This window comes from Uloborus diversus, chromosome 7 (assembly GCF_026930045.1).
Source record: "Uloborus diversus isolate 005 chromosome 7, Udiv.v.3.1, whole genome shotgun sequence".
NCBI lineage: Eukaryota > Metazoa > Arthropoda > Arachnida > Araneae > Uloboridae > Uloborus > Uloborus diversus.
Genome location: NC_072737.1, coordinates 109472449 through 109616627, shown reverse-complemented (window position 1 = coordinate 109616627; position 144179 = coordinate 109472449). Strand labels below are relative to the sequence as shown.

General features: G+C 32.7%; 1 protein-coding gene across 1 annotated transcript; it reads right to left on the bottom strand.

Annotated features, from left to right (window-relative positions):
- Positions 1-25116: 25116 nt before the first annotated feature.
- On the bottom strand, positions 25117-125601 carry LOC129226426 (uncharacterized). Its single transcript, XM_054861029.1, has 5 exons — positions 125481-125601; positions 66940-67069; positions 47501-47643; positions 35644-35785; positions 25117-26009 (listed from the first exon to the last, which is right to left on the bottom strand). The coding sequence occupies exons 1-5, from the start codon at positions 125518-125520 to the stop codon at positions 25739-25741; spliced, it is 726 nt and encodes a 241-aa protein (XP_054717004.1). The 5' UTR covers positions 125521-125601; the 3' UTR covers positions 25117-25738.
- Between the last annotated feature and the right edge of the window lie 18578 nt (positions 125602-144179).

Below are 144179 nucleotides of genomic sequence, written 5' to 3'. Positions count from 1 at the left end.
AACTGGTCACACACAGACGTGACACACACACGGACACACATACACACACACACACACAGACAGACAGACATTTTCCAAAAATAGTCGAAATGGACTCAGCACACCTCCAAACGTTCGAATCCGTCAAAATTCGAAATTCGAAAATTTTCACGAATCCAATACTTTCTTCTATATCTTGATAAATAAAAATGCAGTTTGGTAAATTTGTTCCCTAAGATCTCAGAAACTACCCAGCAGATTTGGCTGAAACTTTCACCGTTTGTTCAGTTTGGTACTGGGAAGGTTTATAGACTAGTTCGAAAAAAAATCCGATTGATAGTTCCCTTTTTATTCCAATTTTAGTCCCAATTTTCGCATAAATGCCCTAATAGGGGGGTGGAAAAAAACTTGCACATATTAACATAATGTGTCCATAGAAAGCGCCAATTTTTCTGCTGAAGATAGCATCTGTTCGAAGTTTCTAAGTTGTATAAAAAACGATTTATGAGCTTTTTTGTTCCCTGTTCGAAGGCTTTCATCAACCCAAGTCATTATTTAGTGTGTCATCTCAACTCCCAAGAATTGTTGTACTGTTGAATATTTTTGCGTTTCGTCTGACTTTTTGAGGCTTTTCTCAAGTCAAATCTTAAAGTACACTGTAAAAAAATTCCGAAACGTTGCTGGTTATTTCCGTGGAACCTTTCGGGATTCCAGAGGTTTTCACCTATTTCCCCGTAAAATCAAGTATTTTCGCAAAAAAAGTTTCCTGAATTGCTAAAAGATGCACGGACGCAGACTTCTCACTGGAGTGAAAGATATTTTTTGCTACCAGTTAAAAGACTGACTGAGTGTGCTTATTAAGTGTATAGGCTTTAACTTAATTACTGCCCGTCCAGATTGACAAAGTTCCCAATGGGGGCAAATATGTCACTGGATAGCTGCAGTCTTGCGAGGCAAGGAATCTTCGTGTAGCTTTGACCATGGTTGCTCCAATGCTTCCTTAGTAAATCAAGGAAGTTCTAATCAAATAATTTAACTTTTTAGAAGGTTCACGATTGGCTTTAACAGGAGAGATTTTCCAATATTTCAGAAAGGTTACTGACTTTTATCGGAAAACGTTCCTGGTTTTTGCAAGATATGTTACTGGTTGAAATTGGGCACATCAGCTGCCTATTATTTTCCAGGAACGTTTCTGAATCGTTTTTACAGTGTACCGTTTTTCCACAAGATTGGCTAAAAATAAATGGATTTGGCTGATCATTTTACTTTTAAACGGAACTTATGTAATTAATGGTTTATTATTATTATTTATGCTGATTGGACACTTGCTCACTATATCCAACCAACCAGCAGAAATATCGCCAGAATTCTTTCAGAAAGATTTCAGTAGCTGATGCATTTGGCAGTTTTTTCCACTGTCGCTGTTTTTGAGCCCAAAGACAACGTAATAATGTTTCTCAGCTTTCACCATATAAACAAAATATCGCCAATCAAAGATACTTAAAAAAAAAAAAAAAAATTGTGTAAAATAATTCAACAACTAAATTAGGCAAATCCATAAACCGCACAAAACTTCCATTAATTTTTCTTTTTGCACGATTTCAAACAATCGCCAAATTTTACTACTTATTTTGGAAACATTTCTGATGAAACTGTTTAGCGCCTTTTTTTTTTTTTTTTTTGACCAAAAGTATCTCAGCATCTGGCAACAATATTTCTATAATAAAAATTAGTAAGGCAGGGGAGTATTATCGAAAGTGTCCCGACATGATTCTCGCAAATTTGGTAAGATTTTAAACCGCACCCAAGTGCCCACAAAAATTGAAATTTCCCAAAATAACTAAAGCAAGTGTAAGGGGAACACGGGCGGCTACATTTTTTAAAACAGTTTGTACATCAATAGCCATACAGAGAAAGTTTTAGATTTAAAAAAAGAATACTAACAGATAAATCTTTTTAAACATTTAAAGTTTAATTTCATATTTTGGAAATTCTTCAAATTTGTATATGCTTAAATGTCGTGCTTTCTTTTCTAATTGAATACTATTTTGTTCTTTTTACTTATTGCTATTTTAGTTCAACGAGTAAGGAGGAAGCTCAATTTTTAATCACGTCAAAAAGGTTTGTTTTAAATTCTTTCGCTTAAAACAAACTAGTATGTTGTGGCCATCACGAAACTTTCTTCTATATTTTTCTTTTTTTTTCTGATCCCTCCCCATGCTTGACGAGGAAGCAATATTCCCAACAAAAACAAAATTACACATGCAAAAACTTGACTACCATCCCAATGTCTGAATTATTGCAAAAGCAAAGCAAAGAGCGAAAATTGAAAGTTATTTTAAAAGCCTTGCTTGAATTAATTACAAATATTTTATTTGTTAACAAACATAAGATGGCAACAGTTAAAATTTTTAAATCATTGAGATAATATTTCCGATCATTTCCATTCAATTAAAATCACGAGAAATACGCAGACGACAATCTATTACGATTTATCTTTCTTATTGTTGCATTAATAAAGCTATTTTTAATCAAAAAAAAAAAAAAAAAAATCAACACCTCTTGGAGCGATTGGCGTCAAAATTCAACCAAAGCCTGTTTACATATGGATTCACATATATTCCAAATTACAACCAGAACGTAGCATTACTTCTTGAGATAGGGCACTCACAATGGAAAAAAAGAACGGGCGATTGCGCTACCCCCTTTTTAGCTGTTGACACCAAAATAAAATCAGCTCTTATACCCACTAAGGACTACTTGCCGATAAATTTTTCTTTCATTCTGTTCATTATTTCTTGAGATACAGCAGTCACAATTGACGACAAAAAACGTTCTATAGCTCAACCCCCGTTTGAGTTATTGACACCAAAATTGAATCAGCACCTGTTCCTGTTAATGGCAACATATGGATCAAATTTTGTCTGATTCCGCCAGTTACTTCCTGAGGAATAGCAAGCACGCGTAACTCAAAAAACGTCCCATTGCTCCACCCCCCTTGGAGGAATTCGCGCCAAAAACCAATGGGCACAAGTTCACATAGGGGCACATATGTGTACCAAATTTCGTTCGATTTCATGCGGTAGTTTTTGCTGTAGAGCGGCCACAAAAAACTGGTCACACACAGACGTGACACACACACATACACACATACATACACACACACAGACAGACAGACATTTTCCAAAAATAGTCGAAATGGACTCAGCACACCTCAAAACGTTCGAATCAGTCAAAATTCGAAATTCGAAAATTTGCACGAATCCAATACTTTCTTCTATGTATTAGATATAGAAGAAAGTAAAAACAAGGGCAAGTAACGGTTGTTTCTCATAATTATTACTGACCCAGGCAACGTCGGGTATTTTTGCTAGTATTAGATATAGAAGAAAGTAAAAATCAGTTACAACGTTTAACTTTATGTATTTTTACTTTCTTCTATATCTAATATATAGAAGAAAGTATTGGATTCGTGCAAATTTTCGAATTTCGACGGATTCGAACGTTTTGAGGTGTGCTGAGTCCATTTCGACCATTTTTGGAAAATGTCTGTCTGTCTGTGTGTGTGTGTGTGTGTATGTGTGTATGTGTGTGTGTGTGTGTGTATGTGTGTATGTGTGTGTGTGTGTGTGTGTATGTGTGTCACGTCTGTGTGTGACCAGTTTTTTGTGGCCGCTCTACAACAAAAACTACCGCATGAAATCGAACGAAATTTAGTACACTTATGTGCCCCTATGTGAACTTGTGCCCATTAGTTTTTGGCGCGAATTCCTCCAAGGGGGGTGGAGCAATGGGACGTTTTTCGAGTTACGCGTGCTTGCTATTCCTCAGGAAGTAACTGGCGGAATCAAACAAAATTTGGTCTATATGTTGCCCCTAACAGGAGCAGGTGCTGATTCAATTTTGGTGTCAATAACTCAAACGGGGGTTGAGCTATAGAACGTTTTTTGTCGTCAATTGTGACTGCTGTATCTCAAGAAATAATGAACGGAATGAAAGAAAAATTTATCGGCAAGTAGCCCTTAGTGGGTATAAGAACTGATTTTATTTTTGTGTCAACAGCTAAAAAGGGGGTAGCGCAATCACCCGTTCTTTTTTTCCATTTTGAGTGCCCTATCTCAAGAAGTAATGCTACGTTCTGGTTGAAATTTGGAATATATGTGAATCCATATGTAAACAGGCTTTGGTTCAATTTTGACGCCGATCGCTCCAAGAGGTGTTGATTTTTTTTTTTTTTTGCGAATAAAAATATTTTTATTAATGCAACAATAAGAAAGATAAATCGTAATAGATTGTCGTCTGCGTATTTCTCGTGATTTTAATTGTATGGAAATGATAGGAAATATTATCCCAATGATTTAAAATTTTTAACTGTTGCCATCTTATGTTTGTTAACAAATGAAATATTTGTAATTAATTCAAGCAAGGCTTTTAAAATAACTTTCAATTTTCGCTCTTTGCTTTGCTTTTGCAATAATTCAGACATTGAGATAGTCGTCAAGTTTTTGCATGTGTAATTTTGTTTTTGTTGGGAATATTGCTTCCTCGTCAAGCATGGGGAGGGATCAGAAAAAAAAAGAAAAATATAGAAGAAAGTTTCGTGATGGCCACAACCATACTAGTTATTTCTTATCAATCTTAAATAATGGGTACTAGTAGTATGGAAATTTTGATTTTTACTTTCTTCTATATCTAATGTATAGAAAAAGGTATTGGATTCGTTCAAATTTTCGAATTTCGACGGTTTCGAAAGTTTTGAGGTGTGCTGAGTTCATTTCGACCATTTTTACTTTCTTCTATATCTAATATATAGAAGAAAGTATTGGATTCGTGCAAATTTTCGAATTTCGAAGGATTCGAACGTTTTGAGGTGTGCTGAGTCCATTTCGACTATTTTTGGAAAATGTCTGTCTGTCTGTGTGTGTGTATGTATGTGTGTGTGTATGTGTGTGTGTCACGTCTGTGTGTGACCAGTTTTTTGTGGCCGCTCTACAGCAAAAACCACCGCATGAAATTGACCGAAATTTGGTACACATATGTGCCCCTATGTGAACTTGTGCCCATTGGTTTTTGGCGCGAATTCCTCCAAGGGGGGTGGAGCAGTGGGACGTTTTTTGAGTTACGCGTGCTTGCTATTCCTCAGGAAGTAACTGGCAGAATCAAACAAAATTTGGTCTATATGTTGCCCCTAACAGGAGCAGGTGCTGATTCAATTTTGGTGTCAATAGCTCAAACGGGGGTTGAATTATAGAACGTTTTTTGTCGTCAATTGTGATTGCTGTATCTCAAGAAATAACTAACGGAATCAAACAAAAATTTTTTGACAAGTAGCCCTTAGTGGGTATAAGAGCTGGTTTTATTTTGGTGTCAACAGCTAAAAAGGGGGTAGCGCAATCGCCCGTTCTTTTTTTCCATTGTGAGTGCCCTATCTCAAGAAGTAATGCTACGTTCTGGTTGAAATTTGGAATATATGTGAATCCATACGTAAACAGGCTTTGGTTCAATTTTGACTCCAATCGCTCCAAGAGGTGTTGATTTTTTTTTTTTTTTTTTTTTGCGAATAAAAATAGTTTTATTAATGCAACAATAAGAAAGATAAATCGTAATAGATTGTCGTCTGCGTATTTCTCGTGATTTTAATTGTATGGAAATGATCGGAAATATTATCTCAATGATTTAAAATTTTTAACTGTTGCCATCTTATGTTTGTTAATAAATAAAATATTTGTAATTAATTCAAGCAAGGCTTTTAAAGTAACTTTCAATTTTCGCTCTTTGTTTTGTTTTTACAATAATTCAGACATTGGGATGGTCGTCAAGTTTTTGCATGTGTAATTTTGTTTTTGTTAGGAATATTGCTTCCTCGTCAAGCATGGGGAGGGATCAGAAAAAGGAAAAATATAGAAGAAAGTTTCGTGATGGCCACAACATACTAGTTGAAAAATGTGTGTGTGTGTGTGTGTGTGTGTGTGTGTGTCTGTTCGTGTCATGTATGTGTGTGACCAGTTTTTTGTGGCCACTCTACAGAAAAAACTACCGCATGAAATCGAACGAAATTTGGTACACGTATGTGCCCCTATGTAAACTTGTGCCCATTGGTTTTTCGCGAGAATTCCTTCAAGGGGGGTGGAGCAATGGGACGTTTTTTGAGTTTTGCATGACTGCTATTCCCCAAGAAGTAACTGGCAGAATCAAACAAAGTTTGGTCCTTATGTTGCCCCTAACAGGTACAGGTCCTGATTCAATTTTTCAATTTTGGTGTCAATAACTCAAACGGGGGTTGAGCTATAGAACGTTTTTTGTCATCAATTGTGACTGCTGTATCTCAAGAAATAATGAACGTAATCAAACAAAAATTTATCGACAAGTAGCCCTTAGAGGGTATAAGAAATTATTCTATTTTGGCGTCAACAGCTGAAAAGGGGGTGGCGCAATCGAACGTTCTTTTTTTTTCCATTGTGAGTGCCATATCTCAAGAAATAATGCTACGTTCTGGATGAAATTTGGAATAAATATGAATCCATATGTAAACAGGCGTTGGTTCAATTTTGAAGCCAATTGCTCCATGGGGGGCTGATTTTTTTTTTATTTGTGTGAATAAAAATAGCTTTATACTTGCAACAATAAGAAAGATAAATCGTAATAGACTGTCGTCTGCGTTTATATCGTACTTTTAATTGCACGGAAATGATCGGAAATATATCTCAATGATTTAAAATTTTTAACTGTTGCCATCTTGTGTTTGTTAACAAATAAATGTTTGTAATTATTTTAAGCAAGGCATAGACTAATAATAAGAGTAGACCGAGCTATGGCAACCCTTTTGCTGCTCATAAACCAAACCATGTGACTGGTGGATATCCTAGCAACAGCGGGCGTTAATCGTAGCAGACGATCAACGCCAGCGCGAAATAAAATAAATAGAATTGATGGAACACGGAAGAATGATCTTTTATGGAGTCCGATTTGTAAATTTGTTATTCTAAGTTGTAAATATTTTGTTAATATAGTGAGTTTTTCGTTTAGATAGTATTGTGCACTTTCTTTAGTCAATTTCATTAACTCTCTAAGCAATAAAAGACACAAGCGACCAAGAAGAATCAGCAAACGGTAAGATTTTTACCTACAGTTTCAATTTAAGATACCGATTAGTACATTTTTGCGTTAACGCAAAACGTTTACGCCATTTCGTTCACGCCAACGCTGACAGCTCCAAATGAAATAAAAGTTACCGAAAACTGATCAAAAACTATTACTAATGTCAAAATAATGCATAACTAAAAGAAAAACAGTTCAATCTCTGCACCTGGAAGTTTTTTTTAATGAAAACACATTGTCTTAAAATACATGTCGAGTGCCAAACTATAGATAATGCTGCCATCTAGCAACCATGCTGCCAAAGTCTTCGCCAAGCCCTTCCACTAGTCACATGATACATCTATGAACCAATTTTCTTCATCAGCAAGAATGAGAAAGCTCGGTCTACTCTTATTATTAGTCTATGAAGCAAGGCTTTTAAAATAATTTTCAATTTTCATTCTTTGCTTTGCTTTTGAGATAAATCCGGAATTGGGATGGTCGTCAAGTTTTGGCATGTGTAATTTTGTTTTTGTTTGGAATATTGCTTCCTCGTCAAGCATGTGGAGGGATCAGAATTATGAGAAATATATATAAGAAAGTTTCGTGATGACCACAACATACTAGTTTTTTTTGAAGTTTTAATGTTTAGGCTCGTCAATGTAGGTGGTGTTTCCTGAAGCATCGTAATTTTACACAAAAAATCATTTTTTTTTAATTCAAAGTCAACTTGAGTTAATGTCGGCGATGAAATATGAATAAAATAACCTGGCAGACGATTTGTAATTACGTCGCCGAAAGTTTCGCTAAATAAATGTTTAAAACAACAGTTGTCATAGTAATCTGAAAAATCAGAGCAACATCACTTTTGGTTAAATGAGGAATATAAACCATTCGTGATTGCTCAAAAAAAAAAAAAAAAGAAAACTCATTGATTTTTTTCTCATGAAATTTTTTTTAATAACCAGAAAGTCACTCTCCTGGCCGTCTCGAATCTTTTCTAAAGTATACCTTAATTTTTTAAGAATGTCTATGTAAAACATTCCACAAATTAAGTTTGCAGTATTAAAATATGCTTACTTAAATGTAAAAAAGAATATTTTTTTTTAAACAATCAAATTACCTTACTTTAAAATGTGTCCCGATGTTTTCATATCACTCTTTTGGAACCAGAATGAGTTTAATGATTACAGGTAAAATGAAGGAATTTTGAATGCATAGCATAGTAACACGGTTCATTCGCTCTATTCTGTTGAATTCCTAAACAATTTTAGTTTTTTTGCCTTGTGGTCTTTATTTATTTTGAAGTCTGACTAACATTTCTGCTTTATGTAAAACATTTTTCCAAAAGTATTCATGTTATAAATAATTTCATTAAGAGATGTGAATTGAAAAAAAAATAATAATACTAAATAAAATAAAATAAAAAATAAAATAAACCTCAGGTTTTATTCTGAGTCTTGTTAACAGGCTCTATCAAAGGAAAAGTGTCTCTGCTGGCACTTTCTATTCCAGGGTAGCATAGCTAAAATGTAATGTGATCAAAGTAAACCAATTATTGTTCTCTTACTAAGCTCTTCATAAAGACTCGGTATAATTTTTTAAAAATATTTTAAAGCATCTTTATCTTTAATGAATTTATGATTTGAAAATGACTGTTTTTTTGGAACCCACCCATATTCGAACATTAAAAAAAAAACTAAAAGTAGAAAAAAAAAAATTAATCGCTGCATACAGTAATAATTTATAAGCATTAACTTAGATCAATTTAGATCAATTAGAAATGGACTAAAACTAAATGGAAACATCAGTTTAATGAATGTAACTCAAGTTAGCAGCCTTGCTAATTAGAGTGAAACTACTAATTTACGATAATGACAATCCAATTATTTGCTTTGGATGAAAAATAACTGTTAAATAAATAGAAGTAAAGAACTCGTGAAATGGGAAAATTAATACAATTGACAATTACGGTACTTTGTCATAAATTATTTGTGATATAAATGAAAAACATTTTCGTCTTGGCATTGCAGCAAAGAAACATTGTGTTTTCCCTTGCTTTAGTAAGAGATACGCAAACATTTGAAAATAGAAATTTAGGAAATAAAAAATAGATACGTATAATAAAAGAAAAGCACGGCGCTTTTACTAAATTTATACAAAAATATAACAATAAAACAGAGCTGTTCAAACGAGATGGAAATTCAAAATTTTCTATCTAGCCTGCTTTCCCATAAAAATTAAAATATAAACAGGATTTAACAGGATATAACAGGATTCTTCACAGGAATCGTGTTATAACTAGAAGCTTCAAAGAGACTTGAATGGAAAAGGACCTTGATGTAGATGTAGAACAGCTGTTCCCAACCGATGGGCAGCGGTCCACAAGTGGGCCGCGAAAAGCGAGTTACCGGGCCGTAGACACTGGTCCAATCTGGACCATCAAAATAAATCTTGGGGTCCAAATTTCCGTTTTTGCGAAAATTCACTTATTAGATGTACTGTCCCTCTCACTCAAGAGCTCTCCCTGCCAATAAGGAACTTTAAGATTAAGATTTTTCATATTTCTTAGGAAGTCTCCCCTATAATTGAAGATAAAATTTGTAATGAATCAGAAACTGTCTGAAAGAAAATTGCCAAAGAAACTAGTATTAGCTTCAAGCTCCAAGTTAAAAATGATCCTCCTTTGATGAACTAACCAGTGAATTGAGACCATTGAGTTGAGACTCAATATCTTAGCTCTACTCTTGAGACATTTGAGGGGCTTTTTTGACAACCTGCCTATTTGAATGAGACTTTTCATTGCAGTTTAAAAAAAAATAATGTAGAAATGCATTAAATGTTGCGAGTTGTTTGAAACTAAAATTATTCAATTTCAATCCAGATAACAACGCTCTCGAAAAGAAAAAACAGCTCCAAAAATCCCATATAACTTTAACTTTGACTTTATGACAGTTATTAACAGATACATCTCTCCCCCTCGCAAGTAAATTTTGGCTTTGCAAGCAATGTATAGTAGTTAGTGGGCCTTAATGGTGTTTTCGACGAAACTGGTGGGTCGCCCAACTAAAAAGGTTGGAAACCACTGATGTAGAACATGAAAAAAAAGGTAGTTTTGATTTGATCATTTCATGCTATGTTATCAAACGTTTGTGAGAAATTCGAAGCTTTTTCTTTTATCAAAAAGAAGCAGAAAGACAAAAAATCTGCTTTTGAGCAAGAAAAGAAAATAAAGAAAGAAAAGAAAGTAAATCATGATAATTCCAGTGATTCTTAGTTTAATTGTGGAAATAGTAACAATCCGTGAAATGGTTCACAATTACCCCACTAGAAACCGTGAAAATATTTTACCTATTAGTGCAAAAACAAATCTATTGTTTAATGGCATTAACGCTTATGGACCAAGATTATGAAAGTACTTACCCATCTGTTTAAAAACCATAAATAGTAGAAATTTGTGTAAGAAAAGGCTAAAATATCTTATACTCAACTCTACTGCAGCTAATTTAGGATAAAGTAGCATATTTGTAATAGTATACCTTGATTTTGTTATAAATTTCGACATCCTTTTTTTGCATTTCTTGTGTTGTGTTTATGTGTTCTTTGTATGATTGTGCAATTATTTTTGCTATTATTATTTTATGTTATAAACTGGCCCTAAATTAAGTTCTTTTCTGAGTGGTGGGAGCTAGTCAAGCTATTGTTATAGCCTTTACTGCCACCTTCTCAATCAGGAATTTTCAAATAGATAGGGTGAAATAGATTTCTGTTTGTGATTTATTTTCTTTTATTTTATCTGTGAAATGAATTTTTGTAAAAAATATTACCCGGATTGAAATAAAATGAATTGAATTTTCACGAAGTGGGACACTTTGTGACACAAGTGAAAGGGGGGGGGGGGCAATTTTCTTTTTTTTTTAAAAAATGTGTAACATCATTAGATGAGACACTAAATCCCAGTCATAGTTGCGCTTTTAAAGTATGGATAGAATGTTTCTTCTTCAGGCGTACAATTTTAATTTATGCTTAATTTGATGCCATTCTTCTCTGGCCAGAGCGTTGTTTCTTTTTATTTTGACAAGACGCAGAGAGTCTTCATAATCATCTAATAAAAGGTAAATTATTTCCGGCATAAAACGTTCCAAATGATGTTCAGAACAAGTGGAAATATTATATTTTGATAGCAACGTCAAAACTTTCAGAATTGCTTTTCCAAGTTCCCGAAAGAAAAGGCTGCATGAAATATTTATCTAATGAATACCCCAATTAATTACATTTGTATCCCTCATGAAACTAAATGTCATGAATATATATCTTCATTTAAGAAAGTCGGTGTTAGCTGCTTCTGAGACATTTTTTAGGTACGTTCTTTAACAAATTTAATTAACGAAGAACCGATACAACCTTTCATCGTGAAAATGGCTCCTGGTTGTAAAGGGGATGTAATGGAAAGGGAGGAATCATTCACGCTTTTGTTATTCTTACACGCTTTGAAAAGTGGCAGATAAAAGAACGAACAGCAGTGGAAAAGAATTATGCTTTAATTAAGTAATTTTTTTCTGCCCTTGTGAACAGCGAGTCTGAAAGGAAACTCTATCTGTGTTAAGGCAAAATAACGATGCATTTATCCAGTGTCTAATTTTTATTTCTATTTATTTTTCGGGCTCATTATTAACAAAGGCTGAATGTTTCGGTAAATAATTGAGTTAATGAAGTTTCGTGATAAATACCGGATTTAATTATATTTGAAGCTTCGTTACATTTTTAAAACAAATCGAATGTATTGAGATAAAAAAAAAAGAATTTATCTTCTGGAATCAGAATGTCACATTAAATCAGCATGTTTTTCTAATGCGTTTTGTTCCTCATCATTAAATTTAAAAAAAATGCTACTTTTCGAAAAGTTAGATTTTTTTCAATGCCTAGTACAAATAGTTTTCAAGAGTGATATTTTTATTTAGCGATGCTTACATTTAATGACAAAAAAAAGGACTGTATAGGAAAACTTCATTGCCGCTATAAAAAATAAAATGCATACGGTTTTTCTAGATTCTATCTTTTGAAATTGTGTTACATAGTTTACCAGAACACTCGGTTGAAGTTACAATGTTCAGAGAAAAATACCTAATACTCTAACCAATTTGACAATGTTGCTGTTAAAAATGTTTAATAGTTTGCTGCCTTAGCAATAAAAGCATATTTTTAGTTACGAACAACTGAAACAAATTTTCGTTTTAATAACTGAAACTTAAAAACCTTGCTTTTTATGTCTATTTAATGCTGACAAATGTAACTGTAGATATAAGTTACATTGAATACGGGCAACCTTTTTCACATTTTGGAACTTTTTTCATAGTCTCCCTTTAGCTCTATAAGTTGTGGCAAACTTTCGCATCTAGAGTACTCTTATTTTAATTTTTGAATAGTTATAATAGTTTTTTCAAAGTATTACCACCCTTTCTAATTGTTTTTTCATTTGGGTCAATGTTACCCTTGTGTTTGAGTTACTTTGGCCCAAGGTGGCTTTCTCTATTTAAAAAAATTGTACTAAGTACAGCCAAAGAAGGTATTGTGTCCATGCAAAAATCTATTTATTTGAAAGAAAAAAAAAAGTATGAAATATGCGTTATGCATATTTGTTTTAAGGATAGTTAATGTTAAAAAAAATTTGTAGGTGTAATTATTGTTTCACAAATTGCTGACGGAAAACAGTCACTTTTCCATTAGTTTTTAAGGTTGAATAATTTTATTAATATAGAACCATTTTTAAAAATTAGGATCAACTGTTGGCCACTTCCAAAACATTGCTAGTGCGTCCATGCTCGCAGTTTCTTCTTCTTTCACATCAACAGCTATTCCTGGAAGTCTGAGCCTATTTTCTTACACAACAACAGAACTCCCTAAATTTTCCAATATTTTGTTTTCATCTGATAATTTTAAATCACTTTAAGCTTTCATTCTATTTTCGAAAGCTCTGATGTAAGTTTTACATTGCCTAAATCATTTTAGAACCAAGTAGGCAAAAGTAAGTAATCGACGCCAGGTAGATAACTGAAATTTTCAGTTCAAAAAAATCTGAAAATGCTGTACCGGGTCCACATAACAGAAATTTTGAGTAGTCTCTACTTTCAAAGTGAAATTAGTATGAGGCGTTTTTAAGGAGGAAGAGCGACCAAATTACCCCAAATAGAAATCTATCCAAACTAAAGGTATATTTTACAATTTTGCATGATAGTACAGAGTGTTGACTGAAAAGGTAGATCCGTAAAACAGCGAATTGTACTTAATCATGAAACTTGAAACGTTGCGGTTGTATAAAAGAATTGTAATACTAAAGAAATGAAGGCTATCAGTTAAGAAATAAAGATTTAGGTTTGGTTCGATCTGCACAGTAGGTTTAAAACTCCTACGACGCTTTCTGAATCTGTGACCTTTTTTCAGAAGCAGTGGCTAGAACCTTTGTCGAAACTGTATATGATTTAGATTTGCTTTGCTTATGGTGGATACACAAGGAAAAAAAAAAAGAAAGAAAACGGGTCATTACCATGTCCCCTCACATAGGAGAGACAAGGGGGTAGAACAACAACTAAGCTCGGGTGATGAAGAGGCATGGGAAGAAAAAAGGAAGAAAATAAAATGCATTTTCATGAATGTAGTAGTTTTAAAGTTGAAAAAAAAAATGGAAAAGGGTCTGCGAAAAGCTCTATAAAATTTGGGCATGTAAAAAAAAAAGGTGGGGGCCATCGGTATTTTTGTTAATATTTCGCCTTATTTCCTTAGTGTTTCTAGAATTAATGCGTAGAAAGTTTCAATATTAAACAACTATTTTTGAATAAGCGACCTTTTTGCAGGAGGAATAACTGAGTACACCTACACATATTGTGCATGACTTCTGCTGTTCCTCCCACGGTAGATACAATAAAGTTTCCTCGATTTTCTCGAAGAACAATCCTGCTGAATCACTGTACGCAAAAACCGTGTACATTTTTAAACGCAACTGGAAAACAGGACCACGTGGTTGTTTTAAAATCTTAAATGAAGTGAAATTCCGAACACAACACAAAGCTCAAAAAGCTAAGACCACCGCATAAAAAGCACACAAATATTAAAACACACATGAATACTGAAACACAACTCCTTCCACCACAACACAAACTGCACCGGCTCTTGCTTAGTCACGCCACTGCTTCCTTTCTGCCGGCCACACCCAAGCTATTCAGTTTGATGCCGTGACTTAACGTCCCTCCAAAAGTTCTCCTTTCTAGCAGAGAAGGTTTGAGGCTTGGCCTTCAACACTGGAGGATTCTTGTCGATACAAACTGTAATTAATAAAGTGGAGGGTCATCTGTCTATAAATAAATATTTAGTGTCATTTTACTAGCTTTTCTATGCGAACTGTGCAGTAGGTTTCCACTTTCAACTTTCTTTAAATTAGTGAACTATTTGCAAAAGAACTAGCTGAGTGCCACAAAGACTCTTGTGCATGACCTCTGTTTTATCCCCCTGAAAGTGAATTTCAAACTAATTAACACGAAAGAAGGATCACCAGTCTACCAATAAAGATTTAGTATCTTTTTAAAGGTATAGATAGAATTTAGTCCAGCCCTAGTACTCATTCTTGCAAACACCACTGCCCAATGATTTCTTTCTATTAGTTTCCTTCCTCCCCCCCTTTTTTTTGCATATTTGTTCAAGTCAGTCAAAGCACTCTTGACCAACATCTCCCTCCTCCTCCTCGCCCAAACATGCTAGTATGATTTAAATCACATTGTTTACCGATATTATCCGAATATCTTTTTACTATTTCACATCATTAGTCCTCTCAGCAGCTCGCTCGAATACACTCGGGATGGTCTCTGGAGTTAAATATTGATAGAGAGTAATCCACCACCAAGGGAGTTAAACAATACGACACTCACATCTTTAAGCTTCTTCCAACACAAAATTTTATTTTGTATTTTCATTACTAGTAAATCTATAAAGCATCAGTTTGTTTTAAAGTATGAGTTCTCGATGCGCATGATTAATTTTCATCCTATATCCGCAGCACTTTAATTCAGAACCTCAATGGATTCGGTCGAAGAGTTCCGAACGAATAGTTCTTAATTACTTCTGACTCTTGAGAAATATAGATTAATGAGTTTCGATGCACGTGTTGTAGACAATTTTCATTCATCACGCGTGATTGTCGCAAGAAGTTTCGAAACTGGGCGAATATTACGATAGTAATATTTATAGCAAATATTACTAAATGTTGCTAAATGATATAATACAAAACAGGCGTTTGAAAATGTTTATGTAAGGAGATTTATTATGTAATGTGCTTAATGTAGGTATCATACACTTGGACTTGACATAATTCAGCATTTGAAGTACATTATTGTCTATTGTGCTTTTTCCAAGAAAAAGGAAAAATTATATTGAGACGGTAACTTAGTTGTTAAATTATGTATGTAACGGCGAAATATATTATGCATTAGAAGGCAGGGCTGCTCCGATGGGAGGTCACAGGAGGCCAATGTGACCTCCTAAAGTTTTCCTTATTTGGCCAATTTCGTCTGACAATTCGGCACATTTAGAGATATAATTGCAATATTGCAATTTTTAAGTGTCCCTTTGCAATCGATCTACTTGTGTGTGCATACCCGTATTTTTTCATTCGGATAAATTTTAATTTCCATTCGGTAAACTGAGAATTTCTGATTTCCCAAAAATTAAAGTTCGGTGTTCCCCTTTTAGAAGGGGAAGAAAGTAATGCTTTTTTCAAGAAAATAAATTTAGTCAAGTTTTATTCTTAATTAATTATGATATTACCTTCATTATCAACATCATTTTGTTTCGGTGCAAAATATCTAGAGATGGTCTTTTGGGTTAGCGAACTTTCCAGCCTTTTGTCACTTAGAAAGTACTGAAGACAATAGAGCAAAAGTGAATTAGATGATGAAATATCGGGAGGGCGTATTCCAGTGACTGTCAACAAAAAAAGCGTCATCTTGAAGCATCAGTGAACCACACTTCTCATGACGAAACGTGGAAAATATTAATGAATTTGGTTGGGTTGCTTCACTCACCATACTCGCGTGATATTTCACCATTGAATTCCCTTTTCCCCGATCGTTATGTGAGAAAAAAATGCAAATTTAGTGAATTTTAAAATGTTATTTCCAAATAAGCCAAAACCCAACTGTTTTTTTAGATCTGGGTTTGAAAATTTGTACAGCAATGTGAAAAAAGTTCTTTAAATTCCATCGGTAAAATTGATTAAGTGCAGTTTCGCATCGAAGAGAGTCCTGGTGCCTCTATCTTCTGAGAAACTGGGCATCAAAATTTTCGGTGACACTGACATCCGAACCTTAATGGTGGCACATGAAAGACTGGATGCCGTATCGGGGAATCGCACTAGGTCTTTAAAAGGCTGAATAGCTGAACGCAGTCTCAGAAAAAAAAAGAATATGACAAAAAGCAATTGATAAGGAAGAAATCGACATCACTGATAAAAAATGCAGCTTAGTAAAAATTAATTCGTCTAAAAAAAAGAAAAGAAAAGAATCCAACAGAAGTAATAAAAATAAACCCAGATATTATTTTCGTGTTTTTCTGATGTATAACTGCATACATTACATGGCACTACATGCAGTTAAAAATAACAATAAAGACTAGTTCTGGGCCTTCTAGAAAAATACGTTTTTGAAATTTATACTTTCTAGGGATATCACTTTTTAAAAAATCATGGAAATTCTTAAAAGGGTTTTCAAAGTGCAGAGGATGGTAAGGTTTTCAAAATGGATTATATTCTTATTTTCCTTGAATTTCCGGCCTTTCAGAGAAAAGTTATTTTTTCTTTAGAAGATTTCAAAATGCATAATATGACAAGACGTTGTTTAATCTTACTTTGATACAGGCATAGATCTTTTTTGACACGGAAAGAAATGAAAGAATGTTTATAGTGAGAGTTTGGCTTCAGGGTCTGAGATAAAGAGGCGACAAGATATTTTTTTGAAGAAAATAACGTTGCAGCTAAATAAAGTTTGTGCAGACTTAATCCAATTTATTTTTTTTATCAGGCATTAGCATCATGTATTTGTAAAACACGATCCATAACTTCGTAATTTCCCTCTGTTATGTAATTATTTAGTTTATAACTGACTGACATTTTAAAAACAAAACAGTATATATTTTGTAATATTCAACCGAAATATTCATGGTCAAAAAGTCTTGGATTATTGTATTAAGTGGAATTTAAAGGCATAATTGAATCCTCAAAATACTTTTTCCACGTTTTTTAAAACCAACAACTGTGCAAATCCACGGACATTTTTAATGGAAACCAGTAAATATTTTGCAAAATTTAACGCAGAATATACGTTGTGCAAGTGATCTTTTCTACTGGTTTATTGTTCATTTTAAGCTGAATTTAATTGCATAATTGAATTCCCGAAATAAATATTGAACGACTTTTAGAAAACACTGTTAAAAGCACTGTAATTAATTGGCATGCTACTTTTTAAAATGTCAGTCAGTTATCATGTTTTTAATATATATATATATATATATATATATATATATATATATATATATATATATATATATATATATATATATATATAAGAAAAATTATGCCATTAAGTTCAGCTTAAAATCTAAAATAAACCAAGGGAAAAAATCGATTGCATAACATATATTCTGCATTGAATAATACAAAATAACTGTTTTGCTTTAAAAATGTCAGTTAGTTACTCGTGGAATTGCCCAAGTTTCTTTAATCAACTTTATAAAAAGGATATCAATTATTCAATATTCGTCTTACCTGTTTTCAAAGTTCCCCTTTTTACTTCTTTCTTTTCGAATGCTCTTTGGTGCTCTGTGCTATGTAGTTACATAGCAGTACAGCACATATGCTTCTGGGCTGTACAAATGATCAACGATCTTATGCATTTGGTTAAACGGGTGAAGTGTCCAATGAAGAATAACATAGCTGCAAGCTCAAGTTCAAAATGCGATCCAAGCTAATTACTCTCAATTTTTTCATCACGGTGTACTTTTAATGATTTGAGAATTAAGCAGCACACTAACAATAGAATATTTTAAAGGTAATTCTACCTGGGTTGATGGTTGCTGTGCCTGTAATTTATTTTGTAAAAGCAGCCGGGGCGCCAAGACGGAAAGTCTCGGGAGGTCACTGCGACTTCCCAAAAATTTCCTTATCCCTCAGATTTTTCCGATGATTCTCAAATTTTGGGACGAAGTTGCAACATTCATATTCTTTTTCCTTTTTTAAAATTCTTTTGCAACGATACCCAATGCTCCTTTTCATTACATGCACACATAATAAACATACTAGGTGACCAGTAATTAACGCGCTGATGTTGAAAATTAATTTTCCGAAAACTACTTATTCAAAAGCTTCTATTTAAATTCTAAAACAAAGCACAATACATGGGAAATAATTTAATACGTGTGTGATGTGCCTTTCATCTCTAGCTATAATAAGGCGCCATCGAATAGCGATATTTCGCATCACTTGCTAAAGGGTCGAAGTTTCAATGCTTTCAATATCAGTCTGAATCACAGTTTTACGTCTTCGAAGCTCTTGGGGTTTCCAGTGTAAACTTTGCCTTTGATATAAGCTCACAAAAATCAATCGCAGGGATTCAGGTCAGAAGAATAGGGTGGCCAATCAATTCCCATATTTTTCGATTCTGGGTACCCTAAAGCCACAATCTGCTCATTGAAGGGCTCTTCAAGCAGATCAAACACTTCATTGGCACGATTTGGCGGTGCGCCATCTTGCATTAACGACGTGTTCTCGAATTCCCGCTCACTTTGAATTACTGGAATGAACTGATTTCTCGATATTTCCACGTATCGCTCAAAAGTGAGTCTGTTATCTGTCTTAAGCTCAAACCCAGTCGCAAACTGTCTTTGAATCGCAATTGTGCTGTTGTTGTTCGAATAATACGTCCAAACCATGAAGCTCAAAAACTCTATATTTCGACAGTTTCACTGAAAAATAAACAACAAAAGCCAACTTAATGCGACTGCGCAAAAAAATCCTCCAACCCACTGAATCTAATTGCCAAGTTTGGACTTGATACGACAAACTGTTTTCCAGGGATGAACATCTCTTTTCAACGCGTTAATTACTGGCCACCCTGTTTTTTTTTTTTTTTTTTGCATGTTTGTATTTTATCATTCGGTGAAATTGGAATGTCATTCGGTAATTTGAGAATTTTCCCCCTCCTAAAAGTTTTAGTTCTGGGCGCCTCTGAACAGCAGTTATTACACATCATTCCTATTTCCTACTAGAGGGGCAGTAGGGAGGTTTGTAATGAAGATATGAAGTGAAATGAGGAAAAGAGATTGACGAGATAGATTGGTTAGATGTTTGTTTTGTAACGTAAATATTATTCTTCTCCATGGTGTAAAATTGATGTGTTTGCTCTCTTAATTAAACTGCGTCTTCAGTTCAGGCTTGTGTAGTCCTTCACTTACAGGCGATATAATATCTTTCAATAAAAGATACTTTCAAAATTTTATATAACAACATTAGGGTTATTGCGTATTCAAAAGTAAATGCGCAAGTTCCAATGCTATGAACAAATTCAGCTGACCACTATACAATTACTTGGGTGGTCCAAAATCATTTGAAGGAAATAAAAGTTTAAAGTTCGTATCTCCACATTTTTGCCCTTATTTCACTAAGCAAACAAACTTAGCAAACCAAAATTTGGATGATTTGAAGCGTGTTTATTGATCTGACAAATCAATAGTTTAAAACCTTTATTGCTAATTTGCTAAAATTTGCCATTTATAGGTAACTTTGAAACAAATCAATTAACCATTACAATTTACTAAAATTATTTAGAGATGCCTTAAACATCGTCTTTCATTTCTTCTACTGCACTGAGAAAGATTTTATACACCCAAGAAGGTGACGATGTTGGTCAGTGATGTTGTTAAATCTTAGTAAGCAAGAAGAAATGATTGTACGAACCATCAGCATTTCAAAATATGTATTATGCAGTTTATATGTATAAAATACTTTTTCCGCAATATATCTGTACTTAACTATATCATTAGTGAAATTCTTTTACCAAAATGTAGGTGCTTTTGTAAAACTCCACTTGCTACATGCTAAATCAGCAACTTAACTGTTATATATTCGCAACCTTAAAATATTGACCAGTTTACCTGAGTTTTTCACTTAATTCCATAATACCATATGGAAGAAGAGTAGAGTAATGAAAAATACGCCGAAATTTCAATTTTTGGATCCTATAGTAATAACAATAATCATTTAAAAACTAGAAAATTGCCCGTCAAGGTACGATGAGTGAAAATTGTTTCTGCATTTGATCGAAGCCGTTGCCTGTTTGGGAATATTTTGATGGTTGAAATTGTAACCCTTACTCCAGTGGATTAACCCTCAACTCCAGTAGGTTGCGTTCATTGTTGACCACTTTTTCGTTTCTTCATTCCCCGGAAATGACACAGTCTCACCAGTAGAACAGTTAAGTTACCGGATCGAGTTCGCCTTGTCACGCGATAAAGCCTTTCCCTGCACGTAAAACATTACCAAAACATATTATCAAATTATCATGCCATGGCGCGAGATTCATTGTTGAAACTTACGGGTTACTCGATCATTAGCTATTATATATATGAAGATTAACAATAAAATCCACTCAGAAATATCTTTGGGTTATATCCAGAAGCATTCTAGAGCTGCATTGGGCATATGCATTTGTCTGCTGGGAAAGTTGAACTGGAAAAGACTGAACTACTAGATTGCCTCTCATCAGGTATGTATGGATATTCGCACTGTAGCGACTCACTTCAAGGATCTCGAGTCACATTAAAGCAGTGGTGCCTAACCTACGTCCCGCGGGTCACATTTGGGCTGTAGAGTTGTTTTGTTCAATATTGCAAATCGAAAAGCACGTTTAGCAACAGTGTTACAAATATGGACCCAAATATACAGCAATTGGTTTCTGAAAAACATCCATTTAATGAAATAAGTATCAAGTAATGGATAACAGAAATTATTGGTTTGTAGTCTTCTTTCCTTTTCCATATTCTCCCACGTTGTTTAGAAAAAGGTTATTTTAGCACCGTTCTACTGTAAGATGTTCTAGCGGTGAGTTGAAATCATACTAAAATCTGTGTTTGGTGCTCTTGACCTTGGTTGTGTGATGATCATCCTCATATAAATAATAGCCGATGATCGAGTAACGCGCGTGCGTCAACAATGAAACTCGTACCACGGCATGATAATTTGATAATATGTTTTGGTAATGTTCAACATTCAGGGAAAGGCTTTATTGTGACAAGGCTGAACTCGATCCGGTAACTTAACTGTTTTACTGGTAAGACTGTCATTTGAGGGGAATGAAGAAAGGAAAAAATGGTCAACAATGAGCGCTACCTACTGGAGTTTAGGATTAATCCACTGGAGTTAAGGTTACAATTTTAACTATCAAAATATCATCAAACAGGCAATGACTTCGTTCAAATGTAGAAGCAATTTTCACCCGTCATACCTTGACGGGCGACTTTCTAGTCTTCTTTATCTTTATTACTAATAATAAAGCTGAAAGTCTTTCTGTCTGGATGTCTGGATATCCGGAGGATGCCTGGATGGCTGGATCTCTGTGACGCGAATAGCGTCTAGACCGTTCTGCCGATTTTCATGAAATTTGCCGCAAAGTTAGTTTGTAGCATGGGGGTGTGCACCTCGAAGCGATTTTTTGAAAATTCGATGTGGTTCTTTTTCTATTTCAATTTTAAGAACAAAACTATCATAAGATGGACGAGTAAATTACGAAATCATCATAACGTGGAACCGTAACACGGGCACAAGCCAATGGGCTAGATACGAAATTATCATAACGTGGAACCGTAACATGGGTACAATCCAATTGGTGAGAAAATTCACCATACATTATTTGTAAATATACAGGCGAACCAAAAGACCTTTTAATTTTTCTATTACGGGCAAAGCCGTGCGGGTACCCCTAGTTAGGTAATAAAATCTCAATGTGAAAACATTGCAGACTTTTGGATCGGATTGCTTGATGAAAGTCTAATACTCAGTGAACAGACACTAAAACTCTTTCTACTTTCTCATTCCATTTATATTTGTGAGAGAGCATTCTAAACATTGTCATCAAACATGATCGAAACTGTTTATTAAACTTGAATGCTCCACGGAGAGTGACATTGACGTCTTTGGAGTCAAATATTGAACCAAATGTTGAAAAACTTTCAAATGAAATGCAAGATCAAGAAAGGCATTGAAGTAAAAATTTGGCCGCTGTATGAACATTTTAGACCTACAGATGAAATTATGTTTCAATTTGAACTAATTCTCATTTTTTTATTTTGTAATATCAATCAAAGTCATAAATTATTATTGACTTTTTATAGTGATATTTGCTTGTAAAGCAAGGCAGTATGTTTGGAGATTTAAACTTTGTAGATTTAAATATTTTACCTAATATAATTGTTGTGAGTGATAAAAATTCTTTTGTGCTCTTTCCACGTAACTTAGCTCCGAAAGACGAAAATATTTTAAAAATATGACGATTTACTTGCTCCCGAATGATCTTTTATAGTTTTAAATTTATCCGGATTTTTCATGACTCAGTCCAAAGTTTCTCTTGATCGTCCTTAAACATCCCCATTGATCACTGATTTGGACGGGACCCACGAAAAAAATTACTACATTTTTTTTCTTTTTCAATAATTTCAGTCATTAAAGATATTATTTGATATGTGTTTCATTGTTTATAGCCATGATTAGTTTCGTCGACCGGCTTTACACGGTCTACATCGAAACTAAAAGTTATGTCAAGCGACATGTGTTCAACGTTTAGGCTTGAAAAAAAAAGAAAAGAAAACCGTAAAATTATGCAGCAGATTGCTGAAAAATATCCAAAACCGAAACATTTTAAGCCTCCCGATTACAGGAAAAGCCTCAAAACCAAAACCAGAATTTTACTTGTTCATATTCGAGAAAAAAAAAGGCAACAGATCTTTCTTTTCAATGATTTTCTTCACTTAACAAATTTTTAATAAAAGCATTGCTACGGAAAGTTGAGATGATGCACTGAATAATAATTTGAATAGATGAAAGCCTTTAAAAAATTGGGATTTTACATCGAAATCTAAGTATCATAATTAATAGTTTTTAATTGATATCTCCGCTAATTATTATCGTAGGATTACGTTAAATAGCCAAACATAAAGACGTGAAAATTACGAATCTACCGATACCTGGTTCGATGGTCAATTCACTGGCGTTCGGGAGAAGTAACACGGACATACATACATGGATACATGCATAGATACATATACGCTCAGTTAAAATTATATAAGACTCTTTCAAGTAATTTTTTGATGTTATAACAATATGTTAAATTTAATCCATTATCCCTCAAAATATGAACAAAGTTTTGAAAAAAGAGTTGTTTGATTGGTTTTATTAGTATAGCATAATACCAAAAAATATTGACACACAAGTACAAGATAATTACATTTTATTTACATTCTTAACACAATATTTTTTTCTACATAATATATTATTTTTGATTCGTGCTAGTTTTAAAGCATAAATAATTTCTTGCATTTACAGTCCTTTTAATATGCTCCGAAACTATAAAACTTAGAATCCATTGGATCATATTTTAAAAACTCATTGCTAAGGACATTAAAATATTCATGGTTTTTAATTTCGCCATTTTGTGATCTCTTAATGAGTTATATTTTTCGCAATAAAATTAATTTTTTTCGAGTAGAGGTGTATTAGGCTTTTAAGCTCAACTTTCTCGAATCAAAATTCAATAAAATGTTTTGTTCATTGTATTGTTTGATGACTTATTTTTTAATAACTCAATCTCGAACATTATCTGATTCCGATTTTGTACGATTTAGCTAATATATAGTCGAGCCAACTTATTAGAATATCAGTTGAAAGAATATCCCGTTTAATATGATACATTTTCAATGTACCGAACCAATGTAATGCGTTGTTTTTATCCCGATTAATGGAATATCTCGCTTATTAGAATATTTTTTCGTGGCAAAATGTCTATTCCATTAATCGGGTTCGACTGTATTCGTTATTTAAATAACTAATGAAGGCTGCAAGAGGTAAAACCGCGCCTCTTACGTAGATTAGGGCCTGTCCAATGAGACATTTGCCTTTTCCACGAACAATTGAAATGTTTGAACTTTCGGACAATTTCTTAAATCACTATACGGTGAAAAGTAGAGTATTCAAAATTCTAGAACTACAAATGCACAATAGCTTTTTATTGTGCATTTGGATAATATTATCAAATTTATCCAAATTAGTTACTTAAATTAAAGCATGTTACTTTAAATTAAAACATACTGACATCAATTATGTTTTTTTAACAAAGTTATGTCTTGATTTTATTTTCTAAGAAAAGTCATTTAAATTTCAACTCTATGACCTATTTTTGATCGCTTTAGAAATTAAAAACTTCATTAATTAACAGGTTTTAAACGTTTCAAAAGCAATAAATGATTGATTTCTCATTTCAAATGTACTTCATGAATAAGAAAAGTTCAAGATGGAATTTTTCGATATTTATGAGATTTGAGTTACATGTGTATAATTGATGTAATCAGTAGAAGCAGACACTGACTAAACAATGTTAGTGTATCGCTATCATATCAGTTCAAATGAATTACTTTTCATTCATTCTGTGAAATGTTTTGCTAATGTGGTAAATAATTAGAAAAAAATAAAAAGTTTCGTACAAATATGAAAGCATTTTTCTCTTTTTTTTGTCTGATTCGTAGATATTTCCTGACAAATATTTTAATTCAGTTTTCTATGGTCGAAGCATATGTTTAGTTGTTTTTGACTTCTCTTGTTGAATGCCTGGATGGCATAAATGTATTTATAATCTACAACTCGAAGAAAAAATATTATTAATTATAACAGAAGAAAAAATATTATTAATTATAACAGAAGAAAAATTTAACATGTAAAATAATTTATAAATACCTTCATTTGTCTGTAGAAAAAAAAAACAGTAAAAGTTTATGAATTGTACTTTGAAGAATTATTAATATTTCCCCGAGAATTTTTAATTTGTTTCAATGAAAGGATAAAAAACCGTTGAGAACATTTTAAAAATGCACTTTTTTCATTTATATTTTCTTGGGTAGTAGCTTTGACTTCATTTCAGGGGAATATAAAATTCACAATTTATCACTTTTATAGCATAGCTCTGATAACTTGATGTTTGACCTTGACAACGTTGGCTACTTTTTGGGGAGTCCTGTGAAATAGTGTTATTGGCTTAGATTTCAGTAGGAATACTTTCGCCAAACTACTACGAGTGTAGCCTTGCTCAACTCAGCGCAATCACCTTTCGTTATTACCTCCAAAAAGAAGTAAATATTGTGACGATCAAGCTTCAACTTATCAGAACAACCTATAGCTTTTCTAAAGTTTTGATTTTGATTCTGTGCTTTCTTTATAACACTTCCACTGAAAATTTGATTTGTGCAGTTGTTTTGATTTTACATTATTTTTAGGTAATGTACTCGTTACATAAATGATAAAAGCTGGAAATTCCAACAGAATATTTAGTAGAAAACAACAATACTATGCACATCTGTTCCGTGGAATGATTTAGTTTTGATTTCATATCCAGAAACTTTCTTCAGTCTGTGTTTTCATGATGAAGCATATGACCGCCATCATTGTCAGCTTGAAAATGGGCAGCGAAAACACAGCAGTGAGTCCACTGGATGATGCCAAGCAAGAGTTAATTGGATATGTGTAATGGGCACAATGCTCATGAATCAATGGGCTGGAGATTCTGTCTAAATGTTGTTGAAGGAAATTTGCTGCATCTTGGCCGCAGTCTTTTGTTACATACATGTATTTGCAGTGTACGAATTCATCGAAAGCGCTGTAAAAAAGCAGACGACGTTTTTCTTTTTACATACATAACACAACACATGTACATACAGGGTGTCCCAGAATGCCGTGTACAAACTTGGAGAGAATGTAGAAAATATCGTGAGGAGCTATAATTAGATAGGAAAGCATGGGCTGAAACGCAATGCTGATATATTACAAGCCCCCCCCCCCCCCCCCGTCGCAAAAAAGATAACGCACCAGACGCCGCAATAGCGAGCCGTTTTCACCAGCTTTCATCAACTGTTGCGCTGTCGTTGTGACGCGTATACCGTAGCTGCAAGTCGGACACTTTAAAAACGGCTTTAAACCTTTCTCAAAAACTAAAATATTGTTTGAAATCATCTTTGTGTAATAAATATGTGATCTGTTTTGCACCAGTCACTTGCTGACTTTGAGCGCACGTAGTGCATCAACATTGCGTTTCCGCCCATGCTTTCCAGGGAAATTATGGCTCCTTTCGAGATTCTCTACCTCCCCTCCAAGTTTGTACACGGCATTCTGGGACACTCCGTAGATAAATAAATATACTGACTAATATATAGATAGATAGATAGATGACCATAATATACAAAAATAAATTGAGTTAAAAAACGTTGTATATCTAAAAAGTTAAGAATAACTATAAAGTTTGGGTTGTAAATTATGTTAACCATAAAACCTTTTAAGGCACGTGTAAGAACGCGAGAAAAAGAGTTCGGGACATTTCTTAACTTTATAAATTTAAGAATCATTACCTTTTTAATTATTATTTCGATTACAGTCAAATGAAATGTGAGATAAGCGAAATAAAGATGAAAATCGAAGATGCATTTAAGATAACTAAACGCTTACATTTGAAAATTGTCTGGATTTGAAGATGAAAATATGATTTTACTACCAGACTTTTTTTTTTACTCTGAGCTCCTGATAGAAACAGCGTTTTCAAATGACACTAGTCCAAAGCAGCCAGTTTATATGATAAGGGTTCGTCCACTAACTATGTAACGGTTTGAGGAGGGAGGGGTTTATGAAGTTGTGAGTTTGTGACAAGGGGGACTTGGAAGGTAATGAAAAGTGTGAAATCATACATTTTGGACGAAACAAAAGTATTTTTATGGAAACATACAAATGTATTGTAATGTAGCGTGGCGTGTGACAAGGGGTAGACAGCAGGTAAAATAAAGTGTGACACTTTTTGACAAAAGGGGGAGGGTGTGAAATACGTTGAAGAAAAGTGCGACATTATTTGTGGACCGCCCCTAATCACGCCTCTTTCTACATATTTTTGATACCTGAAATTGCAACCCTCCAGTGATAATGCTTAGGAATAGGGCGGCGGAGTCAATGGAAAAAAGACTGACTCCGGCTATGACTCAGATTCCGAAAATTTCACAGTCTTCGACTCCGAGTCCTTAACCTCAAAAGGAGTCCGTCTCCATAAAGCACTGCCAGAGCTGCGGACAATGAAGTGAAAGGACCGACTCCGACTCTAGAAAATTTAAACCTTCAACTTCCGACTACAATCCGACTCCTTTATCTTATAAATTACTTAAAAAAAATAATAAAAAAAAAAACCGCCTTCAAAAAATACCCAGGAACTAAAAAACAAAAAACAACTGATTACACTTACATTCTATTTCCTACCCGAACATAGAAATGATAGTCATTTTACAATTCCAGTACAAAAATCAACTAAACTAAACACCGAATTATAAAATAAACACTGATTTAAATTACTATACGATGAATTATTTTAAATACCTAACTAATTATATACGATCTCTTAATTTTTAATAACCTTCTGAAGTTGGGGTCTCCTATAAACAACTACATAATGTAACTGACACCCTACCGAATCCTGAATTAAACACTAATTTAACTATACGCGAAATTAGTCTTTAAAACTAAACCTACTCAGTTACGTTAGGTAGTAGTTTATAGGAGGCCCCGACTTCAAAAGGTTATTAAAAATTAAGAGATCGTATATAAATAGTTAGGTATTTAAAATAATTTATCGTACAGTAATTTGAATCAGTGTTTATTTTATAATTCGGTGTTTAGTTGATTTTTGTTCTGGCATTGTAAAATAAATTTCATTTCTATGTTTGGGTAGGAAATAGAATTGTAAGTGTAATCAGTTATTTGTTGCTTTTTAGTTCCTGGGTATTTTTTGAAAGCGGTTTTTTTTATTTAAAAGTAATTTATTTTTTGCTTTTTAGTGGTGTAAATAACACGGCGAGCGTCTCGGAGACTTCCGACGATTGTGAAGAAAGGCTTTTTCAAATGCGTAACTATGTACAAAAAAAATTGTCTTCATCATTAGTTCAACTTTATCAAAGTTTGCTTTCCGAAAGCAAATGCACGAAAGCAATTGTAAATTTTAGAATTGTATTATTGTAAATTGTAATTTATGTTTTGCAATACGTGTCATGTAACTCGTGATAAAAGTCGCATGTTTCTTCACATGGCTCCACTATAGACGAAGATTAAAAATTCCACTAGAATGAATTTTATGTTTGCTTCAGAGAATCCTTAATTCAAAATTTTCATTATCATTACTCTTAATAATATATTTTTTTAGTACTTTCTTTAACTATAGGTAAAGAAAGTATATACCTTTGTTTCATGGCCTTTGTTTATCAATGGGTTTTATATTTAATCGTTTGTGAGGGAAATTGCATGAAATTAATTGTTTTACCCTTATCTTTTCCCCGAAAAACAAATAGGGTAAATCAAAGATTTGGAACCTAAGTTAGACCACCCCTAAACAAAAAAAGCATAAAAACCGGTTCACTAAGTGAAACAATATACAAAGTTAATTAAGTACAAATCGATTCAAATGTGAGTATGATATTTGAAGAGTTCCTTCAATTTCCTCCAACCTGAACTTGATTACCATTAGACCGCGGAGGAAGTATACCGTTTCAAACAAAAAATGAGTTTTCCTTATCGGTACAGGCAGGGGCGTGCACAGAAATTTTGGAGCCCATCACAAATGACTTTTCCGGGCCCCTCTCCATATTGTTTACCCCTATATTTCACCCTTAGTTATAAAAATATTGGGTCCCTTCCAGGCTTGGACCCGGGCCAACAGGTGTCCCTCCCCCTCCCTGTGCACGCTCCTGGGTACAGGTGTCTTCGAGTATTTATGGAACATTGTACAAAGGAAAAACAAATCCGACGAGTTCAGAACCTCCTACTTTTTTTGAAGTCTGCTAATTAATATAACCTCAATTTCAAATTGAACTAGTAAATCTAGAATATTGGTCAAACTTCAGAAATCACACACAGTTATAATGTATATTAGAAAAGAATATAAATTAAATCGTGGCAAAGGGGTGTTCTGTATTCGCACTGTATTTTAGTTGAACACTAAATATATTTAAAAACTGGAACATTAAATAAAGAACGTTACGTTTTAGTGCCTAAATAAAGTTATTTATTAGTAAATAAAATGTTAAGGTAATTGATTCAACTATTAAAGTAGCAAACTATATTTAATTTACTGCTTAGCTACGCAGTAATAAATACATTAGTAACACCTATAATAAAAAAATTAACAGGCGGCGCAGCGTTGCGAAAATTAAACATCCATGTGTCGCGAGAATTAAATATCGTTTAAGAGAAAGCCAAAACCTTAGGTGTGAAAATACACCGATCACAGCAAAACCACGTGACCGTGACGTATGAAATTTAAAGTTTCTTGGATTTCTCCGAGACCCCTCGTCAGATCCAGACCAAATTACAATGGGACCATGTGGAAAGTGCACCCTTCCAAACAAAAAAAAAAAAAAAATTCAAATCGGTCCAGTAATGTTGGAATAATTCGAAAGCATACATAAAAAGCCTCAATACGAAATCATTACCTCCTTTTTTTGAAGTCGGTGAAAAAGAAGTCCGACTCTAACTCATCAGCCCTGGTATTCCAAAAGCAAGGTGTAATAGGAAACTGAAACATTAGGCACTAAAGATGTTCGAAACTCGGCGTACCTCCCTTTTATTTTCAACAGAAAATGGCGCCGAATTCACCTGTGATACGACATTAATGGTATTCTGCCGATGTTTATAGTTCTTAAGACTGCAAGGACGCTATATAGCAAACCGTTACCCGTAACTAACATAATTTTGAGATTGAAACGTTGGCACGCCCGATTTCGGATCGCTCTGCATTTTAATATTGTTTTATTTATCATTTCTTACAGTTGCAGCCATTACTTTTTATATTCTTTATTTAGTACTAATCACGTAAATGATAAATACTAATCCTCATATCTATAATGTACTAACTAATTAGCCATGAGTTTGAAGAGAACATCAAAAAGTCTGTATGTCTCGAATTTATAAAAAATAAGTAAATAAATAAATAAATAAAACCTCTTAATTAAAGCGGAAAATGTGTTGCCCGTGAAGTTTTATTTTGCTCAAAAGTAAAATGATTTATTTTATTTCTCAAAAGAGTTATTGATAGATTTTTGTTAAAAGATTCAGTGGAGTTGTTTCCATTAGTCAAAATTACTTCTTTTAGTCACTGAAGTTGATAAAATAAGCTGAAAAAAAAATGGATCGAGAAAAATCTTTTATTTTCAAAATGTTGATATCTTTAATTATTTTTTTAAAACAAGGCGTTGTCTTTATAACGTCGCAAGTGATGAACTTCGGCGCGTACTCCACTGACAAACTGAACGCTGACGCTTGCTGTCTACCGCGTTTCCAACTTTTGATAATTCAGAAGCGAATTAAATATTGTGCTCAACGCTTGCTATCAACCATATAGTTCCCAGTACTTGCGAGTAACGATGCGAATCAAAAATGGCATCAGTGAATGGTATTTTATCACTTGTGATGACATGTGAAGAAGCGTAAAAAATGAAATTGAATTTGCGCACCAATTAAAATATTTTTTAAATATTAAACTTTGTCAAATTATTTAAAATATGTTCAGGTCCTATGTTTTTAAGCATGCTCTTTTAGGAAAAAAAAAATACTTTTAAAATTTCGGAAACGACCCCATTGTCTTTAAATTTCATTTAGTTATTTTTTTATTATTAAAATTTCTACATGGTTTTGATCAAAACATACAGGTGGTTTAAAAATTATGTAATGCTATATGAGTTGCAAAAATAGCCATATGTTTTCTCGCCGGAATAATGTTGGCAAAACATTAGAGTGGTACTTCCACCCCTTTACCCCTTCACTCATTAAAAATATCTGAATTTGGTTCATGTAAATTATGGCGTCCCTAAAGATTTATGTATTCTAGAAGAATGGAAAAATTCAAGTTTCATTCTCTGAAAAATCGGAGAAACGTATTAAAAATTCAGAGAATCAGAAATGAATACACGTCAATAAATAATATGTCATTTTACGCCAAATTGAAGCTTGCGATAATGCTGAAATGTAAAATAGCATGTTTGATGCAAGCAAAAAAGAAAACTAAAGATTTTCAGTGCTCCCTTCTCTTACCTGTTAGTTCAGCTTGTTTGTGAACTCAAGGATTTTACTTTGAGAAATACACATACATTAAAAACAAAATTTTTAAAGTAAAATAAGTGAAATAAATACAGTTTTCAACAAATAAAACATGACTTGCGAATGAAGAAAGCTCAGTAATGTCGCAAGCAAAACGTTTCCTGTCGCAAAAAATACTGTCAGCGGTGGAAAATCTAAATTTCAGATGATTTGTCTCTGTGAAGTGTTTATTTAAATTTATCCTTCGAAATATAGAACTGTTTCGAAAATTGTTGAAACGAAATTGAAATGAAAGCCGAGAAAAAGAAACATCATATTTTCTGAAAAATGCAAATAAGCTTGATATACCCTGACAAAGTTTCAACAAGGTATCACAAATTTTGATGCAGTTGCAAATCTTCTCTTTCAAGCGTTTTCTTTAAAAAGCGCAGTTTGTGCTTTGCAGCAGATTTAAATATATATCCAAAGGTACTTCGGGCATATTTTCAAAAGGAAATATTTCTTTCATTTTAGGGGAGGAAGTTTTCATCGTGACGTTTTCATGCGGACGTTATGAATCTAGGAATAATAAAGTGCATCTTTTTGAATACATTTTTTGGTGAGAATTCATAGTATTTTTACAAAACGGTAATTTTAAATTCATTTTCTTGATTTTTATTTAAGTTTCACTATGTTTATTTCCACTGTTAGCCGGTAGGAGTAATGAAACGTATGGTATGGTTAGAACGAGAGTGGCACAAGTCATTCTAACATAGTTATGAGCAATACTTCTCCAGTCAAAAGTACTGCGTTTAGTCACTAAAACTGAAAGAATAAGTAAAAAAAAAAAAATATGGAGTCAGAAATTTTTATTTATTTTAATAACAGTTATAATTTAGTTATTTTTTTTCCTAATGTCCGATTTCAGAAAATAGGTGCGATCTTTATGACTTCACAAGTGATTTACTTTGGCGCACTGCTCTATTGGCGCACTGAATATTTACACTTTGCTGTCAACCGCGTTGCCAGTACATGATAATAAAGAAGCGAATTAAGCATTGTGCTCTGTGCCAATGGCATCATTGAATGACATTTCATTACCTGTGATGTCATGTGCGCGTAAAGAATAAAATTGAATCTGGGCACAAAAAAAAAGGTAAAAAACACTGAACTTTGTGAAATTATTGAAAAAATATTTAAATCCAATGTTTTTAAGCAAGCTTTTCAGAAAAAAAATATATTTAAAATTTCGACAACAACCCAATTGAAGGTTTTGTAACAGAAAGAAATAAAAAAAAAAGAATTTGAATTTTGACATTTTGAATTCAAATTACGTTTTTCACAATCACGAGTGTGTATATGTAGGCGTGTGTGTTTGTGTGGGTATGTGTGTGTATAGGCGTGTGTGTAAGTGTGGGTATGTGTGTGTGTATGTAAGTGTGTAGGTGTGTGTGTAGGTGTATGGTTGCCTGCGTGTATGTGTAGGTGTATGGTTGCATGCGTGTGTGTGTAGGTGTATGGTTGCATGCGTGTGTGTGTAGGATATAGACGCAACCTGGTTTTCGCTAGAGGAGCTGCATCGGGAGTAGCCGGTCGACGGTGGTGCTGCAGAGGGAGGTGGGGGAAAATAAAACTAAACAAGGACAGTCAAGTGAGAACAATAAGCAATGTGATTGCTCAAAAAAGTAAAACAGGACTCCGACGCATATTTTAACTTTAGGAGAGAGATTCATATTTCAACTTAGGTTTAATTAATACTTAATTAGGTTTAACACTTTTAGTATTATGCATCCATTTGTGTGAGAAAGTATTTTTAATTTGGTTCAAAGTAATTTTGAATGACTTAGAACACTGTCACGCTAAAATTTACAATGATGTTGCGGAAAGAAAGTTAAATGCATGCAATTATTGCTATGGAATGAGCGATGCTCCCCAGAAGAACATTCTGGCTTCGTTTTCACCACTTGAGCAGTAGTTTGGTAGTGGTCAGTTTTTGTGTGTTTCTAGTGGGATATATATATATATATATATATATATATATATATATATATATATATATATATATATATATATATATAGATAGATAGATAGATAGATAGATATTTGCGTTTGGTTGGTACACTTATAGAACTAAAAAATAATTCAAATTCATGCGAAACTCAATTTGTACTATTTTTTACTTATGCCAGTATCATTCTAAGCTGTAAATACGCATAGGTACTAGAAATGATTATCATTTCGCTAGATGCAAGACTAACGTTGCTTGTCTCAGATTTAAAAACACAAAATATCAAACACGTTTTGCATGTTCAGGATTGCACTGAAATTTGCAAATTTCTGCTGAATAATTTTGGATTCGCCAGATTCTTCTTAAAGTAATTTCTTAATGCATATTCCTAATGTAAAGTAATTTTTGTAATGTATGGAGTATGGGAGGCTGTGCTTTAATACTTAACTAAAGTAAAAAAAAATGAATGTGTTTTTTTTTTTGAATCATTTACGTTTACTGTAAAGTTATTCATACGAACTCGATGGGTGAATACTTCAAAAGAATATTAAGTAAAGTTCTATTTTGGTTATTTGCAACAGAAATTTCCATTTGAATTTTGTCTAGTTAACTTATTAGCAGAAGCGTCTCCTCACACATTATCACATTCCTTTCGAAAACCTTCTGGGACATTTTTGGACCGATGTTTGATAAAATTTCTTCTTTAGTATTATCTCATCAGTTGCTTGATCGAAATTCCCTTTTGCATATTCTCCCATATGTTGATTGACTGAAAATAACTTTTGAGTTTCACATTACCTGTCGCACATTCTTTCCTTTCTGCACATCTTCTATCACAGTATCGCATGATAGCGAACATTCTGCTTGGAATGCATTGAACAAACTTTTATGCTAAGGTACTTTTACTTGTTTGTACAATGATGTTCGTAAATGTTTTTAAACGAGACGATTCTATGTAAGTGTGTGCGCGCTGGGGTGGGGGTGGGGGAGTTGAGATTTCTATATGGAAAGTGTGAGAACTTAGGCAATGTACGCGTCCCAGGCACACATTGCATCAACTCATAATCGGAAAAAAACCACATGAATCCTTAGAGTGCGTTGAAAACGCTGACCAAAGACATTTTCTCCACAACTTGCTTACAAGCACATCAAGTAAAAATATCGGTGGTCAGTTTCAATGCATAAAATAAAATTACTTTTTGTCTGGTATGAATTAAAAAAAAAATTTTTTTTCAGTGTGAAGTATTTAAAATTTTTACTTTGTTAACGTGTAACGATATCATTCCTTATTTCATTATTCATTTGAAAATAGATATCCTAGTATAGATTTGTGTACGTGTGGTTACGGTACTTCTCTACAGTCAAACTTTAGTTGTATCACTCTTATCCTTAAAAATTCATCATTGTGGCTCTTTTAAAAATATCACCTTTGCCATTTCTTATGACTAGTTTTTGTTTGAAGAAACACGACAAAAATTGGCACATGAGGTGCAACAGTTCCTTCATCTTTAACTTTCAACCTGTTTGTGAGAATTCTTCAAATCTATATGTAACTTGTAACAATATTTCTCGAAGACTAGTGGTAAATTAAAAATCTCCGTTTTGATTATTAAATACTTACTATTGGCAAATGATAAAATTGAAAAGTTTGTCAACTTTATGATGACTACACTAATTATCGGGGGGGGGGGGCTAAGGCAGAACTACATGCCGTATACCGACAGCCAAGTCATCCCATTCAGAGACTGCCGTTTCGTCTTTGTTATGGACTCATCAGTCTAGAACAGGGAATAACCGAACTGAAGGCATATGTCATCTCATTGAAGCTGAGAGTGCCAACAAACTGGTGGTTATTATGACTGGTAACTTATTTCCTAATATCCAAGCTTTGTCTTCAATTTACGAGCTGACCCACACCTTGTCTGCGGACTCTCGGGGGCGAGATCAATTTAATGTATCTACCAGCTTGCTGGCACTCACGGCTTCAATAAAATGAGATCTGCCTCGAGCTCAATTATTCCCTATTCCTGGCTGGTGAGTCCATAACAAGGACAAAACTAGTGTACTCTGGATGGCAGGGCTGTCAGTGCATGGCATGTAATCATAAACAGGTTGACAGGTTTCAGAAGGAGTTAAGTTTAATTTTAGTTTAACGAAAAGAATGAATGATTGAGTTTTAATCTCATACCAGCATGACTCTCGGAGTCCTTCATCAACATCCTTTTTCTCGTTCACATTTTCAGAAAGGTAAATTAGATGTCTATACTTTGGTGCGCATTTGTCTTCTGATAGGGACACATTTCTGTAACAAGGTGAGTGCCTGAGGTACGCTGAAACAAACAAACAAACAAAAAAAAAAGAACATTAACAATTATGAAGTGGTTAAAATCTCAAAATGGGCATCATTAAAGCTTAACTAAACAAAGATATTGAATACACGTCATTAACTCTTGAATCCATGACTTTTTACAAACACTAAAGTATGTTCTTTGGCTTTAAAATTTTGCTCATATCATAAGAAAAGTACTTGAAATAAATCATAGTTTAATTTAGGTGTGATTTATAGTTAAACAACCACTTGGCAACATTGGGCTTTAATTGAAAAAAAAAATATATATATATACACATATATATCTATATCTATATATATATATATATATATATATATATATATATATATATATATATATATATATATATATATATATATATATATATATATATATATATATATTAGGGCTCGACCGATGGCATTTTTTGGCCGATGGGCCGATGCCGATTGATGGCCGATTGTTCAAAGATGGCCGATGGCCGATGGCCGATTTTTTTCCTTCAAATGGCCGATTGCCGATGGCCGATGCTTTTAGCCGATGGCAAAAAAAAAAAAAAGAAAAAAAATCTAACAGAAATAAATTGATAAGATTGTCAAGGATTTAAAGGATCATTGATTCATTTCACTTTACTTCCTTTCTAGGAATAAGGAATTGTAATCCCCCCCCCCCCAAAAAATCAGATTTCGACCTAAATTTTTATTTTACTATCATCCAATTTAAACTTTACAAGTTTTTCCAGCGCATATGTACCTAAGAACATATAGATGACCGAAATATCCATTTTGAACGCCTTCTTAGTTAATTATCGCAAATTCTCTTGTGATGTCTTCATGCGCGTAAACTTACGTTACACAAAAACGTTATGAAATAGAAAGTTGAAAACTCATACGTAAGTAGTATGATCTAAAATTTCGAGGACAAGTTGTATAAAAATATCGTGAATAGTTCACATTACCGAAGTACATCTACAGTGGCTCCCAAAAATGTTCGTACACTTTGAAATTTTGTAGTAAAACCAAAATAACGCAAAACTGAATTCGAATATGAAGACCATTTTTTTTTACACTATTCCTATGCCATTCTGAATAAAACCCAGTAGTTTTTCTCAAAATATTGCCAAATTTTATTTTTGAAATTCGTCAAAAAACGATGAGACAGAGAAAAAATACGCCACAAAAGTCATCGTACACTGAAATATTTTCGAATAAATTCATGATTAAAATTATTATATGTGGTTTTTTTATTGTTTTTACATTGTAATGACACTGTAAAGTCATTTGCCTTTAATTTGTTGTTTATTTATTCCCTAAGCTTCTGCTTATTATTTTTAAATGGCAGGTATGCGCGGAAAACAACAAACACGATTCGAAATTTGATTTTTTTCCCTCACAGTAGCCTCACAGTAAACTTACGCTTTCCGTCGTAAAATAAATGATAAATAAACTCAAAACGTTTCGAAACAACGTCTTACTTATAGATGAAAATAAATTCAATATTTTGGGTTAAAATAGTGCATAATTGTCAATAGAAGAAAAAATGAGGAATTTAATCTTAAGAGCTTAACTGGATCAGTTAATCAGGACGGTGAAGGTGTTTTTTGTGTGAGGGTGCATAATAGCATCAGGAGTTGGAAATTTGGAATTTTTTGATGAAATAATGAATTATGCTGTTCACTTAAATATTTCGAAAAACAATTTTAAACTATTAGCCCAAAATTTGGTAATCAGAAACAACTTTGTTTTTTATCAAGTTAACGATAAGAAGCACACGTTCGAGTTTGATGCCTCAAAATTTGTCCTTAAGCTTAGAAATTTCTCCTCAATCGCCAGATTTAAACTTAATGGAACATATTTGGAGATATCTGGTGGCTAGATTACGAAAATACACCATTGAAACGAAAAGCGAACTAGAAACAGTAAGACGCTAGTGCGGCTGAACACTTACTCAGAAATTGCACAAAAAAAGACAGAAAAAACAATGAAATCTCTTCTCAGACGTTTAAAAGCTGTTATTGTTACTGCGTGATATTCTACTAATAAAAAGTTAGATTATTTACTAATTTTTTGATATTTTTTCCGAAGTGTACGAAGACTTCTGTAAAATAAAATTTCCGGCACTTTTTGGTTTTTATTTTTTAAAAAATTAAGTTTTCATGTTTTATTAAAAATGTTCGTGCAGTTTTGTTAAAAATAGATCATAGATCTTATAATTAAATACCTATTCCGAAATATTAATTCTAACCAATGCCATAGGGGCCTATTTCATTGAAAGTCGTGGGTGTACGAACACTTTTGGGAGCCACTGTATCTACAAAACAGTCACCTTGAACGATTATACACTTCTGCCAACGTTCGTATAGCTTTTAGAAGGACTCCTGGACATTTGTCGCAACCTCCTGTAAGGCCTCTTGCGCTGTTACTTCAACTTCATCGTGGGGAAGAAGGCGTCTTTCTTGTTGAGGATGCACGGTTCGATTGGTCAATACTCTGATATGACAAGCAAATAACATAACATTTCGTCGGACTTAGCTCCGTGTGATGTTTACCTGTTCCCAGCAAAACAAAAAACAAAAAACATTTACATGGACACCGCTTTCTTCCGTCAGGAGAAGATAAAGCTGCATCACAGAAGGTAGCGAAAAATGGCTTCCAGGAGTATTTCCAAAAGTTATATGAACACTGGCAGAAGTACATAGTCCCTCAAAATGACCTTTTGAAGGTGGATGTGCTTCGGTAATGTGAACTATTCTGGGTAAGGTTTTATACAACTTGTTCCCCGAACTTTTGGATCGTACAATCTGTATAGGGTGTAGTAATGCTTCTACTTTTTTGTGTGCTGTATGATGGAAGACAAAGAACAACAGCCAAAAAAAAGGAAGAAAAACAAAGATACTGTTTAATAACCAATTGATTTTTTTTTAATTGAACACATAACAAAGACTTCAGTAATATTGTAATATTGTATGATTTAGGTAAACAAAACATAGTTAAAAAACATTAAATTATGTTGTTTTATCATTCAAAAAAATAAAATAAAATAAAATAAAACTATGAAACCGTCAACAAATTACGCAATTAAAGTGGAAAGATTGCACGTCGACATTTTTTAATCATCAAATTAAACAAAAAAGGTAACAGATAAATTGCAATATTAAATCATAATAGGAATATTTTTATACTTATTTAAAATTTATGAACAGAAAAGTTTGCATTTTTCATAAATGTATAACAATGACATAAGTTTTGCGGAAAAAAGAAATAGCCATGAAAAGAGCGAGGTTCTTAAAACGCAGCTACAATAAACAAACTCAATATTTACACCAAGTTAATAACTGAATACATATACTACTTGATCTGATGTTTGCACACGTAATATTGAGCAATTTTATTGTTTAATCTTTCATGCAGCACTACAAACAAATTCAAATTAAATTTTTCAATTTAACAATAATTTTCTGAAATTTAAAAAATGGCATAGTAGAAAATCCTTGAAACTTTTCTATAACATATTATTAAACATATGATGAAAACGAAAATAACTTATTCCTTGATTTTATATAAAGACATAAAAATAGTTACTTACAACAGAAAAAAAAATCGATCGCTATTAATGATGCAAAAAAGATGACGCATTACAAAATATAGATGAAATAAGTAAAAGAAATACGTAAGATGGCATTTCTTGACCAAAATGAATAACCGCTAATTATTTAAGAACGAGGATGGGTTAGGGGGGTCACCCTCTGTTTTTGGAGTAACTCACAACGTTAAACTTCGGCCGCAACTTCGACTTAATTTTTTTAGTACAGAACCGCTACCACCAACGTCTCGGAAGAGTTTCTGAATCTACTTCAGCACTTCCGAAGAAAAAATTCAAAAGTTCCTGTTTTCCGAGTTATGCCACCATTCAAAACGTCTTTAATCAATTTCTTACATGAATGCTCTAAATTCTTCCTAAACAATAGATAAAGCTTGAAAAAAATCTCTAATTTTATGAATGGTGTTAGTTTTAAACAACTTAGAAGTACAACTAGAATTTAATTTCAGAAATTGAGGGAGTGAGAGGAGGGGCACGCAAGTGTTCTCGGAAATACAAAAAATAGTCGGAAAAAAATAGAGTTCAAAATAATCATAAATATTGAGCAGAAAAACCCTTTTAAAACTTGCACCCGAGTTTGTTTTGACGTGCAGTGACGGATTTAAAATATAGCGAATGTTGCAATTGCGCGAGAGGTCTCATATACATAGGGGCACCGTAGGAGTTACAAAAATGCTTATGATAAATGTTTTACAACTTCTGTGATAGAGAAATAGGGCCCCAAAATATATTGCGAATGTTGCAATTGCGCGAGAGGTCTCATATACATAGGGGCACCGTAGGAGTTACAAAAATGCTTATGATAAATGTTTTACAACTTCTGTGATAGAGAAATAGAGCCCCAAAATATATTTCGATGGCCCCAAACATGTAGCTCCGCCGAAGCGATACAGAAAAGACTGCATTACTGTGGTTCATATTACAAATATCGAAAAATTAAAAATTACCGTCGGTTCAACGGGAATCTAACAAAATGAAACAAAACCGGTTTCTGCATCTCATATTTGTTTTCATGGTCTCCAGTTCTGCAATATATCACTAAATGATCGTCAGTCTGAGACGCTATATTAATTTTGCTTTGAAATAAGTAATTAATAGCCACAAAAAATCGGTTAATAAGCTTTTTAGAACACCCGATCGAAGACAAAAAGCGAAGTGCACAAATGGAACGTGCGCACATCCCACATGCGAAAATTTAGCCTTCTACAGCTTACCATTTTTAAGTTTTGACTTATGAGAGATACATACATACATCCAGCAGCAAGAAACAACGCAATAATTAACTTGTTTGGTACCTGAATGCAGTATTAAAAACTCTTTCAGGGGTGATTATAGAAATTCATACTGAAATTTAAGTAAACAATTTTGTTTGAAAACAATAATTCCCTTTACTTTGTATTAAAATGTAAAACAACAAAAGTCCTTCTTTTTTTCAAAAGCATCGGCCAATTCCATCGGCTTTTCGATGTTTTTAAGGCCGATGGGCCGATGTTTCCTGCAAGTTAGCATCGGCCGCCGATGCCGATGCCGATGGCTAAATCGTTAAACCATCGGCACCGATGCATCGGCCAGGCCGATGCATCGGTCGAGTCCTAATATATATATATATATACTAGCAAAAATACCCGGCGTTGCCTGGGTCAGTAATAATTATGAGAAAAAATCGTTACTTGCTTTTGTTTTCTGTTTTAAGTGAAAGAATTAAAAACACACCTTTTTGACGTGATTAAAAATCGAGTTTCTTCCTTACCCATAAAACTAAAATAGCAATAAGTATAAAGAACAAAGTAGTATTGATTTAGAAACGAAAGCACTATATTTAAGCATATACAAATTTAAAAAACATGAAATTAATCTTCTCATGTGTAAAAAGATTAATCTGTTGATACTTTTTTTTTAACATGGAGTCTAAAACCTTCTCTGTATGGCTAATGAAGTACGAAGTGATTAAAAAAAAGTAGCTGCGCTCGTAATCCCCTTATACTTGCTTTAGTTATTTCGGGAAATTTCAATCATTGTGGCTCTTGGTGCGATTTTACCGAATTTGCGAAAGTCGTTTCGGGGTACCTTCGATGTTGCTCCCCCATTCTTTCCTTACTTTGTAAAACGATATGATATTAATTTTCGTTACAGAGATATCGTCGCCAGATGCTGAGATATTTTTGGTCACCATAAAATGGCGCTAAACAGTTTCATCCGAAATGTTACCAAAAATAAGTAATAAAATTTGGTGATTGTTTGAAATTGTGCAAAAAGGAAAATTAATGGAAGTTTTTGTGCTGTTTATGGATTTGCCTAATTTAGTTGCTGGATTATTTAACACAGTAAAAAAAGTCTTTGAAAATTCTTTGATTGGCGATATTTTGTTTACATGGTGAAAGCTGAGAAACATTATGACGTAGTCTTCGGCTTCAGAAACAGCAACGTTGAAAAAACTGCCAAATGCATCAGCTACGGAAATCTTTCTGCAAAAATTTTGGCGATCTGCTGGTTGTTTGGATAATGAGTAAGTGTTCAATCAGCATAAATAATAATAAAAACCATTAATTACATTAAATTTCCGTTTAAATGGAAAATCATCAGCCAAAGCATGTATTATTTGCCAATTTTGTGCAAAAATCTTACTTCAAGATTTGACTTGAGAAAAGCCTTGAACAATCACGAAAAGCAAAGAAAGTCAACAATACAACAATTGTCGCTATCGACAGGGAGTTCAGATGATACACTAAATACTGTATTGAGTTGAGGAAAGCCTTCGAACATGGATCTAAAAAGCTCATAACTCGTTTTTTATTCTACTTAGAAATTTCGAACAGGTGCCATCTTCAGCAGAAAAATCAGAGCTTTCGATGGACATATAATGCAAATATGTGCAAGTATTTTTTCATCCCAATATTAGAGAATTTATACAAAAATTGTGTTTTATTGCCCCCCTAAGGGGGTTTTGCCCCCCATAACGGGACGCAAACTACCCTATGTGTTATTCTGATGCATGAGCTATATTATTGTAAAGTTTCATCAAAATCCGTTCAGTAGTTTTTGCGTGAAAGAGTAACAAACATCCATACATCCATACATCCATACAGACAAACTTTCGCATATATAATATTAGTAAGATATATATATATATATATATATATATATATATATATATATATATATATATATATATATATATATTAATTTATTTATTTCACCATCAAATGTCCTAAAACATTGGTAAAAATTGTCCACCAAATGTGTTAGATTATTGTTTCATTGCCTGAACCTTGTGAAGAACGCAGACTATGTTGTTGAGAAGTGATTCCAAATTATTTTCAGGCATACAATCACTGCGAAGACATAAAATGGAGGGAGTAAAGACTTTCATTCGTGAAACAAAGACGTCAAATCCCGTGATAAATTTTTAAAAGCAAATCATTGGAAGAAATCGGGTTTCTTTTGCTAGTTTCATGCAAAACATGTCAACCATTTGTCGTTGTTGAGTCACGTGACTTGGGACTTTGCCTCAGCTTTTGCTACACCAATGATTGGACTAGTTCCCGCTATTTACTTATTCCTGCTCCAAGGGTACAATCGTTATTTTGAGTTAACAGCATAACTTGCCTACCAAAACTTTTAAACACACTTTCTGATAAAATAATTTTTTCCTCTAGATATCTTAAACGATTAATGGTTTTGCAGTTAAAGCTAAGTGTAAGGTTTGTTGTTTGTATAGAGTTCTGTGTGTGTGTGAATATGCCATTCTCCTTTACAAAGACAAGCAAGCGATGGTGTGCGGCTTCTGAACCGTGCAATGTGGAATACATGCCGCACCGGGTTCTGGGACGCATGCCTCAGTTTCTGCTTATGAAACAATGATTATACTGAAATTGAACTTTGTCTAACCATGTCTTATTTAAATATAATACTGGCTTAATAATACTTTGATTGACCAGGGTTGGTGCGGTGGTGATTGATGGGGTTTAAATAAAATAAATAAATAATAATAATGCTTTTAATATAATACTTTTAATATTATTGGATTTAATTTTGAGGATGTGATTAATATTATGATTTGTCTTTCTTTTTTTCTTTTAACAATTACGATCTTCGAGAGAGATTATTTGCTTTAGACATTGGTGCTGTATAGCGGAAAGTTAATTACTGGTACTAAAAACACGGCACAAGAGGAGCAAAATTCATCAAGTAAAGTACTAATTAGCATGCGCATGCTTCAAAACATTTTACAAGATGCAGAACCTGGAACTAGCAGCATACCTACAAAACAAACCTAAATAAAATGTCTCATTTTGGGACTTAATTAACGTGATAACAAAGCACATAACAAATAAAGCAGCAGTCCTCATAGACGCTGTTTATGATAAAAATAAATCTGATTTAGAGAAAAAATTCCGAAAATGTGAAAAAAAGAAAATCACAAAGATAAAGAATTTAATTTTTAATGAGGTGAAGATCCCTACTATGGATCATTAGATGTAATTCAATCTTCAAACACTATCCAGTGCGCTACAGGAAAAGTTATTGAGATTCTTTTTTCATTTACTTGGTCAATAATACTTCTGAAATTTGTGAATTCTGGTCGTATACTTGTAGCGGCATACGCTCGCATAATTGCGGCATCTTACCACGAACATACGGGTGACGCACCGCAGTGTAAGGGTTTAGAGAAAAAGTCTTTAAGTTTTTTATTTTTTTAATATAATTTTTGTCGCAATACGCATGTTGTATGATAGTTATTAATTAGCATAGCATGATTTATTTTATTTTATGCACAAAATATTTTTTTAAAACTCAGCTGCCAAAAAAAGGGGGGAGGAGGTGATGGGAAAGAGCTTAGTTCCCGGATTTAAAATTTTAATATCCATTTTTTACTTCTGGTATTGAGTAAAAATTACGTTTGAGTGTCGCAAAGAGAAGTAATTTAACTTACAGAATCTCAAAAGAGAAAGCTCGTTACATTTACACTTTAAGAGCAAAAGAAAAATTTTAAGATATTTCGATTTAAGGTACCTCCGCTCCAATATTTATGTTACAGAAAGTGTTAAAAAGATTTATAGGGAAAAGTAACAGTTAAAACTAGGTACTTAACTTGAGAGAAAGATAGAAGTAAAAAGTGAAATTATCACGTTGAAAGAATCACCAGTAGAATGCAAACATTAATTGTAAACTTTTTGCTTTTAAGTTCAGTGTGACTTTGCATTATTCGTTTCAAGAGACCATTATTATTTATCAGCATTAAAAATGAACACTTTTATGTAAAATTTAAATTTGCTATGATTGTTTTTTTTAAACAATGCAGAAATAGCAATTACTAAAACGTCTTTATTTATGCTACCAACATAACAAGAAGACTTAAAAAATTAAGAGGACACATTTTTATCGTGTCCCTAAAAAGAATTCTTGAAGAATTACAGTAATCAAACGAAATTAGTGTTTCATTTAAAAACGTCATAACATTCTTTTCACAAATTCACTCTTTAATTACCCATTTAATCCACGTTTTTAATTGCAGCATTAAATAACATTATTTCGAACATTTTTGTTTATAAGTAATTGCAGCGTATTTCAGACTTATTTTCTCAAAAAGTCTTCAAAAAAGATGTTTACTAATTGTATGCTATCATTAAGAAACTTGGAATGTTTAATTAATTAAAGCCTGCATCCTTAAATAAAATGTTTAGAAGTTCTAATTAATTTTTTTCAACTCAATTTGTAACATGAAAGAAATGTATTTTTCTGCGAAAGAATGCGTAAAAATGTTTCCAAATTCAAGAAATGTTTTTGAATTCAAAAGCTTCTAATTGATGGCTACTTATGACTTCGAGAAAAAAAGATATTTAATTAGTTCAAATCTAAACTAAGTAAATATCTTCGACTTACAGGGGGAATCGTCGCAAGAATTCCGTTTTTGTGAAAAGGGGGAAAAACAACTTTCTTGATATTGTTAACATGTGATAAAGTGATTTTCGTGAAATCTCGACATTTATTCTATTCTTTTGTGCAAAAAAGAAGCATTTTTATGCACAATTTTAATAGCAATATTTACACTAAGGTTTTTTTTTCGTTAATGTGACACATTTTAGGATTACGCATTTTCGTTTTCTTTTGCAAATGAGAAAAATTCTTGCAATTTTTCAGCGTAAAATACTACCCGGTTTTAAATACAGTAGAACATCCCTTGAGGGACGCCTCCGAATTAGGGACACCTTTATTTAAGGGACATACTTTCTGGTCCCAGCCCCATTGAATTGGAACCGTCTTGTATTTGCTTCTAATTAAAGGACACTCTAGTTGAGGGACAGTCACTGAGGCAAAAAATTAAAAAATAATATGCATAGTGGTAATATGCATAGTGCATAAGAAGTAGTGAATTTACTGGAAAGGGGTCGTTTCCAATGTTTTAAAGGAATTTTTTTTCTGAAAGAACATACTTAAAAACATAGGATCTAACCATTTTTTAAATAATTTGTTTAAGTTTAATATTTTTAGAAAATTACTTAAATCGGTGATCTTTTATTGTTTACATTTCTTGCGGATGACATCACAAATGATAAAATGTCATTCTGTGTTGCCATTTACAAAGCAAAATATTTAATTCGCATCTTTACTCACGTGTATTGACAACAATGTGGTTGATAGCAAGAGTAGGGTCGATTTTAATTCGTTTCTTGATTATCATAACGTGGAAACGCGGTACAAAGATGCGCCAAAAAGCATCATTTGTGACGTCATCTAGACCACGCCTTGTGTGAAAAATTGGACATTTAAAAAAATTAATTAAAAAATAACTGTTGGGAAAATGAAAAAAATTTCTGGGTCCATGTTATTTTTTTTTTTGCTAATTCTATCAATTTCAGTGATTAAAAGTACTACTTTTGACTGAAGGAAGCAACCCCATTCAAGTTTCACTTTTCTTCTAAAAATTAATAGAGGAAAGTATGACATGAACAAATATTAAGGAGACAAGTATATAGTGTAGAATTATTGCTGCAATTTACATGCATTATTTGCCCTCTTAGAAATTTATTCAAGTAGGCTTAGGAGTCAATATAGAGTGCAAAGCAACGAACGCTTTGTACATAAAAATTGAAATTTGAACACAAATTGTAATTAACATTGTCTTGCATTTTAAATTACATGACATAAAGTGATTTCATGTAATGAATTAATTTAAAATAATTTCTTTATGCTACAAAACTTTACTTTTATCAAAATTTTTACTAAATTTTAATTAATAAGGTTACATAACTTAGAAATTTTAATAAGTATGATTTTATTTAGTGTATATGAAACATTTTTCAATATATAGTGGACATTCATTATTAAATTATACTGAGTTAAAAGATTGCATACATCAACTAAAATATCTCTTGAGAAGGGACACCTCTATTTTAAGGGGCAAAATGTCTGGTCCCACTAGTATCCCTAATTGAGAGGTTCTACTGTGGATAAAATGCACCTATAGAGTCTGATAGTAGTAACAGCGCGACGCTGCGACTCTCGCCTTTGATTCTTGAGAAGGTCTGCAGACTATTTTTGAATTCAAATATTGCTTTAATCGCTGTCTGCACTAATCTGTCAACTTAAAAGTATAAAAGTACAGCTCAGAATGAGACAGAAAAAATAAAAATAAATAAATAACGGATACGGAAGCAAGGCACTTAGTTCACAGTCCTACTATTTGTGCAGCCATGGGCGTTGTCAGCGAGGGGCAGTTAGGTGCAACTCCCCCTCCCTAGAAGAGAACCTCCAATTCCCACGCTCTTCTCAAAAGTCCATAAAGATTATTTAAATTGCAACTTTATGACTTCAATTTCGAAATATTTCCGGGGGAGAGCTACATAACCGCTTTTTCTGTCTTCATCTGACCAAAAATAGCATAAAGTGTTTTTTTTATGGGGAGAAGAGTGCTATAATATCAAGCAATTTCTGAGGTGAATACTAGGGGATGCGACAACTAAGTACCACTATCTTGTTGCCCCTATGCTTTCCCCTCCCTAACGGGAATCCTGGATACGCTCATGTGTGAAGCTAGATAGTTTCTTGCGCAGAATAGATCAGGTTTTACTTTAAAGTTTGCTGAATATTAAAAATATCTGAAGTGCACTTTACCTTCCTGAATTGGACCTGAAACACACAGTTCGAGCAAGAATTGTCTCGCTCCAGCTACGAGATGATTAAACACTTTTCTTTGCGTCACCGAGAAGCAATTCTTCATATGCTCATCAACACACAAGACACTTTCTTGGAGTTTGCTGGAACAAAAAAACACATTAGTATAATTTTGTTAAAATACAATTATTTTTTTGAAAAATCGAAGTTTTGTTTCGACCTATTTTCTCACCAGTTACAGAGACAAAGAAACGTTTTACTTGTCAGCAATGATAATGTCAATGACAAAGGAGAAAATAAAACTTGTAGTGTTTTCATGTCACAATCGCTGATATTAAAATAAACACTTAATCCGTCATGGCACACTACTTTTGGAAATTGGTCCTGTTATTAAAATATTACGGGTTAAAAATAAATGTCTAGACAAATTTATGCACAGAGCTAAAATGGGCCTACATTTTTATTTGCAAATTCCAATTCTCCAACATCTGACAAATCTCCCCTCCCCCAAGTTCTGCACCTATTTCAAATATATCTTAGCTACAATTAGAATAATTTCTTTAAGGGAAATATATCTTTCATATAAAATACATGTAATGTATTTTACAAATACTGAAACTTTATATCGATATTTGTTACATCATTAAAATAACTTTTATAAGCAAAGAGTATTTTTCTTTTGTAAGCTAAGAGATGTAATCTAAAGAACACTGAACACTACTTGTCACAAATTGCAAATACACAATCTTCGGTCACTGGTAAAATCCTAGTCATATACTCCAGTCATAAAAAAGAGTTTTACACTTAAAAAAAAATCTACTCTGTTCCAGCAATGAAAATCAAATAGTCTCGTAGATGATACGATTTATCAAGTGTGCTCATTCTTTGCCTGACATTTCCAATACTGTGAGCAAAAAGTAGGAGGGTAGATATGTAACATATCTTCTGCTTTTGAAGAGACCATGTATAAATCATTCCACGATCAAGAGAAAATAAAACTTTCGGTTTGGTAAACCTTATTGAAATTGTAGATATTTATTATCAAAACATTAGTTATGTACTTGAAATATGCCGTATGTGATTATTAAGCAGATGAATGTGCAATAAATGAAAATATGTAATTAGTATAGCTTAACGTCTTCAAAATGAATAAATAGGTAGTTTGTTAAAAAAAAAGAAAAAAAAGAAAAGTAAAACAAAAATACATATAGAAAGAATTATGTATATCATAATAAAACATTACGTTGGAACAATATTTTTTAGGAGAGGATTTGTACCCTCAAACACATGTGGAAAATTTTCACTTTTTTCTTTCATGACGCAAAGTGAAAAATTAAAATTTTCTAGAAAATGAGGTATTTTCTCTTTGATTATTAAAATTTTTTTCTGATCAAATAAATGAAATAAAAGAAAGACTCAATAAATAAATTTATAATGAAACAACGAATAAATAAGTAAATACTGTGCTTAGTACTAGTGCTCAAGAATTTAAATTTTGAAAGTGCTAAAACATAAAAAAATAAATAGATAAAAAAAAAAAAGAAAGTAAAATCTTGTTAGTATTTTACTTTTCATCAAGAAAAAATGCCCTTTTAAAATAATAGTTAATATGACTTGTTAATATGTCAAAAAGTCAAACTTCTAAGATTGAGCAAAAATGTAATTTTTGTATTATACTTGCTCTATCATTGGTGGATGAAAGAAGTTTTTTGATCGTTATCAAAAACAAAAAACGAGTAACAATAAGTTGAAAAGTAAATTTTGTTAAGAAAGTTAACAATTTAATTTCAAGGCTGAACTTCAACAAACTTAGATTCGTGGATTCTGAGATTTTGAAACTCTTCAAGTATAACACAGGCTTTCGAATCGTTCATTAATCTAAGTCATCTAGTGAAAAGCAGTTTAATTTTTTTTTTTGCATCCTTCGAAACTTTATTAGTTAAATTGGCAAATAATTTTAAGAATTATTTTCTTCCTAATACTAATTGCGAGTGGGTAAGAAGTCTATTTTAAACTATTCCTGAAAGTTTTTCAAATAACGAAGAAATTTTTTCCATAGATTTCGAAATATGCTTCTAAGCTAATTATAGCGAACAAAGGAGACCGTTTAGTTGTAGCATTTAATTTTCTTTTGATAAACTATAAAATAATTAAGTATATTTTAAATTTAAGCACTAATTTTATCTTCTGTCAAACGGAGTATAATTAGCAAAATGTGGAAGACTATTTGAAGTTGCAGAAAAAAGCTTGTCAATTTTTAAAATTTTTCGATCGTTTGCTCAATTTTCTTGTTTTTAAATTGGTCAGAAAATATATTGCGTAATACTGCCATGGGCAGGTAAAGGACAGTATTTGCAGAAATGAGTTTTCAAGATGTTTGGATTTAAGAAACGCGTTTGGATTTAATACTAATAATAATGAAAATTGAGACTTTTTTTTAAAGCGGAAACCAAATCAGCAAGCCAAATCAATAAAGCTAACGTACACTCGATGACAAAAATGCAAAAAAAAAAAAAAAAAAAAGTGTATATATATATATATATATATATATAAAATAAATAAATAAATAAAATAAAATAAAAAAATAAAAATAATAATAAAAAAGAATAAAAATAAAAAAAATAATAATAAATAAAAATTAATTTGAATTTTGACATTTGGAATTCAAATTATGTTTTTCGCAATCACGAGTGTGTGTGTGTATGTAGGCGTGTGTGTTTGTGTCTGTGTGCAGGCATGATTGTGTGGGTATGTGTGTATGTATGCGTGTGTGTGTGTGTGAGTATGTGTGTGTAGGTGTGTTTAGGTGTGTGAATGTGTGTTTTGTGGGTGTAGGTGTGTATGTATGCGTGTATGTGTAGGATATGGACGCAACCTGGAGACGGTTTTCGCTACAGCAGCAGCATCGTGAGGCCGATCGACGGTGGTGCTGCAGAGGGAGGCGGGGGGAAAATAAAATCATAGGAATTCAAAACAGTCAAATGAGAACAATAAGCAATGTGATTGTTCAAAAAAAAAGAAAAAGAAAAAATGATAAATTTTTAGTAATTGCCCTTTTTCTGCACGCACCAGAATACCAATACAGTCCTTTAAAAGTGTTTGGCCTTTCATGGTAAACGGGGACCAGTGTAAAGAATATTTTATTATGCAAGAATTTTTTTGCTTTGCTTTTATCTTGAAAAAATAGTAAAGTAATTATACCCATTTTTGAATATTTTTTACCAATAAGCCTGCATCGCCACCTAATAGTCTTCCACACCCTAGAGTGGAAAACTCCCCGAGTTGAAAATCACTGAATGGAATAATGGAATAAGTTGAGATATTGAATATTGAAATACAGTTGAACTACAGAAGAATAATGTAGTAATTTGTTTATTTAAACTTGGTTGTGCACGTGAGATTAATGAAGAAAGGATGCTCGTAAACCTTAATGGTCAATAACATTTCAAAACATTAACTTGGACAAGAACAGAACTCTTAAGATGAAAACACATTTAAAACTGTCTATGAAACAAATTGAAAAAGACAAATTTCTATCAGTGTCTACAGCAACTCATAATACAAATAAAAACATGGACTAAATAAACCCGAAAAGTTCCTTGACAGATAAAAAAGACTGAAGCAATTTCTACCGACTACTTTGCCGGGAAGATTTCTTTTCTTTTTCAAGAGACATGTCAGTTAAATAACCTATGGTACAATCATTCTTGAGCTTTGGCTAATAAGTTCTCTCACACTGCAATAGAAACCAAAAGGAATTATCGATAGTGGTTAAGTGACACCATTCATCAAAACTATTCGACTTCTGTCGGCGCTTTGGTGAAATGGGGAATTATGTAGCAGATGGCGAAAAATCTCGAAGGACATATAACAGATTCCTTCAATTTACGGGGAAAGATGCTCATAAATTACGTCTCGATGAAGATGAAAGAAAGTTGCTGGTGTACTAAAAGCTTTGGTGATGTGTGAGGTTAACGTGTGAAATTTAGTTTTTTTTTTTTTTTTTTTGTCTGAAATAAGATCAGGCTTTTAGTTCACATAATACTGCTGCTTAGTTTGACCAACAACAACAACAAAAGCAAATCTTTAATACTTAAATTTTTACGTTATAGCAATTTCAGAATACACACAGAATAATTAGGAACTACATTTCCAAGAAATCGAATTTTTGTTGTTACCAACCAATTCAATAATAACTGGCCTTTAATTTATATAATTCTGCTGCTTAATTTGATCAACAAAATAAAAAATCTTGTTTTACTTAAACTAAGTTTCAGCAATTTTAGAATTCACAGAATATTTAGCAACTACATTTCCAAGAAATCGAGTTTTAGTAGTTACCAACCAATTCAAGCTGGTTGAGATCACACTGGAAAATGAATTTCATTTACAGCTCATTCAGGGACGGTCATCTTCCAAAAAGTGATGACGCAATCCCTTCAAATGTTGTGGAGTAAATATCCCACAGAACGAGACCTCTGAACAAGCTCAAGACTACTTAAAAGAGATCTCTTAAAAATATGAATGGTTCAGTTTCCGTACTGACACGATAAAATGACAAGATGAAAACACCATCGCCAATCCTGGTTCATTAACGTTGTACAGTTTCACTTATTTTGGTAAATGATAGCAGTATATATTATTGTTAATTTTCTGCATGCAGGTATTCATATGCTCTATTTCAGATGCTTTGTAACTGGTTATGAGCTCTTTCGTTCAATAATTTTTAAGATAAATGTATTTTGCTTTGAATTTGATAGATTGAAAAAAAATCCTTAATAATGGGGGAAAATACCAACTATAGGATGTAGAATTAAGTAACTTCTGGATGAAACACTCATTTTAACCGTTGATTAACTATGTTAGTTTCTCAGTTGATATTCGGCATATTGGACCAGCTACTCTCACTTAATATCTTAAACTGTTATATTAACTTACTTATCATCTCTTTTTTAACCTACTTACCCGTAAAAGTAAAATAAAGAAGAGAAAAGCATGAAGTAAGGCAGAATGCACTTTAAAAACATCGCAAAAAAAAAAAAAAAAAAAAAAAAGAAGAAAAATGAAAAATGATGCAACTACACTGTTTGTCCGTTTACTTCTTTCTTACGTATGTATTTCAGCAGATGAGAGAGGCAAATTTTGTTTTTTAGAAATCAGCCTAAAACGATAAAATGTATGTTTGACATTATTTGCAGTTGAAGAAAATTAAAGAGAATATTGAACAGATGCTGTGGAAAGTCGATGTTAGTATACGGGAAAGTAGGCTCATTTAGTTCTGGATGGAACTTCTTGTTATCTATCTCTTTTAATACATACAACATTTCTTTAAAAATCCAGATCAAAAAAGCTTTTATCAACTTTCAATTTAGCCATCATTTAGCGCCCAGATTCAGAAGCATGAGGGTAAAATTTTCACTCTGTACTTTTTTGCTCTCCTTCTGTTTTTTTTCCCTCAAAACCAGTCGCCACCACCTTCTAGGAATATGGGATTGTACGCTTTCATCAGAATCTCCCAAGATGTTGCACTAATTCAACAAGGAATCTTTTGTCATATTATATTTTGCTTTCAAGCTTATTTTTTTAATTGTAAAACAAAGAATGGATTTGAGTTAGTACTAAAAATAGAAGCTATAAAAGAGTCAAAATAACATCTCACTGTAACGAAAACATTGGCGCAACATTTTAAAATGCCAGAAACAGCCCTGAATGGTGTTTTGAAGCGAAGAGAAGCCATTGTAAAGGCTGCTGTTATTTCGACAATTTTATCCGTATATTTTTCTTCAAAATGCAAAAATTTGCCTTTGAATTTGTTTTCTGGGTCTTTTTCACAATACGTATTTGTTATTTGAATGTTAAGTTACAGATATATATACTGCCGTGGGCAGGTAAACGAGAGTATCTGTAGAAATGAGTTTTCGAGATATATTGAAGAAACGCGTTTTGGGTTCAATACTAACAATAGGGAAATGTTGGATTTAGATTTTTTTTTGCCCTTTTGTTTCAGAGGAGATAAAATAAGCATGTTTGTACAATAAAACTAACGTGCAATAGATTAAAAAAAAAGAAAAAAAAATAATTTGAATTTTGACATCTTGAATTCAAATTATGTTTTTCGCAATCACGAGTGTGTGTATGTAGGCATGTGTGTTTGTGTGTAGGTATATGTGTATGTGTGTGTATGTGTGCGCGTGTGTGTAGGACATGGATGCAATCTGGAGACGGCTTTTGCTATAGGAGCAGCATTGTGAGGACCCGGTCGACGGTGATGGTGCGGAGGGTGGCGGTGGGAAAATAAAATGATAGGATATCAAAACAGTCAAATGAAAGCAATAAGCAATCGTGATTGCTCAAAAAAAAGAGAATAATTAAAATGTTGCAGTTACTGCCCTTAACCTTCTCCCGGCAGTAAAGTCAGATTTATTGAGCTTTTTTACCACATGGACAACTTGCCTTTTAAAAAATGATTTTTTTACCCCTTCCTTTATCTTTCCAAACAAAGTGAGGTAGAGTAATGTGGTTATGTTTGAACACCAAAGTATGGTAAAGTTACACTCTGGCCATTCAAAAACAATCGCGTGAAAGAAAATACACAGAAATGCCAGGTGAAAAGCTTAGAGCAGGAACTTGTAACTGAAGGGGAATAAGTCAAATCATTGGCTTAGGAAAAGCTGCAGCAGAGATTCCAAGTCACATGCTTCAACTATAATGAATGAGAAGCACGTTTTATTTGAAACTAGTGAAAGAAACCTGATTTCTTCCAATATTTCACTTTAAAATATACCACGTGAATTGAGATCCTTGCTTCAAGAACTGAAGACACTCTCTCTACCTTTTATCTCTTCTAAATTTTAAAAAGTTTAAAATTTAACTTTAAAATTTTATTTTAACAATTCATTTCTCTGAATTCTTTTGGGGGGTGCTTGCAACTGATATTGAATGTGCAATTTGTAAGAGTGTTCGCTATCAGAGCAAGTGCAACCACAAAAAAAAAAAAAAAAAGTACCTGCTTGCTCAACTTCATAAAATAAATTTAATTACTGCACAATATGCTACCTTATAATTTTAATCAGTATTATTAAGTACATAGCTAACAGTCTGTTGACAACCTATTTAAATGATATTCAGCCAGTGAACCCCTAGTTAAGATTTTTGAAAGAATATTTTTTTCTTTTGTTAACGTGGACCCCTTTTAGGCTTGAATAGGCCCCTTGGGGTCCATGCAGAGTACTTTTGTTGCCATGATAGTGATAGTCATGGCTTTTTTTATTACTCCATGCACATAAAAGGAACCAAAGTAAAAAAAGTATTTTTACATTTATTATTTAATGCTAAAAATTATACTTTGAATGTTTAGACAGTATTATACTTACTACTACAAACAATATGTAGATTTCAAATGCCATTTATTGTTCCACTTTAAATTTTCCGTATTCAAAACTGTCAGCAAATGAAACAATGTGCATGTCTCTGGCAATTTTAATTAAATAAATCGGCACTGATATCTGATCTTTAATCGTTGAGTAAAGGAAAGATAAGAAATTAAGAAAACACTACGACAATACTTCTTCCTGCGGTTTAAAATGACGCTACGTGGCATGATCCCTCTCTTCTTGATTTAAGAATAATTTCTCATGGGTGATTACTCATATTCAACTTTATTGTTAATTTACAGATAACATTAAGGAGATTTATAAACAAAATCAAATCCTTCTGTTCACTAAGTAATGGCGTTTTAATGTTCAAGCGATAAACATGGCATCATTCAATTAACGAAATATCAATAAATAAGAGAAATGGCGAAATTGTAATAAACAATGCATCTTCGAAGGAAACATATATAATTAAATCAACAAAAGTGCTTAGCCATAAAAGTTCTCAATTTATCACGTGCGATATCTGCTTGCATAGGCAGTGAGCTGGATATTTCATTAATTAGGAAAATACAAGGATTTAACGTCTGCGAGGTATAAACCCACAGTAAAGCGTTTCCTTAGCACTTCATCAATTAATTATTCTTATTTTACCAGTGCTAATGATCTCCAGGAAACTTTGTTAATATTTATTGACGCATCATTTGTACTTTTTGTTTACAAATTGTTTTACGCTAGAGGCGGACGCTAGTTTAAAACAGTGGGATTGGATTGTTCCGTAATTGACGCTGAGATATATAACTGTGTAATGGATGCAAAAACATGAATGTGATCCAATATTTATCTCAATAAAGAAGTTATTAATTTTCATAGAAACATAATTTGAAAGCTATCGGTTGATAACCATTTCATTAATTATCTACGTAATAGAAGGATTTGATCTTACAGAAGAAAAATCGCTATGTAAGAGCAAAGACTTCATTAACAACTTTCTCATTTTAAAGAAATACAGATACAAATACATACACACGTCAATGAATAAGTTCTTAATTTTTTTGTAATATAATTTTGAAGTTATTGATTGACAATTATTATTTAATTATTTCTGTGCGTGAAAGAAAATTTTAATCTTAGTAAGAAAAAGAAATTACAATGTCCCTGCAGGGATTTCCTTACGACTTTCTCATTTGAAACAAATGTGTACTTATGCATACATACATACATACGTCAGTAAAAAGTTCTTAATTCTCATTGTAGCATAATCTTAAAGCAATTGGCTTATTTTATGGAGTTGAAAAAAAATTTTTTTTGATCCCGCGAAAGAAAAAAACCACAATGTAAGTGGAAAGACTTCATGAAGAGTTTCTCATTTCAAACAAAAGCATACATATATACTTACATCTGATAAATTTTGAAAATGGCGTGACGATGACTGTTCATATAGATTGTGAGCATGTACTCGTGCATATAATATGCATTTATACGAGGTATGATTAAAAAAATACAGTGCTTAGTTGAACTACAGTGTACTACACTTAGTTGAAAAAATAAATAAGCTTAGATGGAGTTTGATTCTCTCTTTTTCAAAATATTGTACTCTGATATCAATGCACTTATCCCAACACAGAATCCACGACTGGAAGCATTTCTGGGAAGATCTTCCGGAAAGATCTTCGGCTATGCCGTCGTGTCTCTCCCAATGTCAAAAATGGGGTCAAAATTGTTTTCCATTAAATAAAGTTTTAATTCTGGGAAGGTCCAAAAGTCACATGGTGAGTTAAGTGGATGTTGACAGGCATAAACTCGTGAATCAGATACGATGTTATAATGAAGTTAAGGCTATTTGTTATGATGAAGAGGAAAGCCATTGTGCCATTTTCTGATTTATTTCTTGGACTTCTTTTGGCACTCTTTTGCAACTTAAAACAATGCTTGATGTTAATACGTTGTTCGAAATCTATGATGTACGAAAGATACGAGGCTCTACAGCTGATTAATAAGTACGAAAATATTAAAAGCATGACACTGCCTGTGTCAGTTGATCACGTTACCGGAAAGATTTCATCAAATAGATGTAAGTTTCAGCAGTAGCTGCTATAAAAAATCATTTACCTTACTTTTGATCACACCTCGTACATACTTCTGATACATTTTTTAAATGGCGTAATGAGGATTTACGTCTGAAGAATCAGAATAGATTCAGAATACGTATCTACCATTACCATATGGACCCAAAAAGTCTTTCACGTTTACAAAATATAGTAACACAATTTGGAAATAGCGTAACAAAGGCCGCTCATAAAGGCTCAGAATACCCACAGGTGTTTTACCTTTAGCGAGTATCTCGTTAAAATATATAACTATAAAAATAGCTTAATGACGTCTGCTTATTATGTGCTTAGAATAAACAAAGATTCATTGGTTTTTTACTGAGTAATTGCGATTAAACCAACTTAATCCATTCAAAATGATCTCAACTGGAAATCTTTGAGCAGAAATTGCAAATTTCTACTGACGTTATTTTCATAAATTTTACGAAAAATATCATAAAAATATGTGTACGTATTTTAAAAATGAAAATAAAATGTGGCTAGAGAAATGTAGAATAAAGGTAAATTGGCATTTTCTACATTGTTTTCTGCCGCAATGAAAGATCGGTCTGCTTGTTTAAGAAAGTGTTTTGCATATTAACCATATAACCTGGATTTTCGTTAATCCAGATTGCTTTTGGCCCCAATTAGTCTAGATAATCGTGGTTGTAATGTATATGGCTAGATATATTGTTGTATGCAGCATACATTGTGGTTTCAGTTGTACTTGTTCGATAAATAATTCAAAAATCAATGGAAATTTTCCTATTTTATGGGCCAAAATTTTTGTAGGGCAGAAGAAGTATAATTTTGGGATTGCATACACCCATCGCTCCACGTTTTTTAGAAAACATCACTTCACCAGTAAAGGGTTAAGCACAGAACATGTTGGAAAATTTCCTATTTTGCATGCCTATTTTTTGCAGAGCAGAAGTAATATAATTTTTTGGTTGCATATACACCCATCTCTCCACGTTTATTACAAAACATCCTCACCAGAAAAAGGTTGAGCACAGGACACATTAGAAATTTTTCTATTTTAATTGCCTAATTTTTTTTGTAATGCAGAAGGAATAGAAGTTGGGTTTGCCTCACCCAATCTCAGCACTTTTGTTACAAAAACTCGCCTTAGCAGTAGAGGGTTAATCACAGGGCGCATGGGAAATAGTCTTAATTAAAATTATTATTATTATTATTATTTTGCAGTGCAAAATAATTATGATTTTGGTGCTACATACACCCAATCTCATCACTTTCAATACAAAAAATATAACTTCACGAGTAAAGGGTTAAGTACAAGACACATTGGAAATTTTAGTATTTTAATTGCCTAAATATTTTTTATAGCAGAAGAGATAAAATGTGGGGTTGAATGCACCCAATCTCACCAATTAAAAAAAAAAATCTCACCTCACCAGTAAGGGGTTAAGCACGAGACACATTGGAAATTTTAGTATTTTAACTGCCAATATTTTTTGTAGAGCAGAAGAGGTAAAATGTTTAGGCTGCATACATCTGATCTCACCCAATCTCACAACTTTTATTACGAAAACATCACCTAACCAGTAAAGGGGTGCACAAAACACATTGGAAACTTTGGAATTTTAATTGACTATATTTTTGTAGAGCAGAAGAAATAAAATAATGGGATTGCATGGACCCAACCTTACCACTTTTGTTACAAAAACATCACCTCACCAGTAAAGGGTTAAGCACAGGACACATTGGAAAATTTCTAATTTAACTGCCTAAATTTTTTGTTGTGCAGAAGAAACATAATTTTGGGGGTGATTATTCCCAACCTCACCACTTACGTTAAAACCACCTCTCCAGTAAAGGGTCAAGGACAGTTCATGTTTTCGTATTCTCACAAATATGGACGACTTAACGAAATCCCTCGATCATAAATCTAGAAAAAAAAATCCTCATAAAACTAGCGTCATCTATCCCAGCCATCATTGATGGATGACAATTTCAAGAAAGTCGTTTTCCTTAAAAGACAGACGTCCAACAGCACCTCCTTTCTCCGACAATGAAAAGGTAAGCAACGGAGCTCCCGAAGAATTCCCCGAAGGCAAATAACTTATTTCGTGGGGAAATGACTGTGTGGTTTCCAACACACGACAATAGAAATGTTATGAAAGGACGTGATGGATTGCTGGCTGGAGGGAAGTATGAGAAAGTTATAGGATGTTGTTTTTGATGTATAGTTTCTTTTGATGCCTTAACCTCTCGAGGCGTTGAAGTGTTTTTGATTTATGTCAGTCTTTTTCAAATATCTTGATTTGTTTAAAGTACTTGCCACCAATAATTGATTTTTAGCCATAATCGAGGGGAAGAAAAGCAGTCCATGGTTATAAAAGAATTATTCTTCGTGAGTGCGTACACACACACAGATATACATTTTTTTAAAACTGTTATTTAAAAGGGGAAAACGTTGAATTTATGCAACAAATTACAGGTAAATTGAATCATTATGACATTGATAGGTTCTCAAGATAAGCTGGTTCGACATAAGTAGGTTATCGTTGTTGTTGTTAATCACAGGGCACATTGGAAAATTTCCTATTTGAATTGCCTAATTTTTTGTAGAGCAAAAGAAATTGAATTTTAGGGTTGCGTCGACCCACCCTCAACACTTTTGTTACAAAAACATCACCTCACCAGTGAAAGGTTAAGTACCGGACGCATTGAAAATATTCTTATTTTCCTAGCCTAAATATTTTGTAGTACAGAAGAAATATAATTTTGGTGTTGAATATACCCAACTTCACCACTTATGTTGCAAAAACATCACTTTACCAGTAAAGGGTTAAGTACTGGACACCTTTCTATATTCTCGCAAATATGGAACACTAAACGAAATCCCTAGATCATAAATCTGGAAAAAAATTCCTCACAAAACTAGCGTCATCTATTCCAGCCATCACTGATGGATGACAACTTCAAGAAAGTCATTTTCCTTAAAAGACAGACGTCCAACAGCACCTCCTTTCTCCGACAATGAAGAGGTAAACAACAAAGATCCCGAAGAATTCCCCGAAGGCAAATAACTTATTTCGCGGGGAAATGACTGTGTGGTTTCCAACACACGACAATAGAAATGTTATGAAAGGACGTGATGGATTGCTGACTGGAAGGAAGTATGAGAAAGTTATAGGATGTTGTTTGTGATGTATAGTTTCTTTTGATGCCTTAACCTGTCGAGGCGTTGAAGTGCCTTTGATTTATGTCAGTCTTTTTCGAAATTCTTGATTTGTTTAAAGTACTTGCCACCAATAATTGATTTTTAAGCCACAATTGAGGGGAAGGAAAGCAGTCGATGGTTATTGAAGTATTATTCTTCGTTAGTGCGCACACACACACACATATACACTTTTTTAAAAATTGTTATTTAAAAGGGGAAAACGTTGAATTTATGCAACAAATTACAGGTAAATTGAATCATTATGACATTGATAGGTTTTCAAGATAGGCTGGTTCGACATAAGTAGGTTATCGTTGTTGTTGTTAATCACAGGGCACATTGGAAAACTTCCTATTTTAATTGCCTAATTTTTTGTAGAGGAAAAAAAAATGAATTTTGGGGTTTCATCGACCCTTTCAACATTTTTGTTACAAAACCATTACCTCACCAGTGAAAGTTTAAGTACCGGACGTATTGGAAATATGCTTATTTTCATAGCCGAAATATTTTGTAGTTCAGAAGAAATATAATTTTGGTGTTGAATGTACCCAACTTCACCACTTATGTTGCAAAAACATCACCTCACCAGTATAGGGTTAAGTACAGGATACGTTTTCGTATTTTTATAAACGGGCGACTAAACGAAATCCCTCAATCATAAATCTGGGGAAAAAATCCTTATAAAACTAGAGTCATCTATCCCAGCTATCATTGACGGATGACAACTTCAAGAAAGTCATTTTCCTTAAAAGACAGATGTCTAACAGCACCTCCTTTCTCCGACAATGAAAAGGTAAACAACGGAGCTTCCCGAAGTATTTCCCGAAGGCAAATAACTTATTTCTTGGAGAAATATAGGTCCTGAGAGAAAAGACTGTGTGGTTTCCAACACACGACAATAGAAATGCTATGAAAGGACGTGATGGATTGCTGGCTGGAAGGAAGTATGAGAAAGTTATAGGATGTTGTTGTGATATATAGTTTCTTTTGATGCCTTAACCTCTCGAGGAGTTCAAATGTTTTTGATTTATGTCAGTCTTTTTCGAATATCTTGATTTGTTTAAAGTACTTGTCACCAATAATTGATTTTTAAGCCACAATTGAGGGGAAGGAAAGCAGTCGATGGTTATTGAAGCATTATTTTTCGTGAGTGCGTACACACACAACTATACACATACAATTATTTATAATGTTATTTAACAGGAGGGGAACATTCAAATTATGCAACAAATGACAGATAAAGTGAAAAAAAATGACATTGATAGGTTTTCAAGATAGGCTGGTTCGATGTAAGTAGGCTGTTGTAGTCTTGAGCCAGCAAGTTTGGCAATTTGGGATAGGCTGCTTCACTTTTCCAAGTATACCGTAATTTGGTTGGAAGTATGCCACAAGGACCCGATTATAGGGTAGGCAACCGTTCACAGCACATTCACACAAAGGACCAGGACAGGAGAAAGTACATCCATTCCCGAGCCGGGATTAGAACTCGGCCCCCCCCCCTTGCAGTCAGACTCCTCTGACCCCTAGACAAGATGACCAACATGTAAATAGGTTGTACTAAATACATATTTTGTAACAACAGTGCGCGTCTTGCATTGCGTCTGCGACAATCCAATCACAATTACAGTGTCCTACCCGTTTTGATCCCCCCCCCCCCAACTAGTTCGGCGGTCAGTATTAATGTACGTTTTTACAATCAATGGCAAAGGATCATATAATATTTTGACTCCTCAACTTTGGTTTTATGATTAAAAAATACCGTTGGTGTCAATGCTCACATTTTGAAAAACCTTTTATACTCGTAGTATTTTCAAAGACATGCTAAAAAAACTACTTTAAATAGTTCTTTATTTTACTTTTTTAAATTTTTTAATTTTCGGTAATTAGAATTAAATTTTTTATGTTTGAGAAACTCAATGGAGTTGAAATTTTATGTAGATATTTTACTTTTCCCCATTTGAACTTTTTTAAAAATAAACTACCAAAGAAGGGTAAACTAGAAAAGAAATCTTTTTTCTGCTTGAGTATTGCTGAAAAAGTTAATTGAATTTCCGTTCAAGTTTAAATTTTTTTTTTACGTTACGCAAAAAGCTTGTTTTTCCCCCTATGTGTATTAGTTTTATTCATAAACACTTTCACATGCTTGAAACTAGCTTCTTGAAATGTCTCGAAATAGGCAAAACAAATTTTGAGCACTGAAAAATATGTTCGAAATTTGTAATGTTGAACGGCATACGTTTTTCGACATAGTACAGCTTTTTGTTCACAGCAACAGATCAATCATGATTAAAACCACTAAATTGTCTCCTGCACAAAAAAAGCGTTTTATCAACGGATAATAAACTGCTCATTTATAAGTCCTGCCTAAGACCCATTATTACCTATGGAGCGCCCATATGGGCGACTTCTGCAATCTCTAACTTTAACAGAGTTGAGAACTTGCAGAGAGTGATGGTTCGAGCGGCGTGCGACCCTCCCTGGTACGTCCGTACGGACAAACTGGTGGAAGAGGTTGGCATCCCGACACTCCACAACTTTTGCAAAAAGCTCGCCAAGAGATTTCACTACAACATCCCCCGTGTTGGCAATCCACTACTTAACAACCTTCCAAATTACGATCCATTGGATCCGGCAAATTCTCGCAGGCCTCGCGCTCTGCTAGCTTAGTTTCAATTTCGAAACGGGGTGAGTGAATCCCTTATCGGGTTCATACCTCTTTTCGACTCTAGTTATTGTGCTACACTCTGGCTGGGAGCATGCTCCTATATATTTTCATTTCACTATTTTCTTTTTAAATTTCTGTCAACATTTTATCATTGTCTTAATTTTATTTTATTTTTATTCATTCAAATAGCCTAGAAATCCCCCACGGGGAAAAAAAAGTATAAAACTTTAAAAAAATATGTAGGAAGCGAAAAAAAAATAATACTTAAACTTATTTAAATAAAGAACTTTAGTTGAAATTTACTTTGAAGAGCCTTCGGCTAACCATTATGGTACTCCCGTTAGAGGAAGCCACATCTCTCGTACATCCACGCAACCATCTTCTGCGCCAAAATAAAGCCATGGCCCCAACCGGGAACTATCAACATACCACACCAGAGGATAAGGGGCAGGGCCCCAGGTGCCTCAAGCAACGAACTTATATTTCCGTGGCAATCATGATTCAAAAAGACGCATAGTCTTTTTGTTTGTTACAGTATAAAAATTAGTTCATGTTGTAGTCTGAATTTTTTATCACGAATATTCAAATATTTAGCGTGATTTTTTTTTTTAACTTTCAGTTTTTGAAAACTTTAATACAAAAAAAAAAAAAAAAAAAAATGCAACTTTTAAATAAGCTTCTAAAATTTTCTTAAAATTGATTCAACTAAAAAGTTGATGAAAATGAAGTTCAATAAACTAATGTTTTTTTAAAATGTATTTGTTAAATCATTTTAGTTGAAAAATATTAAATAGACTTAAGAGCAACCTTAGCTTTGAGATTATTTAACTTCATTATTTTCAAACTATGATCATCCCTGGAAAAATCTCACATTGCACGAACCCCCTCCTCATTCCGGAATATCTTTTGAACATCATTTGCAGATATAAAGTCGGTTAAAAGACGTACACATTGTTTTTAAAAAATATACATGATAATTTCTTTATAAAGAGATAAGGAAACATTAATAGAAAAATATCCAAAGGCAAATAGTCTTTTAATGCAATTTTTACAATTTGGTACAAAATACTAATGCGTATTTTAAATTCTTGAAATGTATTACGTTCGGTATATATTCTCACATACACATATGTAAATTCACAATTTTAAAACCCTATGTCGGAATCGATATTCATCAATGAAGTTGTTGAGCTGTGAGCTCAAACAATGACGTTTAAGAGTGATTTTTTTAAAAAGTTGGACACTTTTGATAGTTGATGTCTTCAATTTTCGTGAAAATTTCTGGTTCTGTTTGTAGTACTATAATAAGAAAAAGTGAAGTTTCTTTTTTCTGAACTCTGATTTGTTTGTCCCACAGTAGAGGTCAAAATTTAAGGTCGTGAATAAATGGTACTAAATATATTATCGTTTTTCGATAAAAGCAGTGAGTGATTCATGCCAATTGTTTTAAATATGGGTACTACTTGAAACTAGGTACACGCTAGCATAAATAATTTGAAGGTTCACTCTAGGCTTTGGGGGGCAAATGTCAACTGAAAATGATATTTTCGCTACTTTTTTCGCCCTGTTTGTGTCTGGATATCTGCTAAAGCCGTGAGAGACCCTCGGAATTAAGTACATAACTGTTTACTCAGCATAGTATAGTACTCAGAAAAACAGAAAATAAAATGGGTCACTCTTTGCTTTAGTAGTTAAACGATCTCAAAGTTGATGATTTTCAAAAAAATATCAAGTTTCAGGGTCAATAACTCTGCTCGCGACGGGTCAGTAACTTTCTGATACATCTGTAGTTATAGTCCATGTAGTGTAGTTTAAATACCAGGTTAGAGACCCATGGCAACGTATCAACTTTTTAAATTACACGGTCTCAAATTTGATAATTTGAAACAAAAATGATCAAAGTTTTATGTCAATTACTCTAAAAGGCCCGAGTCAGTAACTTTGAACAAGAGCCGTAATTATACTCTATGTGGTGGGTAGTTTTAGACTCAAGTAAGAAATCCATGGAATCTAATTAGATTTCTTGATTTAACGGTCTCAAAAATGATGGTTCCAGTATAAAAGAGCGTTTTTCATGAGTTTACATGCCTGTTGCACAAAATCTTATGAGCTGAAACTCCCTAAAATTACGAGAACATATCAACAGCCAAATGTACTTTAAGCTCCCAACATTTCATGCTTCCGGTGTGATAAACTTTTCTACAACTTTAACCACAACATCGCAATTCGTCTCACAAAGCTGATCCGCCATTTTGGAGCACCTAGATCCTCAGGATTCGGATTTCGGAAGCTGAAAACTTGCATAGGATAGTTTCTCAAAGGCATCTCTACACTTCTATAAAATCTCATCCAACTGGGAAATGATCGTGTATAATGTTATATTCGAGTCATCGCGTCAACTGGCCTGATTTTTCAAATTGCACCCACTCGTTCATCTCCGAATTGAATGAAATTTTATAGAGGTGTATAGATGCCTTTGAAACTAACCTGTGAAAGTATTCAGCTTCCGAGATCCGAATCCTGAGGATCTAGGATCCTTTATTATCCTAGGATCTTTAGAAGAAAACCTTTTGAACTTTAAGTATGCATTATTAATTTAGACATAAAGAACTAACCAGTGGACAACATGTAAATCGTTTGTGCGTATTGAATTATTTGAGACTAAACCGCTTCAAACTGCTAATGCGTAAAAACTTGATTTTCTCCAATGTTGTTTTTTTTTTCCTTTTTTTCTTCTTTGAGTTTTGTCACTTTCCTTGCTGGGGTGCGGTTTGTAGATAGCAATTTTCGTTTGTTAAATAGATTTTTCGTAAGCTAAACTTTACGTAACCAATAGAAATGCTGTAGCTCATGGCATGGAAGTCCCCGCAGAAAATTACAAATTACTACATTCATAATAAAATTAAATTATTGCATTCATATTCATTTGAAAAATTAAAGCATTCAAACACGTTTCTTTATTTTTTTATGGAGAGGATGAAAGTAAGACAAAGCGGTGTAGTTAAAAAAAAATGAAAAAAAAACCGGCATCGCATGCGAAGAGTTGAAATTGCACTATTTTGTTCATTTGGCTTACTCGTTACAGTTTCAAGTGAAAATAACAGCTTGGTTCGTCCATTAATCACAGCATGTTGAAATAAAATTTAAATTTAGGATTTATTTTTCGGTTAAACCAAAAGTACGGCATAATATCGTTTAAATAGATAAACAAGCACATTTGTATCACAATTACGCGCAGGAGTTGTCTTGTACATATTGTTTCTGTACGAAAAAGAAAGTAAGTAAAAATGTAAAAAAAAACCTTGAGATTTGAAACTGAAAGCTAATTTCCTTCGTCTATTATTACTCAATTTTATCAGACCCCTACGAACAGCTTTAAACACTACTCCAGCTAACTATATATTACACTCCCCCCATTTTCCCCGTACCTACCGCTATTTATGGTCTAAACGGTTGGATGGGACCCTGAAGACAGATGTTTCTTTTAATCCGTGCAATTGCTGGTCTAGCCCCACTCCCCCCGGAAGTATTAATTCACTTGGAGGGCTTTGTGACCACGACATACTTAAAAGTGCCAACCATCTATAGAGTGAAAAAAATACATTTGGATTAAACCGTACGATGATCTTAAGGTGAATCTTCTTCATCAGCACTACAGGCTTGTGTAGACCAAAACGTTTTCCGTCTGCACCCTCCAGGTGGTACGACTTTCAGCTACGTTTCAACGCCAACTTATTCCCAAACTTCTTCAAATCTTTTTTTCACTGTCCAACCACCTTGTAGTTGCTCTCCCTCTTCTCCTAGCACCCTCAATTTTCGAAAAAGTTAGTTTTTCAACTGGGCCCAAATCTGACTGTTGAAAAATGTGCCCCAGCCATCTGATTTTGTTGGATTTTATAACTCTTAAGATGTTAGAGATTCACTTGGAAGACTTTGTGACCACGACATATTTAAAGGGCCAACCATCTATATAGTAAAAAAAATACATTTGGCTGAAATCGTATGAAGATGTTAAGGTTGCTGTAAAAGCATTAAGTCAAATGAGAACATGCTAAAAAACATGCGAGTAGTTCAGTCCGTGATTACATCAAAGGTCACAACTATGAAGATAGCTAACTTGTTACCTGCAAACAGCCAAAAGTTCTGCCCGAGTTGTCGCCAGAGCGAGGTCGTTCCCTTGCGTGACAGACTGCAGCGATTCCAAACAGCCGTGCAAATGGCTCAAAGTGCAAATTTCTTCGGTTGAAGACAAAACTGCGAAAAGGAATGAATAGATAACATATGAATGAAAGGGACGCAATAAAATCTATAAAGCAGTTTGTCTAAATTTTTTGTATCTTTTATAACACTTAATGCATTTTTTGCTTTGAAAAAAATATTTGAATTTTGTTCTGCAATTCGAAAAATTAGAATGAGAAAAAAAAGAAAAAGCTTTGAGATGCATACTCTCATACTCAAAATTATTTTTACCTAACATTCCGTGTCTTAATTTTAGAGTTATCAGTTAACATTAAAATGCCGCCTGTTTTCATGACATTTACAATTTCTCGAAATGCTTGATGAGAAAATTTTGTTTCATTATGAGAACTAGAGAGTCTTAGGTTCATCTGTACATTGCAAAGCAAAACATAAAGGCACATATAGATACACAGACAGACAAATAATAGTGTAACAGCTAATTCGACCGAGTTAAAATATTTTTGCGAGGTGAAACAATCGTAATTTTACCAAGCGAAACTAAATCTTTGCCAATAAATTCTTTTCTCTGGAATGTGCAAACAAGTGCTTGTTTTAATTGAGAAAACGCAACAAGTTAAAGTACAAATTTGCAATAGCGATTGTGCCCCATAATTTTTAAGATTAAATTGTTATTTCACCTGACAATATTTCAGCGATATTAATTAGCGGCTCCTCAACGTTAACTATATTAGATAGTTACTTTAGCACATTAAACCAGATTAGCTTGTTATTTTTAGAAATTTTACAAAATTCCTTCAACAACTTAAAGATGCCTGCTGGATATTTTAATCAACTAGTTCAAATCCTTCAAATCTGAGGAATAAGTCATTTAAATTTTTAACAAAATATGTATCTTAAATGGAAAGTACCGGAAATCAATTACAACAACGCTTAACTAAAATATTTAAAAAGTATGATACTAATTAATTAATACGTTGCAATGAATCTCCCTACGTTCTTACTTTGATTTAACACCAGTAAGTTTTTTTTCTTTCTCTTTCTCCCAAATAGGGGCAGTTGAGCCTAAAACAATCTTTTAGTTAACATAGTTTAAGGAACATTACGTTTCTGCTTTTAACACATATTCATTTTCGCACCTTAATCTGCTACTTTATTTGGTTTATTTTAAGCGGGATAAGTTTGGTGAATCAACTTATTTTAAGCAAGGTTATCAAATTGTTCTCCAAACTTAGCATAAACATGCATCAACGTACTACGTCAACAAACTTATTTCAAACAAGATTGGATTGATGCGGGCTCAAACTTTACATGTTTCTTGGGCTTCGTGTCAATGGAACACTAAAAAACATTCAGAGGCGTTCCTGTAAAATAACGGGAAACTAACTTCCTAAGAAATGTGCCTAACTTCTGCCAGTAACAAATCTGGCAGAAAACAGGAATATCTCCTGCTAAAAGTCAGTAACCTTCCTAAAATTAACCAAGAAATTCCCTGAAGATTTCAGCATTTTGCCTGCATAGCTGCAGTATCACGAGACAGCAGTATCGCCCTCTTTTGAGGTTCAGTAAATCTAAACGAGCCGTAATTGTGCTAAAGACGAAACCACTCAATAAAAACGCATATTATATTTTGACAATGGTACCTGAAAATATTTTTCACAAGTGTAAAAAGTCTGCATTCATGCAACTTACATCAATTTTGGACACGTTTCGCAACAAATGCTTGATTTTCACGGGGAATTGGTGGAACACCGCGAAATCCTTGTCCGAAAAAAATCTGTAACGTTTCGGAATTTTTTGCATTGAATGGCAACTATTTTCTGTCGTTTAATATGAATTCTTTTGTAGTTTCATGTTTTTTAATGAACTATATTTTCATATCATCCTTTTGAGAACGGTGTTATTGAAATTTAAGCAATATCACGCACACATGTTGCACCTGATAGCTCCCGAATATGGCTTCAAGATTGATTTACTAAAATCTGATGTTCAAATAGCTCTTTTTTGGATTTTTTTTTTTTTTTTGACTTTCATGAGCCCCCCCCCCCCCCCCCCCAAAAAAAAAAAAAACGAATTTGGGTAATTATGTAATTTCAAATAAGCATAGTTGCATAGTTTTAATGAACAAACAGAAAAATGTTCCAAACTCTGCCATAGGTATTTTCTGTCCTTATTTCAACATTTTGCTCAGGAAAAAACCCTCTTAAAGCTGACTTTTTCTCCAAAATACTGTTCTATTTCTTTTTGAAAATTGCACTTATTTTCATTAATTTTCTCATATACACAACTATGTAATTTTTAAAAAGTTACTATCTCCCTCTTTTATACTGTTATTCGGTGACTAATAGCAACGTTCACAAGCAACGGTTACTCTCTTTCTCATGGTGCTCTTCCATGTAAATTTGTGATTCTCCTGAATCGTGTTACAATCTTAGAAGACAGAAACATTAAATGATTTTCAGTTTCATATTACACTAGTTGTAAACTCAGCAATGGTAGCTATTGAATTATTTTCCGTCTGTATTGGTATCCAGTATTTGAAAAAGCAAAATGTATGGGCGATTCTCCAAAATCCTAACAATATTATGTCCCAGTAACCTAACACAAAAATTGTTTAACCCAGAAAGTGTTTTAATTTTTTTGATGGTTAGAAATACCTTATCTGATGTTATTCTACTCTTATTAAAACAATAACTCATTTAGTTTTTCCTACAAAATTTTTGGAATAACCAGAAAGTCGCACTTTTCGCATATCCCTATCCGTTTTTCAAATTGATTTAAATTATTTTAAAATTTTAAATCAACATTCCACAAATTCAATTTAAAGTACAAAATTGAGCATACTTAATGGTGTAAAATAGCATTCTTTAAATAAATTTAATTATTTAAATCATCAAGTTACTTTGTTTTAAACTTTGTTTCTTGTCTCCAGGTTTTCGTGTCATTCTCCTGTCCTAGGAATGAGTTAATTGTTATAGATAAAAAAGGAATTTTTAATCTGCAGTTCTATAATACTGTTTATTATCACCATTTTGTTGGATTCCTTGAGTATTTTGTTAGTATGATTTGTCTGCTGTTCTCATTAACATTCTGAAGTTCAAGAATAAGGTATGTAACATTTTCGCTGCTATTCTCCTGAACAATATTTTTGTTTTAAATAAATGAAAAAATTTAACTCTACTCATAGTGTGTGGTTGAATTAAGAAGTTAGAATAGAAAAATAACATTATTTACTTTAAATATAATCCTGGGCCTACGTAACAGGCAAATCGTATGAAAATTTCATACTCCTGTCCTAAAAAAGATCATACTCGTCCTAAAAAAATGTCATACTCCTCGCGCAAAAGAAAAAAAACCCACTCTCCTAGCATTTTTTCTCAAGCACTGTTAATGCATCCCGTAGAGTTGAAGGACTTATTTCCAATACATTAGTTGGAAAATAAGATTGATTGTAAAAAGAAAGTTAAATTTGCCAAGCAATAAATAAAAAATGTATATGGAATAATTCTATTTATTTAACATTTTTTTTTTTCAGACAAAGCGTTCTAAAAGAGATTTATTGGTTAAACATTTGTTTATCTAAATGTTGCTCGAAGAGGTAAGTGAAGTTGATATAAATTTCGTTGTTGCTTTAAATTAAAAGTAAAATGTATGTTATTAATACTGCTGATTCCCTTTTTGTTTTATGTTTGAATTTCCTGAACCATAAAATAGTTAACAGGTAATGAGAATGTAACTTTTCTTTTTGTAAATTTTATCATACTATGTATGGCTAACTTAAAGAAAGTTTGAATGCAGCAATCAATTTTTTTTCGTTGAAATGAATGTCCGTAATTCGAAGTGTAAGCTATTCAGAGTGAATAATATGGGAAAACCTATATGGGACTTGTACTCGAAGAAATTGGGGTCGTCCTTAAGGGAGGTTTTACATAAATTTTGTTTTGTCATTTAATAACATACTTTTTGATTTAGGCTTCAGTTATTTCTGTATTACTATAGTTACATTTTAGATAACCCATGAAGAAATTCATTTTGTAACTCTCCTGGTGCTGCTTGTCAGTCTCTTGCTGTATGAAATTTGACCCCATCTTTTGACGGTGTAACATAGTTACAGTAAGTTCCATATTTTTTTCTCTTAATAAGTTCATAGCAAAGAGTAAGTATAATTTTTTTCAGCATTTGTTTTTTTCTTTTAAATTTGAGTGGAAAATGTCAAATTTTTGAAAATCACCCGTATTTTACATCTTTGTAAAATTCACTGCAAGGTTTTTTTCTAAAAATATTTCTTTAAGCTACCTGAGAAAATGAAAATGTAAAAACATTTCGCTGTAAAATGCTTATTATACATCCTAATCTTAAAAAACTGTGCTGTCTACTTGCTAACCGATTTTTATTACGCACTTTATTTGGGTGTTAGTAAATATTCAATGCCTGCGGGATTTTCCTTGGTGTAAGCAGTTTACCGCTCTCAATATCTTGACTTTGAAAAGAAGCTATTAATATGTACTTCACATATCCTCTTCTTGGAAAACCCAGCTTAAGTACTTTAACATTCTCATATCACGCGTTTTTTTTTTTTAAGAATCACTATGGTTAGAAAACGTTCATGAGACTTATCAATTCTAGGAGATTACTGAAGTTTGCATCTTACTTTTAGAAAATAAGATAGGATAAGATTTATTTACAAAAACACACATACATAACAAACAGTAAGCAAAATAAAATAAAATAAAGTTAAAACATGCATCGTGAATTACAAACGACAATCACAAAACATTAAGAAATTCTAGATTATAGTTCAACGTGAGTTAGTAGTAAGAATTCAACACTAAAGAGCGCCAATGGCACAGTCCGCAGTGTTATTAAATCAGTTTAATTTGAAGTACAAGCACATAAATATGTATTAAACAACATAATATTTACAATTTAAATATTATATATATATATATATATATATATATATATATATATATATATATATATATATATATATATATATATATATATATCACAGTATACACTAGTAAGCATTTCCCACCGAGCAATAATTTGTTTGACTCCAGAAAAAAAATAACATAATAACTCGCATTGAAACATTTTATATTATAAAATTATAAAAAATACAATACAAAATCCCCCCGATTGGCAAGTCAGTATATTTTATCAGCTAAAAGTGTATTATTGATAGAATGTCGTTATTTTGTATATATTCATTGACCCTTTGTTTATATTTTTTAAAGTTCTTCTCATTCCTAACATCTTCCGATAGTTCATTAAACAGTGGCGGTGCAAAGAAGAAGAATTGCTTTTTAATAATCGTTTTATTTGGTTTTATAACTTTATATTGTTTAACCTGAAATTTGAGCATTATATTGCTTTTTTATTAATTTCAAACCAGTTATTGTTGTTATGTAAAAATACAATATTCTCTGTGCATATATTTCTCTGATATTCTCTGATTTTTATAAAATAGTATCGTTTTTATTAAATTCTTGTTTAGATCCATAAATTTTTTTCAAAATTTTTGCATAAGTTCTATTTAAATTGGTAAGATTTGTTTCATAATCACCTCCCCATGCACAAATACCATATGTAATTATTGAGTTTATCCAGGCATAAAATAAACATCTAAGAAACCTTTTCCCAATCATATTTCTCAATAGATAAAACCAATGTATTCTACCTCTTAGTTTCTTCACAAGTTTATCAATATGGCATTTTCATTTTAAATTTTCACTAAAAGTTATACCTAAATAACTCATATTTTCAACACTTTCTACGGTAGGGCAGTTGCAGTTATTTGTGCAATCACATGTCGGTTCGTGATACTTTATACCCAAATCAATTTTATTAATTTCTTTCTTTTTTAAATAAAACTTTACATATACACTGTAAAAAAAATCCGGAAACGTTTCTGAGTATATCGTGCAGCTGTGGTTCATGAAAGTTTCGAAAACGTTTCTGAGTATTTCGGAATCCTCTTTCTGTAATGTCCAGAAACGTGTCTGAGTATTTTGGAATCCTTTTTCTGTAATTTTCAGAAACGCTTCTGAGTATTTCGGAATCCTCTTTCCGTAATTTCCAGAAATTTTTCTGAGTATTCTGTGCAGCTGTGGTTCATGAAAGTTTCGAAAACGTTTCCGAGTATTTCGGAATTCTCCAAACAATTTTCAAAAACGTTTCCGAGAATTTCGGAATCCTTTTTCCGTGATTTTTTCTAAAATATAATTCTGAATTATAGTATTGCATACCATATCAGTTTCAATTCTTTCATATCTATAAGCAATAATACAAGCAATTTTAGAATCATTCGTGGATTTTTTTTTTTTTTTAATTTCTAATGACAAATAGCATGGTTAACAGCATAACATATGCCCAGTTATAAATTTTTGAAAAATTATGAAATAATCTAGTAGTTTCATTCCTAATCACAAAATCGTCGGGGAATTGGAGGGGGGGGGGGTACCTCCTGAAAAGTGGGGATTGTTTGTTAAACAATCTTAAACTTCAGTTTTTCTCTCAATATTTTCAAGACAAAACCATCAACATATTGTATTTTTAATGCAGAACTTAAAAACATATCTTGTATCAAACTTGATAGCTTTTATCTTCGGATAAAATTTGACAGGACTTACCTACCCTTCGCGTTCCGGAATTCGTTCACTTCAAGTCAATTTCTCTGACGAACAAAGTGTACCGAAAAGTACCAACAGAGAAATTGATGAATTTAAATATGACACCAAGTCCCCCTGCTGGAACCATTCGGGTTGATTCTTCTGTTCTTGCCTTTTTCCAGCTAATCACAAATATAAATACTTATTCAAAATAGGTTACTGATTTTATTTTTACACTGTGCGCAAAATGCAATATATATTTTATTTATTAAAACATTGAACTCGAGTACATGATTATTCCATTTCATATATACGAGAATCCCCCCCCCCCACCATAAGAGTGATGGTGCACCCATAAAATGCTATAAAGCGCTCCCCCCCCCTTAAAAAAGCAACCCCCTGAAAATGTCAATGGCACAGTCTGCGTGGTGAACGCCCCTCGTCTTCTCCCCATATTTACATTGTATATTAATAACATAGTTTTTTAAAAAATGATCACTTTTAAAACAATGACATGAAATAATATTACTTTTTATTTTGGCATGTAAATGCAGCTGTTCCATTTTTGCCAATGACTCATTCCTCCTGACTGTCCAACATTAAACTAGTGTGCATGCAGTAGCTACTGTCCTGAGGAAGACAATTTATAGGGACTTGTTTCTTAATTTTGCCGAGGTAAAAAACCCCTACTTTTAATTTTAGGTTTAAGCTCTTGTTTATTGCATATAGTTTAGCATATGGTGCGTTTGGCCCAATGTAATGCATATATTAGAGCTTAAACACTCTCTATTTAGTAAGTAGTTTAATATCTTTTGGTCTTTTGACCAAATTTATCGAATCTTCCCCGGCTGATGAGCTCCGAATTCAACCTTTCAACTTTATTCTAATAATTGCTACTTTTAATTTTCTTTTTCGCATTGCTATTCATTGCTTGTGTATTTCATATATATACAAAAATATATTATTGAGAAATAATTCTTGTTTGTTATATTTGCAGCTTCTTTCCCTTAAGGGCAGGTAATTAAGCTCTGCTGAGATAAATAACATTTCATGTATAATATAAATTTAAATCAAAGTATCATATACATTATAAATCAAAGTAGTCATATAAATTATAAGTCAAATACTTTAATATGGTGTAAAAATACAAAATTATTTATTTTATTAAGTCTTTTTTTTTTTTTTTGCTTTTGGTAAAATTGAGGCTCGTAAAACGAAAAAAATGAAGACGCTTTTAAATACATACATGAATCTATTTGTTAAAGAAATTAATACACATTTAACTAATTTAAAGCGTTTCGCTAATGCAAATATTTAAAGAGATATCTTCATTTAGATAATACTGAAGCACTATGTTCCTAATTACAAGAGATAGTTTTTTTTTTTTTTTACTTCATACAATCTAGCTACACTGTTTACAAGAGAATGAAAACATGCACCCTTAAAGACGAACTATCAAACCTCAAAATTTGCATAATTTAACATTTAATTCATAATGCTTGATACATAAATGTTCAGCCAAATATTAACTGAGATTGACACATAAAAACAAAGTACTTAATAACACTTATTTAAAGTTTTTTATAATCTTCAATTCATAAATTTTACAGAATAAAACTAGACACACTTGCACTTTAAATATGTGTTCTATGTAACGTAAAATATTTTCAAATTGCAATAGTTCACAACGAAAAAATGATACTGAGGAAAATAGTTTTTTTTTTATCGAGATTTATATGAACTAAATCACTTTAAAGTAATAGAGTTGCAAAGCGACTTACCTATTCGTCGGTGGTGGTCTTTTGCAGGCTTTGGTCACCAAAAAGGTGATTTTTAAGACAGAATAAAATTTTGCCTACAAAAATTACCCATTTGGTAGAAAGAAGAAAAGTATCCAAGAAAAAAGTAAATTACCTACACAAGTTATGCGACGCAACGAATTTACATGGCGTCCTCTCGGCAGTTATTTGGTTTTTAATTTCAGTTTGTATTCCTTCCGCGAGCATGCGTCGAGAAGTTGCACTTCGTACTTAAAAATAAGTGACATAGCTTCAAATTCAATCTCATGACGATACATTAGCAAGAAAATGTAAGACTTTAAAATTATCTTCAGTGAATTCATGCGAGGAACAAAACTTCTACTAATGGCCTTGATGAGTGTTACTTCGCACATGAGTCATCACTTCCACTTGCTTTTCTAGAGAGAAGAACAACTTATTGCTTTAGATCAGAAAACTGCATTTGACAGGAGGATTTTGTTTATTCCAAAGAAATTTTGTCCGAGACAAAAAAAAAGTACCGATTTTTTTTTCTTGCGCAATAAGATTCTTGGTTTTCATTGCGTGCTTTCACGAGTTTCAGTTTGGATTTGGTGCTGGACTATAAAATTGCCGTGTGAGCTGCGCAGGCGTCCACTCCTACTTTCTTGTTAAACGGGAAAGGTATTTGATAAGAGCAGAAAACTGCTGAGGGCGTACGAATCTGTTTATTACGGAAAGCTTTTTTGTATATTCAGAGAGGTTTCCGAGATTTTTTACAGTATATATATATATATAAAAGTTGTATCATCTGCATATAGAGTAATTGTACCGTATAATTTAATGTATGAATAATATTAATATATATTAAAAAAGGTAAAGGACCTAAAATTGATCCCTGAGGGACTCCCATTTTTGTATTTTTATATTTGCTTATACAGTTATTTAATTTTGTTGCTTGTTTTCTGTCTATGAGAAAAGAATAATATCCATTTGTAAGGTGTTCTTCTAACTCCAGCATAGTATAACTTTTTTACCAAAATCTTTATGCTCACAATGTCAAATGCTTTGTGTAGATTCAAGAATATTGCTGAAGTTTCATAGTTTTCATTAACGCCTGCATATATTTCACCTGCTAGTTTTAACACAGCTTTTTCAGTATTTCTGTTTTGCCTAAATCCATATTGTGCGTTATGGAAAAAATCATATTTTTCTAAGAAATTCATCAACTGAGAGCTATAACATTTTCCAAATAATTTTGAGAAAATTGGCAGAACTGAAATAGGTCTGAAATTATTACAGACATCTCTAGTAATTCAGTCGCTTTTGAAAAAAAAAAATTGCTTTTCTTTGAAATTGTTAATTGTAATTTTTTAACTGTAATCAAGTTTAAAAGTAAAGAAGTGAAGTAAACTAATAAAAGTGCCAAAATTAGTTTTGGGAAGTTATTTACTTTTTACGAGATTTCATTTATTCGAAGGATAAATGTCCCTCCATGCACAAATGCCCGATATTTATACGAGATCTGGAATAGAATTTAGCAAGGCAATTACTTTTCTGTCTACGTGAAAAATTAGTTGGTTCTGATAAAAATGGAAAAGAAATACGGGCGAAATATTCTTGCTTGAAATAGTCTGGACAATTCTATTAGTATCAAAGGTAATATCTATGTTGCAAGGGAAATATAATTAAGCTTTACTTAATCATCTTCAAAGAGAGCGACATGACTTTATACGCTAAATTATGAAGGCCGGAGTAAAATGAGATTACGCATATTAGAAGAAGGCTAAAGAAGAAAATATTTCCACGAGTTCGTCTCGAACTGAATAAGTCCACTTTCTCATATGAGACCATCTATTTTCTAATATTTTCTGCATCATAAAGGTCTGATTCTTTTCAAATGTTTTTTTTTTCAGCAGCTATTTTTTTATGAAAACAAAATGCGTCTTTTTAACATAGTAAGAAAATTATTAGTTAATATAAAAGCAGTGTACAATCAATTTTTCAAATTATTGAGCGTTGCGTTTCAGCAAGTTTCTATAGAATTTATGCTTTGCTTACTTCTAAGCCGGTTTTTATGCGGTCTTTTTTCATGCGATTTTATTTATTTATTTTTATTTTATTTTTTTTTTTTTTTTTGCGATTTTTTTTGTGCGGTATATTGAACTTTCAATCAGATCGAGATGCAATTGACGAAATTCTTTTAAAACGAGTGCGAGGTAGTATCTTCAAGTGACGACATAGACACACCGATGGAAAGTCTCTGTGACCTATCAAAAATTTCCTTATTTGGGAAATTTAGTCCGACAACGCGGCAAAATTTATCATCACTTGGTTTGTTTTGATTTCTTTAAATGTTACAATTTTGTAAGTTTTTGGGTTATTTTCTATGCGAGACTGTTTTTTTATGCGGTCTCTATCCACCGCATAAAATTTTTTTTTTTAATCTGTGTTGCGAAAACAACTTTTTAAAAGCTACTCTTGAAGTTTCGAACAACTTTTTTTTGTGCGATTTTTTTATGCGGTCCCTATCCACAGCATAAAAACAGGTTTGGGTGTATATAATCAATCTTCCATATTGTTGGGAATGTTGCTTCAGTAAAGTTCTATTATATACTTTCATGATTTATCAAATTGTTCAAAACTAATAAATAAAACACATACAATCGCAAGAGACAAAAAACAGAATAGTTTCAGTTTTGAAAATTTAGTTCACCTGATATGAAATAGTGAGCTAAAACTTGAAATAAATAAAGTAAGAGCAAATTGAATGCAGTAGGTCTTAAATTTATACAGATAACGACAATATACTTCAATCTTTTTCCTAAAGAAAATTGTGTTTCCCTTTTTTACTGTCTCTGAAAAGTGCTATATCATTTAAAATAGACAATGAAAACATAAAAATACATTTTAATAATTATTTATATTCAATAATATATTATATATATTTGCTTTGTATGAAACCTTTCTATGAAAAATAAATAGGTTCTTTACTGAATAAGTTTGCCGATGGCATCAATACCTTGCCACAATCATTGTAAAGTGTATGGAGAAAGTTATTCCGGTTTTTATTTAGTTTTAATTTCTTTAGGCTAACAGTTTAAATATTATTTAAAATCTTTACTTTTATCTGCTCTGATAAAAAGGTTTAAAATTTTCTGTCGGCACTAATGTAAAAATTGCTTAAAGCAATCAAGTCAAAGAAGGTATTTTTTACATGTTTTATGTAAAACGAGTAGTGCCAAGAATTTTCAAACAAAAATGTTTCATTCGACTCAGTCCCGTTATTCAAAATGTATTAGAAGAGAAAAAGATAGGCAGACATATTTCTTTTTTCACAAAACTAACATTTTTCCTTAAATTTTAAAAGAATTAATTAAAATTTAAATGAATTCTCTTCAAATCTTACAATTTTGAAGAGATAAATTTCATGAATTTCTCCATCGAAAGTTTCATCTATTCGACATCAATATCGTTATTAAGAGTTGTCAGAAATAAAAATTTTGACACAAAATTTAACAACAAAGACCGAGATGGTTCACTTTCACAAATAAAGAAATTCACAGTAAAACAAGAGCAGATCTCGATGAAATACACAAGTTTTAAATTGAAGCATTTTGTCACAATAGCCCATCGTTCAGCTTGTTGTTTTAAAGATTTTCGAACATCTACTTGAAATATTCCTATTTTGTGATGCCACATAAGGAGTCCGATCGATTCCGTATAATCGGAAAATATTGGACATTTTCCAAATCTCAAGAGTCTTATGAAAGAAAATACCTTTATGCGCATAATTCATAAGAACAAATCGCTTTCGCTCTTGAACAGCATGTCGTTTCATTTCCTTCAAACAACATATCCTGTTTCTGTGATAAGATTTTTCTGGATTTCAACAGGAAAACATTGCTATGAGAAAAACATTTAGGACTCTTCTTGTACTTTCAAGAATTAAACTGTTTGATGTTAAAACAATTTAAAACTTCGATTCTGCATCGTTTCATCGAGTTCATTCTATGTTTCAGTGTTCTTGCATTTATGCCTCTGGGCGTTAGAACACGCACATACACACACGCAAGAAAAGGTTTTATAAAAACTATTTTATTAAAGAATATCCTTTAAAATTGAAGGGCTAGGGGCAGAAATGTGACAAGCCACCACGTTTTGATAAAACCTTTTGTTTTTCATAACTAAAATTGAAATAAACGTGACGATGGATTATGTGATTTGGAGAAAAAACATATCTGGTTCTAGTATTGCAAAATATATAATCTTAAAATAAAACATTTTTTCAAATTTGATTTTATTATTCCAAATTAAGACCTCACCTGACTGACTCAATCATAATCATTTCATGTTAATGGCTTTAAAATTCGGCATTTAATCTTAAATTGAATCCCGTTTACTTCTTCAATACCAATACCTATTCAACCACTAGCTCATATGAAACACACCTAAACCAAAAGTTATATTTTGCACCTATGAAGTTCGATAGTGACCACTGTTTCAGAACCAATTCAGAAATATCTTCTGAGCCAAGGGTTCCCAAGCTTTTGAAAGTTATACTCCGAGAAGAATTAAAAAAAAAAAAAAAAAAAAAAAAAAAAAACAGCATCCTAAATCGTGTGATCGTTTGACATCTGTCTAATGTGACCGTGGTGGCCTGATGGGTACGACGTCGAACTCGTCACAGTAGGGTCCTGATGGGTTGATGAAGGGTTCGATGCCTACCGGTAGAAAATCCACCGTGTTCGTTAATGGTGACTGGCGCTCGTTAAATATGTCGTGGTCACAAAATCCTCAAAGTGAATCGATACCAAGGGGGGTGCTGAACCAGGGCTTGCTTGGCTTCTGGTCCGGATTAAAAATAAAAAAAAAAATAGAACTGTCATCAGGGTTAAACCATAAATACTGCCGTGGTCAGATAAACGGCAGCAGAAATGAATTTTTGAGATGTTTGAAGAAATCCGTGTTGTATTCAATACTTAGCAATAGGGAACTGTTGGAATGGCCACGGCTTTCACGGCTTTTTTCTGCGGAAACCAAATAAGCAAGCTTGTAAGTTAAAAGACAACAGATGACAAATATACAAGAAAAAAAGAAATCGAGCTGATGTGTGCATCACTTGACTTCCTTTTACGCCAATTTAATGATAATAGCGCCTTGGAGTAAGCAAGGAAACACTAAATATTTTCACCCAAATTATCTTGCGAACTGAAGAAAGGAAACGTTTTACACAGATTTATTTCCCCATTATTGGCAATTTTAATGTGATTCAGTGGTTAACTTTTTAAATATCACCAATATTGGCCAAATTGAAACCAGACTTAAAAATTAAAAAAAAAGCCACATTTTTCGCCAATTTGGCGACAAAAATTGAAGGCCATAAAATTGGCGATGTATCGCCAAGTGTGTGACAGATTATAACACCACTTGAGTTAGCATTGAAATTAACAAAAATTTCCCCTGAAAAAGATGTAAAAGACCCCCTTAGGAACATCCGAATGCAACCAAAAAGGAAGGTGCATAACTAGACCCCACTAGGAGTCTACGTACTAAATTTCACCTTCACCTCACCCGTTTTTGAATTATGCGAGATACATACGCACATACATACGTACATACGGACGTCACGATAAAACTCGTTGTAATTAACTCGGGGATCGTCAAAATGGATATTTCGGGTGTTCGTACGTTCCAAGGCATATATCCGCGTGTGGTCGGGACGAAAAAAAAAAAAAAACTCAACATTCATTTGGGGGTGAATAAAATGGAAATTAAGGCCGATTTTTGAGTGAAATTTTTTTCGCGAATACAATACTTCGTTTTTTGTAAAAGGAAGTAAAAAGAAATGCAGTTACTGCCCTTTGCTCGCCCACGGCAGAATAGTGGTTGAGTGCTGGGACCCTAGTGGGGTTAATGTTCAAACCCGTTCCGATTTTTTTCGAAACTGTCCCAAAAAAAAAAGTTTTTTGTTATAGGGAACCCAAGGAAAATGTGAGGAATATTGTACTTAAACTTTTAGACAGTAGTACTCAAATTTTTAGCTTATTCGTGGATTGACAAGAAAACAAGTTCGGGAGACCCTACTGACCAAATGAAAACGTTAGTAAAGAGGTTCATCCACTGTTGATCAAGTGCTTATTGTTTGATGACGAGCATCTAGTTTTTGTTTATTATATAATATGGTTCATTACGTAAAAGTACGAAGCATTTATTTTTTTAAATGATGCATATTATCATAGCTTATTTATAGTGTACCGCATAGCTGACTGAAGATCAATCAATTTAAGTAAAATAATAGTTTGGTAAATCTCTGCCACATGCAGCAAAATGATGAACTCGGTATTAATCGCAGGGAGCATTATTTTGCCATGGTAATATTTTTAGAGTACTACACTTATCAATTTCAAGCATTGGATTCGGCATTTTATAGATCACTAAAACTTTTTTTTTCCCGCCATGCCCTCAATGATGAACCAGTAATGAAAAAACATGTTTCTCAGCTCCTTAGCATTGCTTACTGATTTTCAATAGGTATTTCGTAAAAATTGTAATTATGCATGCTAGGTGCTCCATCATTACGAAAATATTTGTTTCGTACTATTTTAAACGAAATCGTCATTTGCTCCAGCCCTGTAAAAGTGGCAAGATGACAAATAGTTTCATTTTTCAAAAATGAAATAATATGTCATGAAATGTTAAACTTTTTTCATGTTAATCACATAACTTTATGAAGTAAGATTCGTTTAAAGAACTTAAGATAACAAAGTATAATTCAAAAATTTTTTGCTCTCGTAAAAAATAAAAACTTGAACTCAGGCATCTTTTCCCGTGTTCTCCTTTGTTTGTTAAAAAAATTAATATTTTTTTTCAATTTGGAGCAAACATTAACTAAAGCTAAGGCAGAACAAATAGCAAGCAAACACCAAACAACCTATGATGCAAAACTGTAATAGGGGAAGGTTGCCGATAATGAACCACATAACAGTTTTCAATTTTTTAGAAAGGAAATCCAAATTAAGTTTCAGGTTAATTATAGGATAAATTTCTCAGTATATTTCTCTTTTAATAATAATATTCACTTTCATGATAAATATACACAATAAGGAATGAAAATTAAAAAAAAATATTTTAGTATATGGTCCATTCATGGCTACCGGTAGCTATGGATCGACTATCGAGTTTCCATCGATAGACCACATTCTCAAATTAAAATATCAATGCGTAACTTACAAGTTTTTATAACAGGTAATCAATAAACACAAAAAAATATAAATATGTTATAGAAAAATAGATTTATTTTCTTAAATGTTTTATTTTCAGATAAGAGAAACATAAAAAAAAAAAACCAGCACTCACACAACACTTAGCTGTTGTCATCACACCTCGTTCACCACTTGATATTTTCCCAACCTTTGCAATACTGTTCCTCGCTAATATCTTTTCAACCTCTTTTGAACCGTTAAGAATTTTGTTTAAATCGTTTTTGAAAATTATGGTTCTCTCTAAAATGTCAGAGAAATTATTGACCATTTTTTTCTGAAACCAGAAGCTTAAATCTCAAACTACTAGAGAATATAGTACTAACAGAATTTTTGACTTAATTAAATCTGTGGGACAAGTTATTTTTCTCAACCTCTAGAATGGTCAATTCCCCCAATTTTTCGGAAGTAGTTCTAAACAGTCTTCTCTAGTTTCAAAATAATAATCTAATTATATTCCTATTTCGGATTGCTTATCTCCTAAATTTCTACTAATTGACTAAGATAACAACAAACCATTTTTTTCTTCTTTCCGACTGTTTAAAGTTGCTTTCAGGACTCTATATTGTCGGCAGACTTCGTTAGGGTCCATGCATTTATTTCTGTAAGTTACTGTAGCACATTACATGCTCTCACTTGTTCACTGGCAATATTTTACTAATTTTTGCACTTTTCTGGAACAACAAAAGTATTTGAATCTGTATTATTAAGTTTTAAATTTTTGTTCAATTTTATAAAAAAATTTGACTTTTAATCATAATAAAGTATATGAATTTTCACAAATTACTCAGATTTTTTTTTCATTATCATATTTATTTTAAAACAATTGAGCAATTTTCAAAGATAATTGAGCTGAAATTACAACAATATTTGAGATTTTCCATGAATTAACCACTTTGTCAGATGGTCCATTCGTGGAAATACCTAGTGGTCCAATGATAGCAACTGCGTGATTTTGAATATTCTTATAGGTGTTACTGCTGTGGCGAATCATGATGAAACATGAAGTATTGGGAATTGTACTTGAAAAGGCACTCTTTTCAGTCAATGTTCACGTTTAATTGATCAGTGATATTCAAAGCATATTATAACTAAATGAAAATCTCAATTATTACTAAGATAATGGTAGAAATCTTTTCTGACCGATTAACAATATGATGAAAGAATTTTCGCTACTTGACGACTCTGCAGTAGACCGTTTTCAGACAAATGAAAGTAATAAAACTGATTATGCGTCTGCACAAACTCTGAACCAGGAAATATCTTCGCGGTCTAGTCATTGAATCGGTTCATTGACGGCAACCTTCCCGTATCTCGAGACTACATTTCGCTCCTGTTTGGGGATCAGTCAATATGGAAGGGCCGTAACTGAGTTGAAGGCAAAGCACGTAATAAAAAAGCTGAATATATTTTCTCCCTGGTAGTTAAACATTTTTCCCACTGCAGACAGAAATCTGCATTCCAAAAACTCGTAGATATTCAGAAAAATTAATCGCAAAATCTTGTTTTTCACAGGAAACTGGTGGAAACCCGTAAAAGCTAAGAACGTTGCACAGAAATAATCCGTGACGCTTCGAAATTTTCTTAAACAGATGATTTCTTTAACAGTATAACTTTAAAAAAAAACATTTAAAAAAGTCTGATGATGCATCATTTAAAGAGTTCAAGTTAATATCAAAATTGTGCCTTCGAAGAACTAATAAATGATTTAGAGAAAAGCGTTGTCACAATGCATTTTTTTTTTCTTTTTGCTGTCTAGTACGCATAAGAAGACGGGATATTGAGTTAATCTTATGCAAGGTTTTTAAAAACAAGGCAGAAAAATGTTCTAATGCTTTTTTTTTTCAAAAAAAGAAAATACTTTTAAAAAACGAACATGCATCTTCGCAGTTTTAGTAGCTAAAATTTAGTTTTTGCTTCATTTAAAACAAAAGGCGCTTATGCTCTACTTTTTCCTCATGATTTCTTAATGCATAATTGATTGCTATGTAATTGTCATGTAAGAAAAAAAGATTTTAAAGGAAATGTTTAAACCCAACAATAAAAAAAGTGTAAGATGAACTGCTTGCTTCAAAAACTAATCAAAGAACCAATTAATTAACTGAACATTTGTTTCATTTTATGTTGCAAAAAAAAGTAAATAAAGAGTTTTAATGTTAATATATAGATGGTTAAAACTGTTTAATTTAATGAAATGTGGATATCTTAAACTGAAAAACTAAAATACGTGAACAAATACCTTTGGGCTTGAAAACTAAATAAATAAAAACCTTTCATCACATAAAATTGCAGATTACAGCAAACGGGTGCTTCGGCGTTACAAGGAAAACATTTTACACTTCAAAAGAAGTTGTTGTTGTCTTGTGCCAGCTAGGCAGGAATTTGGGGAGCACTGCTTGAGTTTTCAACTGTATCGTAATTCGTTGTGAAGTACAAATTCTTCAGTACACACATACTATACACTGTAACAAATTTCGGAAACGTTTCTTGGTATATCGGAAACGTTTCCGAAATAATAAGAGTCCTTCATCCAATAGCGAACTCCTCATTATTCAGAAAGCTTTTTGTTATTTCAAGAAATCTAAAGCGGAAGTGAGGCGCAATGCTTCGAAACGTATTTTATCCTTCCAACACTGGCGCCAGTGAGTCGGAAATAACGAGAGCTTATTTTTTTTCCTTATCTATGGTTGCTGCAGTCAGCAACTGTTTAGCATTGGATTGCTTGTTATTTCATGTCCAGAGAGTAGTAAATTGTGTCGAAACTAATTTTATGCCTTTGCAATTTGGGCTGCCCTTGATTTTTTAGACGATGTACGAAGCTATTAAGTTAGTTAATAACGATTTGCTTCTTTACAATTTCCGGTGCAACCATGATTACATATATATTGTGTGTTCAAGCGTGAATAGTTTCAACATCCGTTTTTATACTGAATGAAACGAAACCCTTTGGATTACTTAACCAGTTGTAATGGAGGTACTTAGATTTTCTTCCGCTCATGTTCACTTGTAAGTATTAATGAATATTTTAAAGGTTGTTATATACATTTATATTTTTGTTGATTTGCATTTGATGAGGCTCCAATTGTAACTGTTTTTGGGTTTATCGAATTAATTTAAAGTTATCCTACATACCTATGTGCGCAGTGTACTATTTGTTGTAACCAATTGAAACTGATTAATTACGCAAAAGAAATAAGATTTATATTTGAAAAGCAATCACAGAAAAGTTATTTCGAAATACTTGGATATACATACATTGGTTCAAAAAAATCAATTGTTTAATTCATTAAAAATATGGTAATGCAAATGTTTTCTAGTATTGTAATATGCTTCACAAAAATGGTGCCAGTATTATATATCTTTTTTTTATTATAATTTATTAATTTATTTAAAAATATTTATACCATTAGAAAATGGCCCAGTTATCTATTAGTAAGCAACAAAGTTATGCAATTAATTCATGTGCTTATTCATTTTGTTAAATGTGGTTGACAATAAAAAAAATTCCTTGATATTAGTTGTTCGTTAAATAACATTTCCTTCGTGGATATACTAGTTCAATATAGGGCAGTCAGGAAGAATGAGTCAGTGGCAAAAATGGAACAGCTGCATTTACATGCCAAAATAAAAAGTAATATTATTTCATGTCATTGTTTTAAAAGTGATCATTTTTTAAAAAACTATGTTATTAATATACAATGTACATATGGGGAGAAGACGAGGGGCGTTCACCACGCAGACTGTGCCATTGACATTTTCAGGGGGTTGCTTTTTTTAAGGGGGGGAGCGCTTTACAGCATTTTATGGGTGCACCATCACTCTTATGGTGGAGGAAAAGGGCAAGAACAGAAGAATCAACCCGAATGGTTCCAACAGGAGGACTTGGTGTTATATTTAAATTCACCAATTTCTCTGTTGCACTTTTCGGTACACTTTGTTCGTCAGAGAAATAGACTTGACGAGAAGGGAAGATAAGTTCTGTCAAATTTTATCCGAAAATAAAAGCTATCAAGTTTGATACAAGATATGTTTTTAAATTCTGCATGAAAAATACAATATGTTGATCATTTTGTCTTGAAAATATTGAGAGTAAAACTGAAGTTTAAGATTGTTTAACAAATAATTCCACTTTTGAGAAAGTACCCCCCCCTCCCCTCCCCTGACGATTTTGTGCTATTTGTCATTAGAAATTCAGAAAAAAAAAAATCCACGAATGATTCTAAAATTGCTTGTTTCATTTCTGTTAGATATGAAAGAACTGAAAGTCATATGGTATGCAATACTATAGTAAAGAATTATATTTTAGAAAAAATCACGGAAGAAGGATTCCGAAATTCTCGGAAACGTTTTTGAAAATTGTTTGGAGAGTTCCGAAATACTCGGAAACGTTTTCGAAACTTTCATGAACCACAGCTGCACAGAATACTCAGAAACATTTCTGGAAATTACGGAAAGAGGATTCCGAAATACTCAGAAACGTTTCTGAAAATTACAGAAAGAGTATTCCAAAATACTCAGAAACATTAAAAGATGATTCCGAAATACTCAGACACGTTTCTGGACATTACAGAAAGAGGATTCCGAAATACTCAGAAACGTTTTTGAAAATTTCATGAACCACAGCTGCACGATATACTCAGAAACGATTCCGGATTTTTTTTACAGTGTAAGGACCCGTTTATAGGGTAGGCAACCATTCACAGCACAACACATTTACATAAAGAAAGGACAAGGACAGGAGAGAGAGTGTACGTCCCTGCAGGAGCCGGGATTCAAACCCGGACCTTCCTGTCGCAGTCAGACTGACCACTAGACAAGGCAGGTGGCACACAAAAGAAGTGAGCTAATATTTAGCTATTGGCGTAGCATTTCGCTTTAATTATAAAAATAATAGTTGGTGGATTATTTGAATCGAACTTTTCATGTTTCTTGTTCGTTACTAAGCAGCTTATTTTACAATTAAATGGGTTTATACAATTTCATATACAATTACAGTTATTTATTACAATTTCATATTTCATATTTTAATGGAGCTTTTAGCCTTGTTTAACTCATTATCCAGTGTCTTGCACGGGCGAAAGTTACCCGCAAGTTTAGTTTGCACATGTCCCTGTGTCAAAGCGAGCAATCTTATAACTCGCGTCATTTCATTTCGAATGCAAGTCTGATATCCGTTCTAGTAAAAATAGGTAAGCTACATAGTAATTAAACTTATTTATATACTAGCCGCACCCACACGGCATTGCCCGTAGTAGAAAATTAAAAGGTCATTTGATTCGCCTGTATATTTACAAATAATGGATGATGAATTTCTCGCCGATATGCTATGTTAATTTGCTCACCCATGGTCGCATATGGGAGTTTGTTCGCTCACGTGTTGGTAATTTGCTAGTCTACGTTTTGGTAATTTGTTCGTCCACGTTATGATAATTTGCTCGGTAAAATATTCTTAAAATTGGAATAGAAAAAAACAAATCCAATCCCATGCTACGAACAAATTTTGTGCTAAATTTCATGAAAATCGGCCGAACGGTCTAGGCGCTAGGCGCGTCACTGAGATCCAGACATCCCGACAGAGAGATCCCGACATAAAGGCAGAGAGACTCTTAGCTTTATTATTAGTAAAGATACATCACCACTATGGGATTTTTCTTGAGTGAACCATTTGTGCATGATTAGTTAACAACTAGCATATAGCTGTATCAAAGATAGTTATCAAAATTATTTATCAGCGATATTTATATGGGCATCCCAGCACCGATTACTCTGTCTAGTGCTCTAGTGGTCACAGAAAAGTTTGACTGCGGGTGGGGAGATCCTGGGTTCGAATCCCGGCTTGGACATGGGATCCATACTTTCTCTCTCATGTGTCTTAGTCCTTTCTTTGTGTGAATGTGTTGTTGTGTTGTGAATGATTGCCTACCCTATAAACAGGTCCTTATGGTATGTGTATACCGTGGAAGTCGAACTTCAAACCAAATTATGGTACAGTTGGAAAAGTGAAGCAACGCACCCTAAGTTGTCAGCCTAGTTTGCACAAGACAACAACAACAACAACAGACATTGTAACTTGTAGTTTGAATGTGCAATGTAATGTTTCAAATGTCATTTCTTCACAAATCATCCTTTTCAACAATTTGATGAGGAAATTTTATCGAACAAAATACTCACTAGAACTTAGCAATGACATGTACGAGTAACACCAGTTACCGCGTAGGGTAGGCCACTTCATTTATCTTGAGATTAACATATAAAAAGCTTTAATTCTATTGTTTTTTCTGGGTTTTTTTTTTTTTTTTTTGGCCCTAAAGCTTTAGTGATAAGCTATGCTACGCAACATACAGAAAGCAAAATTAGAATAAATCATTACTGTTTGCTATTGTGAGTAAATGTAAAAATTATATGTTCCCAGATGTGCAATAAACGAATGTATAAAAGTTTTAAAAAATGTTAGAAACAGGAAAACTCATTTAAGTTTTCTCAAATATTCAGTACTGAATATGGTCAAGTTTCGACCGCTTGTATATTAGTGTAAATTAATCTCACGAAACATTTTTCTGTATCATTATGTTGAATCGTCTTTCCAAAAAAATAATATTTGCTGTCTTAGTATTAAGGACGTCGTTACATTTCTATTCTAAGAGCCATTAAAGTTTCAAAATCTCTAAATGATCCAATCTTCCTAATTTTTAAATAACTGACGAAATTGCATTAAGTCGCAAATTCCATAAGTAATGATGCAGTTTTTTTCGAAGCTTAAAAAAGTAAACTTACAAGCAAAAACTGGAAAACCATTAACCTAAAAAGATATTTAAGCTTTGGCAAAAGATGTACAAACAACTGTATCCATGCATTTTTGTAATTAAAAAACAGGATTTACATTCAGCGATGAAAAGTTCCCATTTTGTAATCTTAGCTCTTTTAAAATGCAACTAACTTCTTTCTCTTAATATGCATAACATTTTCTTTACTGTTTATGTATTTAATTTTCTTCCATATTTTGAGTAATTTTCTTTTTATTTTCGAGTTAACAGTCGAAAAAGTAAATTACTTCAAATGTTTTTTGCTTTAAGTGTTGCAGTTATTTTTTTCTTTTCTCCAGAACGAGGGACGAACCTATATCATTGCGGAGCTTTTAATTATTTTGGTGACATAGCTCGAGCTGTTTTATGAATTAATTTTCGGTTTCTGTGAAAAATGCTCGCAGTTTTAATTGCACGTATCTCCAGAGGAAATACGCTAAGGAAGCCAAAAAAGTAAATAATATACAGTGAATGGGGAAAATGTTAGATCTGTGTGTTTCAAAGCGGAATTATAAAATGTGATGAGATTTTTGAGACGACTTTGTACGCATCTAAGTCAAAATATATTTATATATTTTCATTTCATCTGAATTGGTCCGTATAGAATTTGAATGAAAAAGCAAATTTTTCCCCCAAACATGAAATTCAACTTATCTACATTTCCTTTAAAATATGATAAGAAGATTTTATAAAATGTAAACTAAAAATGCATTTCATGTGCTTTCTTTCAATATAAATGCAGTCAATTTTAAAAGGAAATATAAAGCTTTACTTTTTCAGAATATTATGCATAGCTGAAGCGGTGGATTTAAGCATCCGGGGGTCCGTCGCAATACATATTTTGTGGCTTTTTGTGTATTATTTTCAAAAACAACTTTTTCAGAAATAGGTATTATTTATCAATAATGCTTTACATTATTCTTTATTTTTGGAGACATTACTTAGCTGTCATAAAGACTTGAATCCACTTAACTTCGTATGTCTTTTTTACAACCATTCATCTAAAGACAATTATTTTAACAAGCTTTGTCAAAAGTTCCTTAAACCGTTTCTTACTATTATTAACAACTAGAAAATCGCCCATCAAGATACGACGGGTAAAATTGCTTCTCATTTGAACGAAGCAATCGCATGTTTGGTGATATGTTTTGATGGTTGAAATTGCAATCCTAACTCCTGCGCATTACCCTAAACTCCAGTAGATAGCGTTCATTGTTGACCACTTTCTAAGTTTCTTCATTTCCCTGAAAGGACAGTCTTACCAGTAAAACAGTTAAGTTACCGGATCCAGTTCAGCTTTGTCACAATAAAGCCTTTCCCTGCATATTAAACATTACCAAATCATATTATCAAATTATCATGCCGTGGCGCGTGTTTCATTTTCGATGCCGTCAGGAGCGTTTCTCGATCATTGGCTATTATATATGCGAGGGTTGGAGCATTGAGAAGAGATAAAATGGAGGGAGTGAAGACTATCATACGTGAAGCCAAGACCCCAAGTTCCATGACGGATTTAAAAGCAGAGCATTGAAAGAAATCGGTTTTCTTTCGTTTGTTTCACACAGAACGTGCCAACCATTCGTCGTTGTTGAGTCACGTGATTTGGGGTGTTTAGGTCAGCTTTTGCTAAGTAAATAATAGGACTTGTTTCCTCCATTTTAATTCCTACTCTAAGGATTGGAGTTATGAAACAATAAAAGTTTAAAATTACTGTCTCTTGCATATTTTTTCTAAGGCGCTTATAGAGTGATTTGATTCCCTTCTACAGAGCTCGAATACGCTACCTTGCGGTGATTAATAATACTAAAGAAAAAGGTAAAACATTCCATTCCACGTGTTTTCTTTGGGGTAAATTACAGGCTTCAGACAGTTTGTGATGTAATGTAATTTCAGAATAGAAAAGAAAGCTGCCCACAAACACGATGAAAAATTACTGTCATTCACTAAGCGTCAAAGCAAGTTTTAATTTACGGCATGTGTTTGTTTTACCTTTTTCATCCGCCATTAGACAGTGGCTGCAGCGCCCCCTATAATTTATTGGAGTTGCGAATAGGCGAAAAACTAATGCACAGTGAACTATTGCTGACTACAGATGAGCTAAATTGTGTAAAACAACTTCTTTCTGCCGCAGTTTTGGATCTACTTTGTGGCTTCTTACATTTGTAATGTTGTTCATTCGTCACCGATTTCTGAAGGTTTAAGTATCTGCTTAGTAGATTTAACTTTCTGCCAAAACACCCAGTTTTGTCAGATTTCTTATAAATATTTTTTACACCGTATTTTTTTAATGATAAATTTCTCTTCCTATGTTTAGAATTTCATACAATTTTATTTATTATTTTTCTCTCTTGATAATATTTTATTCTTACGATAAAGATTCAAGCATCGTTGAAAAATAGAGAAAGATAAAAAATGTTCACACTTTAATAAACGGGTAAAGGAAATTATAACCTGTAAAATAATAACCTTTAGCCCAACAAACGAAAAGATAGATTGTATACAGCGTCTTAAACATATCACACTCCAGGTCCACTATGCCAACCACTATTTGTGGTTTTACCGGTTTGATTAGACACTGAGGATAACTCTGATTTTTAATCCAGACCAGAAGTCGATCAATCCTAGGTCCAGCCCTCAGGAGTATTGGTTCACTTGGTGACCATTTCTTTGTGACCAGGACATACTTCACGTGCCTCAGTCACCTTTAACGAACATGGAGGATCTTCGATCAGCTGGCATCAAACTCGTGACACTTCGGTTACGAGTTTGATGTCTTATCGACCAAGCCACCAAGGCCTCTGTATGACACAAAAGAGTGACTATCACTTATTCGTTTCAAGAACTCAATAGATATCGGTGTTGGTTTAACTAATCATTACTGGTAGAAACGATTGGTTTTTCATTTCTTCAGTCGATGTTACTCGCAATGGCCGTCAAAATTCCTTCAGTTAATGATCATTAAAAAAAAGGTTTTTTTTTTCAGATATTATTATTTATTCATTTGAGTTCAGACGCAGCCGAAAAAAAATCAGGTCTACGAACAAAAGACGAAATATTTGCAATAAAGATTTACTCTCTGAATACCAAATGTAAAGCAAAAAAATAAAAATGAATTAATCCAGATTAAAAGAAATAAATAAATAAAAAACGCGCTATAAAAGGCAATAAAATTGCTACAAAGAATGAACTAAAAATAAAAATATTTTTTTGCTACACATATTAAAATATTCAAAACAAATTATTTTACATCATTCTTAATAAAGCTCAAATGACTCCGATTTGAAAAAAAAGAAAGATTTTTTCCATAATTTAAAGCTTAGGTGTTTTAATTAGATGTCTCACTTTATTTTAAAGCAAGAGTTAACTATAATACACTGCAACATTCAAAGCATTTATAACAAATGCCAAAAAACTAACTAGTAACAACCATATAATTTAAATGTAAAAGAGACATAAAAACCTGATTATACTTACCTCGCAATTCACAAGCAGAGTAATGTGCTTAAAAATTTACAAGCTTTTTTTTTTTTTTTTTTTGCTATGTTTTCCGTTAATTAGTTCCCTCACGAAACTGCGTTTTCCCACGAGTGTTAATTCAAATAAACACGCAAACGGAATAACAGGAATTTTGACCGAATACGGCGTATAAAATATTCAAGAACACATTTTATTGCTGTCGAAAAGTAGATGTTTCGAAAAGTACTTATAATTTTACTGTAATGTTTTGCTTTAAAAGTGATGCTAAAGTTGTTTAAAATATCATTTTATCTTGAAGAAAGAAGAAGTTCTTGTAATTAATTTTGAAGAAATCTTTGTATGAAGAACTGGACAATATTATACGGTTAAAAAAAATGTTCTAATGGTTGGATTGCGGTTGTAAGATAAATATATGCAAGACTTATTAAAAAAAAAGAATATCTGTCCCGTTTATAACACGGTGATTAATAAATTCTCTTATCAAAAAGTTGTTTTTTACAGTTAAAATATAGGGCTTATTTTAAGTTTCTAAAAGGCTTTTGTTTCAAATTGCAGTCAAAGACATTCATTTTACGAGCACAAGAATGGGAAATAGCGGGTTGTTATATAATTTCATATCGGCGAATATGAGGTTAACAGCACGTCACAGTTACAGGTATTCAAAGTAAAAAAAAAGAAAATCCAGAAATCCTATGCTCTTAACTCTTTTCTTGACACAAATATCTTTAAGACATAAGAACTGGATTAGCAATAGAGAAAACTCAGCCAAAATTGGAAAAAATACCTATAAAATTGAATAATCGCACACAACCATTTAGGGTAAAAAATGTTTAAAACGTTCAGTACATGATATGCACAAAAATGATGCACACATAAAAATTTGTGAAAACTACGCAGTTTGTCCAATAAAAACGCGAACTGAAGTCATAAAGATGTATTTTGAAAAATTTAGTCCACATCGGTTTTATCCCCTTCAAAGTACTCTTCATTCGTTGCTATGCACTTATCCCATCTTCTTTTGCACTCTCTAAAGCACCTTTGGAAGTCATCGACAGATGTCTCTTTAGTTGTCTCGCCGTTTGTCACTTTACTGCGTCCAAATCTTCCCGGTGATGTCCCCTCATCACGTTTTTGCATTTTGGGAATAGAAAAACGTCGCAGGATGCGAGATCTGGCGAATAAAGATGATGATCAAGGGTGGCTATTGAATTTTTTTGCCAGAAACTGGCGAACAATCAACGGTGAATGTGCTGGTGCATTGTCATGGTGAAGGATCCATCCATCGTCTTGAGTCAAGTTTGATCGCACACAATCTCTCAAACGCTTCAGAACTGTTGTTTCATCAATTTCCGTGATTTCATCTATTTCCATTTACGACAAACAGTAAAAACAAGGACAACAGAAACTAACATAACTTGCAACATACATGCAGGTTGACGATCTGTCAAGTACTGACAGCTAGCTCATTGGGTGTCAGGCAACTATCGCCGGCAGTTAGCGGGACTATAATCCGCGTCATGGCCGCTATATTGCATGAGTTTGCGTATTTATTGGACAGACTACGTACAGTACTTCAGACAGGGTATTAATCATTTTCAAAAGCGTAATTTGTAACCGTAGCAAATGCACATATTGATTTCATCAGTTGTACATTTTAACGTGTAAATCTTCAATGGTCACTTAAGTAGCGACACATAGTAAAAAAAATTAACTAAAATTAGAAATGATATTTTATCACAAAATAAATGAAAATAGAAATTGTCTAACAAACAATGTTATAAGTGAGGAGGTGCCGGAAAAAATAAACAGTTTTCTGATCTAACTACAAAAGTACACCTCTAATATCCGTAGCATCTTTTAAACGAAATAACTTCTAGCACCGAGAACTTTTTTTTAAAGAATTCACTTAATTTTCGGTTACACGAAATTCAGTTTTTCTTACATTTTCGCAAAGTTTAATAAGTTTGTGAAAGAAGACGGAAAAAAATCCTATTGCGCAAAATTCATTTCGTGAAGATGAATTTGAGAGTTCAAAAAAAAAAAAATCATTGCGGTTTGTTGGTCAAAATAATTTTTTACTTTCAGCCGTAAGATAAAGCATTTCTTCGTAATACATTTAATCAAAAAAGGCTCAGGACGTAAGAACTTCACTTCACAAATGCCTTTAACGCTGAATTTGTCAGAAAAGGTACTTTAGTAACTTTGAAAATAAATCGTGGTTTTCTAGTTCTCACATCAAATACATGTTTCAGTTGCGAATTAATTAAAAAATTCTAAACGAAATTTTCAGAAAACAATATTCCTATACATTAGAGAATAATTAATTATTTAAGTGCAATTTTATATTTTTATGTATCAGAAAAGCCATGATTTACGTTCACTAAAAGTATCAAATTAGTTTTTTAGAGCTAAGCAATAAGTTAGCAAAAAATCAGATTCGACATAGGAAAAAATGTTTCTTAAATAAAAAAAGTAATGACGAAGGTAACATTTGTTTATTAGGGGATAAGAGTGGAGACATACAATAATAGCCGAATTTGCTTCTTTAGCTCCGTATCTAAAGACAAAACTTTTACATCCTCAAAATAGCCCAAATTTTGTGAGTCTAAACACCCTATAATCTTTAATGTATTGAATTTAACTATTTATTTCATAACTATCATCAATAATGTTTACTAAGTATTTACTAACTAGAAAATCGCCCGTGAAAATTGTTTCGCAATTTGATTTCCTGTTTGGTGATATTTTGATAGGTGAAATTTTAACCCTAACTCAAGAGGATTGACCCTAAAGTCTAGTAGATAGAGTTCATTGTTGACCCCTTTTTCGTTTTTTCATTCCCTTGAAATGAGTATTGGCAGTCAAACAGTTAAGTTACCGGATGCATTCAGCCTTGTAAAAATGAAGCATTTCCCTGCAAGTCAAACATTATCCAATTATCATGCTACGGCGCGAGTTTCACTCTTGGTGACATCAGGAGCGTTACTCGATCAGTGAATCGGCTATTACATATATGAGGGTTTAGAAAACGACACGTTTAACTTCACCGTCTCAGTCACGTACTTATCTAGTGCTTAATATCCAGACATTATAAGTAATACCAGGAGCATACGCACTACCCTATATCACACTCCAAGGTCCCCCATATCTACCACAACATGTGGTAGGATGGGGCCTTGAAGCCAGCATTGTTTTTTGATCGAGACCAGGAGCCGATCACAGTCTTAGAAGCATGCATATCTGACATCTGTCTGGGCCTGTGTCAGGGCGATCAAGCATCACTTTTTCTTAAACTCTAATCCTTTAACATGATTGGCTAACGTCGATGCGGATGAAAAAAAAAAACATTAACTGGATAATTCACATTAACATGTGAAGGATCTTTGATTCATGAAAATTGCTAATAAAGTCCTATAACTGAAATCTGAGCATACAGGTTGATTTACTTAGTAATTCGTAAACTCTTATTTTTTATACACAACATCAAACTGAATCTATTACTTTGTGACATTAGAAAACTCATTTGCGGGATTTAGGCGGTGACATTATGCGTTGCGATAAAGTTCAGAAATTTTTATTTTCACCACAAGGTTACCTGCCGTTGCAACACGCAATTATGTTTCAACATAATATTTTCTGTCAGATCTCTTTCCTCAATTGGTAAGGTTAAAAACATACTATGCTTCAAAATAATGTTGTCCCATTTGATGATAACGAATTAATTAATCAAAAATATATTTTGCTCATGATCATACCTTTAATTATCTATGAAACTTGCATTGAATGTTACAAATGCGTACTTGATTCGATTCCCTTCGATGCGATCTTATCTTATTTCTTTGAGTGAGGAGGTTGGTTTGTTTCATAACAATTCCCCATATGTACACTAATATGTATGTTATACATAAATGCATCAGCAAATCTTACTGTGTGAAAGGGGTTCTTCTTTTTTTCTCCTCTCTTTTCTCCAAAAACTCCCTACTTTTAGCATGAGACTTTAGATTGCCATATTGTATGCGCAAAAAGTGATTGGTTTTACTTCCTTTAATGAGCTCCTTTATTTTACAGTCATCTTAGGACACTGCAGCGTTTCATGACAAAACGAAAATTTCTTTAGGGGGGGGGGGGGTGCATTGGTTATTAACAGTTCTCATATGTATATCCATACATGAAAGTATGTGGATGACTATAGCTTCAAGTAAACGGTTTTTGAGGGTTTCTTTACCCGTTTCTTCTTTCAACTTTTCTCCAAAAAATACTCAAATTGTAAATTGAAGCCTTAGGAATGCCTTCTTTTACAGTACAAGAGAATTGATAGGTTCTTACCTTTACTAGACGACCCGTCTAGTAAAATGCAGCAAAACTAAAACTTGAGCTTTTCATTACAACTAATTTTGATCGACAACTAATTAATTGATATTTAAATCTATATTTCTATTAAAATATCAGCAGACATTGCATTAACTGCCTGACGTAGAGTAAATACTTTAGTACAGAGCAGCATCCATAAAGACTTTATATGCTAATACGTAATTTTGAATTAACAGATGGACTTGGAAATCTTTCATTATTTATAACCCACCTTTTCCAAATTGCTTGACTGACTTTAGTTAGAGTAAACCTAATCTGGCAGAATTTTGAGGGCTTTGAAAACCTCGTCAGAGGATTCCGACGCTGCCAGGTGGTTAGGTTTGCCTCAACTGTAGTATTGCGTTAATGCATTCTGAGAGTGTATTACTAATATGAAAATGAGTGTTGTATGTTTATAAGTTAGTTATTTTTGCCCTAATTTATTCTTCGTTACTTTTATTTAGTTTTCGTAACGCTTGTGTCATTGAAGCGAAGCTATTTATCGAATCTAATCGGTTTAATTCTCGTAGCGCCAGCGTTGTCTTCAATTTTACTACTTCTGCTTATACCATCAATAATATTAAATTACGCTGTAATATAATTTTTGAAATAATCTCAATTTTGGTGGTGGTAATAAGAATAAAAACCAATTTATATTCTTATCTCGGAAGGCATTAATATTCATTAAGTTATGCTCATTCACACGCATATACCATAACACATCCTATGTTAAAACTTTAATGTAATTTTGCTAAAAGTTTTAAAATACGTCTTAAAAGCTTATATCTACGGCGGACTTTATTTTGATTTAACAGGATTCCAATTTCTTCTTCTGAAACTTAGAACAGATAAACCCAACACAATAGCCCGAATTTAACCACAGCAGTCAGTATTAGTGAACTTCAAATAAATGTGCTTTACAGCTGCCAACATCTGGTGACATAAACAAAGAGTGGAAAATCTCATTAAGAGAAGTATTGAAGTGAAAATAAAGTTAAAGGACATTGTCTGCCACTGTAAAGGAAAATAAATTTAACCACTGGATCATGGAAACATTAACTGTAACTTTAATTCTGCTTAGTCTTCCAAAAGAGTACGAGAGTTATAACTTATTCAACGCTTGCTAATCCAATTTTTAGTTTCTTAAGAGAATTATAAGTGTCATTAAAGGATTAAAACTAGCACAAAATTTTAGAAAATGGCAATGGAGTTGATAGAATATAATTTTAAATACATTTGAAAGTGTTGGAAAGCAAATAAAAAAGAAATACTATCCTGCTTAGTATTCGCTTTAATTCCTTTTTCTCAAAACAAAACAAAATTTTCCTTTTTAGTGGTCATTTGGTAAGCTCTTTGCTCAATTTGTTATCGTTTCCGAAGAAATTATTTATTCTACCAGTCTTTAAAAATAACGTTTATCCGGTTATCCGGATCCATCAGTTTCTTAAGAAATTAAATATTTAATTAGTTACGTGTAACTTGATTTATAAAAGCAATCACGAACAATATACTTTTGTGCCAAAGTTGACAAACAGTTAATTTCAGCTTTAATGAACATATAAACTTTCTTCATAAATAACGCAAATAAAATTATTGCTCTTTAACTTGTGCATTTTGGAAGAAAAAAACATTTAAAGCCGAAATTACAATTAGTTTTTCGTCATATTTTGTGAGAAGTTCTGTGTATAAAAATACACTTCTGTTGCTACAATGTAATGCAAACGGGTAAATATGAGACCTCAGTTTGTGAGATTTGAGATTTTCAAAACAACTGCAAGAAGTTATACGCAGAAAAAATACAGTACTGTTACTAAACTTTGTATGCAAACTTGTAAATGTGAGATCTGAGAGTGTGGGACTTCAGCTTTTCTAAATGATTCTGGGAAGGTCTATGCAGAAAAAATACAATACTGTAAATACAATTTGTACGAAAACAAGTAAATGATAGATCTCAGTTTATGAGACTTCAGTTTTTCACTATAGTTGTGAGACGTTACATGCAGGAAAAAAAACAACAATTTGTATGCAAATGGATAAGTATGGCATCTGAGTTTTTTTTTAAATTTGCTTTCTTTAAAATATATAATTTTAAAATATGTGTTAGTTTTCTGCAACTTTTCACCTTTTCATATCAAGCGCTAACGTATATGTATCAATACAAGTATTAGGAAGAAAATATTCTGATTATTGTTTTGGTGTAGATATTTTTCATATGTATACCAATACAATTATCCTACAATAATTTTTTGTTTCTTAACATAAAAAACTTACATTTAGCTAGAAGCAAGAGCGAAACAGTTTTTTAGTGATATTTTCTGTATGGATAGCAATACAGTTATTATACGATGAACTTTTTTACTTCCTTTTACAAAAAAGGAAGTATTGTATTCGCGAAAAAATTTTCAGTCAAAAATCGACCTTAATTTCCATTTTACTCACCCCCGAATAAATGTTAAGTTTTTTTTTCGACTCGACCACACGTGGATATGTGCCTAAGAATGTATAGACACGCGAAATATCCATTTTGACGATTGCCGAGTTAATTACAACGAGTTTTCTCGTCACGTCTGTATTTACGTATGTGCGTATGTATGTCACATAACTCAAGAACGGTATGTCCTAGAAAGTTGAAATTTGGTACGTAGACTCCTAGTGGGGTCTAGTTGTGCTCATTTCTCTTTTGGTTGCATTCGCGTGTTTCTAAAGGGGTCTTTTGCCCCTTTTTGGGGGCGAAATCATTGTTAATTTCGATGTAAACTCAAGTGGTGCTATAAATTGGCGGACTATTGGCGATATATCGCCAGTATTTTGGTCGCCGACAAATTTGGTGATTTTTTTTTTAAAAGTCTGGTTTTAATTTGGCCACTCTTGGTGATATTTAGAGAGTAAACTATTGAATCACATTAAAATTGCCAATAATGGGAAAATGACATTAAATTGGAGTAAAATGAAGTCATGTGATGCTCGTCATCAGCTCGTTTTTCTTAATATTAATAACTTACTTCTAGCACAATAGTAGGAGCGATTTTTTTTCCTTTTTATTCCAATACAGTTTTCGTTCCAAGGAGAAAATTCCTCTGATACATGCATTGGTAAAAATATTTTGCGTATCTAAATCAATGCAGCTATCGTACAATGAACGTTTTTCATTAAAATACATAGCTTACAGTTATCTTGGAAAAAGGCATGTTTTTTATTCCACTTCCAATACAGTTTCTGTACCAGATAAAAACCTTTTCTGATACCTGACTTGACACAGATGTTTTTCGTATCTTACCAATATAGATATCGTACCATAAATTGTATTTTAAAAAATATACAAAGCTTTTTACTAGTAGTAAGTCAGGTTTTTTCATCAAACTGTTATGTAATAGAGCATAACTGTTTTCGTACAAGGAAGAACTTTTTTTCTGATATTGTATTGGTATGGATATTTTACACATCTATGGTAACGGCTCCAGTAACAGACAGTCGAAGTTTGGATTTAAATAATAGAAATTTTAAGCGGGTAAAACTGATGTTGCTGTGACCAATGAATACGATGCAAACATCTAGTGTTATCAGAGTGAATTTTATCGGTTGATATTTACAAGACAGTGGTGGAAGGTTATATATATGAACAGCCATCAAGAGGTTTGAAAGTGTTTCATGTTTATTTGAATTTAATAAGGCTTTAGATCTAAAATAAAAAACTTTTGCACATTGTGAAGAGAAAAGAGGAATTCTGTTCATTAATCATCCTTTCCTCATCCTATCAGTTTACTGGGTATCATCAGATTTTAGATGTTTGTTACTGGAAATCGGACCTTTTTTTCGAAATTGAGGAAACAAAAATAGAATCAAGTGAGTAAGAGAATCCAGAAGTAGCAAACATTAGATGAGATGTAGTTGTATGACCGAAAACTAGTTTTAAAAGTCTAAATATATTAAATGGTTCAGAAAATTGAGTTAACATGAGAGCGATGTCTTAAGCATGTTTGTTACTGGTGCCGTTACGCTATACCAATACAGCTATCTCTCCACGTAAGTTTTTTAACTTATCCTGCAATACTTAGTACAAGAGCAAAACAGGGTTTTTTCTATTCTAAATTTCCTGACAGGAAGACAAACCTCCAAACCACATAATACTTAAAATTAGTATATTATTATAGCATTAATTTATCTTAGCGTAGGAATTGTATCGATACTGCAGAAAAGCAGGTTAGCTGCAATGACAAGACAAAAAAAATGCATCAAAAATTTTGGGAATGCTATTTAAGTTATGATGATAAATTAAAATAAAAAGAATGATACTTGAGCAAACAGAAAGTAATTAATATTTTCTCAACGCACCGCATCATTACTATCTACATTGTGAAAAGTGCTTACTTTTTAAATGTGCTAAGAGCTATGACAAACAAACGAAAAAAAGAGAGGGAAATTGAGAGGAGGGGGGATATTTTGAAAACAGAAAAGCTTTTAACCCACAATACAAAAATCTCATTTTTCAGTGAAATAAGAACGGAAAAGAAAAGTTTCTTGAAGTTAATGTAATGGTGAAGTTTCATTTACAGATAAGAAATGCAAACTTTGCCGCAAGCCCATAAAGTAAAACTCTACTTTCGTTTTAAAATATGCAAAGAAAATTTTACTATTTATTGCCTTTCTTCCCAAGTTATGTCTCGCAAAATGTTCTTTGAAACTTTTAACAGTTTCTTTTATTTTCGAGAATGTGTTTGCAAAAGTAGCTTTAAAAATAAACCTCATGTACTTTGCTCGATGCTTTGACCATGTATTATTCGTTAGAAAAAAATGCTAAAAATTATTCGAAATTTCTTTAAAGTCATTACTTAAAAGTTGTAATTTCATTGCTATGTTTTTATATTTGGTTTGCTAAAAGTGTACACCAGGCTTTTTATTTAGGAGGGAGAGGGGGTCAAGTAATTAATACCTTCCGCCGGTTTTGAAAAATTAATGGTTTTGCACATATGTGGGAGTGGGTTTTGCTGTTTCACGACAAAATTAGTATTGAGAATTCATCCCCCCCCCCAACTCCAGAAAAGTTCGAAATGGTGTGCCTGCTGTACACTATGTTATCATGAACCTCCACCAGAAAGTGAAAAGTTTAAGAAACCCAACATTTATATAAGATAGGCCCAAAGGTAGTATTTTTTCTTCAGTTAACCTGTTTTTGTTTTAAGTCTAAATGTGATCAAAAGCTTTAAAAAAACATATACCAGATGACCAAAGGAAGATGTACAAAAGGCCGATTCTCGAAAAAATGTCCCGTGCGTAACATTAAGATCTTTATTTTATTCAAGTAACTATCAATTAAATATGGGATTAACTGGTATGCTTTGATAGTATATTAAAGCATGTATTATTCCCCAACAGTTATTTTTTGAATGCTTTGGTTAGTTGGAAAAAAAATGACATTACGCACGGGACATTTTTTCGAGAATCGCCCAAAAGAAAGTATTCCAAAACCTTTTGAATTCCATTCTAAACAGGCTTGTTACTGTTGAAAGACAGAAAAATCTTATTGCTCTAACTGTCTGTAAAAGTACAGATTTATTCAGAGTTTCCTAAAGCTAACTTAAAGATTATTAAATTGCTCTGCAATTTTTTTCGTTTTATGCAAATAATAGGTAATTTTTTTTAATACATGGTGTTTAATATGTTCTCTTATCATTGTTTAACATTTTAATTTGTTTTAACTGCAATATAATAACACCAATTATCATATCTATCTAGAACGCATAAAAATAAAAACACGGCAAAAACTTAAAGGAGAGAGATTGATAGCTAGAGAAATGGTAGATGCTATTAAGGAAATACGTACATAAATATTTTACGTGTCGGAAAAAAAATTGAAATATTTTATAGTATGTGGTAAGAGAAATTCATTTTTACACTTCTGGGTAAACCCAGAATAACTTGAAAAAGATTTATGTTTTTATAAAAACTTTATTTCGTTTTATTCCGAAGAATGTAACTAAAACAAAAATGGATTCCAATTTATAATAACCTTAAAATTGTTTTCTTGATATATCTTTAAGTAAAATTTAATTATTTTTTTTTTTAGCTCCATGGCATACTTATGTTTTGTCTTTAAACTAATTTAAAATTCTGACAGAGATAAAAATATTTGTTATTTCTATTCCTTATATAATTTTTTTTGTCATAATATATGCTTTAAGTGTGAAATAACAATATATTTTTTTTAAGTCCAAGATTATTCCTGTGTATTTTCTTTTAAGTATTTGTTAAAAGTAGAAAAATTTTCACCACACACACACACACAAACCCGTAATTACCTTCAACTAAAATAAATTTGAAATATAAAAAAAAGTAAGAAAGGATCTTCAGAAATATCGAGTGACACAGCAATAATATTTTTCAGCTCATTTTTAGTCAAATATTTACTTTAAACCTGAAATCATGTCTAGCAACTAAAAATATTCTTAGCTATACGTAGCTCGTAATTCAAATGTGTTTGCAGTTAATTTAAAACATTTTAGAAATTCGTTTTTCCCCGAGAAAAGATAATATAGTTCCACTATTTGGAAGTTTAATTAGCTAACAGTTCGCTTAAAAATGCTGAAATAATACTTACTTAAGCAAAAATACTAATTATTCTCGGCTTAATATGCATAGAAGTACTTTACGGTTCAAAATGATTCACTTTGTTTCTCTTATTTAATATGAATTTCCGCAGTAAATTGCGCTAAGTACTAAAATGATTTTATGTTGAAAGTATTTATAATTCTTTAAAACGGTGCTAATTAAACTAACGTGCCATTTTTTCAGTTTTTTTAATTGTAAGTAAGAGTATATTTTAATAAATTTCTTCTCAGCAATTGCTTTCTTGCTAAAACTAGATAGTCTCTATTTTTAACAGATTTTTTAAAACTTTACACCCCGGAACGTATGGCGTTAAAAGCTATTTTTACTTCCTTTTACAAAAAAGGAAGTATTGTATTCGCGAAAAAAATTCACTCGAAAATCGGCCTTAATTTCCATTTTTCTCACCCACGAATGAATATTGAGTTTTTTTTCAACCCGACCACACGTGGATATATGCCTAGGAACCTACAGACACCCGAAATATCCATTTTGACGACCCTCGAGTTAATTACAACGAATTTTTTCGTGAGGTCCGTATGTACGTATGTATATGCGTATGTGTATATGTATGTCGCAAAACTCAAAAATGGTACGTCCTGGAAAGTTGAAATTTGGTACGTTGACTCCTAGTGGGGCCTAGTTGTCCACCTTCCCTTTTGGTTGCATTCGGATGTTTCTAAGGGGGTATTTTGCCCCTTTTTGGGGGGAAATCATTGTTAATTTCGATGTAAACTCAAGTGGTGTTATAATTTGGCGAACAATTGGCGATATATCGCCAGTCTTTTGGTCGCCAAGTTTTGTCGCCAACTTGAGCGACAAATTTGGCGTTTTTTTTTTAAATCTGGTTTTAATGTGGCCATTGTTGGTGATATTTAGAGAGTAAGAGAGAGAATCACATTAAAATTGCAATGATAAGGAAATAACATTAAATTGGTGGAAAAGGAAGTTATGTGATGCACTTATTAGCTCGTTTTCTTTAAACGTCCTATTCATCACCTTTTAATGTTTTGTAAATTTCAACATTTGTTCAAAGATAAGTCTTATCCTTCTAAAAACATTGCATTTGATTAATAATAATTTGTACTCGTAGCGGGTGTGACAATACAGTCACACCCGAAACACGTACAAATCATTATTTTTAAAATACAACGTTTTACAAAGTTGATTCTTCATAGAATGAACTTAACGTTTCCGTATATTAGAATGCATGAAAATTAAAATCCGTATGTGTTGCGGGTGTGACCATACAGCCATGCCCACAACACGTACAAATTATTATTTTTTAAACACAACTCTTTGCAAAGTTGATACTTCGTATAATGATGCAAAATGTTTCCTTATATTCGAATGTACGAAAGTTAAAATCCGTAGTTGTTGCGGGTCTGATCATACAGCCACGCCCGCAACACGTATAAATCATTATTTTTGTAATACAACTTTATAAAAAGTTGATACTTCATACAATGAACGTAACGTTTCTTTATATTAGAATGTATGAAAGTTAAAATCCGTAGGTGTTGCGGGTGTGACCATACAGATATGCCCGCAACACGTACAAATCATTATTTTTTAAACAACTTTTTGCAAAGTTGATACTTCGTATAATGATGCAAAATGTTTCCTTATATTCGTATGAATGAAAATTAGAGGTCAAAGAAAATTTTGGGAAAAAGTGCAAAAATATGCGTGAAAATGTCACGCCTGCGCAAATAAGTTGAGCAATTTAAAACTCGTTTTATTATTTTGTTATTTTTAAAATCTTAACAACAAGATGAAAAGAAATGTTTTGAAAAATATAGCTTCACTGCAGTCCATTTTGATTTTGAGTCAAATTCATCACGTATGAAATTGTCTATATGTGAAAAGACTGTGGTCTCAGTTAATGCACGATATGAAATTAGCGCCATCTGTTAATTCTAGAATCGTATTCACCATGGAAGGAGAACGCGAGATAACTCTTTTATAAGATTCATTAAGAGTAATTTAACTTTATTTTTATGTTTTAATCCATTTATTCTTTTTCACCACTCTACGGGGGGGGGGGGGGAGGGGGAGGGGGAAGGTCGCCATTTCTAAAAAGTAGGGGGGTGGTTGGGGAAAACGGTGGTCATATTTATATATTCAGGAGGTACTCAAGACCAACAGGATTAGTGGCAGAATTAGTTTTCATGCTTTGTTTTGTAACTAATTTGTTCATAATGAAAACTTAATTTAAACCGAGCTGATGTGTGGTTCACATGACTTCCTTTTACTCCAATTTAATGGAATTTTCCCATTATTGGTAATTTTAATGTGATTCAATAGTTTACTCTGTAAATATCACCAACAGTGACCAAATTGAAACAGATTAAAAAAAAAAAAACATATTTGTCGCCAATATGGCAAAAAAACTTGGCGACCAAAAGACTGGCGATATATCGTTAAGTGTCCGCCAAATTATAACACCACTTGAGTTTGCATCGAAATTAACAATGATTTCCCCCCAAATAGGTGTGAAACACCCCTTTTGGAACATTCAAATGCAACCAAAGAGGAGGTGCACAACTAGACTCCACTACAAGTCTACGTACCAAATTTCAACTTTCTAGGACATACCGTTCTTGAGTTGTGCGACATGCATACGCATATCCGCACATACATACATACGTACATACAGACGTCATGAGAAAATCGTCAAAATGGATATTTCGCGTGTCTATACGTTTTTAGGCACTTATCCACGTGTGGTCAAGTCGAAAAAAAAAATCAACATTCATTCGGGGGTGAGCAAAATGGAAATTAAGGTCGATTTTTGAGTGACAATTTTTTTGCGAATACAATACTTCCTTTTTTTTGGAAAAGGAAGTAAAAATCCTTATTTCAGAGTACTAATGTTGGTGACCTAAGCATCGCATAAGAGCAAATTTTTCTTTTTAAAACAATATTATTCAAATTCCCTGTTAACATGAATCAGCTACTTAATTTTTTAAGTTTCCTTATAATTAAAAACAGTTATAGAAAATAGGATTTTATGTAGAATATTATAAATTTTAGACCTCGTGCGGCATACCGAAATATATTTTGATTTAAATAAAATTTTTGATTGGATGTTATTTGAATTGAATTTATATTTGATAATTACATGAATTAGGCAAACTGGATCGAGTCTTCTTTATTTAAAAGTGGGCCATTCTATGTAAACGAGATATTGGAAGTAGTTTTGTCAGTAGATTTTGTTCTATAAATACAAAAAAAAAAGCAAGATACGATTTTTTTCTGGTAAAAACAGTAAAGATGTCATAAAATTTCATAAAAAAGTATAAAAAATAGTTTTTAGGAGAATAATTTAAGGCTAAGGAGCTACCAAAATATCTAGTTCCGCACTTGGAATGATCAATGTATTAACTGCGATCTAGAAACGTAGAGGTATATTTCAAAAAATATATTTTAAAAACGTTTTTCATATTTTTACTTCTTTATGTCATAACTAACACGCCTCCATTTCTAGTTTCCCTTATCATCCAAAAAAAAGTTACATGCTACTTTTGAATGGAAGGTTGCGTGTTTGAATTCTTAAAAGGTTAGAGCGAAGTTTAGAAACAACATTTATACCTAACCCAAATGTTATCTTCCTGTGTTATATGTTATAAGCTTTTCATTGCTCATGTATTTTTGTAATCAGAAATGTATTTCAACAAATATTGCTATCTAATGAAATTTTTTAGCGATATTGAGAACAGAAAATAGATTTTATTTAATACAATACTAGAAACATGAAAATATAGAAGTAGAAAGTTTTTTAATGCTGCGAAACAAAACTTCTTTACGCAAGCATTAATCACCTTATCACAATGAGTTTTTTTTTTTTAAGTTTTATAAAGCAAAAGTTCAATTTACAAACAAAACCTTTGGCAAGCTCTTCGTCTGTAATCTACTTAAAGTTTTTGATTTTTTTTTCTGAATTAAAAATTGATTTATTTAAAAAAAAAAGAACTTTTACTGGTGGCAGGAATAATGGTTTAGGAAAAAACTTCCATGGCGAAAAACGGATGCGTTAAATGTTATGTTTTTTTTTTTTTTTTGTTGTTAAGTTGTCCTTTTTTTCTTTCTTGTAAGATTTGAAAATGTCTCTATAATATAAATAGCTTTAAGCTTTAATACTTAGTTGTTGCGAAAAAAATCTTTAAAAAAAATCAACTTCCAGCAGTTCAAATTTTAAGGAATTTTTAATCTCCTTTATACAAAATTTAGGTCTTCTCTATTTAAGTAGGATTTAGGTTACAGTAAGATATATCCAAGAAAATGTAGATCGATGAAAACTACTAATTACGATAAAAACAGAAGTTATTTTTTGATTAATATACTTATGAAGATTCTGTCTTCAAATGGAAACCGGTTGAATGTCTTTTCGAAAAAGAAGCCTTCTGACAAAATTTTTTAGTGAGCATGATGCTTCAACATTTCTCAGTCTTCTTTTTTTTTCAAATAATTATTACATTGTTTCCGAGCTGACTTTTCTTAAATGTTATTTTATTTATTTAAATTGTTAAAGGGCTGTTTTATTTAGAAAGTTCAATTCTAGAAACTGCAAGTTGACACGATTCGAAAGGAAGATAGCTCGTGCACCATTTTTCTTTGAAATTTAGTTAACGTTTAAAAGTTCAAGTGATTGTGTAATATAGAGCAGCAATTCTCAGCCGGTGACCCGGCAGACAGAATAATGTGTCAGGTTCACAGTGATTTTTGGTCGGCCTAGTTAAAAAATATCTTTACAAAAAAAAAAAAGAAGAAGAAAACACCTATAATAATTTCAATTATATCCTATACGACATCCTTTAGTCGAGTTTTGTGATTTATTTTCATAGGTTTCTATGTTTTAGAGCAATGTTTATTACTTATGTATAATTATTACTGCAACTAGTTACCTTATTCTTAACATTGAAATATTTTTTGTAATAGTTCTGCCAAGTAAACCTTCATTTATATATTTATTATTATTTTTATTTTGCAAAGAAGGAAGAAAAAAGCACTCGGCCGTTCGCGAAGTTTTTTCACAAGTGTTTAATGGAAACCCGAGGCGAAAGGCTTTGTTTTATTTTATTTATTTATTTAGTTATTGAAAAAAGAAAAAAGGAAAAAAAAGGAGGAGGGAGAGATTTTAACGGCCTGTAAAGAAATACATAAATTTTTACCTTTCAGCAAATGCAAGTTTTCTTTCTTTTTTTTTTTTTTAAGAGAAAGAAAGGAGAAAAGAAAAGAATAAGACAAAAAAAAAATTTTTTTTCTAATTTTTTGAGAAATCTCTTGCCGGGATGCGGGTCGAGGAAGGTTGAGAAACACTGATATGTAACATACATGAAGAACGTTGTGAAGACGTCACTTCAACGTCATGTGGTGACGTTTCCGCGGACTGACATTCAGAAGTTGCTCAACCTGTGGATGAATTTACAATTAGACGTCATTAGATGGGAACCCTTATGTAACTGCCACGTGACATACGAGTCACATTTTAGTCACTGTTATAAGAGGTGTTTCGACTTCAATTTCTCACTTTTCTGACAACTATGTCGACCGTTCGCAGCTTTGTCCTTCAGTAATGTAGACGAAACACAGCCAATATTTTAAGCTTCCATTTGGAAGAGCATCGTCTTCGCAAACAGATGAAGCTGTCACTGTTTTATAAAATACTAGTCGTACCCGCACGGTTTTGCTCGTAGTAGAAAATTAAAAGGTCATTTGGTTCGCCTGTATATTTACAAATAATGGATTATGTATTTCTCGCCAATTTGCTATGCTTGCCCATGTTACGGTTCCACATTATGATAATCTGGTAATTTACTCGTCTATCTTATGATAATTTTGCTCGGGAAAATGTTCTTAAAATTGGAATAGAAAAAGAACAAAATCGAATTTTCGAAAAGCACTTCGAGGTGCATGCTATAAACTAATTCTGTGCCAAATTTTATGAAAATCGGCCGAACTGTCTAGGCGCTACGCGCGTCACAAAGATCCAGGCAGAGAGAGATCCATACAGAGAGACTTTCAGCATTATTACTAGTAAAGGAAAGTCAGATTCAGTTTTGAATTAATTTTTGTTTATGATTTCAGTAAAAACAAATTCCAGTAGCATTTCAAAATTATAAGCCATTTTTGTCTTGAACCTTAATCATTCCGTACGCTGAAATGTTAGTATATTTTTTGGTTTGCCTTTATTTAAAAGAAGTAAAGAATATAGCTTAGGGTGGTTCAAAAATACATGTAAAAATAAAGTTTCTCCCTTGAAAACAGGACACCCCTCAATATTTTTAGACCTGTGAATAGTAATATACTGGAAGAACTTTAGCTTCCTATTTGAACTGAAAGAGGGTGCTCAACTCCCAAACTAAATAAGAGTGGGGAGGGGGTTAAAAATAAATTGAACTGAAAAAACAATGCTACATGTTATAATATGCACAAGTAATATGCATGTACATTACAATAAAATATGTATTTACAAAAAAAAAGAGCTGGGGAAATTAAATGTTTCTAAATTTGTGACATTTTCTATGGTATGGCTAATTGGCTAATGTTAAATTGAGGGGTTATTGAGCACCCTCATAAAATTTGAGTAAGAAGCTATAACCTTTACAGCATAATACTCTTAGTAGGTCTAAACCAAATAGGGACCGTCCTGGACTCAAGCTGAAAAGGAAGAAGCAGTTACCTTTGGTGCAGAATCGTAATCATATTACAAATATGAAAACAATTTCTTAAATTAATTAATCTATAAATATTCTTCAGCAAAAAAAAATAATAATAATTTTCCGCCTGCTTCAAATATTCAAATATCTTGGATTTTTTTCACTTTAGATTTTTAACTTTCTATGCCTTGGGATCTAATTAGAATTTTTATAGCAGTCGTATTTTTCTCTCTTTCACAACCGTTTTACATTTTTACCGAGATCGTTTCTTTCTACCACAAAACTATTTAATTCAGCTAAATGGATTGCAGAAAGGAAATATAATTACTCTTAGAACAACACTTCAAATTTAAAATCTTCTCACTGTGGTACTTATTTCTATGTTTCTGGTTTTTGATTGAATGAGAGTCTTGAGCACCATTTAGGTGAGAAAAAACAAACTTCTACACCGCAAATTGCAATTGCAATTCAACAGTTGCAACTCGATCGCAGTACGTTTTATACACGTTTCTAACTTACAAAGAATCTCATTTTCATGCCAAAAATGAATTAGTTTTCTGCAGATAAGCAGCAATCACATTAAAGCTTTATTGAAAAAATAAAATTCTCGATTTCAAAACAAATAAATCAATCAATAAAACCAAATAAATACAATACTTTTCTTATACGAATAATTAAGCAGAAAGTTTGTGCTGACTGAAGGTTGGGAAAAGTCAGTTCAGTCAAGAAAATAAGTGGAAGGATAATCGTGAAAGATCCTGGAAAACCTTTTATTTACGCAGAGAAACTTTTGCAGAAAATAAATTCCAGACTCTCCTATTTTCCCGTTAGTTTCAGTTGTCTCGCACAAACGCTCAAAAAATATAAGTGTACGCAGTGTTTTTAATGCCTCTTTTGTGCCTGTATTATGCATTAAAGATTAGAAATGATCCTGAAATCACGTCTGATATGCGTGTAAATATATTCGACATCGTACGTTTTCCCACATTTCATTTAGTATTAAAATTTAGCAGCGTAAAAGTGAAAAAGAAATAATAATTTCATCTTTAAAATCTGAGATTTTTATGTAATTGATCACAATTATAACCTCCAATGTTTTCATATAGTTCACAACTTATTTCTGATGCCTTAAAAAGGATATTTTAACTAAAACTTTCTGCATAGGAAATCTTCATAACAAATGTTTCTATTTTTTTTTCTTTTTTCCAGTAATTAGAATACATCTTTTCCTCCTTTCTAATTTTGGAAATATATGTATATCCATTTTACCAATTTTGACGAACAAATTTATCTGCTACTCTCTTGTAGTTTAATTTAGAGCTCGATCCTTTTTAAAAAATTACCATTAAAAATATTCAAAAACTCAATGATTGAAATAGATTCGAAGTCATTTTAAAGAAAATATTTCAAAATTCATTTGTACCATTATAGTAAAGTATATCATCGTCATACTGAAAACCAGTGACGGCCATTGGAGCTTTTAGGGGGAAGGGGGACACCTAAAAGCCATGGGACTTTTAGCGGCAGCAAAAATGAAAAGAGAAGGAAAAAAAGCACAAAATTTTGTTAAGACTGGTTTTGAGAATGTTGAAGCAGATAAGTGGAAATTGATGTAAATCTAACAACTTAACTCACGTTTTAAGATTTTGATGACTTTTGTGCCCAATAACTATCTCCGAAGAGACACTTAGACATGAATTCTCTATGCGAACGAAACCTTGGTAATAGTTTATCAAACCAGTATGGCTTGTTTAAGTAAAACAATTGATGTACTAATATCTAAGCAACGAATACATAAACTAAAAGTTATTGCTTGTGCTAAACAATGTTTCATAAACAGATATACAACGTATAACAAGTAATAATGTTCCGAAAATTTTGACATTTCTGCTTTTTTATAATTTCTAGTTTTGGTTTCTAAATTGGAGAATAAATAAACCATAAAAAAAGGAAGGAGGCGGTTGTCCCCCTCTTTCCCCTTCCCCGAATCGTCACCACTGCTCAATAGATTTTTTCTGTAACAGGACTCTTATCTTCTGATACAAAATTACCATTATATTTTGCCTAAATAAAATTCTATTACTTCGTGCTCATATTTATTCACAATGGCATTAAAATTTAGACTGATTTCATTTAAGTTGTCTGAATTTGACCTCCTAACCATTTTTAGTCCTTTGAGTTTCATTTTATCTTCATTATCACTTAAACAAAACCAAAGGGCACAAAAATTTAGTACATGAACAATGTAACGGGTGTGACTTGTAAGTATATTTTTGCACTTTACGCCTTGAATTTGAATCTTTGGCAGTAAAAATATCACTACATTTTGAATGTACTTGTGGCAATTATTACATATCTTTAAATCAACCTTGAATTTTATGAAAAAAAAAAAAAACCCGAGCTGATGTGTGCATCACAGGAATTCCTTTTACACCAAATTAATGTTATTTCCCCATTATTCGAAAATTTAATTTGATTCAATAGATAACTCTCTAAATATCACCAACAGTGACCAATTTGAATAAAAAAAATCGCCAAATTTTTCGCCAAGTTAACGACAAAACTTGCCGACCAAAAGACTGCTGATATATCGCCAAGTGTCCGGCAAACTAAAACACCACTTGAGTTTGCATCGAAATTAACAATGATTTCCCCCCAAAAAGGTGTCAAACACCTCATTTGGAACATCTGAATGCAACCAAAAAGGGAAGTGCACAACTAGACCCCACTAGGAGTCTACGTACCAAATTTCTACTTTCTAGGACATACCGTTTTTTAGTTATGCGACATACATACGCACATCGGGGAATGTCGGGGAATTAACTCTGGTAATGTCAAAATGGATATTTCGGGTGTCTATACGTTCTTTGGCACCTATCCGCGTGTGGTCGGATTGAAAAAAAAACTCAACATTATTCATTCGGGGATGAGCAAAATGGAAATTAAGGTTGAATTTTGAGTGAAATTTTTTTCGCGAATACAATACTTCCTTTTTTGTAAAAGGAAGTAAAAAACCATTAGTTAAAAAGTGGTAATTTGTGTGAAAAGTCACACTCGCAACATGACAAATTATAATTTTTTTGCAATACAAAACTTTTTTCTTCTAAGAAATTGATTATTTATATTTAAATAGATAAATATAACTTTTTTTTTTCAAAAATATACGCATTACAAACCAATTATTAAATTTCCTGGATTTAAGTAGCAATATATACGTATAAATGTCACACCCGAAAAATAAATTAAGCTCAAATTATACAGTTAATTAAATATAATAACCGTTTAAAAAGAAAAATACAGAACTCTTCCACCACCTCCCCTTTTTCTGTTGTTGCGTTCCAGGCATAATAACCACTTTTGAAGATTTAAGTTGATTCGCCCGGAAAAGATTTTTTGACAACTCAAAAGAAAAAAAAAATGATTTGAGCAAAACTCTTTAAATTAGCTATTTTTTATTAATATGCTTTCTACACTCATGAGTTTTCTTTATTACATGAAGTAATTAAAAAAAACATGTATGAGTTCAGCTTTTTTTTTTTTTTTTTTTTCTTCTTTTTTCAGGTGACGACAGAAATTTTAAAGGTCTTAAAGAGGATTACATTAAAAAGCTTCAGAGAGTTCTGATATCAAAAAAAAAAAAAAAAAAATCTATAGAAATAAGCAAGCCATTAAAAAAGACATGATTATATACTTAGGTAAGTAACCTTACTTATCTTCCACAATCGTTTTTTACCCACTTGATCGGAGCGCATTTTTTACGAGAAGAAAAAGGATAATTTTTTTGTATGTACCTGCGCGTTGTTGTTATTTTTACGTTACTATTTCCTCTTTTATTGGAAGCTGATGTTGCATTTTTTTTCTATATAAGAATAAGACATTTATTTCTGCATCTTATTATATACAGTCATTTTGGGGTAACTTTGATTAACAATTTCTCCATTTTTAATTGACACATTCCTATTTTAATTGTATCGTTGCATCTACTGTCATGAACGAAAACATTTTAAAGCATAATATAATTATTCGAAACGGAAACAAATACAAAAACCGTTTAAAAGTACTCGTATAAGGGTAATGTAAAAAAAATAAAAATCTGGTTTAAAGGTATCCTGCCACTTACGGTAATTATGTAAGAAATGTAGTATAAATTAAGTTAATTTATTAAAAGTAATGTACTTTTGAATCAGAAAAATTAAATTTCTAACTATTTACGAACTTTAATTTTTACTTCCTTTTACAAAAAAGGAAGTATTGTATTCGCGAAAAAATTTTCACTCATAAATAGGCCTTAATTTTCACTTTGCCCACCCCCGAATGAATGTTGAGTTTTTTTTTTTTTCAACTCGACCACACCTGAATATATATGCCTAGGAACGTACAGACACCCTAAATATCCATTTTGACGATCCCCGAGTTAATTACAACGAGTTTTCTCGTGACGTCTGTATGTACGTATGTGCGTATATGTGTATGTTTGTCGCATAACTCAAGAGCGGAATGTCCTAGAAAGTTGAAATGTGGTACTTAGACTCCTAGTAAGGTCTAGTTGTGCACCTATTTTTTTGGTCGCTTTCGGATGCTCCAAAGGGGGTCGTTTGCCCCTTTTGAGGGGGGGGGGGAATCATTGTTAATTTCGATGTAAACTCAAGTGGTGTTATAATTTGACGGACACTTGGCGATATATCGCCAGTCTTTTAGTAGCCAAGTTTTGTCGCCAATTTGGCGACAAATTTGGCGTTTTTTCTTTTTTTCTTTTTTAAATCTGGTTTCAATTTGGCCACTGTTAGTGATGTTTAGAAAGTAAACTGTTGAATCACATTAAAACTGCCAATAATGAGAAAATGGCATTACATTAGAGTAAAAGGAAGTCATGTGATGCACACATCAATTCGTTATTTACAGTACCAAGAGATTTTATTTTCCTATTTATTTATTGTATTTTATGGAGTATTTCTATTGTAGAACTAGAGAATTCTTTAACTTTAAATAAACATTTAAACAGTAGTTCCCAATCATTGTCTTCAGAATCAGTGGATTCTTTAGCTATGCAAGAGAAAGTGGGGCAAAATGAAATACTGTTAAGATAGCTTTCAAATTGAACAAATTGGATTTTTTGTTTTTTTTTTTTTTTTTGAGAATTACAGTACATAAAGGAAGGATAATATATTTTGTGCTAAGACTTGCATTGAAACATTATTTTTAAATTTTGGCAGTAAATTTATAGTACTTTTAAAAAAAAGTGAAAAAATTTTTTCGGTGGGACAAAGGGAAAATTAAAATATTTTTCTAAAAAATGTTTTTTAAATTGAATTTTTAAAATATTTTTTATCAAATGGATGAATAAAATTGCAAATAAATGAATAAATTAATAAAAAATACAGAGCGAATGAATAAAAAATAAGTGAATTAATAAAGGAAGGAATATAAGTAAATTAATTAACGTATGAATACGTGAGTGATATGATAAATTGATAAATAAGTAAACGATGTCAACTATTTCACTTTGACTTATTCACTTTGCCCCACGTGTACTTGACAAATTGTATTAAACCTTTATAATAAAAACATGCCCAGTATTAACTAAATAAGTATTGCGCTTGACCTTCAAGGCATCTTAATCAATATTTAAAGTATTAATCATAAAATTTTTATAATTTTATAATAACAAAATTTATGTTTGACTAACCACAAGAACTTACAGTATGAGTATTAATCAACAACTTACAGTAATGAGTATTTTTGAAAAAGACCCCTGTTATTATATAACTTGATCTTTAGAGCAATTCATTTTTTGACTGGAATCAGGTATGTGTTTAAAAACATAGTTGAAATACTGCTAGATAGGTGACTTTTCAAACTTTCAACCCTTTCACTGCCCCTATATTCGACTTTGCCCTAGCGTTACTAACTTATTTTGAAAAAGAAAATTCCTATCTTTTCATCAAAGTCAGCACTAGACCAGGAACTGTTTCTTTTAAAGTCACAAGTACTGAAGAATATGAAGTGGTGAAAAATAAATCCAAGGTCAAAGTTTCCCTAAATGACTGTTAAGGTAATTAAAGGTTCAATTTTGCCTCTTAATTAATTGAGATCATTAACATCAGCTAACATACCTATTTTTTAAAAGCTAAGCAAGATCTGTAAATACATTCCTCTCCCTTTCTCTGCAGCAAATTGTAGCTTCTGCATCAGTGGCGAGTTTACAGGTTTGGAGGCCCATAGCAATGATTCTTTGGCACCCATCGCCCCCGCATGAGAAAGGCTAGGACAAACGAGGTAAAACACGGATACAGCTGGGAAGGAAAAGGAATCCCGTATAAGAAAAGTGAGATAAAACAACTTTTTGAACGTAAATTCGCAAAACTTGACGAGATCGCGTAAAATTTTGGAAAAAATATGGATTGTAAAAAATCGGGGGGGGGGGCATAGGGGCTTCTTTGTCTATCACTCTTAGATACAAGTACTTATTGGAGCCTCAATGTTTCCAACTCAGATTGACCTCCGGAAACTTACTAATACTTTTCAATTTCGAAACCTTTTGTTTTCTTTTTTTTTTTCATACTTAGATGAAAGTGTTACCTACTAGAAATAACCATAAACAATAGCCCGGCTAAGTTCCAATTTTTTAACTCATAAATAAAAAAAGTGCCTTGTTTAAGGAAATAAAAAAAAAGGAAAACCTTTTAATATTTAAAAATCGAGGCCAATTTAATATCAAAGTAGTTATTTTATTTGTGCAAACAATCAGCTATTTTAATGATTAGTGGGAGTATAATATTAAGCTCTCTTAATTAAAGTACGGCTTAGTTAGTAGTTTCAAATGTATGTTAAAAAGTAGTATTTAGTAAATTTGAGGATATACTGGCAATTTATAATTTTGATAGAATGACTATTATTACAGTATTTACCCTCCATCATTTATTTTCACCCCAGAAATAATGACATTGATAAGGTCTGTTACGGAGGTGAAGGATTTTCCATTAATGTGTAGGCCTAATAGATACATTTTTCAGGGAAAATTTTTCTTTCTTCGTTGCCGCAATCTGCACATGTCAAGCATATGAAAACATAATCACTTCTTTTCTTTTACATCAATTTACATCCTTGAAATTCAAGTTCACGGAGGTGAGAAGTAGGACTCGACCGATGCATCGGCCTGGCCGATGCATCGGCGCCGATGGTTCAACAATTTAGCCATCGGCATCGGCATCGGCGGCCGATGCTAACTTGCGGGAAACATCGGCCCATCGGCCTTAAAATACATCGAAAAGCCGATGGAATTGGCCGATGTTTTTGAAAAAAAAAAGGACCTTTGCTGTTTTACTTTTTAATACAAAGTAAAGAGAGTTATTGTTTTCATATAAAATTGTTTACTTAAATTTCAGTATGAATTTCTATTTTAGTCACCCCTCAAAGAGTTTTTAATACTGCATTCAGATTACCAAACAAGTTAATTATTGCGTTGTTTCTTGCAGCTGGATGTACGTATATATCTCTCATAAGTCATAACTCTAAGATGGTAAGCTGTAGAAGGTAAAGTTTTCGCATGTGGGGTGTGCGTACGTTCCAGTTGTGCACTTCCTTTTTTGTTTTCGATCGGGTGTTCTGCAAAGCCGGTTTACTTACTTTTTATAGCTATTAATTACTTATTTCAATGCAAAACTAATCTAGCCTCTCAGACTGACAATCATTTGGTGATATATTGCCGAATTGGAGATCATGGAAACAAATATGAGATGGTGAAACCGGTTTTTGTGTCATTTTGGTAGATTCCTGTTGAACCGACGGTAAATTTTTAATTTTTCAATACTTGTAATATGAATCACAGTAATGCAGTCTTTTCTGTATCGCTTCAGCAAAGTTACAAGTTTGGGGCCCGTCGAAATACGTTTTGGGGCCCTATTTCTCTATCACGGAAGTTGTAAAACATTTATCATAAGCATTTTTGTAACTCTTACGGTGCCCCTATAATTATGGGGCCTCCCGTGCAATTGCAACATTTGCTATATTTTAAATCTGCCACTGCACGTCAAAACAAACTCCGGTGCAAGTTTTAAAAGTTTTTTTCTGCTCCATGTTTATGATTATTTTAAACTCTATTTTTCACGACTATTTTTTGAATTTCCGAGAACACTTGCGTGCCCCTCCTCCCACTCCCTCAATTTCTGAAATTAAACTCTAGTACTAACTAATACTTCTGAGCTCTTTAAAGTAACACCATTCATAAAATTAGAGATTTTTTTTCAAACTTAATTTATTGTTTAGAAATAATCTAGAGCATTAATGTAAGAAATTGATTAAAGACGTTTTGAATGGTGACATAATTCGAAAATCAAAAGGTCTTTTGAATTTTTTCTTCAGAAGTGCTGAAGTAGATTCAGAAACTCTTCCGAGGCGTTGGTGGTAGCGGTTCTGTACTAAAAAAATGAGGCCGAAGTTGGGGCCGAAGTGTGAGTTACTCCAAAATCAGTGGGTGACTCCTCCCCCCTTAACCCTCCCTCGTCGTTTCAAGCATTTCTTAAATATTTATAGCGATTATTTATTTTCGTCAAGAAATGTCATTTTGCGTATTTGTCATACTCGTTTCACCTATATTTCGTAATGCGCCATCTTTTTTGCATCATTAATAGTGATCGATGTTTTTTCTGTTGTAAGTAAATATTTTTTTGTATTTATATAAAATCAATGAATAAGTTATTTTTGTTTTTATAGAAACATTTCAAGGATTTTCTATTATGGAATTTTTTAAATTTCAGAAAGTTATTCTTAAATTTAAAAATTTAATTTGAACTTGTTTGTAAAGCTTCATAAAAGATTAAGCAATCAAATTGTTCAATATTATGTGTGCAAACATCAGATCAAGTAGTATATTTATTCAGTTATTAACTTGGTGTAAATATTGAGTTTGTTTATTATAGCTGCGTTTTAAGAACCTCGCTCTTTTTATGACTATTTCTTTTTTCAGCAAAATGTATGTCACTGTAATAGCTTTTATGAAAAATGCAAACTTTTCTTTTCATAAATTTTAAATAGGTACAAAAATATTCCTATTATGATTTAATATTGTAATTTACCTGTTACCTTTTTTGGTTAATTTGATGACTAAAAAATGTCTACGTGCAATCTTTCCACTTTAATTGCGTAATTTGTTGACGGTTTCATAGTTTTATTCTTTTTTTTAATGATTAAACGACATAATTTAATGTTTTTAAACTAATTTTAGTGTACCTAAATCCATACATTACTACAATATTACTGAAATCTTAGTTATATGTTCAATTAAAAGAAAAGAAAAAAAAAGAAAAAAACAAATCAATTGGTTATTAAACAGTCTTTTTGTTTTTCTTCCTTTTTTTTCTTTCTTTTTTTTAGCTGTTGTTCTTGCTCTTTCATCATACAGCAGTCAAAAAAGGAGAAGCATAACTACACCCTATACATATTGTACGAAGTACGATCCAAAAGTTCGGGGACAAGCTGTATAGAACCTTACCCAGAATAGTTCACATTACCGAAGCACATCCAACTTCAAAAGATCACCTTGAGGGACTATGTACTTCGTCCAGTGTACATATAACTTTTGGAAACACTCCTGGAAGCCATTTTTCGCTACCTTCTGTGATGCAGCTTTATCTTCTCCTGACGGAAGAAAACGGCGTCCTTGCAAATGTTTTTTTGCTGGGAACAGGTAAAAGTCACACGGAGCTAAGTCGGACGAAACGTTGTGTTATTTGTTTGTCATATCAGAGTATTGACCAATCGAACCGTGCATCCTCAACATGAAAGTCGCCTTCTTCCCCACGATGAAGTTAAAAGCAGCAACGCAAGAGGCTTTACAGGAGGTTGCGTAAAAAGTCTTCCAGGAGTGCTTCGAAAAGCTGTACGAACGTTGGCAGAAGTGCATAGTCGTCCAAGGTGACTATTTTGTAGATAGATGTGCTTCGGTAATGTGAACTACTCAGGGTAAGGTTGTATACAATTTGTCCTGAACTTTCAGATCATACTACGTAAGTATGTGTTTTCAACTTACTATTTCATAACGTTTTTGAGTGACGCAAGTTTACGCGCATGAAGACATCACAAGAGAATTTGCGATAATTAACGGAGGAGGCGTTCAAAATGGATATATCTATATGTTCTTAAATACATATGCATGTACAAATGTGCCGGAAAAACTTGTGAACTTTAAACTGGGTGATCGTAAAATAGAAGTTTAGGTCGAAATCTGATTTTTTTTTTGTGATTATACGATTCCTTATTCGTAGAAAGAAAGTAAAATGAAATGAATCAGCGATCCTTTAAATCCCTGATAATCTTATCCATTTATTTTTGTTTGATTTTTTTTTTGCCATCGGCCGACGGCATCGGCCATCGGCCATCGGCAATCGGCCATTTGGAGGAAAACAATCGGCCATCGGCCATCGGCTGTCTTTGAACAATCGGCCAACAATCGGCATCGGCCCATCGGCCAAAAAATGCCATCGGTCGAGCCCTAGTGAGAAGTCAGCATAACCACACTAAGTTTTTAAAGCAAAATCTCTCTTCTTGTTTTGCGACAAAAATCTCACAACTTCAACTACAGCTGAAAATGAGCAAGGGGACTTCCTCGTATCATGGAAAATAAAATTTGATGTCATTACTGTCACGTGTTAATGAAGAATGGCATTTTGTATTTAGGTAACGTAGGTGAATATTTATTGTGTGACGTGGCTCCTTGTCCTACTAAAATGATAAAAAATTAAATATACCTAAACAATTAGTATTTGACATACTTGTGAAAGGAATAATAAATAAATAAGTATATACTTTTAATTAAACAAGTTATTAAGCAACATAAACAGTCACATAAGGTGATAAGGTGTGTGACATGCCACGGAGGTGAGAATTCACATGTTGTGAACCAAAAATATACTAAAATAAAAATTAGTATTAAAAAATTGTTGGCTGGTTAAAATAGATATATTTTTTTCGAAGTTAAAAATCATTGTTAAATGAATTGTTCCTAAAAGTTTTTACTGTAAAAGGCGTGTGACAGAAAAGTTACCCGTTTTAAAGAATGACCTTATAAGGAAGTAAAGAGTTGACTTTTGTACATAAGCAAAAATAAGTCAATGTTACACGCATAATCAGCAATGAAACTTGTGTCAGTGTATTTCGCGGTTCTAAGACCCAAGCCCTCTTTCTCGGTACAAAAGATGGTAGCCTTTGGAATCATCCGAGTAGAAATTTACGATGTTTACTCTAAAGACTTTCAACAGAAGGTTCACACATCTTTTGCATTCAAAATGGGGTTCCTTCTAAAGTCGCAGCGTTTGTACAAAATTTGTACTGCTATTTTTAGCTTCACAATGACCTTTATTTAGAACTCTTCTGTTGCCATTGGCAATCATTCTATCAACATTGATTGGATGTCTACATTAGTAAAATTACCAAGTATAGTAGAGCCTGGATTATCCGAACCTCGTTGATCTGGATCGCTGCACAATCCTGATTATATTTGTAGCCTTTAGAAATTATGTTCACTTACGTAATAACTTAAAGTAATGATAAGAAGAGGACGTTAAAAATATTCGCTTTCTATTTCAATCAATTAATTCAAACGCCGTACTAGTTTAAAACGAAAGATAGAGCTCTAATTCCTAGCTAAAAATGACGTGAAATATTCTTTTTAGAGTTTTCAAGCTTTTGTAAACAATTCTATTTACGTTTGATACAAAACATGGTTTTTTATCGAACTAAACCGAAAGTCTGCTTATTTAGGCATATGTTTTGCTTATTACCCGGATTTTCCGGATTTTTGACCCTGTCTCCACCTCGAGTTCGTCGTCTTTCGTCCCCGTAATTCCGGATAAACGAGTTGGTACTGTAATACACGATGAGTAGATGCTAGACTGAGATGACAGAGTTTAGAGCATGAGAAAACTATACACCCAAACCTGTTTTTAAGCGGTGGATAGGGACCGCATAAAAAATTGCATTAGAAAAATTGTTCAAAACTTCACGAGTAGCTTTAAAAAGTTGTTTTCGCAACACAGTTATTTTTTTTTTTTAATGCGGAGGATAGGGACTGCATAAAAAAAGTCTCACATAGAAAATAGCCCAAAAACTTACAAAATTGTAATATTTAAACGAAATCAAAATAAACCAACTGATAATTTTTGCCATGAAGTCGAACAAAATTTCCCGAATAAGAAATTTTTTGGGAGGTCACAGTGACTTCCCTCCGAGGTGCCTATGTCGTCAATTGGAAGATACTACCTCGCACTTGTTTTAAAAATAATTTCGTCAATTGAATCCCAAACTGATTGAAATTTTAATACACCGCATAAAAAAAAATTCGCAAAAAAATAAATAAATAAAAATTAAAAAAAAAAACGCATTAAAAAAAAAAAAAAAAAAAAAAAGATCGCATAAAAACAGGTTTGGGTGTACTTCTTGAAAATTAAATGATTTTAAGTTTAAGAAGTAAAGTAAATAAATTTACGATGGGGGAAAATAGTGGAAAGAGATTTCATCGAAGTCCATTTCCTAATAATATTTACAAAATCTGCTAAAATAGGTTTAATTACAATGATTTTCAGAATACATTTTTGTAATAATGCATTTCGCGGAAAACAATTTTGTGGGAATCTCACAGGGTTGGTGGGAGGAAGGGATTCACCAAAAGAAAAGGTAATTTTGAACCAATCTTAATTACATTTGCTAAGTATTTGTACAGTAAAAGACCAAATATTTTATGAGATGGCGTCTCCTTATGTACTCCTCCCCCCCTCACCAAACAACAGCGCTACATGCTTGAAAATATACTAGTCGATGTTGAATTAAGAAGTTACCCTTCGCAATCCTTATAAGACAACGGGTGAAATGAATGCGGCAAACTGACGTTAACATGACAGTTCATTTCAAAAGTTAATAAAAATATTTTTTACATGCAATGAAATCAATAAATGAATAAAAACTAAATGTAAAAGAATGTAGACATCATAATAAATATAAAAATTTTGGCCAAAAAAAGGGGGGGGGGGAGAAGATTTTTTAGATGTTAGTTACTTTGTTCATTTTGCGCGATTTCGGATTGAAATGATGAAGGAGAAATGATAATTTTACTACGTTTTACTATACTTCCGTGCTAAGCGCAAAAGTGAAATCTGCAGTTGAGTTCAAATTGAGAAATTGCAGTTTAAAGTTGTGTGTCTTCATGTATATTTGATTCAGATGAAACTTTTTCAGAATTCCTAAAAAAAAATATTTCTCATCCACAAATGACAATAAGATATTGTATTAGAGGAAAATATGTGACAAAGAACCACCTGGTAAAAATAATTTAATTTTGCCAAAATTGTAGATACGGCTTTTGTGCTTAACACGGCAGTATAGTCGTCGTTTCTTTCCAAGTTAAACGAATAGCAAGATGTAGCTTTTGTGACAACGTTCATGATCGTCATATACGAATCTGAGGGTGGGAAGAATAATTTGTTTGAAATATTTTCGTAAAGCTTTTTATTAGTAAATAAAAATTAAGAGAAAAATACAACTACAGTTTTATTTTTTGCGCACTTTTGATTATTACACATCTCGTGGTATCAAGAACAAACCAAGCAAATTTCAACAACGTAATTTTTGCAAGAGGTTTAATTTAATGATTATTTTATCTTATATAATAGCAAAATCGACCGAACTTGACTTTAGCAGTTTTATTTGACTTAACAACAATCATACGGCTGTAGAACAAAATCTCATAAAATAATTTTCACAAAATGTTTATGAAGCATGTTTTTCTTCAATTGAATCAAAAGAAAATATGAAGAGTAACAAAATTTTCACTACGCTGTTCAGTCTCAAAACGATTTGGAAAAATAAGATATGTTGAAAATGGTTTTAGCGAAATATTTGTTGCACTTAATAGCAAAAAAAAGGAAAAAAAAGTTTTTTTTCCCGATTTTATTAGTTTTTGTAGTTTTTTCTCACTTTCTTATTCGAAGAAGTGGTAAACGATGAAAAGGTTTTACTCATAAAATCGTTGTTCTAGCGTTTACTTGAATCTAAGCCATGAGGCTAATAAAATTAAAAAGTTTGCTATGTCGCTATTTGTCTAAACTGTCTGGAGATTGAATGTTAAAACGTCTGATGAAAATAGTTTTCCGTATACATTTATTATACGCCTGGAGTTCCTCAACTTTTCCGATTTGCGGTACAATTTGACAAATTAAAATTATCTCCTTATCTCTATCATATATATTTTTATTGGTATTGTGGACACTTCTCAGCACCCTTTGTCTCTGTTTGTGGCACCCCAGGATACCCCTGGAGGGACCCCTGTTTGATCAAGTTCAATATTAAAAGATAGTTGTCCGTTGTGATGTTGTCGGTTTTTGCGAAGGTCATGAGGTTTGTAGTAATATTTTTTTCCCTTTCCTGTGGCATAATCTCTTCAAAATTCCGATGATAGAACAAAGAAGCTTTGCGTTCATATTTTTAACAGTGTGCTTAGTATTAAGATACTCTAATGGGGGGAAAAATATTTTTTTCAGTTATGTGGCTGAATCAAAGTGGTGGAAGTCTTAGGCTTTCTAGTGTTAATTTCAAATGATACTGAGCAGTTTATATAAAACGCATATTTTTAAAACAAACTGTAATAAAATATGTGGAGAAAAATGTAAAGGTTTGTTGTTCAAAGAATGATGTATCGAATTTTAATTTGAAGTTTTTTTAAAACATTCTCTGTTGTAAAAATTAATTTAAAATATCATTCCTGTAAATCCTTCCAATATTCAAACACAAGTTCAAACCAAGAAATTCAAAATAAAATATTTGATAACTCTATCTTATTAACAAATTAGTTCAATTAAACAAAATTATGACATTTAGTTCACGACGTAATCTTAAATGTAACTATTATGAAATACAAACTAAATAGTTGATAAAGAATCTTTAAGATATTACCCGGCAGTAGAGCCAACACTAATAGGAGCTTGGAGAGCATAGAGAACTCCTGAGTTCCGATACATGTGACATGGGCTGCGGCGGAAAATCGTCTGCTCACAAGGCACGTTCGAGCACTGCGTACCGCACTGAATGGAATGCGAGCTTTTGGAAAAGAGGCCTTTTAATTCATCACTGGGTGGTGGAGGATGCGGAGGAAGAACGACCGAGGCGGCCTCTTTGGAAGTTTTTGCGCGGGAAAAGATTTCACTGAAAAGTTCTGTTCCGATAAAGAAGGGATTATTTTATCACTGTTAAGAAGTTCTAGTGTGAAAGAGTAAAGATCTTCGTTTCTTTACTTGTTTGTTAAAAACAACAGTAGAACCTCTTTTTCGGAAACCGTTTATCTGGATCTTCGTTTTATCCGGATCAAATATATAGGGTTAAAAATGGATCTTATTTACTCAATAATTCTAAACTATGGTGTCAAGAATGGAACATTAAATGCACCAAATATTCGTTCTTTAATAGTTGCTCTTTAATATTTGCTCTTTATTAATCGCTCTTTATATTCGCTCTTTAATATTTGTTCTTTATTATTCGCTCTTTAATATTTACTCTCCATTTTTTGCTCTTTATATTCGCTCTTTAATATTTGCTCTGCATTATTCGCTCTTTAATATTTGCTCTCCATTATTCACTCTTTATATTTGCTCTTTATATTCGCTCTTTAACTCCTTCTTAGATCATAGAATAAACGACCGGGGGTATTTGGAGTGTCAATCCGACACCACTATAGCTGAACTATAAGTGTTTCGAGTAACAATCCTTTATAACTTTGTTACAAAGCATCGTTCTTTGCTGTAATCCAAGATAAGTCTGCTTATTTACGAATGTGTTTTGCTTACTACCCATATTACCCGGATTATCCAGATATTTGTTTATCTGGATTGTCTTTGGTCCCAGTTATTCTGGATAAAAGAGATTGTACTGTACTTGAATGGCACACTAGTCTGACAAGTAAATAAATACTTAAGCACTACTTACTTTTTAGAATTTCATGTCATTGAAAATTTGTGTTTGGTACACGGGAGAAAAACTTGTTTGTTTATATGTGTAGTTATTAAAAAGAACTGGATGAACTTTTATGATTTTACTTCAAGTTATTTGGGGATTTAAAGCAGGGCTATCCAGTCGGAATCTATCCTTTTCCCTCAAAGTCTGCCATTTTGCTATTGTTGCGATGTTGGAGTCGGGCTGCTTTTGGAGTAAAGGGAGTCGGAATCAAAAACTGAGAAATTCCTGGAGTGGGAGTTGGTCATTTTCACTCAGACTCCACGGCCCTGGTTTAAATGGGAAAAAGTGCGTAAAACCCGTAAATGAAAATTGTTTAACCAGTGGATAAATGAAAAATTTTCATTTTGCTTTCTTTTTGAAATTGTACAGTAGGAAGTTAATACTGCCAATTCGTCAAGTAAAAATACTTATGAAACCTTGTAAAAGCAAAAAATAATCTCTACCCAATTTCGGAGACTTAAAAATAACATTTGCACAGGCAATTCAAATTTCTAGTTTACGCCATCAATATTTTTTCTAACATTATATATGAGGGTGAATGAGTGAATGACGACATTAATGAAGTACAATCTTGAAAATTTTTCATGCATTCGTTTTGTGGCATGCTAGAAATTCTGTTTTTAATTCAAAGGAAATTTTGAGCTTCGGAAAGCAGCAGTCACAATTTTACCTAAACAGTGGCCGCCGCTTATATGAATCACGTTTGTTCTAAACAGTTTTGATTCCATAACGCGGCTGATTCACAAAACGGCTAATTCAACAAAGCTTCACTTTATTCTGTTTTTGGCAATATGATTCATTAGAGCGGTTGATTCAGTTAACCACTGATTTAATTAACCGGTGTCCACTGTATTGTAAATGCTAGTTAGTATCCGGGATATAATGTATCTCAATCAGGCTCGGGAAAATAATCTTCGGGAACGATATTAATTTTTTATGTAAACTTATAACCATCTATATTTCATTAAAGTTACCTTACAAAACCGCAAGTTCAATAACAACAGGAGCGGTGCATATATGTGACACTAAAAACTATAGATTATGAAAAAAAAAAAATACTGCTGAGAATAATGTTAGAATTTATTAGAAATCGGTAATAACAGGTATTAAAAGGGGAACAACATTATTGAAGAAACTTTCTTTTTCAAACCACAATGAGTTGATGAAAATTTCGTAATTCATACGCATGTTGTAACATCGAAAGCTGTGGACGTCGCATCGTTCCTCGTCACTGTTATCTTGCAGTGACGCTCGTAGTCACAACTGTAATGAAGATGTTATCTCAAACCACGCTTAACTGGATACACTCCCAATATGGATGCGCATAGGGGGACATCGAAAATACTGGACGTCTGTCGTCCCTATAACCGACAAAGTGTGATTCCTCACAGTTATCGCGCAATGACGCTGGTAGTCATAACTATAAGGAATATGGTATCTCACATTATGTTGAATTGAATGAAATACCAAACTAGATACGCATGGTGTGACATCGACAGCACTGGACGTCACGTCATCCCTCATCACTGTTATCTCGCAGTGACGCTCGTAATTACAACTGTAAAGAACATGCTATCTCAAACCACGTTTAACTGAATACACCCCCAATCGGGATGCGCATAGCGGGGGACATCGAAAACACTGGACACCGTCCCTATAACCGACTAAGTGATTCGTCACAGTTATCTCATAATGACGCTCGCAGTCACAACTATAACGAATACGCTACCTCACATCACGTTGAACTGAATAAAATGCCAAACTAGGTACTCATGGGTTGACATCGGCAACACTTTAAGTCGTAACTATGACCGACAAAATATAATTCCTCACTGTTATCTCGCAATGACACTCGTAGTCACAATTATTAAGAACATTCTATCTCAAACCACGTCGAACTGAAGAAAATTCTAAACTTCATACGCGTGGTGTGACATAGGCAACACTGGAAGTCGTCCAGATAATCGACAAAATGTAATTAGTCACTGTTATTTCGCAATGGCAATCGTAAAAACATTTTATCTCTATCGTCTATCACGTCATAGTGACGAAAATCCCAAACTACATGCGCAAGGTATAAATAACATCAACAACACCGGACATCGTCCTTCGAACAGACACATTTTATCTGTTATCTCGCGAACTCTATGAAAAACATTCTAGCTCCCACCACGTCATATTTGCGAAAATCCCAAACTATATACCAGGCTTGGAGTAATCGTCGATTACGTAATCGTACTCCGCGTAATCAATTACAGTTTTCTGTAATCGTAATCATTATCATAATCTGGCAATGGAAGGTTCGTAATCTTGTCATCGTAATTTTAATCAAGTGTTTCTTGCATATTTGTAACTGTAATCTGATTTAATTAATCGTAAATTTGCCTTGTAGTTGTGTAATCCTGACTTGTTGAAAGTGAAAACTTTTAAGTTACGGTTCTACAGTGGTGTAGAGAAAATATAAGAGTTCAACTGAAACATGGCTTCAAACTTTTTAGTCAGAGCCTTAAGCCTTGCTGTTTAGTAGTAGTTAACGGCTGAGGGTCATAAACGAGCTTCATTTGCTTGGTAGCCCGTTGGTGCCTTTGACAGGAGTCCGTCTCCCCAGGAAATGGTCATCGATTTTCCTTTTCATATGTCAATGACAAGCAAACAAGCAAAGCTACCACCTGGGAAAGAGAACAATATCAGATACACAAACACAAGTTTCCAGGCCCTTTTGCACTCAGATTTTTAAATGCGCGACTGATTAGAACCGATCCGACACATCCGTGAAGTCAGTCAAATGCCACAAAACATTTATAAAGCGTGCTAGTGCTCTTGTGCATTTGATTGTCCTTACGTTTTGTTCTTTTTACATTTCTGGAAAATTTCAATTTAAGACAAACTAAATCACGAATTAAAAGACATCTTATTTTCTTCTTGTAAAATCCTTACTTATGTTGGAATAGAAAAAAAAAAAAGATGACATCATATAACAATTTTCGGCCCCTTAGAAATGTCTTACCTTCCTGCCCAGGGCACGAGCCTCGGTGCCCGTGCGGTAAATAGGATTTGGTTATCTCTACAATACTAGTAAATTAAAATCCACAATTCTCTGATGTTGTTACCACAAATGTGCAATGAGAATAATGTATATATACAGAAATATAAATGTGTATCTTTGTGCTTGCGGTATTTCGCCCCCCCCCCCCCCCGCTACGAATCTGTAATCGTAATCGGCGTATCATAATTGTAATCGGTTACATTTTTTTGTAATTGACTCCAAACCTGCTACATACGCATGGTGTGACATCGACAACACTGGACATAGTCCCTACAAGCGAAAAAATTTTTTATTCCTCGCTGTCATCCAGAATGAAGTTCGCAGTTCCAACATCAAAAAAACTTCAGCACTCACTTAATCCTTTTATGTAAAGTAAGTAAAAACAAAGAGGTCCATAATAACACAAAATATTGATAATGAAAAAAACTCCCCAACCTTTCCTTATTTTCACTGTTGCTGATTGTTAATTTATGTAATTTTCTTCCTAACATCCCATACTTCATAAAAAAGCTATCACATAAATGTATCTAACACTTCGTATTGCACACTTATCTTTATGGGTTTTTTTTTTTTTATAAAGTTATGTTCTTGTTGAAAGTTTCATTTCGTGTTTTGGTTGCATGACCAACTCATGTTCCTTAATGACAAAAGTTAACTAAATAATACTTAATTCCCAGTTTGCTATTGCAGTAAAGCACCAACCGTCATAAAACATTTCATTTCACATAACCTCAAAATGTAAATTATACTTGCACCAAAAAGCTAAGAGGAAAGAATAATTCGAATCCAAGCATTTCTTTTTATAGCATCAGTGTTGATTTTTTTTTTATCTCTCCAGACGGTTTCGAAAAAAAAATGAGTTTACAAATTCTTCTAATGAGCTTTGATATATCTTTTTAAGAATTTACATAATGGACTTTGCATGGAAATGAGAAGAAGAGTTTCAAATAAAACTTGTAAGCGTGGAAAAGGGAAGCAAAAAAGTGAGAGAAAAAAAATCAAGCTCTAATAGAAATCGTCGGAAAAAAGACATTTCTAAATTTTGGGTATTTTAATTGCATTGTGTAAACTATAAAAGTAAAAAAGATAAAATACAAACACGTCGATTTTTTTCATTACATGTTGTTGTGCAGATGAATTACTCGAAATAGTTTTTACAATGCATAATGAAGCTTAAAAACTCATGCTTAATTTGGAAATCAAATTTATGTAATGCATAAAAAATGCCAAGATGCACGTTGAAGTCAACTAACGAAGTTAAAAGGTGTAACATAGATGATTTAATTTATGTAACTTCATTGTCGTGTTATTTTTTTATAGCTTTAAAAATGCAGGAAACTGTAAATAAATAAATAAATAAAAATAAAATACTAAATTGACAAAGATTTTTTAAGTAAAGAAATTAAATTTCAATTATTTGAGCTTTTATTCAATTTTGAATAAATTGCATCATAAAAAATCTAGCAAAGTGTGCACTGTATCGTGAGTATGATTTTGCCTGCACTCAACTTATATAGTACTTGAATGAATATAACAAAGTGATCGTAAATAACAGTTTTTAATCATCTACAAAATGAAACTGGGAAAAAAGGATAAATAAATAAATGTACACAAATAATTTTACCCAACCCCTCTTAAAAACATACTCTAACAAAAGATGTGAAAAGAAATATGGGAGAAAAAACAAGCATGAACAAGACGCGCAACGACTTATCGTTTGAAAAAAAAAGCGGGCTACTAAAAAAAGCATTTCGCCTGGAATTGAGAAAAGTGTTGAGAAAATGAGCTAAAAGATCTTAAAACCCGCTTTGTAATTAAGTTGGAAGAATAGAATCAAATCCGTGCTCCGCAGAAAAATCAGTTCTTGGGTCATTCTCTAGAAAAAGTAACTTTTGAACGCAAATATTTTTCAATTTTGAAACCTTTTGTTTTCTTTTTTTTTCATTCTTACATGAAAGTGTTACCTACTAGAAGTAACCATAAACAATGGCTCAGCTAAGTTCCAATTATTTTACTTATAAATTAAAAAAAAAGCCTTGTTCAAGGAAATAAAAAAAAATTTTAATATTTAAAAATCAAGGCCAATTTAATATCAAAGTAGTAATTTTGTTTACTCTGCAAACAATCAGCTATTTTAATGATAAGTGGGAATATAATATTAAGCTCTCTTAATTAAAGTACGGCTTAGCTAGTAGTTTCAAATGTGTGTCAAAAAATAGTATTTAGTAAATTTGAGGATGATTTATAATTTTGGTAGAATGCCTATTATTAATGTATTTCCCTTCCATCATTTATTTTCACGTCAAAAATAATGACATTGATAAGGTCTGTCACGGAGGCGAAGAATTTTCCATTAATATAGGCCTAATAGATACATTTTTCAGAGGAAAATATATTTTTCCTTTGTTGCTACAATCTGCACATGTTCAGCATATTAAAAAATGTTCATTTCTTTTTTTACATTAATTTACATCCCTGAAGTTCAAGTTCACGGAGGTGAGAAGTCAGAATAACCACACTAAGTTTTTAAAGCAAAATCTATCTTCCAGTCTTTCGACAAAAATCTCACAACTTCAATTATGGCTGAAAATAAACAAGGGGGCTACCTTGTATCATGGGAAATAAAATTTGATGTCATTACTTCCACGTGTTAATGAAGAATGGCATTTTGTGTTTAGGTAACGGAAGTGAGAATTTATCGTGTGATATGACTCTTTATACTACTAAAACGAACTAAAACACAATATTAAAAAATAAATATATTTAAACAATTAGTATTTGACATGCTTGTGAAAGGAATAATAAATAAATAAGTATATACTTTTAATTAAACAAGTTATTAAGAACCATAAACAGTCACACAAGGTGTGTGACATGCCCCGGAGGTGAGAATTCACATGTTGTGAACCAAAAATATACTAATATTAAAATTATTATCAAAAAATTGTTCGCAGCTTTAAGTAGATATATTTTTGATGAAATTAAAAACCATTGTTAAAAGAATTGTTCCTTAACGTTTTTGCTGTAAAAGGCGTGTGACAAAAAAATTACACTTTTTGAAAAATAACCCACTTTCGTTTGATGTTATAATGTTAATATGAGCAAATATATTGTCAATCCCAAACTAGAAAATTATGTGAAAACTCTGTCTTAAATTGGAATAAAATAATATCATTCACTTAAAAAAAAAAAAAAAACGTTCTCTAAACCTTCCCACAATGATAAATTGGGAAATGGTTGTCTGCCAGGTAGTTCATAAGTTCTATGCTCCCACACATACAGAAGATCTTTGCAGACGACTTTCTTTTATTTTATACTACGTATACTTAACTACGCTAAACTGAACAACCATACAGTAAACAAAGTTTATTCAACGCTTGGGCAATAAGAATTTTTTTTTTTTTTTTTCTGAAATGCAACTTTTATTACTTTAAGTGATTTACTGCTATGAAAACCGCAATCCGTTATATATTTAGAAACACAAGACTATTTTAAATGTCTTTGAGACTATGAAGCAAATGAGAGCCTATTATATCTTAAACGCAATCGAAAGTATACTTTTTTTTTTTTTTTTTTTTTTGTCGCTAGAAAAGGGTAAACGTATTATGGTACATTTTCTTACGAAGGGGAAATTTTTTTTGTCAAAAGTAAAATTAAAAAGTTTACTGGGAAATCCAACAGTTTGAATAACATTTTTGCCACAAATATACTCACATCAAAGTTCATTAAAAGTGAAATTGTGCCAGGTAAATAGTCAAGAGCAAAATAAATGCCTTTGTGCATAAATTGAGTAATTGCTTTTCTTGCAATCTCTTTTTACCCCTTTGTAGGCAGTAAAAATTTCCTATTCAGATAAATTTCTTCCAGAGATTCAAGAAAAAGGAGTATGTTTCTTTTTTTAGCTCAGAATTCCAAAGAGGCCATTTAAGAAAAACAGAAAGCATCAAATTATACTAATGGGTTGTGATATGTTTTCTTATGGCTTTGGATAATGGGCACTGTATGCAAATGATAAAAGAAATTTTGAAATCCTAAAGAAATGTTATTTTCGAGACAGGAAGGGAAAAAGTTTGGTTTTGATTTCATTTGCTTTAATTTCGTTTTTTTCCTCTTCTAGTAATAATGTATTAGGGAAAAAAGTTTTTTTTCTTTTTAAGGGGGGGGGGGGGGGGTAGTTGTTTTTTTCGAACTTCTCACAAATACATATCTTTTCAGACAATAATTAATCATTTTATCATGCACTTATCCTCACTGCGTGTATACGAAAAATGATCCCAAAAATTTGCACCGAAAAATAAAGTAGAAAGATAAAACAAATTTTAAAAAAAGGAGGTTTCAGCCACCTTTGCAATAAGAGCTCTAAGAGGTCATGCTGAAAATAATTTTAAAATTAGCATAAGCTGGAAAAATTAGCTGATTTTTAGTAAAAATGTTTGATAAATATATTCGGTACGAAAAACATTGACAAATAAATGTAGACAAGGATTTGTTTTGCATAAATTTTCTTCATGAATCGTATGTCGTCTAGTGAATTACTGAATGCGTTAGGTTTCAACATGACAGGGCAAAATAACTATAGCTATTCATAAATCAAAATTAATTGATATTTAAATTCTCATACCAGCCTTTAAGCTTATTGCAATCGAAAATTTCATTTATTTGCATTACAAGTTACAGCGTGTCTGAAAACATTTGAAAATCAGTTTGTATACTGAATTTACTTGAATTCATATGTGATCACTTTATTTTATTGTGCACATGAAGTCACTATTTATTAGGGATGTGTCGTTCATGAACGAACGGGTCAAACAGAACGAATCGTTAAAATGAACGGATCCTTTCGTTCACGTAAAAAATGAACGACCGTTCTTTTGAACGGTGAGCAGATTAGAGCAGCGGTTCCCAACCTTTTTCTCTTTGCGAACCCCTTGGAACAGGCAAAAAAGTTCGCGAACCCCTGATGTTGAAATTAGTAACATGTAAGAAACAATAAAAAAACAGCATGTTTTCTTTCCATTTTTTGCAGCATTTTATTGAAATAAACAAAAATATTATTGTAAAATATCATTTAATAAAAAGTTAAAACTACATCTACAAGAAAAATTATAAACAAGAAGTTTTATAAACCAACTATTTTTTTTAAAGCATACTTTAAATTGGAGGTAAAATCCTTAATGCGATATTTGTGGCTGTTTGACGGAACAAAGAAACTGAAAGTTTGGTTCAATGTTTTACAGTTTGAGTCTTAAATCAGGCCCTGCATTCAATCTGCTTCGGTATTTATCTTTGAGATAAGTATAGGAGGAAAATCCTTTTTTGCACAGATATGTTGTACAAAATTGTAATAAAATTTGAATTGCTTTTTGGACAAAACGGTATAGTCATTTCTTACACTGAGCCAGAAGTCAATTAACGAGAGCTCTTTAAAGGTAGTTTTCAATGAATTATCACAGGATAACTCGATGAGCATTTCCTTTTCAGGTAATGTCAGGGTGTTCTCAAAGCATGGATTTCCTTCAAAAGGATTGCGTATCCAGTTGTTTGAGAGAGGGACGTTACGCCTATTAGGAAAATACTCGTCAAAAGTTAGTTCAAGATGGTGCAGATGTTCACATACATTTCTTTTAACGCTTTCATCAAGTTTCATTGAGTTTTCTGATAAAAAACTACTAAGAGAAGTGAAACAAGAAAACTCACCCATTTCCAGGCATTGGATCCAGAAATTCAATTTTTTTACCATAGCTTCAATTTTATCATATACAACGAAAATATTAACAACTGCACCTTGCAAGGATAGATTTAATTCATTTAATTTTGAAAAGATGTCAGCTAAATATGCAAGCCTTTGCATCCAAAGAGGATCGAATATGCAAGTGGACAAGTAAAATGGATGATCAACAAAAAATGCTTGGACTTCTGACTTCAATAAAAAATAAGCGTGTCAAAATTTTGCCACTGGAAAGCCATCTAACTTCTGTGTGAAGAAGTAAAGTAACATGAAGGCTTCTCAATTCCTCACAAAGCGAGTGAAATAGACGGCAGTTTGTGGCACGTGATTTTATGAAATTTACAATTTTTACCGCATCATTCAAAGTAGCGGATAATTCTGCGGGAATACGCTTACATGCTAATGCTTATCTATGAATGCAGCAATGAGTCCATTCAATTTTCTCGTTGATCTTCTTTACTCGCACCAGAAAGCCAACAAATTTTCCTGTCTTTGATTTTGCACCATCCGTGCACACACCCAATGTAGGTCAATTTTTTTTTTGCTGACTTTTCTCCCAGCATACACTTAGCAATATCTTTAGCACACGGTCCAGTTAAATTTTCTGCAATTGTATGTGGCTGTCCAGATCTTGCAGTTCTATAACTGACTCGATATGAAGCTTCAAGAGCCATTTTACTATCTTCGTTGGATTCTAACAAGAACGTAGAGACGCTACACTTTTTATTATATTCCAATTTTTTTTTTTAAATATTCGATAGGTTTGTCCTTGTGTGTCGGATGCTTTGTTTCGAGGTGTCTTCTCAGAAGTGACGGTTTCAAACTGCTGTTCGCTAGAACTTCGTTGCAGAGAAGACAAAGCGGTCTAGGTTCAGACTCTTCTCCAGTAAAATAAAAGCTCATTTGTAAATAGTCACTGTCATATTTTCGCTTTTTTCCTTTTTTCTCCCCTAGCTCACTTTTCTGTTTAGTCGGGGGAGGCGGCAGTTCATTACAGCTATCTACTTCAATATCCTGTGTTGATTCGAAAGTTACTGCTGATGTTGAGGGTTGATCGATTGACTGCTTGTCCATTTGTCGCTCAACCAAACTACCAGTTTTCAACCATCGATCCATAACAGCAGAAAGTTATTAAATCATAAAAATTACCAACACGATTATAACTTCACAAACAGAGTAGCAAGTTCACGTAGCAAAACCAATTGCAAACAAAATCACTTGTTTTCAAGCATCTCTAAAGTATCTCTAAATACGTCTGTTAACAACTATTTCCCCAGAACTATGAGCATGCTGATGTTATATATTTTTGAAAACGAACAGATGGGTAAAATCCAGTAATAAATTTTAAGTTTGGAGCCTTTTGCTGTCATGTCTGCTATTCGATGACTGAATTCGACGGAAATTCCCGAGTTATATTTCAACCAGGTTAGAAATAATACCCCTATGATGCAGTGTTTGAGAATTCTTTATTTTTTTCGACATATGTATATTATGTATATTGTTTGATTGACTCCACGCGATGGCGCCTTTTTAAGGTCATCGTGATCCCCGCCACAGCTTAATACAACGTTTCTGCATGGCGCCTCGCAATAAAGAAGGAAGGATATCTCTTTTTGTTGTCTATCGAAAAAAAAAAGTGAGAAAATTTCTTTTTAACCAAGATTATAAAACCGCTGAAAGATTTTTTTTTTTTTTTTGAGCTTAATACAAGAGTCTGGCGCGTTTTCAAATTAAAAAAAAAATTAGTAACTATGTGTGCAAATTGAATATTTTATAATTTTTTACCAAACTAGGAAAAATCCGCCATTGCACCGAAATTTTCGCGAACCCCCTTCCTGCACCTCGCGAACCCCTGGGGGTTCGCGAACCACCGGTTGGGAACCTCTGGATTAGAGCATTTTATTGATGTACTTGCGATAAAATCGCATTTTTAGAGTGCTTTAGAGGTTAGTTTATTTTTAGCGCTATAAATAAATGGTTACTAATTATGACCCTAAACCAGGGATAATAAATAATACTAGCAGATACATTGTAACATTTTATTCCCTACGTGTTAATAATCTTAAGTTACTTTAGAAAGAAGAAAAACTTTGAATGAGGAAAATAAAATTGAACGATATTTACATGTTCTTTGCATTAGCTAGAATCTTTTTTGTTTTTAACCTTGTTTAAAAAATCCTCAGAAGCTAATCCGATATTAATTTTACAAGGAAATTTTACAAATCTGTATCTCAGAACCAGACTAACGGAAGTCACATCATCGCCACGTTACAGGATATAAGAAAAACATTTGTCTAGTACATGCAAAGGATAGGACTCAGGGGTGTTGATGATCCGAAATTTCCGACAATTTTGGGTTGTCGTCTTCTTCGTAAATCTCACCTCCGTGACAGATCTCAGTAAAAATAAATGATGGGGGGTAAATACATCAATATTAAGCATTCTCCAAAAATTATAAATTGCCAGTATATTCGCAATTTTACTAAATACTATTTTTAACACACATTTGAATTAAAAGGATAACTAAAAATTAAGCCGTTCTTTAATTAAAAGAGCTTAATATAAGATTTCCACAAATCATTTAAATAGCTCTTTTTTACACAATTAACAAAAATTACTACTTTGATATTAAATTGGCTTCGATTTTTAAACATTAAAAGTGTTTTTCTTTTTTTTTTAATTTCCGATTACAAGGTTTTTTTTTATTTTCTTTTTATTTATGTGTAAAACAATTGGAACTTAACTGGGCCATTGTTTATGGTTACACTTTTATGTAAGAATGAAAAAAAAAGAAAAAAAAAAAAGGTTTCGAAACTGAAAAAAATTGCGTTCAAAAGTTACCCTTTCTGGGGAATGACCCTAATAGAGAAACAAAGTTTGAACATGTTTGTTTTCACAAAAATGCGCTTCAACGTAATTTATTGTGTTCGGAAGAAATTAAATACTGTTCCTCAATATTGCAGATATTATGCTGCCGAATGCAGGAAAACGCCAGTATTTGCAGAAATGAGTTTTCGAGATATTTAAAGAAACGTAATCAGGATTTTGTACCCAGCAATAAAGGAATGTTGGAGTTAGATGTTTTTTCGCACTTTTTTTTTTCAGAGGAAACCAAAGAATCAAGCTTGTACAATCAAGCTAACGTAACAATAGATGACAAAAAAAAAAAAAAAAAAGAAAGAGAAAGAGAAAAAGAAAAGAAAAATTGCAGTTACTGCTTTTAATCTGCCCACGACAGTATGACGCACTTACCTTCTTCATTAAAATCAGTAAAACGTTTGATACAGATAAGAATAATTAAAAGAAAATGCAACGAAATAACTATTACAAGGAAAACATATCATCTGATGCAGTTTCGGTAAACATCCCTTGAAATATTTTGATCTCATACCACTCTAGAGTTCTGAAATCTTTTTAAGCAAACTTTCAAGTATTTAAAATTAATACGCAAAAATTATGCGCAAAAAGAAAGCTTTGTCTAAGTTAAAGATCTCAAGGATAACAAGAAAAGTTTAAGGAAATTTTCCAGGCATTAAACTGTCAACTGCATCATAAAATCCAGTTTTAATGGTAAAAAAAGTAAGTGCTTTGGTTTTTTCCCTAAATCTGTAAAGTAGTCATGAGCAAAATGACACTGTAATAAGAACCCGGACATGAAGTTTAAAATCCCAAGTCTTTATTCTTTTTATACAGAACGCTGAAAATCGCTTTCTGCTCGAAAAAAGTAGAAAGGAAATATCTCAAGTGAATCTAAATGATACAAAAACCTCTTTCATGGTATCTGAAGGGAAAGGGCAAATCTTCTTATTTTTCTTTTGCTTTTAATATTTTCTTTCTGTTTTCGTTTTCATTTTTGGAAGATATCCTTTGCTGGTGTCATAGATGCCAGATGCAAACTCTTGTTTCCTCTCTGCTCTAGAAAAAGAGGTCTCACTGATGTTATTTCATAACTTATGACAAATAATGTATAAAATGATAGTTTTAATGAAGTATTATTGTGTTTTAAGATTCATATTTTATTTGTGTTAAAACTGCTTGTGTTGTTGGTAAGAAAATCTGATTAAACTTTATTTATGGCTATAGTATTATTCTCCTTCAACTTTTACAGGAAGGATGTTTTTAACAGAAGTCATCAATCATTGTTCATCTTTAGTTTTCTTGTGTCTTGTTTAAAAAGAATGCACTTCAAAATGATTTTTGTTCTTCAAAATTTTTGTCGGCGATAACAAGGGTTCTCAAACTTTAAAAATCAACGAAAATCAAAGCATTAAATGAACGTTTTAATGAAGTATCAGTTTTTCCGAAGTCTTATTTTATTTGGGTTAAAACTGGTTGTAGTATAGGTAAAAAATCAGATTAAACTTATTTATTAGTATAGTATTATTCTCATATAACATCCACGAAAAGTGGGGTTTTCACAGAAGTTGCTAATTATTATTCATCTGCAGTTTATTTGTGTCTTGTCTGGAAAGAATGTACTTCAAAATGATTTTTGTTCTTCGAAATTTTTGTCGGCGATAACAAGGGTTCCCAAACTTTAAAAATCAACGAAAAATCAAAGCATTATATGAGCGTTTTTATAAAGTATCACTGTTTTTCCGAAGTTTTATTTTATTTGGGTTAAACCTGGTTGCAGTCTAGGTAAGAAAATATGATTAAAACTTATTTATTACTAAAGTATTATTCTCATTTAACTTCCACAGAAAGTGGGGTTTTCACAGAAGTTGCCAATTATTATTCGTCTGCAGTTTATTTGTGTCTTGTTTAGAAAGAATGTACTTCAAAATTAATTTTGTTGTTTGAAATTTTTGTCGCTATAACATTTCAATATTGCAAACCAAACGCCAAGCCGCTTAGATACAGCATCTTGATTCGGTCTTTGTTTGCAATACTGTCTTAGAGGGGATCTGGCTAGACCTGGCTACGAGAGGTTGGGGGTAATTTGTAGTTTTATACATTTTAACATATTACATGTGTCTAGTTTCTGGCAGCTGTTTCGAAATAAATTTCATTTTCATTACATGCACCTGGTTTTATTTAAAAAACAATTCGAGATGAGTTTTTACATTTGCGTTTTTTGTCGCCAATGCCATTTCAGTAGCATTATTTTCATAAATCTCGAGTAGGAATGTGTTTCCAAATTACTTTCGATATTTAACAGCGTGTCCCAATTACCTTACAAGAGCATTGTTACATGCATCTAGCTGTAAGACGATATTTTGAGACTAGTTTTGTAACTTAAAATTTCTGCTACCAATCTCAGTTCAATGGTAAAGGAAAGTGTATTGAAACGAATATTTTTGTTTAAAACATTTGATGCCAAACATTGTAGTAGCATTTTTCAAGGAAGGTGCTTAGGATTAAATATTTTTGATTCACATAACATTTTAAAAGCATGATTTGTTGAACTAATTTTCCTAAACTAATTTTGATCGTGCACAGGGAAATGAATATTTATCTGAGAAATGGTGGAGAAATATCCAAAATGTTTTGGTATGAACTGTTATCTACTTGGGCACAGATGTACAGGATGTTTCAAAAAGAATGAACCGTTCTTAAAAAATCATAACAATTCAGATTTTAATTCGTTTTATTAAATAAAGGTAACGTTAGAATGGGAGAAAATGTCTAGTTTTACGGAGTTGCCAACAGGTAGCACTAACTCTCTTTCTTCGCCCGCCATTTCAGTGTTTGTGAAAATGGCGACTGCAAGACAAAAATCTTATTGTGTTCTACGCTTCGCGAAGTGCGAGTCCGTAACAATTGTTCAGCGTGATTTTCGTCGAGAATACCCTAGTGTTGAACCTCCTGCCTCCGAAGAGCATATTAGAAGTAGTCCGTGGAGTTTGTGACAAAAATACCCAAAACATTTCACTTCCGGATACCAGTCTGAAATTTTTCACAGTGCTTATGTACATATCTAAGAACAAAAATCCGCCGGGAGGCATTTGATCAGAGGTCATGAACCCCCTGTGATGACGTCATCAAAATGGCCGCCTTATTAAGAGAAGTACGTTAGTTTAACTGCTTAAAACTCTATTATGGATCTTAATATTGCGATATTAAAGTATATCATTTAAAAGCGCTTTAAAAGAGCTATTTAATAGTGATTGGATTTTTTTCCTATCACTAATTGTTTAAGAGTTATTACAATTAACGTCATCAAAATGGCCGTCTGGAAAGGTGAGTATGTACGTTTGACTGCTTAGAACTACATTATCGATCTGTATATTGTGAAATGAATGTGTATCATCTGAAAGAGCTTTAAAAGATCTATTTAACAGAGATTGATTTTTCCTCTTAAGACAAGTAGTTTTAGAGTTATTAAAATTTCGGTCATCAAAATGGCCGTCGTGAAAAAGTGAAAAGTTTTGTTTAATTGCTCAAAACGCCATTAGAAATCATTCTTCCGTAAAAAATAGGTACACTAAATAAAAACTCTAAAATAAACTATAAAAATATGCATTTGTTCTCCCCCCCCTCCCCCCCCCCCCCCCCTTAGTAAATAGTTTTAAAAATTTCACTGCAAAAACGTAACTACATGAGGCGGGAGGGGCGTGCATTCTCATTGAACTGTTCCAACTGTTTCACCTCATCTGACCCGCTCTGAAACTTTTAATTAAAAATTCCTTATCGGATTAAATACATATATGTATTGTCACACAATAATTCACTTCTCCTGCAAGTGCGAACGTTTGCCGTCTAGCGGCATAAATCAGAACGACTACTCGATTTTTTTCCCGCCAACAAGCTGTAACTTTGGATTGTAGTCCGCCTAGCTCGTTTCTTTCCAGTTCTGCTGTTCTCAGCAATAATTAATTCCATAGTGATCAGCAATAATTAATTCCATAGTGATATGTTTATTATTCAGATATAATTTTCAATAACTGAATATTTGACTGGTTAATGCTGTAGCAAATAATATCAAATTAAGGTGAGTCATATAATTCTATTACACGGTTTGAAATCGATAACTTCAATTGTTGGTTCCATCTAGCATTAAAATTATTATACAATTATTATATATATATATATATATATATATATATATATATATATATATATATATATATAGCTTGTATTCATTCCTTTAAAATAAACAAAACGTATTTAAAACTCGCAATATTTTTTAGAATAAATTTTTCTCCTTCATTTGGTCCATGTGACCTCAAAATACTAACATAGCTTGCAATCATTTCTTTCATGTGCTTTTGAAAAAGTAAAATATTTAATGAATAGAATGTTTGTAATCTAGATCCCATCTACCCCTGCTAAAATCTATTCAGTGGGCTATGCTGAATGAGTATAGCGAAGATAAAATGTTGGTCATGTTAGGTGGTCTTCACATATAGAAATGGCCGTTTTATCTGCAATAGGTACATGAATTGAAGGAAGTGGATGAACTGAACTCCTAGTAGAAGCTCATGTTACAACATCAGGAAGAGCAGAAAGAACACAAAAAGTTTCGCATGTGAAGCGAAGTCGACACGCTCACGATTTTGCAGTAACCACTTTCCAAGTTCTGTTAGAGAAAGCGTTTCAAAATCGAAAAGATATAGACAAAACATGTACAGACTGGGTTAAGCGAAGATCAGAAGAATCGCCTCAGTTTACTGAAAGATCACCATGGAGCTAGAATGCATACTTTTAAATCTGATGCGTACTATTCGTCAAGGAAATTTCTCAGATTTTACTGTCACTCTTGAGAACATATGTCCATGGATGTTTGGTTTGATCATACAAATTATGCCCGATGGCCTTCAGTATTTCTGTGCAATTTGATGCAGTAGAGATGCATCCAGCTATTTTTCAAGAGTTTCATAGGAAAAATATATCTGGCTCCAAATCTGAGAGGAAATTTTCCAGGACGGCACACGACCATTTGCATGAGCAAAACAACAAATTAATTTAAAAATCAACTAATCTATCACGTTTAAGTCCTGAGGCGTCATTAATACAATGGATGGTTGCTGGACCGGAAGTTGTGCGCCTGATTGGGGAGTTTGAAGAAAATCAGAGCCTAAAGTCTGATGTCACTACTGAAAAGCTAGATACTAGATACATGAAGATACTAGAAGCTTTTTTATTCGGTATGAAACTCATGTTTCCTGCCTAGTTGAAATATTTGAAGAACACGGGAATCCTTTCGAAGATGACGATTTAACTACAGTAAACAGCAACAAAATTATTCTCTCGGAAGAAAGTGCCATTGCTGTGATGTCAACGCAAGTCAATTCAATACATTTGTAGAAGATCGCTTAGTGTTAAGAAAATTATCCATACATGATGTTAATAAAAGAAACAATATCCTCTTGATGAGCAGAAAAATATTTCTGTTCAGTCCAAAGACAAGCAAAACATTGTTAATTTGAGGAGGGGCAGCACTCTTTTTGCTAAGCTATATGTTGCCTGCCAAGCAATTCAAAAGGATGTAAAAGAATTTTTTTTCTCATGAAAACAGCTCGTGTCTACCTTCTATATCCATTCTTGGCAAATTTAGGAAACCAAGAAAAAAGTCCGGCGTAGTTTCTTGTATCGTTCAATCAACTGGACTGGTTTTGACGGCTATTCCGGAACTAAATTGTTCATTGATGGTGCTGCACTGATTCACATGCTTGTTCCTCAGTCTGCTCGAACTGTCCAATAATACTGCGATCAGATTATGAAGCCGTACATATTAATGAAACGAAAAAGTGTTCATAGGGTAGATTTGGTTTTTGACGGGTATTCAAAAGGAAGTTTGAAAAGCGACACGAGACAATGGAGAGGATCTGGACCAAGAATAAGTATTAAATCCAATGTTTTGATACCAAAGTCATTTACTAAATTTCTTGCGAAAGATAAAAATAAAGTGGAGCTTTTCGAATTT

What these genes read in the sequence shown, in the direction of transcription:
- LOC129226426 (XM_054861029.1), bottom strand. Translation starts at nt 125,520, where the DNA reads ATGCTCTCCAAGCTCCTATTAGTGTTGGCTCTACTGCCGG. An exon ending in AGTGTTGGCTCTACTGCCGG is followed by an intron (nt 67,070 to 125,480) that starts GTAATATCTTAA and finishes TCCTTTTCGCAG; the next exon opens with TTTTGTCTTCAACCGAAGAA. An exon ending in TTCAGGTCCAATTCAGGAAG is followed by an intron (nt 35,786 to 47,500) that starts GTAAAGTGCACT and finishes TGTTTGTTTCAG; the next exon opens with CGTACCTCAGGCACTCACCT.